Source organism: Triplophysa dalaica, chromosome 4 (assembly GCF_015846415.1).
Source record: "Triplophysa dalaica isolate WHDGS20190420 chromosome 4, ASM1584641v1, whole genome shotgun sequence".
Classification (NCBI taxonomy): domain Eukaryota; kingdom Metazoa; phylum Chordata; class Actinopteri; order Cypriniformes; family Nemacheilidae; genus Triplophysa; species Triplophysa dalaica.
In genome coordinates, this window is record NC_079545.1 from 25,204,899 (window position 1) to 25,337,775 (window position 132,877).

Below are 132,877 nucleotides of genomic sequence, written 5' to 3' on the forward strand. Positions count from 1 at the left end.
GTCATACAACACACGCTAGACTGCGTCCTATTGAAGTTGCATTTCCTTATCAGTTGCTTAATCGTGCTGCACTCAAAACCCACCTCCATCCCCATCTCCTCCTTTTCTGCATGTATATGTCGGATCATTTAATTTAATCCTGTGATGCATCAGAAACTGTTCTGGTTCCGCAGGAGGGGGTGACAAGTATTGCTGCGCTCCCGCTATGTCCATGCAAGGAGTCATGGACGGACGGAGAGTTTGCCCAGAACAGTTTCATTCCGCCAACCTTAAATATATGCTATTGTTTAATATTTGACCACAGTGGTCCTGACAGAACCACATTTATGCTCGTCTGCATATGAAACCCCTTTTTTTTTCTTCAGTAGGAATCTGCTAAGGTTCCCGTCTTGTGTTTCCTTTTAGAGGCCAAGTCATGTGACGACATCCATTGTAGCGCTGGAAAGAAGTGTCTTTGGGACGCCAAGATGGGTCGCGGCCGCTGTGCGATTTGCGCCGACTCGTGTCCTGAAAGTCGCTCGGAGGAGGCGGTGTGCGCCAGCGACAACACCACGTATCCCAGCGAGTGTGCCATGAAGCAGGCCGCTTGCTCTTTGGGGGTTCTCCTGGAGGTTAAGCATTCAGGATCTTGCAACTGTAAGTAACACATATTAAAAGACAATCCAATGCTGCCCCCAGCAACCTGCCCCCAAACCCCCACCCTCTCCAAATAACGCCTCTTCAATACCTTCCTGCTGCTAAGATTTAATCTACAGAAAGGACTAAAGATTGGAAGTTCTTTGCATGTCCTCTTGGCTGGCTTCATTCATTTTGCATTTTTGGGAAAAGAATACGGCGATATTCAAAAAAGATAAATCAAATGAAGATCCGTGTAAACAAATGTTTTAAAGAACTCTCTCTAGGAGTCCTTATATACTAATATTCTTCATTTAACTAACAAGAAAATATGTGCAGACTAACTTTTGCAGTTAGTGGAAGACGTCACACTTGAATTCTAGATCAGTTTGTAAGTGACCCGTTGCGGTTGCTGTTCGAGTTCATTTTCCCATTTGTTCTAGTGTAAATGTAGAGATATATATACAATCATATCAGCGTGTTGATTCCATTGTCACATAGCTATGTAAGTGTTTTTATGAATTGTTTTTGTTTGATTTCTGCTTTTGGCTGTAATCAATGATTTCAAATGCACTATGACATAAATAGCTCTGCCGATCTGTCCGAGGGTTTGAAAAGAGACGAATTCTTACGCTCACATAAGGTGATTGTAACATTGGTGCCATTGTTTTCGATTCAAAAAGAAATTGTATTGCTCAACTTGTAGACTACCTATTTTGACCGAGCTAGCTGTGATGGAAACGTGACAGCAGCAATGAGGAAACATTCCAATTCGTGATAGCAAATATATCGATTGATCACTGTGAAGAAATCCTCATTTCTCATCTTGACTGCGTACCTTAATGTTATTGTGCCTCAAGGTACGTACATCATATCAAGGGACCAACTTTAGGATCACCTCATGGTTTGAATGACTACAGCATTTTACAGTTTGCAGGACAAAAATACGTTGTGTGTAGAGCAATGCTTTCTCGATTCTTCTCTGCTGTTAGACGGCTAACAAAAGCAAGGTGAATTTGTGTATGCAGTGATTTTGTGTTGTCCTAAGAATTGTTCATTTGTCTGTGAGGGACTTGTTCCATTGCTTTGCTTGTCTCGTTTTTTCAATGTAGAAAAATATATATTATATATACCTCAGACCTGTGCCATTGACCATGTAGCTACGGTCGGTGGATGCACAGGGTGTCACCCTGCCAAGTAACAACTGTGCATCCAAAATAATGGATTTTGACACGAAACCAGAAAAAAAGCAGCCAGTCGTGGAATGCAAGAGCACTTTTTTTGTCTCAATTCACGCCAAACAGACCTGAGCCTTTAAAGCCTCCCATCAGACTTCTTCTGTCACAGAACTGACTTTTATTATGTAAATCTCGTTGCATTATTTTGGTCACACATCAAGTAGCCTAAACACACATAAACACGGAAAGCTAGAGTATGGCTTTCTCAGAGGCGTTGGGATAAAGACTATAACTCAAACATAAATTCTGCGCTGTTGTGGTCCATATTCATACAACAGCTACCATGTATTCTCCCATATAGCCATTACTGAAGACCAGGAGGATGATGACGATGAGGAAGACCAGGACTACATGGCTTATGTCCATTTATCACCAGTACTGGATGGATAAAGCGCCATCATCCGGTGGAACAGACCTAGGGCAAGGAATCATGTCCACACTGTACATATGTGTATGCTTATTTATTTTTCAGAGGAAAAATTAGAGGTATACATGTATTTCAGTCTGCTCGATGTTTATTTATACATTGTTTTATAATTTATACATTTACAGTGTCTGGCTTACTGTCTTGTCATGTTGATTTGTTTTCCCTTTTCTTCTTCTTTTTTATTATGACCGAGAAATATATTTGTCCAAAGAGAAGCAGTGTTATTTATTGTGAGGTAAAACGCTACCATGTAAAGTGTGAGTCATCTGCAAGCTGTAAATTGCATTTTCCCGAGCTGTATAAACGCTTATCAATGTCAATTCTGTATCACAGATGTTTATTTCACACATACTTGCATGTTAGCTTGTGTTTATTTATTGGAAAAAATGGAAACACGTAGGAAAAAACGTCACTCTTTAATGTACATGTATATTTCTGGTTTTGTTTACAGTTTAGCGTAACTGACCAAAGGGATTTTAAAGTTTTGTGGTCCGACGCTGCAGGTTAACATTAAATGAGCCTTTTCTCATATAGGAAACTCCTGGCAATTTGCTAAAGCGTCCTCATTGAACAGCAGCAACAGCTCAACCTTTTGTCGAAAGTCGCAGCGGTTGATACTTTGAGAAAAGTGTGCCATTAAGCTTTTTTGTGTTGTTTGCCAATATTCTGCTCAACATTGTGCTCCATATTGCTCTTGCAGAGCTAACAAAAGGAAAAGATAGAGAACTGAGTATCAGTATATATAACGTTCACTTTTTCACTGTTTTCACTTTGTCAAAATGCATTTTTATTTTCAGACATCTCAAGATAAAAATACAATTCAGTTATAAATATATAGTTTTGTATTTTTTATGTAAATGTCATGTATGTATATAAAAAGTTTGATGGTATTTGTACAGATATTAAGACTGAACTCAATAAAAAATAATGCTGATGAGTTGGTAACTTGTTTTGATTTTATCTGGCAGTAGTCAAATACTACGTACCAATTCACAGGGACCTTTATTACAATAACAAAATGTCTAGATTACAATTTAATTCTGTGTAAACATCATCAAGGTGGAATTGCATAATACATAATTTTACATATTATAGTTATTTAGTTTGGCTGTCATTTCAACTTTAAATAATTAAGCTATTTCATCATATACACACATTAAAAAGGCCCCCTGGCTGATCATCCTGTTGAAAAACAAACTCTGCCAAGCATCAGTTTTGTTGATGACTCTATCAGTATTACCCTGCACTCCACCATACACAATTTTTTGATAAAAACAGCAAACCGCTAACATATACATCACTGTAGCTATGGCACCTTATAAAGTGTGGGCAGCATAAGACCTGAAATGACACTGAAATCTGTCTGAAAGGTTCTAGCCTGACCTCATTTGACCAGACAATGTCACAACTAGCTCATTCAGATTGATCACTAGAGTCGGCGTTGCTTCTCTGCTCTACAACAGTGACTACCTGACCCAGTCTGAGATATACAAACAGTATTTTGCAAGTTACTTCCTTATTAGGTTTATAAAAAATATATAATAGAAAACATTTTCTAACATCAACATCATGTCAAAATTATTAATTTGTGGACTTTTAATACAAGCAAAGACCAAAAAGGAAACACTATGCGTAGAATCAGAGGTTGTGTTGAAATGAAAAGGTGAAACGGCACTAATTTTACTCCATTGTGAGCAGGCAGGTGGTTCGCTCATCTCAGCTTTGCTCATCCCTTGAGAAGGATGGGTGTAAACATATCTAGCCGCATTCAGCCTTTTGAAGTTTGACATTTACCTCATCCTCCCATTTGAGAAACGTGAACAGCCCTAAACTGTCTTCAGGAGGGCCAGTGGAAAAACTAGCCACCTGACAAGAAGAAGAATATTCTGTGGACATACGGATGAGAGTATTTATACGCACATCAGTTCCACACACACAATTTAGTACTCACAAATATTCTATTTGCATAAATGTGTAATTTTCAATCATAACGAGTAAAATAAGATCCAGATATCATTTAAGAAGCAAAAACGTACGTGTTTAAAGTTTTACAGAAAGAGGTTTTTATTAGATACATATGTCATTTTTACAGGTCTGTTAAAGATAAAAGACTGGGTGTCTATTTGGCTGATCTTCTAGTCCTTTTATCCCAGGAAAAGTTTGAACCATATGACTTCACTCTGGGCTTCTTCTCCCTCTTCTCTGTTATATCATAACTCCAACCTGTAAAAATAAACAGAAACAGAGCAATGCTTAGCCAAGTATATCTAACAGATAAGAGTTTGGGTGATGTCTGCTGTGGCTGATATATAGTGTAAACATCAAGCTGGAGATGTCACCGCGAGGATAAATGCAAACCTTTATGACACAAACATGTTTCTATTTCAAAACCATGGAGTTCAAACACCATGTCTACACCGGACGTGGAATGATGTGACACACGGCTTGTTCTAATTGGACGGTCATGCCATATCCAAAATTAAAAACTATTTTCCGAATCCGGTGTAGACACGGTGTTAGTGATTCTGATAGCAAATTTTAGCATTTTAAAAAGAGTTTATATGCAAAAAAATCATGTTAGTTAAATATATTTTTGAGTAATTATTATATAATCAAAACAAACCAACTGCAGTTTGATTCATTTTAATTCAATGCACAAAAAAACATGATTTTTTTAAAATCTGTTATCCGTCTTTGCAAACTCTTCAAATATAGATATGATTTTAGATAGATGTTTAAATGGATTACCGTTCTTCTCTGCGAATGCAATAGCATCGTCCTTGGTGCTAAACGTAAGAGCCATGTTGGACAGAGGGTCTCCCCTAAAATTGGAGGGAGGAAAATTACATTAAACACTAAATTTTTTTACTGATTTGAAATTTGGTGTGGGTAAGACAATGAAGAATTCTACTTACGTGGAGGCCCAACCCATCAGTGAGTTCTCCCAGCGCTCTCTGGTGTCGAAATCCATCTTCCACTTCTGTGTGTTTTTGATGCCCGACTGCATGGCATTGCGGGCAGACACAAAGATACGGACCTTGCGGGTCTTAATGTGCTCCTCTGGAACGCCAGTGATAGTGGTGATGTCCTGAGAAAACAGAGAATGTGATCACTAAATAAGACAAACCTGGTCATGTAATTTCAAGAAAACTTGAGTTTTTTGTGATCTGCATCTCAAATGTCTGTTTTTTACTGTTTGCCCAATTCCCTAAAGGGCATGAAAGACTATTTTTGCTTTTTTTAATGTAGAAGCGTATTTGTCTAGACAAGCTTATTTCTCACACTGTCAAAATGCCTCGAGACAGTCTACTGTGATTTCCACCGCATGTCTAGAGTCAACTGGGCTTTCAGGTGTGAAGGCAAAACGAACGCCTCAAATTTGCATATAAGCTGAATAGTACATTAATTCTAATTCGTTGTAAGTTGTTCAATAGAATACGTAACTTTGTGAAGGTGAACTATTCAGAGATCAGTCTGTCTTCAATCACAGGAATAAACTGTTTTTTCCAATGACAAAACTTTGATTTGTTTAAAGGAAATATTCATTGATTTAAAATATAGAGGATACCAAATCATTTAACTGTTCGGGTTGCTTTAGAACAAAAAGATAGCTTAATGTATGAAAACTAGCAGCAATCTGCAATAACAAATTGTTTTAATAATGTTTTGTGTTTAAATGGAATAGACCAGTGAGCTGGAGGAGGCTACTGGAAGCAAAGAGACTCCAATTCCTTTGGGAATTAGCGAGCAGCAATGGGAAGTCGGCAACAACACACAGACAAACCTCCCAGCAAGCAGCCACCCAAGGTTGTGAATCCTACAAGCAGCTCTCCTTTCAATGCAGGAACTTCACACATTTCAATGGCCATTACAACTTCAAAGAATCAAATTTTCATCATTGTCTGTCATCTGCCACTTCATTCAGAGAAAAAAAGAGGTTCTTTAGCATTAACTGCGAACAAAAGGCTGCCAACCCTACCGACTTGCAAAGTTTTTAGTATAGCCAACCGGAAAGAACATACTATCGCATATGGTCTATCTCATGTGAGAAAAGTAATCTGGAGGTAAAGCTTTAAGAACTAAATGAAGATACATTCATGAAGGTACAAATTCTCATGTATCTTAAACGCAGACCTGATTAAAAACTAACTTTTAGTGAAATATCTCCAGTTAACCAAGACTTATGACAGTGCATCTAAAAGAACTCTCAAAATACTGAATACTTTCCATTGTCCTGCAAAATATAAGCAATACGGAGGAAAAATAGTCTAGACTTAGACTTGCCTGCATACATTATGACAACAAAAACTACGAGGGTGATCTAAGCAACAGTCGAATGCACAATGGCCCACAGACAAAGCAAGCGACTGTGCCTTAAATATGGTGCTTGACGAAAAAAATTAGGGCAAAGAGTGGGGACCACAAAGAGACGTACTGCACTTTTCTCTTTGCATGTACAGGAAGCAAAATGAGAACTATGAAGTTTGACACTATTCACAGTGCCTGTCAATACCTGTATGTGCAGACAAAATGCCAGGCTTAAGACTGGGAGAGAAAAGCCTGTCAAAGTGAAAAGCGTGTCTATATTTCTGACACCTCTGGCTCTTCGGTGAATAAAGAGCATGGGAGCCCTTTCACAGCGGCAGACTGTGAGGCCGACGGCTTGAATGAGCTCTGCATGCAGCTCGGTAGAGCCAAGCGTGGCCGACGGGTTTCATATCCAAGTGTAACAAGAAAGAATTCTCTATGCACCACAGCTACAGGAAAACAGTGATCCTAGTGGCTAGTGCCACTTTAAGGTAAAAACAGGAGCAGACAAATTTAATTTCATCGTTTTAAATATGAACTTTTAGACGCTCAACAAAACGGGTTAAATTCAAGACTGGTGAAAAGATCATTTCTTGAGGGTCTTTGCCTTGTCTCGGTATTTGTATTTGTATAAGACTCAGGAGTTTATTTCAAGACCAGTCAAGATCATCACATTTGCCAGGATGAGGCATTGTGTTATTTACATTGTTTATTTTATTGGATGCAGAACTTCCTGCTACTGTTGTGATGGGTCAGAAATAAACAGGAATTGTAAACACTGTCAACAAAGTTTTAGTTTTTTAGCCTTTGACAGCTTTATTTGGAAAACCCGGGTAGCTCAAAGTCATAGTGCAACATGTTGGCACACAGTCTACAAGACTAAATATAAAAAAAATGAATACACATGATTTTGGCAATCAAAACATTCAAAAAAATTCTGAGTGATGCCAATGTACATATGGTTAGTCAACGGACTACTATGCAAATTTGTTCTTTAGTGGGACGTAAAAATGTTGTAAAAACAACGAAGACAAGTCTTTTTTATGCTATTCTATGTGATAATTATTATCAATACACTGTCCATCCAAAAAAGTCACGCACTTATTTTGTTGGACCGCCTATAGCATTGATAACGGCATGCATTCGCTGTGGCATCGTTTCGATAAGCTTCTGCAATGTCCAGAATGTCAATTTTTTCCCATCCAGAGTGGCATAAAGTTTTCGCCAAGATCTTTTATTGATGATGGGAAAGTCCGACCACGGAGTAAAGTCTTCTGCAGCACATCCCAAAGATTCTCAATAGGGTTCAGGTATGGACTCTGAGGTGGCCAATCCATGTGTGAAAATGATGTCTCATGCTCCCTGAAACACTCTTTCCCAATTTGAGCCCTGAAGAATCCTGGCATTGTCTTCTTGGAATATGCCCATGCCATCAGGGAAGAAAGAAACCATTAATAGAATAACCTGGTCTATCCGGATATTCAGGTAGTTAGCCGACCTCATTCTTTGGGCACATATCATTGCTGACCCTAGACCTCCAATTCAATGGGAGGCTCTTACCTATTTGTTTAGTTAAATCTAGGTGGTGACTTCGTTTTGGACGGGCAGTGTATAAAACAATCTAATATTAATTTTTGGTTTTCAAATTTTGTTATGTTACACCGTAGGTCACATGTAGGATTTAACCGTCAACTACCCCGTACCCATATACACGTCATGCATTTAAAGCCAGCGGCTTTCAGCATATGGACTTGAGATTCTTATGATGCTCTCTTACTGCACAAACTCTTCAGTATCTCTCTGCTTGAATTCACTTGGTGATTAATAAATAGAAAAAACGATCAAGAGAATCATCAAGAAAATAATCTGCTCAGAGACATTTCCAGAGACATCTGAAATAGCACAGACATAAAAATGACTTTGAAAGTCATTACAGGCTTGTGTAAGGCCACCTGCATACAGATTCACTGTCTGGGTAAACTCATTTGGAGATCAATGACTGATGATCCACACACTGAACCCGCCAGACTAGAAACATAAACATATCCAGTGTGGCTTCTAAATGATTTCTTAAATGAACACTTCAGTCAGTCAGTCAGTTAATTCATATCTTGAAATCCTTAAATGAGTGGAACTCAACCTCCCAGCCAAAACATTTTCCATAAACTCAAGGAGACTTGTTGGTCGGTCTGTCATTGCGTAACACCTTTCGAGCGTCCTGGGTGTAAAGACGCTAAATTCAGATGGAAAGCACAACTCGCTGACAGAAATAAATGTGCTAAGGGTTGTGAAAGAGTCAAGGGTTCAGCTTATAGGGGTCCACACTCACATTACAGTTAGTACTAGGATGGATAGAGGAGTATGTGTTTTTAGGGTTGCTTTAAGAATCAGTCAACCGAGACTCCATGCAAAAGATGACAACCCTCAATGGGGGGCATTCAAAAAATACATATTTAAAATGTGACATTTTATAAAATTATTTGCCGGAGCCGTTTTATAACAAAGTCAGTACTTTGACAGGCACAAGTTTGCTAGCTATACACAAATTATAAGTTAAAAACCGAAAAGTTGGCAGTGAGACTGTGCAAAACATGTCAGTGTGTGATGCAAGGTTCCACAAAATAAAGCAAACTAAACAAACAGACACCCATCTAAAGACCATACAAATCATGAGAGTCATTCTCTTTTCACTTGAGTAGTACCATCCAGACAGTGGCAACAGTAGCACGGTAAAATTACAAAGAACACCTTAGGCCCTAGAAACCACACAGAACACCCCAGGAACAACACAGCAATTAGTCCCAATGAAATCTGTTTTATTTATTTCCAAATTCCGTTTTTTCCATTTTTCTGGGCTGTTTGGTTCTGCAATCTAGCAGTTAACAAGAACATACAGGTGCCGGTTCAAATGCTGCATCATGTTTCAGTCTGTGCTGTACTCTACCCAAATCCATTTCCCCTTCTCCCTCTTATTTCCTGCTGTGAACAAAACAGCAAGTTTACTTCTGTCTAACCATCTAGTTTCTCAAGTAAAGTCCAGACCTCCAGTTTGGTAAAATGTCTTGCCCATTCTTTTTCTTGTAATCCTTGCAAAGACTGCCACTCTTTCACTTGTCTTGTGTCATCAGCCTAGTTTCTACTCATGTCCCCAAGCGTAACACTTTTCACAAGTGAGTGACCACACCAGAACATAACTGGCAGATCAGACTCTATGAGAATCTGACAACATCCCACAACTGCCGATTCAGAGACTCACTGGTTGATGCACCTGTGGTTTCAAGGAATGGTGATTTCAAGAGGCACTCACCTTATATAATGGAACACATATCATATATTATATGACATAATAAGATCATATACCCTCTGCAGAGACTGAGCGTTCTTTTTAATGAAATCACTACTGCTCAGAACTATTGTCTTGCTTCTAAAATGTTTGCATTCAAACTGTCATCAGAATTTATTTATCACAGCTGGTGCAGGTCACCTTCTCTGTGCCACAAAGGTGCTGTCAGTTACTTTAAAGGTTATTTTCTTAAGTGTTAAGCAAATGAAATAACATTTAGCGAGTAAAACACAACCCTGTAAGATCCTCTTCGAAGAGCCATATCCTTTGACTTAGTTGCCGGCCTTGGGTTTATTTCCCTGGACAAGCACCTGGTACGAGAGGACAACTAGACAAAACAGATACTTGAGATGAACACTGAAGGGAAAAGGGGGAAGGGGAGGAAGATCAGGGCTGGATCCTGCTTTCAGCCCACCTCGGACTTCCATACAAGGATGCGTGCTTGGCGGTAACTCTAACATGTTAATTCATTCACTCTAACCATCGAAAACGTTAACAAATTAAATAAACAGGAACTTAATTAAGAAATATGAATTCTTAATTGAAGAACTGATACAAAATGATTATTTCAGAAATATGCAACTTGCAGTAAAAACTGCAACTTCAATTGTATTTTTGTTAAAAAAACATAAGAGGCTTAATAAAAATTCTTCATTCGGAAACACTCTAGGTTACAAGAGATCCCAGCACGGCTCAGACATGCCGTGTGAAACTCTGTATAACCGGCCAGCCAGCCATGCAGACTTTCTCATGGCCCAGCATGCTTAATCAAACTGTAATTAACAAAAGCAAGTCATTGCCGGCACCAGAGTGAGAGAGCGCCAAGACTCGGCCACAATCATGGCATACCATCATTTGCAATGCTACATATTCGACTATACTGCAAAGTGGGACATTTGCAAGCACTTTCACCAGAGCTTGAGGGGCTCAAGGCTTTCCTTTCTTTCACCATTTCAAAATTTGGTAAAAAAAATATCTTAGACACTGATGCTATTAAAGATTAATGTTCAAAGGCACTTGAGATTTTGGATTAAATAGGTTTGATATAATTTACGCAAACAGTTTCCTTAAAAGACCACAAAACAGGCCAAAGTTATTAAAATGCAATATTTCTTAAGTCCTTGAAACAGATTATTACTTTATTACTTTCTATTTACTGAAACTACACTTTCATATTTTATCCATTTTCAAAATAAAAAAAAACACATTTGTGTATTTTGCAGAAGCTTTTATACAAAACTACAAAGAATTTTATTCTTACATGCATTCCCTGGGAGTGGAAGCACTCTGCCCTACCGAGTGAGTAACAGGAACACTATTTTGCCACCATCAACAAGGTGATAAAAGAATTAAAAAAAGAGAAACACACATATGCTTAGGTTTGCTGATACATAACTCAATAACAAAAAAATAGCAAATACAAATATGTGTTGATAATAATAAAATAATTTGAAAAATCGATTTTTAATGCTCATGTGAGTACCTGCAATTAACCTTTCCAATCACTCTCTTTAAAATTCATTATTGTAAAATTTGGTTTGAAGTGAAAGCTAAAATATCTTAGTAAAGTTCTGGTTGTGCTAAACTGATGCTGCCCCCCTGTCTTTTTATCCTAGTCAACGTGTCTCCATGTTTCGGTGATAAATCTCAGGGTAAAGCATGAAAATTTGAGATCCAAAGAAATGTCTTCTAGAATTTATATTAGGTCTTCCGAACGTGTCTTCCTGTGTGACCCTGAATAAATTCTACAAGACATTCTACGACCTCAGATCACTGACCATCTTCAGAAGGCACCAGCTTTTATTATACAGGAAAATTGGGAAAAAGCCAAACATGTCCAAAAACATTCAATCCTGGTTTTATTATCTTTTTAAATAAAATAAATGTTTCATTTAATAATAATATTAAATGCTAAAGGTGCATTGCCCCTAATTCAAACTATTTGACTGAGAATCAACATACTATCTTGAATTTTCCCTAAGCACAGCATGAACTACTTATTGAAGCAAACTGTAATTCAGAGAGACTAAGCAGTATACCAACATAACAATTACATTAAGCACTTAACATTTAGGTTTCTAAAGGAAGAAAAAAAGTCAAGAAACTTGAGTAGGTTTAAAATACGTTTTTGAATAAAACAGGTAGGCCTAGTCAGAACCTTACACAACCAAAGTTCTTGCTCAGTGGGCGAAGCTTGCCTTTACTGACAGATCAACAATAAAAGCTCTGTGGCCAATTATAAAAGGACAGCCATCGTCTTCCTGTGTGTCTGCTACTGTCAGACAGTTTTCCCCCTCTTTCTTTCAACCTCCTCTTTTTGGGGCCCTCTTTTTGGAGCTTTACTTTAGAGTGGCCCCTACTATTAAGGCGGGGTGTACTTGCCCTCTCAGACACAATCAGATAGTCCACCCAAACACCCCACTCTGCCAAACTCGTCCCACACATTTAAGGCAGCTAAACGTCTGAAGTCTGATAGGTATGCACACAAGGTAATTATTGTCTTACCAAGGCAAGGACATAAAATTTTGGAAGATCTAACTTCGGATTCATTTTATAAAAGATTATGTTAAACGAATTGAGAATTCTATCACCCAAAACAGCAGTCTTTGAGGCATACCAGTTTCTCATCCACAGTGATGAGCTGGGATCCCTGTCCTTGTTGATCTACAAGCCTCCATCCAGACGTGCTTATTGACCTGAAAAATAGCAAGAAGATTTTTTTTAATAGAGATAACAAGTAGGCAAAAAACACGCAAAAACTGTATTAAGTAAACAACCACAGAGTAGACAGCTCTCATCCTGGGGCCTATTAATTCTGCCTGCTGAGTTTCTGGCAAGCTCTAATATAAGCCAGTTAGCAACAAACAGCCATGCGTGCCACCCAATCTACACTCACCACCTCTATAAACGGAATGTGAATCTGAATGGTAAAGAGGGGCTCACTAATATTCAAGGGTGTGTAAGAAAAACAAAAAGAAGCTGAAGAGAATACACACTGGAACACAACATTAATTTACAGAGACAACAATTACACCACATAATTAAAATAGTTTAGGACAAACGCTAAAAAAAATCATCGAGGCATACAAGCACTTTGAAGCAATTTAATTGTCTTTGTATGGTGGTGAACAGAATTGTATGCATAGCGATAACCATCATAAACATTCATATGGGGCTTTTGGTGTTGGATCAATGTGCTTTGATTTAAATCAGAATATTAAACTTTTGCATTTAGACCGAATCTAGACAATTCGGTGAAACCGGTCTGCAAGAATGCCACGAAAATCTTAAGTCTGCTTACGAAGGCATATTAAATAAACATTTGTCTGAACCTTATTTAGTTTAACCCTACCAGGTTGGGCACTATGTATCCCGTATGTAACTGGACAGAAACAAAACGCAGATTTCGGTGCCACTTACATGCTGACTGTAAATGATGTATATGATGACACATGAATGAAAGTCGGAAAGCTCAGATAATACCAATTCAACACTTATCATGCAATGGTTAAACGGACCGCGAATGATCTGTGATCCGCACGGATCGTGCACGCCAAAAGGATATGCAGTCTGTCAAGCGTTTCACTCGGACTTCATGTATAGGGATATGATTATACTTATTCATTATACATAGTGTCTGTATTTAAAATAATGCACAAATAATGTAGCCAAGAAGGCTCTTTGTAAACAAACATCATCCGTTGATATATTCAACGCATTTTCTGCCCATATTAAACACTTTGGTGAGCATTTAGTTGTAGCTGTTAAACAAGGTAAACAGGAAACAACTTTCTTAAACTGTTAGTTTCCGGGCTCATTTCACATTCACTTAAAACTTTAATTGTGAATTTGTTGTGTATAGTTTAATTATTCAATCAATACTTTTTTAATTGAACATTTTGTTCTTTAATGTCATCCACAGGTGTTTTGTGGCTCATTTTTAAAAGTAGATATTAATGCACCGTTTAGTCACCGGTATCGAAAACCAAACGAATCAAAACCCTAATTATGAGTTAAGGATGAGCAATGTGACTAATAGACCACAGACAGTCTATTACTGCACACAATGTAAATCTGCATTTGGGTTTAATTGAACTTGTGTAACGTTAACTAACCGTTACCAGAACCTAAAACAGTCTACAAAAATGGCCAACGTAACAAATACGTGCCTAGTTGCCAACGTCAGGACGGATTAAATTGAATTATAATACTGCCATGACACACGAGTAACCCTGTGTGAAACGAACTGTCTAATATTCACTTTACCATTAAACAAACAGAACAGCTTCAGCCTTAATAAAAATCGCTAACGTTAAATATGAAAATCACATTCTGACAGGCATCTAAAATTTAAAATCAATTCACATGCACAAAGGGTTCATAGTGTTATTCAATACTAGTAAAACATTCATTCAGACTCCCTGTTATTGACTTAAATTATCCTAAATGAATGGAGGGCATTGCATGTTCTTTAGATATGTTTGTTAGCATGCTAACATAACACGTTACATTTGTAACTTCAAAGTATTGTCCACGTTCGGGATGTTTTCCATTGTTTCGTACTTCAAAACCAGAAGCATTTTATTAGATAACTTACAAATGTCACATTGTTTTGTTAAGTTAGCTAACCGGCTAACTGTGGCACTTAGACGTACTAAAAAGCCACGCAACAAACGTCGACGTGCATTTCTTTCCTACACAAACACAGAACAATTGTTTAAATTGTTAGTTATTACCTTGCAGGGTTCACAAATGTTTTTGTGACTGATGTTAGAGAGATAAATCGGCTTAAACCAAAGAGTGACATTGAGGACGCCATGTTGACATCGTATGTGAGCTGTACGGCAAGTCAACGAGTCCATACCTACGCGTTTCGTATTTCACACATTAATAAAAGCAAGTGCGAACTTTGAGGCGTTTTGACGTGTGTCCAACTAAGAACTAAAAAGATGACAGTTGTGTTTGTATGAAATGATATTATATTTATGTATAACAAAAAAATATGAAGAGAAAAACTTACACCGGGTGGCTTTACATCCATAACTAAAGTCATTCAAAATCTTTAAAAAGTATTTCTTGTTAAAGAACTCTTGCATCATGTAATGTTGAATAACATATACAATAAAAACAAAATGGCTATCAACTGTTTGTCAGATAAAAAGTATAACTGAGTTCTTTGACAAATATAGGCTAGCCGTCCTTATACCCCCACCAATATTAAAAGGCTCTTACAAAAAAGGAAAAAAGAAACAGAGGAAAGAATCCATGGCATGTCTCTTAATTTGATTTCAGGTCTCTTCAAAGGCTCATTTTAGATGGGTCGATTTCTTTTTCGGTTCTCAGGACTAGACAGAAGCAAAGGAGCCCTCTCTTGGGACTTGAGGCATGCCACACCATAACACACTAATTTTCCGCTATTTATCACTTCCCGTGATGCTCCTTTCACTTTTATTTCACCATTCATGTCATTAGGTTATATATGAGGCTGGGGAATCTTCTCTAAGATCAAAGTACCAACTGATCAGTAAAAGAAGTGAGACCATCCCCACATTTCGGTGCAGGAATACCCTTTCATCATTTGCCACAGAGAAGGTGTGGTTGAGGCCGTCCTGGGCTGTTTTGGAAATAAACAACTTTCACTTCGACTTTTTTCCAGTGTGAAATTTATAATATAGAAATAACACTATCACGGTGTGTTTCATCTTTTAAATTGTGGTTTTCTATAATTGCATCCTTTCAATGAAAATCTGCAAAACAACTGTGCCAAAAATTATTTAGCAATTACTTGATTACAGTTAATTTTGTAATGTTTCAGAATATTATCTTCTGACATTATTTTTAACTGCATAGTGATAAAAAGCATTCAGAGCAAACTTTTCAAAGCACACATTTACCAGTTAGGGACTGATCAGCATTACTCTTTAAGAGGTAATCTATGGGAAAGAAAAGAGGAGAAACAGAGTGAATTCTCTCCATTTCCCTCCCTCTCCCTCTCTCCTGTCCCATTTGAAGGAGATGCGAGTTGGCAGCACAGGAGAAGCTTGAAGATTAATGGTGTAAAGGGGGGCTCTGACAGCCTTTCCGCTGGTTGCAGTTCTCCTGGGTGGCCCGATTGGTCTTGGATGTCACTTTTGCTACTTAATCTTGTGTATGTGAAACAGCCTGACATGCTTGAAGAATTCAGTCTGTCCATGTCTGTATAGACATCAACCTGTGAGACAGTTAGAGGGAATCCTTGATAGCAGTGTGCCTTCACCTCAGCTCTTATATTAATTACAGACAACCCCTTTCTAATTTTGAACAAGACGATTTTAGATCATATAATTATCAATTATAGACAAATTATAGATATAGAATGACATTCGACTCAATTTTGTTACCTTAACCTCATGTGTAAAATTGTCCGATGTAAATACTGTAACCAGTATCGCTGTTGCTATATCCTATTTGTAATGTTAAGGTGTTATTTGACCTTCATTTAACACATTTCTACCTGTGTCACAACTGTAAATGACAATGTAAAAGTAACAAGTCAAAACTACAGCACAGATTTTTAGGCGGCTGAGTTTGATTAGGAAACAATGACTTGCCACACGGAAATGTAACTTGTAACGATATCAAACTAATTTAGTTTTGTACATATTTAAAGCTACACTATTTACAGATTTTTACTGGTATTTTTTACAGATTTTTGTCCAAAAAACTGTAATTATTTTTTTATTTAAATGTTATTAAGTTTATTTAATCAATGGTTCACATATTTTTGAAATACAGTGAAAAGACTGCACATTTAAAGGAAAAAAATGAAAAACTGTTATTTTTAAGGCGCATTTCTGGTGCCTCAAATCCTGTTTCATTACACATTTTTATATTTTACGGTGAAAAACCATCAAATTATAGAAAAATACCACAAATTTACAAGAAAAACAGAACATACATTTTTTTGAAGGGTTTTATTAACAGTGTATCATTTTTTGATTTGTTTAGTCAGATAACATCCTGAATGTAAAGATCCTCCTCGTGGTTCATACATTTGATGGACAGAAGTTCTGCTTCTGTCAGTGAATGAGTTGCATCATTAGATTTGTTTGAATATTCCATTAAGCCAAAACATATCAAACAGGCAGCTGTCTGATGTGTAAATACGTATGCTGTTAATGTCTTAGACATCTTTTCCCATGCCTTCACTCAGTATTTTAGGCATCAGAAGAGTGGGTGTGAACTGGTTTCTTATTTGACCTTTTCTGGCTCTTAACCCTATCTTATCCCCCTTAAGACCCCCGTTCTGTCTATCACCCTGGGCCTGTTTTCATCATCTAGTACCTCTCTTTAGAAAGTGAATGAAAACCTACTGTATGTTTCTAGTAAATGTACCTCATCCTCTATCACATGCTTGAAAACACCTAATTTATTTCAACCTACTTTTACAAACACCTGCTGTGGCCTGAGTAACCTTCATTTCAAAATATGCTTTAAGAACTTCTTCTTCACTTCCAGTTGAGTCACCAATGCAAAATCTGACCTGCTATATCCCTTATATATTTTGATCATCCTTGAAGCCTCGGTTTAATTTATAAAGCACAGGTGTCTTATGTTCCTGTACATTGCGTGTTAGATTCCGATGAAGATTAAGGAGTCGCTTTTTCTTTAAACCACATGCTTCATTTGAATCTGTGAGCTGTAAGCTGCCCACATAGTGTCGTAAGTGAAGCTGCAGCCTGGTGTAAACTGTTTGGATAAAATGAAATAATCCACCTACGGTACTTGGAACAGAGCCTTGGAGGACATCAAACAGACAATTTGAATTGGGGTAATCAAATGTTTACAACATGATAAGGACTGATAAATTGAGTGTCCCGTGGTAAGATTCACATTCTGTGCTTTATTGCCTGGAGGTTATTTGCAATCTCTCTGTCCATGTAATTGCGGGTTTCATGTTATTGTCTATATTGTCGTAATATTGATTCAACGATTAAGTCATTATGGATAATAATCACTTAAACACGTACTAAACAAGACCAATAAACTGACGATTCTGTAAATAACAGCAGATAACCTCCATCTGGCTAATCAAAATATATTGAATATGTTTTTTGGAAAAAAAAACCATTTCTTAGAAAAACAAAATATTTAGACAATCGGAAAACCCTAAAGTGTTGCTCATACTCATTAGGCAGTCACATCTTCTGAAGATCTCCAGGCCTCCGAACTTTGTCGCAGGAACAATTGCAGTGTTACGTCTGGACGTCTAAATCTTCCTCTCAGTATACATCGTAAGGGGGAGTATGTCCAAAGTGAGGTCAGTTGGACACATCGGATTGTCTCTTCCATTCACGATAGAAACACAATGGCTGAAGTGACCACCACTGGATGACCTTTTCAACAGACCTCATGCCCTCGTTTGATTGACATTTCTCTTTGACAGCAGGGGGCGGAGACGGCTTTTGGTGGGCAATGGGGAGGGCAGATTCTCTGGGGTAAATCCTCATCCACATCTTTTCCTTTGGGCAACAAAGAGTTTGATGTTTTTGTCTGAAATAAGGAGCTAGATCCCTTGTTGTTTTGATGAGTGGGCCACCTGGGACACACATCTCCATCATAGTGTCAAAAGATGAGAGGAAGAAAAGATGTTAAGGGAGAAGTACGGAAGAGAAAGAAATCCTTTAAAGCAGCACGAACAGTTTGAATGACAAGCTCAATGAAGAATGTTTAGCGAAGTGACCAAACCTCTTGTCCGTGTCATTAGACACAGAATCGTGCAAACCAGCCCAAAAGAGCAGACATTTAGACTCAAACTGTAGTCCATGGATCACTAGTGGTCTGTGAAATATTTTACATAATAATATAAAAACATTTTAATGTGTGTGCTTTTTTAATTGGGGAAAAAGTAAACATATTAGCTACTCATAACAATGAATTAACTGATTGTGTGAATTTGCATTAATAAAATTACTTAAATTTAATCAGAAGTGTTGTTTCCTTACTTCAATAACATAATAATCGTAAAAGTGTTCAAATAAACTTCTGAGGAAACTCTTTTTGGTTAAAAAGTTTTTAAAGTGGCATTTCAATTTCAATAAAAAGAACAAAACAGAAGTCTGCAAAATATTATAAAAACTGTAGATTACCGTTTAGGTGGTTTGCAATTTTTCTTTCCTGTTGCAATGGCTAATCACCTAAAAGTTTTTCTTGGTGAAGTTTACTTTGTCTGCAATGGCACGGTATCCGAAATGAAGGCTATATATATGCACCAAACGCTGTAACAAAGTGCTGAATAAGATTTAAAGTTGAGGAGAAGACAGGTTATTTACCTCTGCAAAGAGTAATATTTTGCTCTTATCTGGGTTTCTCACCGCAGCTGATATCATTGATAGCTCACACATGTTGTTTGCTTTACCAAGAACGTGTGTGGTGCCATGCTGAGAACCCTGACATGTATAGGAAAACATCTTTAAATTAACCCTGGTCGAATGTCACTTTCCTCTCCTCTTCAAAACATAAATAGGGGAACACAAACAAAAACCCGCTGGCTGGCTTTTGTTCCCAGTCCTGTTGTCAAGACTTACTCGGGGTGAGAGAGACTGCTGTGTTTATTTTTAACCCTGAGACATTGAGAAAACCCACCGGTGGCACAGTGTCCCGGTCATGCATAAAGCATAGGAGATTGGCCCCCTGACTGGGGACAAGCTAAAACTGTTAAGAAAAAGAATAGCCCTTCACAGTGTGGCACAGTATTGGATCACCAGGACCATATGGATGTCGAGGGAACATCTGTTGCATTTCTACAAGGGCAAGCCCCTTCAACAGGTTGTGAAAGCTTGAGATTGTTTGGCTGTTTGAACGGAGGGAGACCAAAACATTAGCCACTTAAAGAAAAACACGATCTTTTAGAACCCAATGAGCTTTGTTTTCCTTGTAAACAAAAAAAGGTTCCCCGACGAGTCATGCATTTAAATTTTAGGTTCAGGCTTGACTGAGGGGACTTAAATGATGAGGCAAACTTTGGTGAGTGAACACAACTGGGAAAAGATTTAAAGAGGATATCAACCCCCACCACCCTTTTCAAAAGTCATTATAACAAAGATCACTACACTGTGTTCCAAGTCTTTGTCTGTAGCTGGTGAATTCCTGCGAAGGAACTAAAAATAATCTCTGTCTAGACACCAGCAAGTGTGAAACGGAGCCAAGCGAGAAAAATGATATGCAAATGGAGTTAAGGCCGGTATTATAAAAGACATCCCATGTGGGAGGGTTTTCAAAATGCTCAGCGGAGTAAACACAGCCAAAAATCTGCAACGCCAACCATTCAAAACAATCTTAAGGCTTGGATGCGTTTGTCGCAACACGTGACGTAATCCTGCGTGTATCTAATTATATTACAGAGGTTAGATAAAGTCACGTGATGCACAGGAATGGGACATCTAATAAGTTGGTGGCCCTAGGGTCTATGGACTCACTAAGTAGGCCTCTCTGGAGTGGAGACAGATGCTCAACTCACAATTCCAACAGGCCACACTGGTTTTCGGCAGCATTTCTGCGTTGAGGGTGGGCTCCATTAGCGTGACCAAAGGGAAGCAGAGCGACCCAGAAAGAAGGGGCAAAGGGCTTTCTCTGAGAGCGGCTAGACAAGAGGGCAGCAGACTAGTGCGTCAGTCGCAGACAGAGGAAGACCAGATCAAAGAATCACAGGGGCAACCTGCGTGACAGACAATGTATTAAAGCAACGTGGGTAGTTTGAAAGGACGAGAAGAAGAAAATAACCTGGCCGAGGGATAATACGTCAGGAACCCTGTCTGAGAAATGTTGACTTCCTTTTTTTATCTACATCAGATGGTAAGCGCATGAAATTTGTGTTGGAGACAGAGATTAGATGGGGAAGCAATGATACGATGGACAGTTTGATCATTTTACTGTGTAGCTTTGATTTTGCCGTGCAGCGGTGCAACTAAGAAACTAATGGCTTGAAAATAACCCCATGAACCCATAGAAAGGTGACTACAATTAGATTGATATTAAAAATAATTGACAAATATTTATATTTATATAGTAACGATAGCAGCATTATTCATACAGTATATATAAATATGGGATTAGGTTGGGGGTACACCAAGAATAAAATGATACATCTGCCTGGAACATAGAAACAAATCAACAGCAGTAATGTTTTTCAAAAATAAGATTGGATGAAGGACCACCACCTGCAGCTGAATCTTGTAAAAACAGAACTGCATGTTATTCCGGCCGACCCAAAGATTCATCACAACCTCTCCATTCAACTAGGCTCATCAACCATCAAACCTATCAGTACGGCCAGAAACCTGGGAGTGGTTATCGATGATCAGCTTAACTTAATGGATCATGTTGCCAGCACCTCGTCCTCTACAACATTAGGAAAATTAGACCTTTCCTGTCCGAGCATGCAATGCAAGTTCTTGTCCAGGCTCTTGTCCTGTCCAGACTGGACTATTGCAATGCGCTACTGGCTGGACTTTCAGCCTGCACAACCAAACCTCTACAGATGATACAGAATACAATGCCAAGATTGGTCTTCAATGAACCGAAGAGAGTACATGTCACTCCTCTCTTCATTAAGTTTCATTGGCTCACTATTGTCGCTATCATCAAATTCAAAGCTCTGCTCTTGGCCTACAAGACCCCACTGGTTCAGCACCCCCATATCTTCAGTCGCTAATACAGACTCACAGTATGTGCCTGCCAGATCCTTATGCTCTGAAACAGAACGACGTATTGTAGTTCCATCCCAAAACGGAAAAAAAACATCTCTCTTCCTTCAGAATCTTACCGATTAGTTCTGACTTCTATCTTTTTTCTGCTCTTTCTATCCTTTAGAAAAAAAATGCTTTGTATAGCCTACTGTGGAAGGCTTTATGAAACCAGTTTTACTGGGCTTATGCTTTTTGTCCTTATGTTGTGCCAATTGCTTGTATTGTTTACCTAATTTGTATAAAAGCGTCTGCTAAATGACTAAATGCAAATATATTTTTCAAAAATAAGATGTCAAGTGCAATTGGCTGGCAAAATATTAAACAGTTAACACTAAAAATACACAGAACAGCATGTGTGTCTTAAATGAAGCACCTAAACTAGTCAGATAGTTTGGAGACACCTGTGAGACATAAAATATCACACATAAGCACAGTCAGGAATCTAAATTTGTGGAGAGGAATTTGGATAGTACCAGCAGGAAGTAGTTGGTGAGACTGTAGAGAGTGGCTGAGAGAGTGAGGTGGCAGACAGGGAGAGTCTTCACAGACAGTTGTAGGGCTTAAGCATGGCGGACAGGGACTTGTCAAATGCAGCTGTTGTGGTCACTGATTGATAGAGTCTGTATTCCAGCCTGAACCTGAAACAGCTCACACAGTGGCTTGAAAAAGGGTGTGTCGCCTTTTCAAACAACAAAATTAACAAAATAATCTGAAAAAACTAAATGGAACATAGTGCCTAAGCAGTATAACAAACTCAAACATTTTGTTTGGGAAAACATTCCAGTCATGTATCAACCATGATGTTGGTACGAAAGACTAGAGATTTCTAAGACTAAGAAATGGCCGTTTAACAAATGTCTAATCATTGGAAAATGGCTTAATAATTAGAAAGCACTTTATCATTTGAATTGAATATTACCTTTTTATTTTTTCTGAATTGTTCTTAAAATGTCTTATTGATGATTTAAATTGTGTTATTTTTTATTAATTTGTGGAAATTGCTATTTCTTTTACATTTTCAGATTTAACATGACTGTTGGATCTTATATATCTTATTTATATGTGCATTTGTGTGCGACTCTTTATAAATCTGTAAATTCATCATAAATATTCATATATTGAGCCATAATTACAAATGACATGTATAAAAGCTTTTAAGATCATTAATGTATATATATTTATATATATATATTTCACACCACATTGCAAAACAGTCCCAAAAGCTTATTACTATTACAAACTATGGTAAAAATCTGATATCCTTAAAGGACTGTGGTTCACCATCTCCCAAGGTAGCATATGTGTGGCCCTTAACCTAAGGGTTACAGATATGTCTGTTAAGTCATCAAAACATGCGTCTCTGTCTCCAGTGGGTTATAAAACATCTACGAGTGAGAGGTCCAAAAAAATTCCTTAGCAAACAACACTTCAAACCCACTTTCCACTTTGAAGTTTGATTGAATCATATCCTGCCAGGTTGCACCTCCTCTTCCAAAAGGCGGATGAGTTGACTGAAACTCTCCTTCACTGCCTCCATGTTGTTTGTTGTGCTGCCGGTGAGTATCCATCTCCTCCCTCGTGCCAGAGGCTGCAATTCAAAGTACTCCTGTATCTGGAAAAAAGGAATAATTGTTTAATTATTAAAGTTCTCTAAACGTGGAAATTAAAATCAAAACTGCTTGCAATAAAGGGAGAGTTTACATGAAAATGAAAATTCTGTTATCGTTTACGTCTTGCTCTGAAGTTGACCCAAAAATGAATTGCCGTCTAAAACTCGGCCAATCTTTGATTAATCAATACGAAACTTTGTACTTGTCATCAACATCTCGGACTGTAGGTCTGTGCCAAATTTGGGAACAGAGCCACCTATGGGTCGCGAGATTCTAAAAATGGCTCTTTTTGCTCATAACTTTGGATATGTTTGTCGTGATCTCAGTGTCTACGGGTTCCTCGGGTCATGCCGGATCGTTTTATTACCTTCCCGCCATTTTGAATTATGTCATAAATCGTAATATCTTTTGAATCGTATAACATATCCAAATTTGGTACGTGCCATTAAATTTCAGTCCCGGATATATAAGTGTGGTTTCAAGACAGCGCCATGAGATAATATAATTGCTTATAACTCTTGTACGCTTTGTCTAAAATTTGTTTTCTGACGGTCATTATTTTTGCCTGTCCATGTTGATTCCATTGATGCCTCATTTGTCTTTTTCTAACATTCGCGTCATAACTTATTGTAAAGCATATGAAAAACGTATTTGACAAATGTGTCAAATTTCTTTCCAAGCTCCGCTCGTATGTTCTTTGGACAGAGCTGCACAGAAATGCCCAGACTATCTTTTTTTGTTGGGAAATTTTTGAGAAATACCTCTGCAAAGTTGATTGTGCCTGTGACATTGTCGCTTTCTCGTATTCTGATCGTATGTAACGTGTTGTGTATAACTGTACAAAAATATATTCTTGCGTTAATTGCCCTTTCTGATATGTTTCTTTTGTACATTGTATTTCGGTCAATTTTGCTCTACTCCCTCATTTCAGCCCCTTTGGGGATTGGCCCGTGTCAATGTTTGAAACTCTGAAAGCTCTCCTCGGGATCCTAGGTCAAGCACATCAACTGAGTAGCACAACCAGGTAAGGTGCTGGATTCAAATCTTGTGTTGTGCATTTCTATAGAAAATGATATTCTTGTTTTCATTGTCACGTCTGACATCTCTTTGTCCTGTTCACTGTATACGTGCTACTTTTGCTCTACTGTCTAACTCAGCCCCTTCTGGGATTGGCCTTTATCGATGTTTGAAGCTCAGAAAGCTGTCCTCGGCAGGCAGGGTGCATTAAGTCAACTGAGAGGCTCAACCTAATAAGGGCACGCCCTGGGAAAGGGGGCAAGGTTGATGATTCGAATCCCGAGAGGCATGTGTGTTGCTTGTATATATAATGTATGCATTGTGATTTCATTCTTGACTGTTTTATACACAATCAGTTTTTCACGTATATATTGTTCTTATGGTTTTGCACTGTCATAGCTACAACTTTGGTTATCGAACATATCCTCTCTATCATCTTTGCTCTGCAGCCCTGCCGTGGGATGTCGGCTCAGTGGCGTGACTAACGTGCAGTGTTTGGGGTCAGAGTTTTGAAACTGGCTGTGGGTGAGTTCTGTGCTTGTGTGTAAATTGTGCGCTTTGAATTTGTTTTCACGTGTCCCTTTTTTGATCAAATATTTTCCTTTTTTTGCGCTGCGCTCGCGGCGCCTTCGAGGGCTTGGCCCCGTATCGCTGCTTGCAGCTATAAGTGATTAAATCTTTCAATTGACATCCCTAATTATATGACAATAAAGACTCTTTAATTATAAATAGTTTGGCATTATTAATTTTTTTATGTTCACCAAGTCAAAGGGTTTATTATCTGCTCATTAGGCCACAATGTTTCTCACAGAACATAAGAGTAAATGTCTATAATGTGAGGTCAATGTGCAGCAGGGAAACTATGCAGATTTCATTAACATGTTCTTGGCATCCTCAAAACTGTTAGTAACATCAGATTAAGAAGATCATATGTCAAAGCCTTGTCCTATGTGCTTGATTACACTTTTTTGTCAGCACCTCATTATTACCACAAGCAGATCAGAACCATCTGTTTAATCTGTTGGAGCTTTTTCATACACTTCGGCTCAACAGACACAATACAAATCTATGATAAGTGATAGGTACATTTTTTTGTTGTCATTTGTGATAAGAACTATTTAGGAAAATATGTTTTGCATGTGACCCAAAATGACAATTGCATTTACAGAGTAGCCACATACAGTAGTTAAACACATTCTGATCTGTAGATAATTCAGTAAAGAAACCCAAGTACAAAAAACATCACATTGAGATTATTTTTTCCTGATAGATAACATATGATCTGAGATATCCACATCCACATAGATACTCATCGATCGTCCATCAATTACCTTCCTCAAAGCAAAATAAATAGAGCACCATGTCTCTAACCAAATTAGATAATATGCAAAGCGTTCATTGATAATGGCACAGACAAAGAACAACAGTCTATGAGCCAGATAATGACAGACCAAACATTCTGTTGCTATGAAACAGAAGAAACTACATTGTATCAGAATCTCTAAGCATAATTGACACTCACTGATAGTCAAATTATAACAAGTCTAGCAACACCAAAATGTTCCAAGATCGAATAAAACTCTGTTATATAATTTGTATTTTGGCCATTGGAGTCATGCAACAATAACAGCCACAGTTCAAAGATTTGCCATTGCCGTGTAAAACAGGAATGTAACTGTGCCATGATGGGATTTATTAGTGTCTGCTGTTTCGTGAAGGCCTACTTCACTGAGTCAAAAGATTGCGTCTCGTCTTTCCTCCCGCCGAGTCTTTAGGGGGCATTGAGCTGTGGCTGGATCGCAGTGTAACAGGAGTTTAATGACAGATTAGGTCACATCAGCGGGCGTTAGCCCTGAGGCCGGACCGACCCAAACAGTGTTAACAAATCCGTCTTGGTAAACGGAGCTGCCCCAGGCCTGCACCGAGACAGTCTTCCTGCTGGCTTGCCAGTCTGCCCGTCTGTCTGAGGCAGGCCCCCTTCTGGAGAATACCAGGTTTGCACTTGCGTGAAAAACCTCACTGGTGTATCTTCTAGGTCACAAACAACAATGCAATGAAGCACTATGCCACCCTCTCTGTTCTCTGATATTTCTAATCAGTAAGGCAAATTTGAGTGCTATGAAAATACATTTGAATTGAAAAAACAAATGTTACAATCATTTTACCAAAAAACAATACAGGTTTGGAAAAACTTGGGGGAGTACTTCATGATAGAATTTACAGTGACAGAGAACAACAATCATTAACATTTTAGCTGGGCTTGTTGTCTTAACAGCTAGCTAGTGCAAAAACATGCTAATTTGTCAAAATGTTAATCTGCAGATGATTTAAAAAGATGGTTGTTCTAGGCTAGTGACTAAATATGGGGTGAGGAGTCAGGAGGGGTCGCAAAATATTGCTTTTCTCCTCAGAAAACATAACAATAAACATAACATAAATGCACAAATACGCATCCCGAGTTGAAAAGCATACACAAGCTTGAACTTTCTGTCCCATCTATAGGCTGATATGACACAATCGGTGGCATGTGAGAGCAGCGCATTGATTGGCTGTCTGGGAAGCCAGACATGGCATGAGCTGAATGGGGTGGCTGGGCTGCACAAGTGGGCTAATGGCCAGCAGCCGAACTATAATTCCCCATGTTGCTACCGAGCCAGGGGAAGCTGCACTGGATCTCATCCTGCACTGGAATGCCCGTGAACACGAATTACATTCTCACCATTATTTATGTAGTTAACACTCAGCTGCAGATATGAATGTCGTTTCATATCCATATCCGGGGCTTTAACAAGGCAATTCAGGTTACAAGGCATTCTCTTGGGCGCGATGGATAAATTCCACATGGGTTTTGCAGACCGCAAAACTCTCTGGTTACTTGCCCAAGCAAACAGGCACTAGACCATTTCACAGCATCAGTCAGAGTTAAATGAACATAAATGGGTTCATATGTTGTGCTGTGTTTGGATAGGACTGCACGGTATTGTAGATTACAATAAAACGACTGGGGCCATAAGACTGCCAGAGGAAAATGAATATCTGTTAAATTCCACACCTTTAAAATGGATAATAGATATATCAGCTTGAAAAATATCATGTTAAATTAAATGATCAAAAATGGTTTTGTTCTTTTTCAAATTCTGACACATATCAGTCCGTTTCTCCAATTCATTGAAGCGCCATAAAGGGCTTAAAAACTGTCATTCGAGACAAATGTTTGTACTGTTTCTGTGTGGTTAGACAGCACTCTGTGATTGTTACATTAGACAGAAAGTCCCCATTGAAGAACATAACCAGGGATCACCTTGGGTGTATAAGGGCGTGCTCAGATATCAGAAAAAGCCAATTACTCTGAATGACAAGTTTTCCCCTGCAGATATCAGTCAGCTGTGGAGAACACACTTGAAAGAAATGTCTAGATATCGCCAGATGCACTTACCATGAAATTGAGCCGGTCTCACTTGTTTTTTTCAATGTCTAAAGAGCCTGCAGTTCTGTACTAGGCAATGCACACGTCTTTCAAAAAGGTCCCGCAAAATATCGCTTACAGACAATATCTAATGCGTTGGGTGCATTCAAAACGAAACAAATACCTGAAACTTGGAGCAAGATCTCCTATTCGTAGGTCTGTTCTTTTTTCAAGGTTAACATGTAAAAACACTTTACACAGAATGTATACAAACTGGCCCACTTTCTTCACATTGTCTGTAGGTAACTAATACATTGAGCCTTAATATGCTTTTGCATTCAATAACATCCTGCTTACAAATAATACATAGTTACACGTAGGCCTACGTAAACATACTTGCTCGGAACTGTTGCGTATGCAAAGTGCTAAAAAAGTCGACCCGAATTAAGTTTGCTCTTCCTCGTAAATGAGTTTACTCATTTGCTCATTTCAAAACTCATAATATGCCCACCAGACAGAGAAGAGCAATTCAAACAGTCTGTACTAAGGTCCTATTTACACTGATCCGATCACAAGTGGTCAGACCAAAATGTTACTATTTACACCTGTTTCCAAATGTGTCTCCTGCCATCATTTGTGATTTTAAAGGGTCTCTCAGACTATTTTCACATTGACTATGTTTAAATGCGCACCAAAAATGTGATTATTTCCAATAATCAGATAAAGGACCGTATTAAAGTCTTAATATATTATTTATAATATAATAAATGCAAAACAATGTTATGAGGATATCATTTATGCTTACCATAATGGTTATTAACCTTATGGAGCATTCTGTCATTGCTTTATTGATGAAAGTAGTCCAGCTCTGTATCTATGTATTGCCATTTTGCAAAACAACACAGCAAACTCCTTCATGTTGTTTTTACAGTAGACATACCAATGCAACGTCATCGCCATTAAACCCAACACAGATATTCCTGAAAATGACAGTGTCACAAGCTAAATCTGATCTAAACAGTTACGAAACAGTGTGGGCAGTCAGTCGATGAGATTCCACCGAATACACAAATAATCAGACAGTGAGAACATTGTCTATTTTTATACATACAACATACATACATGACTCAGACAACATGCATTAGTCAGGATGTAAGTATATTATTGCTTGTTAGTATATAAGACTATACAGTTGGCAAAAAGCAATATGTGACCACAAAACCAGTCATAAGGGTCAAATTTTTTATGATTGAGATTGATATATCATATTATTTTAAAGGTAAACAACTAAGCTTTCCGTTGATTTATGGTTTGTAAGGATAGGACAATATTTGTTGAGATACAACTTTAAAAAATCTGAGGGTGCACAAAAAATCGAGTTTAAAGTGTCCATTAGAGATGCTGTTGCTGAGAAACAAAAAAGGTTCATTTTAACGCTCTCTATAGGCTTAGCACTGTAATGACATTATAGTGAGTAGAAGAACCCAAAAGCAGATAATCTAAGCTTTACATATACCAAACCTGAGTAGGTAACTCCCCCGAAGTTTGTAGCCATGTTTCCCACCCTTTTGCTGCAAAAATAAAGTTAGTATATATTTATGGTAGGAAATTTACAAAATATCTTCATGAAACGTGATTTCCACTTGATTTCCTAATGATTTTTGGCATAAAAGAATACAATGTTTTGTTGGCTTTCGCTTAAAATATACCAGGGTCACATGTCAAATCAGTTTGTTTACATGCAGTCTTCATGCATTTGTCTAACGCACTTTTGCATACCTAAGAACATCCTTTTTTAATGTTCGTTTTTTTGCCCCAAAGCATTGGAATTGGATGCAGCTTTATAAATTTGGTGGGATGCCTAGGTAGGTCCCAAAATCCCAGCAAGAGGAGAGTAAGCAGCCCTAGCCAAGATCAATAAACCCCGAAGCTGCATTGGAACACTGCCAGGGTCTTGCTGGGCAACAAATGAAGACTTTAAGCAGCGCTGTGCCGTCCTGGCTGGAGATTTACTGTCTTGTGCCGCTCAGACGGGAGAGTAGATTCCCAAAAAGCACAGCCCTGTCAAAGAGTTCAAAGGAGACCGATTCTCCCCTCACTCTCTTCTAAAAGCCAACTGACCAGTGCCAGATCAGAGGCGTCCTCCTGAGCATCATAAATCCACACGGCACAGGGACACTTACCACTGTCCTTTCCAAGCCTTCAGAACAATGCTATTGCACTTAAAACCCAAGGACTGTGATAATGTACTTTCCATATAGGCAGGAACTACAAATGCATATAAAAGATGTCTGCGATACATTCCCACTTGGACAGAGAAAAGCTTGACCTCTCTTTCTTTATTTTTACAGCCCTTATTGTTTTTATTTATCTTTTCAGCTTTATTTTCAGCGGGACCGAATGGAAGCTGCCGGCTGCTGTTTTAGTGAACTAACAGATTTCACTTGTTTCAAAGACATTGGAGGACCACCATTAACTGTACATAAAAACTAAAAACGTTAACCACTACATCCAGTACAGTGTGTTCTTTTCCAATGATGGACATCCACATCGGTCTGTGATCTGTTGCCGCCGCAAGTAAACCGTTATAAAACTGAAATAATGCTGGGCAAACATGCTCTGTTTGTAGAAGCGGAAACTCTCTCAGACTGGATTAGCACATAATTGTCAGGACCAATGACTGGGCCTCAACCCTCAGCACCATTCGTGAACACCCAGAAGGGAAACGCAGGGCACGACTATGTGTGTCTGGATTTACTACAGATTTATAGTAACTAATTTCATTAAGGGCTGGGAAAATCTCCCCAATAACTAACATCTGGATCGAGCGGTCTGAATGGGCAAGCTGGCAGCCATCACATCCAGAATCAATGTGTGTGCACCATCCACAAACCAGCTCTCTCCCTTGGAGGCTGAAGGAGGTCTGGTGCAGTGGCACAGCAGACCACACAGTTGGGCTCAGGGGCCTGTTAATGGAGCGAAACACCTCCCACCGAGAATCTCCCCATTCCCTTTCCTAGTCTACCAATTTTTACTTTCCCAGCTTTGACAGGTGAACCACAAGAGAGGAACAGCAGAGTGCCTCTCAACACACACAGCTTGTAGAGAATCAAAGAGAGCCCCTCAAAATGATTTAAAACACACTCTGAGATCAGGCCCCCACCCTTTTCCTGTACCTAGCATCCTGGGACCTCAATCTCATTTTTTTTAGGGGGGTGAAATGTTTTTCTCCTTGCATGCCCTCACTGTAGTCCATGGCATGACAAAGTCAAGAGAGAGACGTAAGGAGAAGCAGAGATTGGGGGAGGGGGTGGATGGGTAAAATGAAAACAGAAGTAGTAAGTACATGGATATTGAGAAGATCGCAAAAAACACCTTTTCTCTCAATAATTCAAATCAGATCTAATTGTGGATTTCATATATGATTATGTTCCAGAAACACTGGGAAGCGGAGGACTGATTTATTTCACATAGTGAGGGACCATCACAACCTGTTTATATTGTTTTCCAGAACATATTAAGTCACTTCATCTACACTTAAGTCCTGAAGCCAAGTATAAGCATCTCATCTTCCATCTATGCTTCTGAGGTCTGTTTCTGGTTTGTAAATTTGTCATATCTGTGCACTGGGTCAAAAACACAAGTTGTCAACACATACCAAGTTATTGAAACCATACCACATGACATAACTACACTTCGGTCACAAAGAATCAGACCGACAAGGCAAATCAAACAGTTTACATTTTTTCATTTTTCATTTGGCAGACACTTTTATCCTAAGCGACTTACAAATGAGGAAGCGTTTAACAGTTGCCTCAAGAGCATACAATAAGCACAGTATACAAATTTAAAGAAAGTTATGTTCCTGTGGAACATTGCATCAGCAGTGCAAAATGTGTTGAGAGTTTGATTCCCATTAAACACATTCTGATCAAATGTACTGTTTGAAGTTGCCTGCCATAAAGATACACTGTAAAAAAATGGATAAAGTACTTGCAGAAAATTACCTTTACATTTTCTTGCATTTCCGTCAATGCTAATTCTAGAAAATTCCTTCATATTAATACAGTAAATGAAAAAAAAACAGTAAATGCAGTAAATGAAAATTGAAAAAATTATATTGTGATTATAATTTAATGAATTGGCAATTGGCTCCTTAATATTTATATTAAAGGAACTGTTCACCCAATAAAAATTGTGTCTTCATTTACTCACCCATGAGTTGTTTTAAATCTGTATAAATGTCTTTGTTCTGATGGACACAGAGAAATATATTTGAAGAATGCTTGTAACCAAACCGTTCTTGGCCATTGACTACCATAGTAGAAAAAAAATGTTTTAGAAATGTCTTTGTTCTGTTGGAGAATGTTGGAAAGCAAACTGTTCTGGGGCACTTCTGACTACCATTGTCATTTTTTCTACTGTGGTAATCAATGGTGACCAAGAGCTCTGTGTTCGTCAGAACAAAGACATTTATACAGATTTGGGTGACATAATTAAAGCTGTGTTTTTACAATATTTAAAATATGAACTAACACCCTGCGTGGACTATCTTTAAATCATTTGTCTGCCTGTATAATACCTGCAAATCCAAATTTAAGCACAGACATGCTACTACAAGGGTTGAATTAACCCTAAAGCCATTAATGTGCAGTTAAAGGGGTGATTTAAATCAGTTTACACCTCACAAGCAGCCAGTGAACTTATTGCTAATATCCTCTTCAACCTTATTCACTCCAACTCAGGCATTTAGCAGAATACAAAAAAGCCACGGCGATGCCTTTTGAAACCTTCCACTATTCAGACTCACAAAAAAATCATTTGCATTTTAAGAACCCCCATGCCCAACAGAAACAAATGCTTCCCTTAAACATATAATTTGTCACTTTGGTTGTTCTTCAAACAGAAAATAACCAATAGAAAATCTGGGAGAGAGCCCAGATTCCCAGCTTTGATCCCCATGACTCAGCAGTTAACTGGGGGTCAGGTCAGACGTGAATGGGCTTCCGGAAGTCTTGCCGTACCCCGCAGCAGCCAGTCTTCTGACCTCGCCTGCCGGCTGGACAATGAAGAGGCGTTGACCACAATGTGTGCCCGGTTTTTAAATACAGGCGCGGCACTGAATAGAAATCGTTGACTGAATGGAGTCTCTTCCAGTCGTGGTGAGGACCTTGATGGGTCAAGGTTCATCCTTATCCAACGTAGAAGTGTGGGAAAAGCAAGTTGGGATGCCCACACAGCTTGCTGGGTGCCCCTCGTGATAAGACCTAACCCAGAGGTGGGCTGACCAGTAACCAAATATGACAAAAGGTTGACAAAAGGATGGCTGGCTGAAAACCCCAAAAAGAAAAACAAAGCTATATCAGACCTGTATGAAGATCTGTAGAAAGCAATGCTATAATGAGAGATGCCACACACCTTATTATACAGAATTAAGCTAAAAACCATGAAAAGATGAAAAAATAACTGTATAATACATTGTCTACTGCAGTGTTCAAAGGTGATGTCAAACTTGAGTTTTTTTCTGTTTATTCAAAAACATGATTAAAGATGCATTAAATTTTCTGCATGCATGTTGCATCGTTGTGTTTGGAGGGTAAACTGAAGCTCAGGTGGGAGAATACAAGGAGGCATGGCAGAAAATACACAGCACATGTACAAAGCTTAAAGAATCAAGGCCCAGGATTATGGCCAAAAGAGTGGATCAACAAATATTAATAACTGATAAAACTGTAGTTAATTAATGATTTATTTCCTGTTAATGTAGATATTTTTGCCTTTTAGCCAAATAATTTTTAGATTTGAACAAACAACATTTCCCTTTCCTGTATTATAATGCAATTTCGCCATGAGAAGAGAATCACGTCAACTACGTTGACACCAATGGAACAGTTTTTTTCAAAGCAATGGCAGTTCATGAAGGCCCTCCAGCTATATAAACGTATCTTAACATATCAAATTCAACCGAATTCATCATAATAAAAATCCTACTTTTTTAAAATATGTTTTTCTGTCCTATTGTGAGTGGCAATTTTAGAGGAAAATAAAGTGACTTTGAATTATGAATGAATTTTGCACTCTTGTAAACTATTTTGAGCACTAGTAGTAAATGAATCATTCGTTTTATAGTATTAATGGTGATGATAGGGCACAAGTCACATACACAACACAGTAATAAGATCACAGTTGGTCAGAACAGGCAAAATAAATGAGCAAAAGTGATAACCTTTCTGCGCTTATTTATATTTTATAATACTTAATGGATGCAGATTTATTATCAATTTTTAAACTCTTACCCATCTGCCTGGGGGGAGGCAAATTCATGTATATGTAATAACAACATTACATTTTAATGGTTATATCCTGACCATACAAAGTATGATAGAAAACTAATGTTATACATGCTTTAAAGCAACAACGAGCAGTTTTGTTGTATGGTCACCCCATGTGGTTGATAAGCGCAATTGTCTGATACTTGTGGCGTAAATACTGTCGCAAAGTCTTTGTTCACATGAATTACACAAATTTGTGACAAGAAAATATTATCTCTCAGCTTCCTTACGGCTATATATTGTGAACCGGTGGTGCACCAATGAACAACTTGAACACACCCTAATAACAAATAAGCTCAAAAGTACAGGAGTGTAAGAAAAATGTACATAGAACACTTACAAATCCTGTAGCAGGACCGCTAGGTCTCCATCAGTTTTACAACCCGTTGCCTCTTTCAGCTCGTGGCACAGAGTGTAAGCCCGTCCGACAATGATTCGTGAGCACTCTCTCTCATTCGTTTCTTCGGTTCCTCCTACAAAACACTCTTTGTTTTTTTTGCAGGCTCTGCCATGGTGATGGTTTGGAGACTTGCGTTGAACTAGATGGTCTCATCTTATTGTTAGATGTTGGCTACCCTCAGCCAGGCTATTAGTGAAACATGACGTATGCCGCAAAGCAGGTGATGGGCGGGGCTTGGGATCCTACCGGCAAACCAAAGTTACAAGTGTGATTTCAGCCGATAGAGGGCTGTTTAGGTAGAAGCGGCAGTAAAATTTGTCCAGTTAAGAGTTGTCCTACCACTAAAATCATTTTAGAGAGATTATTTTAAGGTCGAAAAACGGCTTGTTGTTGCTTTAAATAAACTTCTGGGTATTTGCTTGTGGTCCTGGTTTCCTGGGGCCCTAAGCAGTTGCTTATCTCACTTATTGGTCAAGTCTGTTTGTTTGGTTGTTTGAGAGGGATAGCTGCGTTCCTCTTCTACCATTGGTAGGCGAACTTGTGGACTTAAATTGATATCAAGAAGCTTTTTTGAATGTAATCTTTTTAAGTTAATATTTTTCTCAGCAGCCAAACGGCTTAAGCCAGAGATCTGGCATGATATGGAAAACTTAATCCCTGCGTTAGTCGTTTAATGAACAAAAATAATTGAGAAATAAATAATTAATAGAAAAAGCATAACTTCATGGTACTCTTTGAAGGCTCCATGAATCATGTGACGGTCAAAGCATTTAAACTTTCCTTGTAGCGACTTTCTCTCTCAATGGCTCTGGGCTGAACAGAGCCGTTAATTACACCCCCAGTGAAAAACACAAGCCACACCCTCTATTTTGTCATTCATTATTGTTTCACTCAGTGTTCAGTGTTTTGTCCATTTCGTATCACATACCGCAGACCTTTATTTCCTATACCTTATATCTCATATCTGATGGTTTAATCTAACCTGAAGGGTCATTAAAAGCAACCTTTGGCCGCTACTTTACATACAGTCAATAAAAAATATTTCGATTCAAGTAGAACCTGACAAACTTGTCTCACTACTCCTTCACTGCAATTTGAATAAATGTAAGTGTCTTATTGTGGTTGCTACTGTAGATGCCTATGATTAGGGAAGATAGTCTACAACTAACTTGTCTTAGGTTGTCCGTGTAAGAATAAGACCTTATTCCCAGGATTTGCATTAGTGACTCCTCCTGCTGCTGACTGTGAAGCACATGACTCAATGGTTTTCTGGGTGTCCCACTTCTTAACACGAATGCAACAGCTAGACAAAAGCCAAACCTTTCAGTCTACATGCAAAATGTATATTCTCTCGCCCATCGTGGCCTTTTGTCAGTCTTCTGTAAGACCTTATTGTATTCCAGGTGAGCAAATGGTGTCTAATAGGCTCTTGACTTTTAGCATGAATTGAGGGTGTGCATGGTCATATTATGTGTATGTCATCATACACTATATTTGTATCTACTGTACAGTAAAGCTGTTATCCTGTATTTAAAGGAAGTATCTGCTGTATACCTGTCAGTCTAGGGGTTATGCACACTTGCCAGGACCTGCCTGTTGACATGCTTTGTTCTTATGGGCACAACATTTATATACCTTTAAATGGATGTGTTAAGACACCTCTTAAAACCACTACTTCCGCTCGAACAGGTAATGCTTTAGATGCGAACCGACCCATGAGCTGTCGTATTTAATGAACCAACAGCAGGGACCTGGACGTGGTCGCAACAGCTCTCTGGACTCTGTGTCTTTAATCTCATCACCTTGTTTGACCGCTGGCAAAAATATGGCTTAATAGGCCAGGCCCTCAAGCCATCTATGGGTGAAGAGGCTTTGTTGGGTCAGACATAGGTTTAAAGGTCTGGGAAATCTCACAAACACAACTTCATGTTGAATGAACATGCGACAATTGAGCAAATAACATGCCAGAATACATTTTGTGGAACTGCCACAATCGTCCCCATAAAAAAACACATCAAACAAACAGCAGTTCTGCGGTACATGCTTAAAGCATGCTGACACCAAAACTGTGGTCATGTTAATAGAGCTCACTCATTTAAGAGTCTAACACCTTATTAAAAGATGCAAACATCCGAGAGCACCAAGACAGGAAACAGTCTGGCTACACTCTTGTATGTGTATAATGTGTGTTTTCAAAACAAACAAATCCGATAAAGGGGTAAAAATACAGTCTTTTTACATTATCCTTTGATTAATTCTTTATAAAAACTGTTGTTTATGTGACTCAACTGGTAGAGTCAAGATCATGGGTTTAAGTCCCAAACAACACAAAATGTTGTAAAAACAATTTATATACTGAATGCACTTTTTTGACACACAAAAGAAGATATTTTTCGAAATTTCTCAGTGTTTTTTTTGGTCCACACAAGTGCATTGCCTTTCTCTTGCTTCAAGCAGATGATATTAATTTCAATTATGTACACTTTTTTTTACAGAAATGTATGGTATTATTTTACAGAAAGAAAGTGAAAAAAGACAATAAATGGCAAATCTACGAGCATGGTGTAAAGATTATGTCATTTATTTTATATTTTTTCTGCCCCACAGCTACTGGGACATTACCAGTTTTTACAGCGTAGATACAGTATTTGATGTAAAAGGTTCTCTTGACGGATCAAACATGATCTAAATGTAACTATTTTAAGTGGTAGTTTGAGGCGGTAATGATACACAGTATGAATCATACATAATGTATGTTCATTAGTAAGAGAAATAATGAAGCCCCACCCCTAAACTCGAAAGCAGATACCTCGTAAAAAAGGTATGAATTGTCATGACATTGTGTTGGAATGTGACAAACAGCTACAACAGAAAAATAACATAACACTTTGATGCAGCATTATGCTATTAGCACTTTTATGGCAGTGGAAGCAAATATAATTTAATGTGGCTTTTAATGTGGGTGTGGTGTAGGCCTACTTGGTAATGGTATGATAGACATGATTGACTGGATTACCTAATCTTTCCCGTATTTTCATTGGCTGAGGCCCGACATATATGAGAGTGTTTTGTTATTGAACGATGACCTCATTCAAAAATGGCTGCCAAAATACCTTTTTGGAAAATATCTTAATTATAGAGAGAGACCAACTTGGCTGCGAGCTCATCTTAGAGCACGTCCCGAAGCAGTCTCAAAAAGAAACGCCCCATGCAACAGCGTACTGAAATCTGCTGAATTACTCTGTACAATTTCAATAACTTCAACAGTTTGAAGCCGCTGACTAAATTCTGTCGATTCAGCCCTCATAAAAATCCCAACACACTTCTCAATGCTCCATCACGTTGAAGACGGAACTCACCAAGTTGTCGCTGGTGTTAAACAACATTGGTGCTTTGCACGATCTCACTGTTTACAGAAAATCAAAGCTGGCCAACCTCTTTTCCCAGGACACGAAAAAAATCACGGCACTTTCCTTCCATGAAAACAGTCTGTACAAACAAAACAATCTGGAGAGGATAACGACTGTAGCCCACCATGCTATGGAGCATCTCCGAGACACTTGCAGAAGCAGGTAGTCCTTTGAGAACTGATTTGTTTAATGCCTTGTTTTCTTTTTTCATACCTCTGTCTATCTAGTAAAAACACACATAATGAACAACCCACACAATGATACTCATCCACCAAACGTATTTACTCTTAGTGCTAATAGCACAAAGAGACTGTCTAAAAAGAGCCATGGAATAAGGAGAAGAATTTTCTATGTTTAGTTTCTGTTTGTTTGCAAAGGCCTTCATCATTCAGCGTAAGAAGAAAGAGCCATTAGTCAGCTTCACACACATGGCCCTGGTTCCGAGTGATCGCCATAAATTCTGTGAAGAGTCTATTTAAAAAACACCTCAGAGCTCTTTTGTCAATAAGCAGGAGAGGAAAGCACGAAACAGAGAACCAAATGATTTTTTCTACCTTGTTGAAGTAAAACCATTAAGGACTTATTCACAGAAACTTTATCACAATGTTAATTTTGCTCAGAAACACATACTGTAACACTTCCTATAAAATTCGATCAAATAATTATTGTACAGTAAAAATGGCAAGAAATAGCTTTTCCCCCTTTTTTTCATTCAATATATAATTTCTCAGTCTTTATAATGCCCGCTTGATCTCTTCGCAGAAGAGAAGACATGCTGTCGCAGCCCACAACACCTTTTTGTACTGTGGTGGCCACCGTCGAGTTTGGACTGAGATATTCGTTGGAAATCTATAATACAGCACTAGTGGCCGCTGTAAATCAAAAACTGCGTCTTTAAATAATCATTTAGTTAAATACTGTAATGTATATTAGCTATTTATGTTTTTTTTCGGTGTCAGGCCAAAAAATTAAACGACACAAATGAATTCAAATTTTAGAGATTATAGAGATTCAATAGACCACTTCATATCACGTAAGCAACGCTGGTTTAACGCTGGTCCAGGAGAACTTCCCGTTTCACTACACAAACGTTTGCACAAAACATAACCCACACAATATTTGTTTGCCATTTAAATGGTTTAAAAAATATCTTTAATATGCAAGATTTAAAATACTAAAAAACAATGAATAAATAAAACTGAAACCGGAAGTACTTCTGGACCAGTGTTTACATATTGTAAATATATATATAAAACTCTATATTGCATTCGATATGACATTTAGACTGGTTTCTTTAAACAATCCATGAATAAATGAAAAGAGACAAAATCTGAGAAATAGAAAATATTAATTTGCGGGTCACTACCTGCCTCATGTCCAACACGTCCCTCCCACCCAAAGAGTGAGTGAGGACCACTAGCGTCACATCTGACTCTGACACACGCAACGTGCGAGACGACTGACGGAACTTTGATGGCTTTTTTTATGAGTAAGCGAGTACAATCACCTCACACGCTACAAGAAAGTTCAGAGTGTGCAGAACGGAAACAAATTACTAAATGACAATCGCTCCATGAATCAACATGTTTCCCCTGCAATGAGAATAGTTAAGCTATTATATATATATATTCATATCTACACCATTGTCCGTTCTTTCATAGAAAAAATGTACCAAAAATGTACCCAAAATTTCCTGTTTGAAACGTCTCGTGTAACCTCACAACGTCACTTCGTGGTATGATTTGACCGCCCCAAACGTACACGCAAGTATGGTGGGTAAACCTGTCAGTCAGTACATTTGCTTTGGAACCTGATGCTCCAAATGTGGTAAGAGGCGTTACATTTCAGTCGCATGCTTGCAGTATTCGACCAATCCCTGGTTAACTGGCCTATCACAGCACACCTCGCTTTTCACAGAGATGAGCTTTGTAAAGAATCCGCACGTTTTAGAGAGGCGGGTCAAAGAGGAGATACAAACATGTAAGGTATGTGGAAAATACAGCGTTTTTTAACTTTAAATCGTGTATACACATTGCATTACATCTAAAACAAATGATTATATTGGTTTATTATGTAATAAGACCCCTTTAATAACCAGAAACAAACAGTGGTGTATTATTATAGAAGGTACACACATTGATAGACATTCAGCAGCACATTATAGATTCAAGCGTGGCTCAACCAATCAGAATCAACAGTCTGAATGGTCCTCGTAGTCATCATCATCTTGAGAGAACTCTTGAGAGAAAGGAAAGCCTATTAGCGCAAAGCAACATGCGAGAACTCTGAATCATGCTGTGAACACTAAAGATGCCTGCCACTCAACCCTACTCAAAATGGCACGGACAAAAGGGCCTGCTCACACAGGCCTGGGATGAGAAAACGATAACCTACGAGAGCTGGAGGCCAGGGCGACACAGACAAAACAAAGCCATCCGATTTGGCGGCATTCAACTCAAAAAGGTATTTTCCTTCCCTGAAGATGATCATTGACACTTGAAAAAGGAACCCTTTGGTCGTCGGGAAAGAGAAAAACCCTGAGGCCCGGATGCATGTCGCTCCGAATGTTCCCTACTGAGTGTATACGAATGTGTTAAGAGTTGGGAAAACAGGATCTAAACCCCCTGTTGCAAAAACCACGAAGTTCTCCTTAGACATTTAAGACTGTATATTTAGACCATGAGAAACAGTTCAATAGCAAATGAGAGCATCACGAGCAGACTGGTTCGCTTGACAATTCCCTTTTTAGTAAGATTTCAAAATGTGCCCATGAGCCCAAAAATGAGAGACCATTACAAGTTTTTATTTAATCAGCATTTCTGGATGTATTGTGGTCATTCCAGTCCAGTGTCTGCAAAATTTCAACAAAATCAAACCACAGTAGCAACAAAGTCATCCAACAGCAATGTAAAACGACTGTCAGCATGACAAGTCACATTAAACTGTGAGGTTATAACAAAAAATATTTTTCAACTTTAGTACAAATATTACTGTTGTATTGCATAATAGTGGAGATGAGCTTGCCTTCTTTGCAGAATTTGAGGTCTGAAAAATGGCATCTTTTCTGTTTCTTACCTGTATCCCCCAGTATTTATTTTCTGCAAATAAATGCAAATAGACAACATCTTTATTTGAAATTTGAGAAAAATAGTATTTGTAATTCACAGAATGAAAACAATGAGATAATTTTGCCTAAACACATACCAGAAAAACTGAAAATAATTTTGAGAAACTGCCTTTTTTCCACGGCTGTGTATATATTCATTTCAAGATTTTAAGATACGCATGTACGATACTCAAGCATTCAAGAAAAACATTTGTCTGTAATATCATCTGTGGTTGTTAAAGTGACGTTGAACATTATATATGCCCCAGAGAAAAGGCAATTCTAATTACAGGTAATTCTACACTAAAGTGAATGGCAATCAACAAAAAACCAACAGGATAAATGAGCAAACGCTCAGTTCAAGAACAATCATTTCTAGTACTTCGGCGAGGCACATGCTAAGGGAACCTGAATAGTTTATGTTGTCTAAAGGTACATAAAGTAGAAAAACAAACACAACGTGGCTAAAGGAAAAAGCTTTGTTGAGTGTCTGCTTTTACCCTAGCAAAGACTTTATTAGACATGTTTTGATTACATGATTTCGACTGGGCGATAAGATACACACACCGGCCTAGTTACAGTTAGAACAACAAAACAGAAGATGGAGACGATACTCACGTCAATAGCACGCTCACCCTGAAACGCGGCCTCCAAAGGTGTAGCTGACTGATATGTTGCTTTTTTTTATCAAATAATTGGCCTGCAGGGTACAATGTCAGAACATCCTTTATTGCACAATAGCAGCCTTCATCCTCCTTGTATTGCTTGCACTGTGCCTAAATTACACGCGGTCATAACATCTTAAATTTTCTGCAAAACAGACAATTGCCAGGATGTATAATATTACAAGTACTATTGTGGAAAGGAAACTCAACTTTCATTTGAGTGAAAGCACCTGGAAGTACACATGCTATGTCCCAGAAAGCGCATGTTCGGACCAGCCTTTGCTAAACACGGAGAAGCTCACATTAAACAAAGCGCAAATAGTTGAAGACACTAAATATTAAAAAATGTACACAAATTCAACAGGCCTTTGGCTCTCGAAGGCATATTATCATACCTCAGCCTTTCTGCGTGTCAGTAACAAAGAAAACGTTTTGTTGTGAGTAATTCACTGTGAACTTTAACAGCTGCTTTCAAGCACTGAGTGATTGAATACACTCTAATCGAATCTGGAGAGATCAACGAAACACACAGTTCTTCGGGTGCATGTCACAATTGCGTCTGGGTGGCCAGTCGCACATGTTGCTGGATGGAGATTAAGTTAAGATCAACTTCGATCAATCAGGCTCTACAGGTATACCCTCACTATGAATGTCAAATCTATTGGGAGAGAAACAAGTGACCCGAAAAAAATGCATTTGTAAGTTTGATTCTGTTGATAAATAGCATATTTCTAAAGGACAGATCAAACATAAACTGCTCTAAATGCAATCGTCGTAGACTGCAGGTAAACGATATCACCATTTAACAACAGCTCTACCCCTTTCTTCAACACGGCCTCTTGTGGAATAGAAGAACACATTACAACATCCCACAATCCCGTCTGCGTGAGGACAGAAATACTCCATGAGTCAGCAGAAGACCATCATCATCGCAAAGGACAGGATGTGCAGCAATGTGTTATGAAACAAACCGCATCCCCTTCAGTCAGCCGGACTCCTGCTACCCAGCCCCTATGCACCTAAAAGTATTATAAGGAATATTAAACCTCAATGGATATGTAAATTATGAGTTTGAAACATTTACTTTGAGCAAGGTTAGTGGTCAGAATTGCTCGCTGTTTTAACAGTGGATATTTTACATTTCTGAGTCAGGAATGGAGAGCTGAATCAACCTAGACAGGTGAGAACCAAGATAGATGGCAAGAAGGTGAACGTGATTGAGTTTTTGTCACAGAGATAAAGGAGGACCCAAAAGCAACAGCAGATGAATGCAACAGTTTATTGAAAGGAAACTGTACAGAGAACTCATCTGAAGCCACAGACACTGCTGGCCTAAACTAGACAGGATAACTAAACTAAGACTCTGGCAGAACTGAACAGCATTCCATAACATTGTCACAATAATCTGGCAAAGGGGCGAACGTCCAGTAGTCTTCTCACCCTATAAACAGGAAAACCATCGATAAGGACAGTGAAAGGTCTGAGGGGGCATGAATCACCGGATTAATGCAGGACACATGGAAATCAGGGTAGACACATGGAGATAGCAGGGTAAACGGTGGCGTATGGCCACGGGACTGAGGACTTTGACAATTGAAAATGATCCGATAAAAAGGGGGGGTAATTTACAAGAAACTGATTGGAGGGGTAAATTACGAGTAGAGAGCCACACCCTCTGACCGCAAAGTATCTCGGAGCTTTATACTGCCAACGCTTGGCAGCTTGACGTGTGCGCTCTCTGATTTGGCACAGGGCAGTTCTAACTCTTTTCCAAGTTCGACGGCATCTTTGAATAAAGGCTTATGAAGGAACGGAACTCTCCGATTCTTGAAAAAATCTGAGATAAGCCTGTGGCAGACGACAGCAGCGCGTTATAGGGATACTCCATCCAGGGAAGTTGGTCTGACCAGGACAAGAGGCAGTGGGACTCCTTGGTCTCCTTGAGGTAGGGAAGTTTGGGAAGTGGAACGAAATGTACCACCTTAGAAAAGCAGTCGATGATCATAAGAATAGCAGTGTTACCTGCGGACAGGGGAAGCCCCTTGACGAAATCAAACGCAATGTGAGACCACGGACGAAAAGGAACGGGAAGTGGCCTGAGCAGACCAGAGGGAGGCGAGTTACTAGACTTAGTTTGGGCGCAGATCAGACAAGAGAAAACAAAACACGATATATCACGAGATCTCCTGGGTCACCAGTCTGTCTGACTAACAGTAGCGAGAGTTACTCTCATCCCAGGGTGGACTGCCAGCCTGGAGCAGTGGGCCCAACGAAGGACGACCAGGCGGACGGATTTGGGACAAACAATTGCCCGGTGGGACAGCGCCAAGGTGCTGAAACTCTGGAAAGAGCTTGTTTTACCAGCCACTCGATTCCGCAGATAAAGGCCCCAGCCACAGTGCCGCTAAGCAAAATGTTCTCAGAGATCGGGGCGCTCACAAACTGGCGAGAGAGGGCATCAGGTTTAGAGTTCTCAGAACCGGGTCTGTAGGAGATGGTAAAACTGAAATGGTTGAAGAAAGGGTGACCAGCGAGCCTCCCGGGCATTAAGTCTCTTACTGGTGCGAATATACTCTGTGATCGGCCCAGACTATGAAGGGAACGGCAGCCACTGACGCCACTCCCCCAGCGCTAACCATGTGGTCAGGAGTTCCCAGTTCCCTTTACCATAATTACGCTCAAACAGCAAGAGATGGTAGACTCTAAAAAAACTGAATGTCATCCAGGTATACAAAAACAAAAATATTGAGCATGTAATTAACTAGAGCTTGGAAAACTTTGACAAGCCCGAATGGGAGAAATCGATATTCAAAGTGACCAAACGGTGTATTGAACACGGTCTTTCAATCGTCTCCCTCTTTTATGTGCACCAAATAGTACGGATTGAGGAGATCCAACTTTGTGAAAATCTTTGCCCCCTGCAAGATCTCGAAGGCTGATGACATAAGTGGTAACGGGTGCCGGTTCTTTGAGGTAATCTCGTTCAGCCAGCGATAATCTATGCAGGGACGCAAAGAGCCATCTTTCATCTTCACAAGGAAGAACCCCGCCTATCAATGGATGACCCAAAACTAAAGGTGTAAAGGTAGATTGAAAAATAAAAAAAGTGATGGTAATGGTTGCTCACCAGAACGATGGCACGAGAGACCCTTGACAGAACGCGGCTGTCCAGGGCATAGACATCGGCAGTGTCTCTCAAATCCCGTAAGGGGTTGCCGCGCTCTGGGCCCACGTCTCGTTCATAAAGTTTTTCCCTCAGCTCCAGATTCTATAAGGGCAGCGCAAGGGTCTAAGTAAGTAAATTAAGGAAATCAAACCCGGCCCATGACAGTTCTGTTGAGACCAAGGTCACTTTGTCAGACGGGCAGTAGTTCGAAAAACAATTAGCTATAACCTGCCCAACCCATTAAAAACACACATCGAAAACTCTTTGAGTAGTAGAAATTTAGCAAGCTGTAATGTTGTGGGTACTGCTGCTACACCTATTCAGTTAAGCAATTTTCTTTCTTTCTTTTTAATTCTTGTTGTTCTTCCTTTCTTTTCAAAAATAATGAGTAAATTGTTAGTCATTAAAAAATCAGGTATGATGGATAGTGATTTGATAATTACTGTACTATTTGTGGCAAGAGTACTTAAATTCACTAAAGTGGTCTAAATAATGGCATCCTGAGCAAACCCAAACAAACACAACTGAGAACTGGATATATAAAAAGCACAATGGAAATGAAGTCAGATCTCAGAAAAGCCTGAATGAATCGTACATTTGTCGATAGAGATATCGATTCACAATTTGCTCAGTAACATGTGTTCTGATATTTAACAATACATTTCTCAACACTACTACTTTAGTATTACTTCTAGAAATGTCAAAATATGTATAACATGTATAGTAAATGTATCCGTTCTATTCAGGTTCTGTTTTTAATTAACCCTTCGTGTCGAGTTTGATTGACAGTTGACAGGACCCCTGCTGTTAATCGTCATTCTGTTTGATCTATCAACCATAGAGTTTAACTGGCTGCGCATTATGTGGTTTCAAAACCTCCTTTGCGATTGTTGCTGGCCGTCACACTGTACAAACATGATCCCAGCAAAAAGTCATGTCACTGTGGAATCTTAGTTGTCAATAACTTCTTAAAGAAGACCTATACAAGAAAACTTGCACACGAAACGCGTATAACAGCGCATGCGCGAGAAAATGTTAAGAGCCCACCATGTGGCAATACACACACAGAAAGTTTGTGATGTGCAGTTGTCGAAGAAGACAGACACAAAAGTAACACACAGAAGCCGAGGAGCCTTATCACTTCAACAAAGAGTTTGAGTACAATGGAGGACAAATTCGACGAGCGTCTGTATGAGGAGATTCGAAAATGTCTGCATTTATATAATTCCAGTTTAAGAGGGTATAAAGATGTGTTCTGGGCGGCTAATTGCTGTCGTCTGCTATGGTGGAGCCACACTTCTTCTATTATTAATTTCCGTGCTGCCCTTTGACGGTCTGGTAGAGTATACATACCATATTTCTCCGCATGTGTCGAACTCGTCCGTGTGGGAGGATGCGTTTCTGCCCGAGACGGACACGGAGGTGGAAAGTCAAGTATACCCACGCCTTGACTGTCATGAGATCGACACTGCCAGAATTTCATCGGAGGTCAAGTTTGTTCATTATGGTCATTATCAGTTTCAACCGTTGCCTAAAATTTGTCAGAAACCAATGGTGCTAACAAGACGTTGTGACATTACACCAAGCACAGTCCGTTAGGCTAGAGCTTCGATCTTTACTTTGTTTACGTTATTACAAGTAACGTAAACATTGCTTTTGGGTGAAAGTAAACATCTTTTTTCCCCAGAAATCATTATTTCACAAGAAATATTCTTTGGTGCAGTGGGAGCGCTTTGGATGATGTCGGACATAGCAAAAGGGGGCAGGTTTTGCGAGGGTCAATTGTTCCATTAACAGTAACAGTACATAAGACTGTGATCTCTTCACTAAAACAAACTCACAGGTATAATGTGAATGTTAAAAATTAAATTCAAATCCGGTGTGTGATTCTTTTCTTCTGCAACTTTTAAAGGGATAGTTCACACAAAAATAGTAATTCTATCACCAACAAGTTGTTCAGAATCTGTATAAATGTCTTAGTTCTGTTGAACACAAAGAAAGATATTTGGAATATTGTTAGCAACTGAGAGTTCTGGTCCATCACTGACTACCATAGTAGAAGTTGAACACAAAAGAGGATATTTTGAAAAATGTAGGAAAGCAAACATATCTGGGGCACCTTTGACTAGCATTTATATTTTTCTACTATTCTAATCAGTGATGTCCAAGAATTGCCTGTTCCTAACATTCTTCCAAAAATCATTGTCTGTGTTCAAATGAACAAAGAAATGTTTATAGTTTTGGAACAACTTGATGGTGTGTAAATAATGACTTTGATCAAGTTTTGGGTGAACTGTCCCTTTAAATGGAAACAAGTTTTGTGTTCCATTTACAAAACTCATTGGATTTCAAATCATTTACTCTTCTCCAACACACAAATTTAATAACTACCATGTAATATTTTAAAGTCATTAGTCTATTAGCATAGGACTGCTTCCAAACTGTTTTTCTCAATAATTACCCCAGCAGATGGAAGAATAATCTCTAACATGAGAGTTCCAGATGTTCATGCATGAATTGAAAAATAGACCTCAATGTTTGGGTTCATCAACTTGGAAAAGTTTTAGTGGGACTTCCAAATGTTTGCTCTAACTAACATATCTCCTCTGATGTGTGGTTGTGTTTGTATAAGGCATTATACAGGGATTCAGGTGTGGGCCCCCAGGCATCTATTTGTTTCGCTAAAGAACTCATCGGATTCAACCATGTAATCAGGCATGTGCCCAGAGCCAGGCTTACTGATACCAACTGTTGACCGGCATCTGCTTTGGATATCTGGCATTGACGTAACCGCACAAGGTCTTGGAGAGGAGGGGCAGCGTGGGCTGACATCGTAGCCTGTCAACCAATAGTCTGTTAGAGAGAAACAAAATGATAATGAAATTCTTGTCTTGATAGATTAGAGGTATTTACAGGAGAAAGGGTTTTAAGATACAATTACTAGAAAAGAAATGCGGTTAAATGATTTTATGACAGTGCCGACGGCCTGAAGAAACAGACAATGTATTTCCATTGCTTAACAGATGGATTTCCCTGTAGAATGCTTACAGTGTGTTAGTCTACTGAAGATAATAGATGAAGTGATATACAAAGGTTACAAACTGTTATGGGAATCACAGACATTTAATCCGTCTGTTTAACACAAATTAGTGTTCATTTGCAGGTGTTGATTTTTCAAGACAGATCTATTTAGATCCGGCTCATGGGTGGGATTAGATCGAAGGATGTGCCTGCACATTATCACACGCTGTCTTTTGAACTGCTTTGGCTGTTGTAAAAACTGGTTCTGCTGACGTTATAATAGATGACACTTTTGTTTGACACCTGAAACACAACCTGATTGGCTTGTTTATTTTTTCAATATGTCAGCTGTACAAAATTGTAATTAAAATGTCTGGTCAAAGTCCACTGGATCAAAATGTCTAACAGATCTTAGTTTACAGTCTTGCGTTCATTAAAACATTTAATACGATGTCCTCTAAGTTCAACTGAATTGAAGATTGATTTAATTTTTTACAAAAAGATTTACAAGCAGAGTGAGCATGATGTTTTATATCTATTTTTCCATTGAATATGTCCCACACACCTGGCCACAACTTTCCAGATGTGTGACGCCTGCTTATTCTTTTGATAAATAAACTGAACACAATGCACAACAAATATTAAAATATCGTAAAATATGATAGCTGAAAGAGGTAAAACTTCCACTGAAAGTGAAAAAAGCCACTGATATTTAAAGCAAGGGGGCAAAATAATGATTTTGTGGTTAACTGTCTTGTTTATCAGCTACCTAAGAACTCATTATATCAGAATAGATATAACTGCATGGGTTTAATGCCAAAACATGACACCTATAGCTGTCAGATATCTGTAATTTACTGGATTGTGCTTTTAATACTAGGAGGTTAATGTTGGGTAATGTGTAGCTAATGTTTTACATATGAATAAAATCAACAATAAAAACACTGAATATAAAACCCCAAACTAGTAGTGTTTATTTTTTCATTGAATATAATAAAAATAGCATAGTCAAAAAACAATTTTACTGTGCTTGCTAAAAACATTGTTTTATGAAGGTAGAAAAATCTCCTAAAAAAAACCCTTAGGGGTGAAAATAATAATACAAATAAACTGATACTAGTGGTTAAAACACAGACAACAAAAGCCTTTAAGCCTCTAAAAAATAAGTTATATGCAATATTTGCATATACACTCTTAAAGCGGCTCTAACACACAAGGTTTCTGCCAGTCTCATATTAATCTTGAGACCCTATAGAGTAGTATTGCATTCTTTGTATCTTTGAAGAGTATTTAGTTTGATCACATTTATAAAACATAGATACATCTGTACGATTACTTCCGAAATCATATGAGCAGAGAAATACTACGCAATACGCCCAACTCATTTTTTGACAAGTAGACCATGTTAAGCATGAGAAGACAACACGTTTTACATTGTAAAGAAGTCAGAATCCATTTAAAATGGATGTGCTCATTTCATTTTATTTAACACATTATGTGTTAGTTGCAACACACATTGTGTTGATTTTCTGATCCAAGAAATAGCTTAATGTGTTTTCCTTAGCTAAACACAAAAAGTGTTATTTTTAACACTGTGTGATCATCTGCCATTTTTACCCATGTAATTATTCCTCTTTATTTCTATATTCTATTCTATTACTAGAATAAATGCCACACTGAACAAATGACATGCCCACTTTCATTCAGTCAGCAGATTGCAAACATGATGTCACACTTACCATCATTAACTGACAGATTGTGAAGAAACAAGTTGACCCAGTTCATTCATGAACACAACCAAGAACCTTCACACCCCTACTGTACAGTTTATACTGATAGCCAGGGTGAGGTAAAGATCAGCTGAAAAGGATATATCATATATAAGTATATACTGTATATAAAGAGAGAGAAAGTATTTTTTTTTAAACAAATGCATCAATTTGCTTCAGCAGGCCTTTATTAACCCCATGGAGCCATGTCGAGGAGTTCTTTGAGAACTTTGTGAATTTTTGAAATCTCATCCTCAAGTTATCTTCAAAATGTGTTATAGACGGTTTCATGAGATGCACGCGCTGGCCCAAAGTTAACTTCCTGTCTCTATTGCAGTTAAGGTTATAACTCTAATACATTTAAAAATATATATATTTATTTAGTTAATGGTAATTAATATTAATATTTTATTGAATATTAATTATATAAAATTAATGTAAAACTACTCATCATTTATTGATTTACTGTGATGTTCTACCGAAAGTTAAGTTTGGGCCACATAACATTTGATTATGTTGTTGCCATCCATAGCGGCACAGCCGGCATCCAATTGATCATAAACACCACATAATTGCTCATCTGTTTCAAACTTCTTTCTACCACTGAACAAATAATAAAGAACTTTGCCATGAGTATACCAGAAAATCTTAAAGTTCAAATCTGGCTCGAGACAGTGTCTGACTTCCCACGAGAAGTCTAGCCGTCCAGACAAGTCCAGACATATCTCCTGGGCAATGCCACTCCAGAACGTAATTCTGAGAGTGAAGTGCTCTGAACAAAACACCAGTTGTTCTTAATGTTTACTCACTGACATGAGCGGGAACTTAAAGGGTAACTGAGAGGGTGACAGACTGCCTTGCTTGGAAAACACTCGAGAAAGAGGCCAAGCCATTACTAGGGTGTATTACATTGGTCTTGTACCGATGACAACTTCAAGAGGTCGGGGGTGTTAAGGGGGAAGGATTTGGCTTCCTGTTTAGTTTCAGTGGATCAAACTTGTGAGTGATCAGTATACAAAGCCATTACAAAAGTAAATTCTAAGAAAATAGGATATAAGAAATTTTTAGAAAAAACAAAGCTCATCTATGCACTTTTAATGGATGTTCCAGAGTATATTCCTTACAATCTGTGTTAACATTTAAGACAATACAATAATACAAGTCCAAATCTTTTTTTATCACATCACTTACTCTTGATTCAGAGCAAACAATATAAAGTTTTCTTAAGCACTTTTAAAGGGTAAGTGCAAAAGGTTAGACTTTCAATATTTGTCAAAATCATTTGAGTAAAACAGAGATTAATGTTTGTGCATTGGAATCATTCATTATTCAATTTATATTTGACATGATATACAGGTTTATTTATATAGAGCTATTCACAATTGGATTTATTCCAAAGCAGCTTTACAGGAGCAAATAAGAAAATCACTGAAAGGTAAAACACAGCCCAGTGCATGGTGTTTATAGAACAAGCAAGATCATTCTAATAAATAATATCTAATATATAAATAAATGCAGTCTCCCGGTGAGCATGCCAACACTGCCCTGCTGTGGCGAGGAACCCAAACTCCAATGATTGATTAATGGAGAAAAAAATCTTGGGAGAAACCAGGCTCAGCCGGGAGGGCCAGATCCCTTCTGACGTGTCGTAGCTGCACTCAGTGACCCGGACCAAAAGCCACCGAGCAAACATCCACTAAGAAGAAGGAGACCCCACCACCCGCTACCAAGGAAGTCCCACTCGCCGAAACTGTGCAGGTCCAACCCTGTCCCACTCCGCGATCGTCACCAGAAAACAGAGGAACAACCAGGAAAAATAGTAACGGCATAATGTATCTTTATTCCTCTGTTGTCCGACATCGACCACAAAACAATACCAGACCAGACCCACACAGTCCCAACAAATGAAATCCCCACAACCCACAAGCACCCTCCCCACTCCTCACAAACACCCACCCAGCAACCTCCAATCATGGCCACTAAATGCAGCTATAACTTCAAACTGCTGTCAGGTGATGTAAGTTTAGCTTTAAATACCAAGTGTAACTTCAGCATTAATGTGACTAGTAGTCCGTCTTTGCTCTTTTGGGGATGGAATTCCTGAGCTGGGATGGTCAGATGATCACCTTTCTCTTATATGGTGATGGAATTGCCTGAATGGAGCTGGTATGGCCAGTCAGTCCGCAGGCTCTTGCAGGAGGAGGGCAAGCTATTTTGAGCTTCAACTGGCGTAATCTCTACGTGGGGATGGGCGTATGACGTTCATCTGGACCTGGCGGAATCTCTCCCTACCTCAGGATGGGCATCCCGAGGCGGGGGCAGGAAGAGAATAATTAAGGTAGCTGTTGTTCATTAACTATTCATTAGTGAAAGCTTGGCTGAAAAGATATGTCTTTAATCTAGATTTAAATTGGTAGAGTGTGTCTGACCCTCGAATAGTATCACGAAGGCTATTCCAGAGTGTAGGTGCTACATATGAGAAAGCTCTACCCTCTTTGGATGATTTAGTTATTCTGGGTGTTATCAAAAGTCCTGAGTTTTGAGATCTTAGAGAGCGTGATCGGTTGTAATGTGATAGAAGCTCTGTTAAGTTTGTAGGGGCTAAACAGTTTAAGGCTAAATAGTCAATTAAAAGAACTTTATAATCAATACGATATCTAATAGATAGCCAGTAAAGCGATGATGAAACTGGGATTATGTGATCGTATTTTCTTGACCTGGTTAGAACTCTGGCAGCTGTATTCTGAACTAACTGTAGTTTTTTTATTGATGGTACAGGACAACCACTAAGTAGAGCATTACAATAGTCAAGTCTTGTGGTCACAAATGCATGAATAAGCTTTTCTGCGTCAGCAACATAAAATATTTTGTAATTTGGCAACATTTCTAAGGTGGAAGAAGGCTGTGTTTGTGATATTTGAGATGTGATTTTTAAATGACAGGTTGCTGTCTAATATAACTCTAGGTCTTTAACTGTATTTGTTGGTGTAACAGTGCAGCCTCAATTTGCAGGTTATAATCTGAGATATTCTGTTTACGTGTTTTTGGTGTGATAAGTAATATTTCTGTTTTTTTCGATTTAAAAAAAGGAGATTAGTAGTCATCCAATGTTTTATAGCTTCGATGCACTTTGCCAATTTGGATAGCTGGAAGAAATGATCTGGTCTTGATACTCAGATATTAAACTATGTATCATCTGCATAACATCGGAAGCTAATTCCATGTTTTCTAATAATGTTGCCAAGGGCAGCAGGTATATGGAGAAAAGCAAGGGTCCTAAAACCGATCCCTGAGGTAATCAATTAGTTACCTGCGTTAGATTAGACGATTCCCCGTTTAAAATGGACAAATTGATATCTGTCTGATAGGTAAGATTGTATTGCCTGTCCCTGAATACCGGTATAATTGTGTAAATGATCTAAAAGTATTTTATGGTCTACGGTATTAAACGCAGCACTAAGGTCAAGCAGGAGTAGAAGTGAGATGTTACCTTTATTAAAAGCTATAAGCAGATCGTTTGTCATTTTAACAAGCGCAGTTTCAGTGCTATGATCAGTCTAAAGCCAGACTGAATTTTTTCGTGTATGTCCTTATTGTGTAGGAAAGAGCACAACTGAGTGGACACCACTTTTTCTAATATTTTAGACAATTACAGGAGATCTGAAATCGGTCGATAGCTTCTAAGTTCATTGGGGTCTAAGTTTGGTTTCTTGATAAGAGGCTTAATGACACCCAGCTTAAAAGATCCTGGGACATGGCATAGATTAATTGAAAGTTGATAATGTTATAAATGGGCTCTATTGCAACAGGTTGTAACTCTTTTAATAATTTAGTTGGAATGGGATCTAATAAGCATGTTATAGGTTTTAATGTTGCAATAGTTTTAATTAAATCTTCCTGTTTTATTGGTGAAAACACTGTAGCTTTTCTTTTAGGGTGATAGTTGATACTAATTCATCGGACACACTTGGAGGTTGGGTTTTAACTAGGTTGTCTCATATGCTTTTGAATTTCTTTGATTTCTGCAGTGCGCAGTGTACATGTTATAAGATGGTGATCAGTTATAGTTTCATGTTAGCATTTCTGTCAACCTGTCATATGTTAAAGGCATACTCGCTAGTGATCCTTAAAATAATGTGTCATACAGTAATTGATTTTATAAAAAGGTGTGTATACACCTGAAGAAACACAAGTAAATTGTCAATATGTAACAAAACCCTGAGGGTTGCAAAAATGAATAGGACTTTTTGAAGCCAAGAGTGTCATTCAAGATTCAAGAGGAAGCCAAGTAGATTTGAATAAATCTTTCACAAAAACTGTTATTATCTACACATCATCCAAAACATGCAAACCAACAAATGGTACTCATGTCTAAGGTAAATTATGTATAATTCATTTTATTTGGCTCAAATGAGTCCAAACACTTCAAAGACACTGAATAAACTGGTTCAAAGTTCTTCACTAGACATATGTGAAGCCATTTAAGTGAAGCAGACATCCTCATAAGCATGTAATTACTTCATCACAGAAGTCAGAAAGTTCAAGATGTCTATAAGCACACTATTACCTTTGGTGAGAAGAAACCAAAACCAGAGGTGAAGAAAGTGAATATACAAGTACATGAGTGGACCACGTCTGCCTTTTGTGTCCTGGAGTGCAGAGATTGCATTCTGTGTACCCCCAGACTCCCATGGGGCTTATTTAGGGGTAATGTACCAGACAACATTGACATACTTTAAAATACCCTAATAGCCCGAAGCCTCGAGGTCTCTGCACCTTGGCTCAGCTTTACCAGCTAAGGTCCATATACATTTAAACACAGTTGTGTCTCACCCAAAGAAATGGAGCTTGGGTGATAGAAATGTTTATATTGAGTATGGTTCTTGATTGAAGACTTTGGTCAGGTGCACATCTGTAAAATTCCTGAAATCTCTTCTAAGAAATCTTTGAGGAAAGGCTTTTTAAATTACTATAGTGTTTGTTCAGAAGAAAATCTGAGAAGCAGAAACAAATCTTCATCATTAGATCATTGCTGTCATGGTGAAAAAAACAGACACATACAGAAAAGTTATGCAAAAATAGTACTTGTAAAGACAAAAAAATGCATTTGCCTATACCCTGACTTACCATCGGCATCTATAAATCGATAGCAAGGATTTGCAAAGCCTAACTGGATCTCCTACGAGCCACAACTCTTCACACATCTTCACTCTTTCAATTTACCGAAGGAAAGAGAGATGTTCTGTGAAATGAGCCGTTGACAGCAAATACACAGACTGTTTGACTTCAATGAACCACCAAAATCTCACAAAACACACATTACCCATCACCTCTCATGAGAAACACATTATGAAAATGAGCGTTAAAGGCATGTGTTGTGCCCTTAACAAGAGGTCAATTCAGAGAGGTTTCTAATTCCCTCTGAACAGCAGTTAAGCGTTCTCCATGTCTCCTGTCTCCTGCACGAGAGACGAGAGTATGGACTGCAGCCTTTCATCAAAGCCTTAAACACATTACTCCCCAGCGGAGATAAAGAGGAGTGTGAAGAGTATAAGGTGACAAAAGAGTCAAAGACAAACAAACAAACAGTAGCTAAGAAGCTAATGCAAGCATGCGTGTTCGAACCTTTTAAACAGACCACTGCTTCCTCTTTATCTAGTTTACTTTGTTGATTGTTGTCTTGCCCCTTATAATCTTCAACCCCACACATGTCTTCTCCCACAAGCTTTGAATTCCATGACAGACCCCCGGTCGAGAGTTTTGTTGAGTGAGCTGGGAACATCAGACTGATGCAGGTAGCTGAGATATGATATCTGTGTATATACATGAGCATGTGTTGGAATGTCTGTTGGATGTTGGTTTAGTATCAATCATCTGTGCTAATAGTAGGTGGCAGTAAGTGCACTATTTAGTGCGCAAATCTTCATTTAAAACCATTAAAAATGATGCAGTCACAATGGATTAATTTGTATGTTCCCATTAGCACACACAATGTGCTTAAAATGTGCAAGTGGAGCTTGTAAGCAGTCAATCATGGAAGCTGGCGGTAACACTGAAGTTTAATATAAAACTAACAGTTCATAACTAACATTATAAAAAACAATAATAAAAAACGAAATTCTTTATTTTTATAGATACTATAATTAATACTATAATTAGTCCTCTTTAATTTGACCCTTTAAGATCACACAAAGAACTATTTCAGGCAACAAACCGAAGTAAACAGGATGAACTACTTCATCACAAACACTATGAATAAATATAAGATGTAGTTAAGGAGCCATGTCAAAAATTAACTCATATGAATGACATGAATTTATATGCATGACCATAGCTTTGGCAGACTCTGTTTTGAAGGGGTCAAATAGATCAAGTCTGAAAGAGAATGAGCACAGATGGGAATAAAACATAACTACAACTAAAGGCAAAGTGAAGTGCAGCTTTCTACAGGCAAACTGCATATACTTTAAACCATATGCTACAGAGTTGTGTACTCTGAGTTTTTGTCCAACACTGTGTCCTAAACCATACATGGTAAGATTTTAGCGAACCAATTTGTCTGTTAACACGGAATATAATCACGAAACACACCCAATCTGATTTTTTACCCCAGTTTTTTTTCTCATGAGTTCCGAGATGCCACACCAGACAGTATGGTATGCTTTAAATAGATTTCTTAGTGGAACATCAGTGAATTTAGATATAATTTCTAATTCCAAATCTCTATAATCATTCTCTCTCTTCCATGTTTGGGGATTAATATTCATGATGCACAGAACTTCCAATCGAATGAGATCTCTGGCCGGAGCAGTGATACAAAACGTTTCTAAATAAGGATAGGACACAGTGTTACAGTTTCCTTTCGATAGTGTCAAAAAGACTGCTTTGCAAGTCATCCTGTTTCAGTTTTTGAACACCACACAAATGCTAGAACAAAATACAACCATCAAAACAATCAAAAGTGAATCAAAATAGTAAACAAACATGTTCAGGACTTAATGTACTGTATGTGAAATTAGAAAAATCTGGAATGGGCTTGTTTACGTCCTGCAAAAGGATGTACACAACACATAGATGGAACACAACAATATAGCACAACAGGAACAAAGGTCAGATGGTCTAAATGCCAAAAGGTAAAAAGTTGACCTGATTAGCCCTTACACAACATGTATCTTTCTCCACCGACGGCCATTGAATATGATCTGTGTGTTGGGTAAAGTGATCAAATTAAATATGATGTTATTCATCTGAACTGCACACCGAAAACCACCAAAAAAGTATTTGCATATATATGTATATTCCTGCTAATCGTAATTGTATTGTTAGTTTTTCAACATTAACATTTTATTAAAGAGCAATTAAATGTAAATAATATTAAGGTGTGGGTTCCAAAAGTAACACATTCAAAAATATATACTAGCGTTTTAATAAAATATCCCGTTACCCATCATTGTCTTCTCAAATCTCTTAACCTAAGTGATCACCAAGATATAGCCCCTCCCCTTAACAACATGTGTACCGTGTTTGTAAATTCCTGTGTGCAGGGATTCAGGGAAACAAATGTTTATTTATTTCCAAGACTTGAACAGTCCCACACATGGTCAACAGCAACAAAACATAGGTGGGTTCTTGAAAGCGTTGGAGGAAATACTGATCCATCACAAGTAAATACAGTACCACCCTCCTACAGTGCAGCAGCTGCCATTACCTTCGTTTGTATAACTAGCTTGGGCCAGTTCATGATGTGCATACAGCTGAAATTTAAATTAACTTGAACCCATGGCTTGGTAAATAATTAGTTCATATATTAGTTAATTCCCAGCTTTTAGATTTTTACGTTACACTATTAACAACTGGTACATTATGAATGAATAACTTCTTATTTCTGCAATCACTCTGTCAGAAATCGTGAATATATTATAATTAAATAAAATCAAAAATTAAACAAGACCATCATGTCACAATGGCAAAAAAAAATGTGCAATTACCTTAAATATTTTATTGATCAGTCGAAATTTACCCATTTATTAGATTATTTTTGCACACTAAACATCATAATGTGGATAACTCTGTTTTGATTTGTTTCAACAAACAAACGCGTTACCAACCGCCGTCTCGTGTTTGTTTGTTTTGTTTTGTTTCTGGTTAAAACTCACCACGCCTTTTTGTAGTTTTATGAATGGGTCCTATTGAATCTACAAATCTTTCAGTGAAAGCAAGGCAACTGTTCATAAAGCACAAAATCCATGCAGTCAGTTAGGGCATTTTCCAGAAATCAGATTGTTTATACTACAAGACTGTTTTGTGAAGTGATTACCTTCTCCATCCCACACATCGCATACCTATTTCCACCTGGAAGCACTTCAAATATGTGACAGTCTGAATATCACAGCACCTCTATATCCTCTGCATGACAGTGTAATTCCTCCTGCCCTGCGGCCATGTCTACAAATCTCAGACAGTTTACATGTTCATGTAGCTACACCTACAAAAAAGGGCTTTGCCAAGAATTTGTGCACTCATTACACTTTCACACTCACAGTTAACCCTTTTAATTCCTCCTAATGCTTCTAAATTCAACCCCAGCCCTCCGCAGCAATCCATGCCAGTAGAATTCTTGCTAATAGTGTCATAAATAGGAACAATGTGAGAATTGTCTGTCTGTGACGTGACAAAATCAGATTAAATTGAACAGCTATAAAGAGTTAGATTTGAAAACAATGAGATTAGATATCAACGAGATTTCACAGAAATTAACCAAGCTTTAGAAAGACCCATAGAATTAAAATAAAAAAAACATATTCTGCTGTTAGCTATAATGTTAATAACCAGTTTTCGTAACATACCGTGGAAGAAAGGTTGGTAATACTATTGCACACCAGAGATACGGGAACTGGGCTTATTGTGCATAAACCACACTAGGGCAAGTGAGACTTACGCAGGTGCTACAGTAAGTCCCAGAAGAAGCCAACTTCAAGTGACGGACTTAATACCATACGTGAAACTACCTTGTGTCGACTTTACAAACAAATCTGGGTCATGTTGTTAAAAGTGTGAGGGCTAATCCTTTCATGAGTGTCTGGTCACAAGTGCTGAATGTAGGTGAGCTGGCAACTGGTTGCCGTGCACACTGGTCTGAATTATTTCCCATGTGACTGTTGTGGGAGACTGGAGAGATTTAAGTATGACACAGCTACAGCGGACTCTTGAAACCTCCTGATGTTTCATTAAGCCCTAAAAGACAGAAATGTTTTCATAAAGAATTGTATTTAATTCTGTTACTTTTTTACTCATTGCATCTCCTCTCCACGTTTTGCTTGTTCTAGGAGTTGCCTGCACATATTGTAGTAACCGTCACAAAAAGTGTTGACTGACAAGTGCAGGTAATGCATATGGCAAAAGTCAAGACAGTTTTTTACCGCTTTATTGTACGTAATTTTTCACACATTCTTGAAATACGGTTTTGGTAAATTACAGAAATTGACCGCAAAATTAACCGGTTAGGTGTAAAATAACATAAAAACATGTCATTTTACTTGAAATAAATATTTGACAGTGTTTTCTGGGAACCCAGCTGATGCAATAATACTGTTTTTTACAGGATTTTATTTTTTTACAGTGATAAATGTGATCATGTTATTTCTGTATTTTTTATGATCACATATTAAATTAAGACTCTACATGGAATCTGATTCTAAAAACTGTGTGTCAAACTGCAGAAATGTTTAAAATATAAAGATTTGTGTAAAGTTCATTTGAATTTAACAGCAAAAAATGCAGATCAGCTTAAATATCTTTACCTTTCGGCTTCTTTAATTTATCAATTTAATCAACCCCCGAGAAATGAGCAAACCAATATTAGCTTAACTCAAACGGAGGGAGGACTTTGTAAAGGACGCAATGTACGCCTAAAGATCTCTGTAGCGGGACATCAGTGGTTCAAGTCTGCTACAGCCTCGCCCCGGGTCACCGGACGGCACCTGATTACCAGGCGGCCCTTGACACAGCAAAGCCAAGTGCTTTCATCTGCGTCGGTGGCACTTCCCCAAAGCTCTTGTTATAGGATTCACGTTTCCAATTAGCGCAGATCAAAGTCAATTAGCTTTTTGCAAGCTGCCCTGATATGTCACATGGAACCTGCATTACCTTGATGATACCTGACAGCATGGCATGATCAATGATGACCACGCAGGAAACCTGGCAGAGAAAAACAGGCTTCAACTGACTCCGTACAATGTCCAAAGGAAAAATTCAATAGTGATGCATCACAAACCAATTAATATGTTAACAAGCCAAACCTAAAGATACTGTAGACTGCAGTGATTACTTATAATTCAGCATTCTTACATAGTAATTTGAATGATTTCAGCCTGTCAGATTTTTGCTATAAATGCAATTCTACCCCGTTTTACATTCAAGTCTTTACAAAGCACATGCAATTACACAAGCATATTAAAACCTGCAATTTTTGAAGCCTGAAAACATTTTTGTGGTAACATTCTTTACTTAATTACATTAATTACTTTTGAGTGGGCTGGTTGTTGTTCACAGAAATATTATAGGAGCTATTCTATGATAATATTTACCAAGGTTTACTCAAATCATCTTTGTCAATACCTTTATACAGTACTGTATAACCCTGCCAATAACCAGAAATACAGTATATGCTAAGAACACAGACTTTAATATTTCAATTTGTACATTAGGCCAAGCAGCATGTACAGTAAAGGAGTAGCTATACTTACTGAGCCTTTTTCTCAATAATCACATGAACTTAATTAAATATAATTAATTATCTCTCAGTTATTTTATTTACAAAGATGAGTTAGCAAGGTACGTTTGTGTAAGCATGAGTACGTGCACGGCAGAATACGTGATTAAACATTCCAGAGTGACAAGTCTAATTCTCAGAGCGTGTTGCATGTATCCCCGGTTCCCTAGCAATCAGACAAAAAGTCCCAGCTTTGTTGATACGAAGCACGCAATTGTTGGTTACTACTGCATCTAGACGTAGCTATCGTGGAACAGGCATGTTCTGACGGCACACCTCATCTGACAAAGTCTTTTGCATCTGGATGACTCGTGGAAAGTGATACAAACAGAGAATATAATTATGAATGGCAAATGAGAAAGCACTTCAAGGACTTTGTCAAATGTTTCCTGTTCCTGTGGTACCTGCATTATAAGAGCACCACATCCTGAACATGCTAGAATTAAAATGATGCGGATGAAATATCCTTTCAACACTTTAATCACTATTGAAAAGTTCATCTTTAAAAAAAACAGTGAGGTGGAGACCTAGGGCCAGATTCATAAACTGTTCTTAAGACAAAATACAAGATTGTTCTTAAGATAAATTGTAGGACGCTTGTAAGAATGTTTTTTCTTAAGAAGTTCTCAAATACTTTTTTTAAGAACGTTCTCATTTTATCATAAGAATAAATATATATGATTTGTAAATCAATCTTGAGAAAAGAGAAAGAAGGGTCTTAAGACAGTTTTTTTCGGGAATACAAAACATTCCTAATTTACCTAAATTAGATTTTAAGATAAAGTATGTCACTTAAGATTTTTTTTCTTAAGAATGTTTTGCGAATCCGCCCCCTGATATTGAGATGTACAAAAAAAGTAAAATATTGTAATCCTTATCTGTGATATTCCTCAACTCTCCTAATGTAGAAATTATATATTCCACAAACACCAAATTTTTCTGAAATAAGATGGAGGGGTGAGACAAACACTGTTTATTAAAAAAAAAAATAGAAATGGCCTCAGGAACAAACCTAAAAAACAAGTTTAAATTAAGGTATTACAATTATTGAAAGTAAAATAAAAACAAACTACCGTATCTAATCTTATATAAAAATAAACAATAAAATAAAATGACAAAATCACAACAAAAGTTCAATTAATTATTACATTTAAAATTAAATTAAATTAAGTACAGCAGCTTCTCATTTTGTATTTTTTTACTGTAAACCTGAATGCTTAAAGTAACTCAATAGATTACAGTCTAAACATTTTCTTTAAAAAATGATAATGGAAAACTCTTTAGAAGAGTTTACAATATTTTAGTCTTTTTGTTACTACTGTTAAGAAGACTGGTGGTTATGCTTAGGGTGTGGGTGTTTACATGAGAATCTTGTTGTTGCATTATTCAATGAGCCTTAACATTGCTAATACTGAATTTAAAAATTGTTATCATAATAGCATCTTTACTGTTTAAGTTCTGATCAATTAAAGCCATGGGAAAGATGGATACGTTTTAAGTAAGATTAACTCAAATATTTGAGTTACTTTACTCATAATTTGGTTCAATTTACTTAAGACACAAAAATAAAAAATATTATGAATTTTTCATTTCACCTAGTATAACACCTACTGTATTGACATATTATTCCAAAGCGCCTGAACAGAGATGTAGAAATTGTGGCAAACTTAACATCACTGAATCAGTGGTCCAGACTTTACCTCTTGGTCTCTGATTATTGCTGGGATTGATTTGATATGATTTCATCAATCTAATCAAACATTACTTCCTTATTAATACCTCTACAAAGTTTTCATGTTTTACAGAAAAAGTAATTGCAATTGATTTGTAATATTGTCCGTTTTCTTAAAGGGGAACAAATCATCATAAGAACAGTTTAGCAGAACAATGAAACCATGAAGAAATATTGGATATGAACAGATTTGCGTCACTGATCACAAATAATAGTTGCAGTAATTGCAATCAAATCACACTAAATTTTGACAATTATCGACACGTATCTGAAAACTGCAAATGTGTGCCATATTTGAATTACATTGGTGAAAAGGCACATTAAGACCAAAACATGCACAGGAAAGTAACTATAAAGTAAAAAATAACTAAAAATGGGAGAAATGACGAAATCAAAAATTTAAACTAAATGTAATAAATACATGTAACAACATTACGATGAAATGATTCATAATATGAAGTAATTGGAAAAACATTATAACATAAAACAGTGCCTTTTGTATAGACATCTAAGGATGTCTGCTCACGTCATCAGGTTAAAATTTGGCATGGATCTATATGAATAGGTGTTAACAACCTCTCTGAGCTCCATAATAGGAGACAGATTATCTTCTTACTGTTAAAGAGAATAGAGTTTGACCTGTGGCTTCATTTCATGGCACGTGAAAGCAGTCCTTCTCCCCTTATCTGTTTCTTTCTCTTTTTTTTTTTGCTTCTACAAAACCATCGTATATCTCACTGACCAAATAGAAATTAAATGTGTGACAAATTTCTTAAGAAACTTATCTTTATTCATACGTAAAACAATTATGTCCAGCATCTCATCTTAAAACGAAATATATGTTTGAATATAAAAATGTATCTAATGTAATGATGTTTATTTAGAAAAGAAAATAGACATGTTAACAACCTGCTGAAGAGTCATTTCCAGCTCACTGGGGATGTTGCAAACATGATATTGCTCTTGTCTAGACCACCTCATTAGATGGGTCAACTAGTTAATATGTAGTCAAGCAGACCACCATTAAAGCTTAACCTTTTCTCAATTCAGGCGGAAAACCAGTGAGTTCCGCCTGGTGTATCCCACTGCCTAATCTGTTCAGGTCCACTGAGTGATTAAGACAAAAATCCTGAAGAGGGTCAAAAGATTAAGGATCAAAAGAGGAGAAAGTCCTTGTGATAAAGGGGTTACCCATTATTTCCCCTACTATGGCAGTAAATGGGGAATGAGATCTTTTTGGTTACTGACATTCTTTCAAATATCTTCCTTTGTGTTCAGCAGAACAAAGAAATGTATACAGGTTTGGGACAGCTTGAGGGTGAGTAAATGATGACGATTTTCATTTTTGGGTGAACGATAACTTTAAAGAAGATTGTTGGTTTCTAATGATTTATAACAGGACCTTTTATATTGTTTACTTATTTGTATTTATTTAGCCCTTCCTCATGATCTTGGAAACATTCAAAATTATTATTGACTTCCACAATGTCAAATCTGCTCCACATGTGAAACAGGTGGACCATCAAAAATTTCCAATTAAATCATCAGAAGAGCAGATAATGGCAACAAACCTCAAAAAATGTTTTCCTCCACTGCAAACAACATTTCTGCAGGAACACATTGGTGGAGTTTAGTCATAATGACTTAGTCATGGTGACCAAATCACCATTTGTTAAAAAGTCTCAAGTCGTTACGGAGTTACACTGGGAGCTTTAGGGATTTTAGCATTTACAGAAACACCCTCAGGCGTACATTACATTGCTTAAGCACCTGAGCACAGCCATAGGAAGTTGTAAGAAGAAAGAAAAGTTAAGGGTATGTATATGAAATCGCAGTTAGAATTGCTGTGAAAAGAAAGCAATGCTGTTAGAGTTTGACTGGTCTCTGGTTTGACTGGTCCCTGTAACAACATCCTAAAATATGCCAAAGTTACAGTATTACTTAACTTTCCCATAATGGGAAGTTTGTAAATTCAATAGTTGGAACCAAACAAAATTGCAATCTATATGTTTGAATGACCTGACTGGGACCAATATGACAACACCAGGAGTAAAGAAAGTTTTTGCAATTGGGTTCCATGCCATTAGTTTACCTCCCCTCTGAGCACTCAGCCAACGCATTTACAGATGCTGGCAGATGCTTTTATCCAAAACAACTTACAGAGAATTCAAGAAACACATTTTCTCATTAGGCTTTCATTTCAAATGCATTTTATGAATTGGAAAAAATCCAAATATTTTGGAAGAAATCTCACTCATGGTCGGTTAACAAAAGAAACCGCAGATTTAAAATTAACAAACGCAGATGTGATGTAACATGAGTATAAGCAGTCAAACTTAGCATGCAATGTCAGAGACGGTTTGATATACAGTATGTTTCCTCTCAGCCTCACTCACAAAGTCACTTGTCTGTGACAAACCGTTTAAAGAGCTTACCAGAGATATACAGTATGTTCACCGTTACCGTTAATAACAGTAAATATTTTTTCCTGCAAAGAATCAAAAAGGAGTTAAAAGCATGCACGTCAACCTCAAGTGGGTGATCATTCAAAAAACGAATAAAGAATTGCATATAAAGTCGGCATAACAAAGCTCCAAAAAAATCAGCGAAAGTCTTTAATTAATACATTTTTTATAATTTTGGAGCTTTTTTGTGCTGACTTTATATATAATTCTTCCTGCAAAGAATGCAATGAGAGGTCACTAAACATAAAAAAACATAAACACGGCTAAGCAAATTTTACTGTATGGAGCTGGTTTGGTATGTAGGCCTATAGGTCATGTGCTTAATCCTTGACATTTCACAAAATGTTAATGGTCGCCTGTAATTTTAGAGTGCAAATGAAAAAACAAAACAGTAATATTCCGGCAGATAGTGTGCCAGGAAAAGCATCAAATAATATTTTTGTGAAGTACAATTACATGTTTTCCGTGTAACTTTACTACCAACTATCGAAAAAAAAAAAAATTAATTGATTGCATGCAACATTAAAGGGATTGTTCACCCAAAAACAAATATTCTGTCATCATTGATTCACCCTGAGTTTATTCCAAAAACTGTATTTATTTCTTTGATCTGCTGACCGCAGAGGGAGATACCGAACCAATCTCATCCCCCGTTAACTGCCATAGTAGGGAAAATATACACTGGGGTATTTAGTCAATGGGCGGTGAGATCTGTTTAGTTCTTGGAAACGCACGTTTTCCATTGCAGCCACAAGCGGTGTTGTTCAACATATTGTAATGAAAGATATGTGGTGTATTTTCAGCTGAAACTTTACAGAGACATTCTGGGGATACCACGGACTATTTTTACACTGCATAAAACCCCTGGATTAGCGGCCCTTTAAAATGTAGTTTCATTTTAACACAAGCCCTCTACCCAATATAGCTGCTTGACAGATGAACGTCTTGCCTCATCATCAAAGTTTTATTCCTCTGGACAAACTGCAGTGTCTGTGGTACCAAATCACACACTTATCAACATCTGATTGACAAAAGAAGGGATGTTTCAGACTTGTAATGTCATCCTACCTTCACCAATCAACAATGCCCCAAAGAAAACCAAAAACATTTCAGGTAGGAATTTTAAGAGTTGCGTTTCCAGAGCGAAGAGTGAACACTCAGAAACAGAGAAAACAAATGACACAACTCAATTCTTCATAGAACATGATCGTCACAGCAGATCTTTATGATAAATAACATGTTTCAAGCAGTGGGTACACAAATTGCAAGAGAATTAGGGTGCATAAACTGAATTGTCATGTTGTGGGGTCTTTTCTGGAATGATTCGATTTGGTATAACAAAAAAGTAGACAACACATAAACAGACACAAATTTTGGCTGAGAGCTAAAACATGAAAAGATTGCAAAAAATGGTCCTTGAACGCAGCTCGAAAGCACAATTGCATGCGTAGCGTTGCTTTGTCGCAATTTCAATCGTCAAGCAACATCAGTTGTCCGTTTGGTAGACTGAAACCAGATGTGAACTCACTCATTCAGTTCTCACAGAGCATGAAAAGATGCTGAACATCTTCAGCAACTGTTTGTTCTGAGTCAGAAATGCTTCGTACAGTCATCTTACATAGTGATGTCAAGATACACCTCGAAAACATAAACACAGTGGAAATATGCTTGAAATCCTCAAATATGTTATCCTGACACATGTTCCTCAACTCAACAATTGAGTATTCATGCAAAGACGTTTCATAAAACAAGAAACAGCCCATCAGGGTGAAACATTCACAAACCCTGCTTTGTTGAGGTGTTGTATCAACAAATAGGTGCACTCTCTCTTCTTGCTTCCTCTTTGGGCCCCAACAGCAGGTTGGTGTCAACATGGAATTCTGTCCCATGAACATTTCCCTCCAGAAAACAAGTCACACACAAGACTCTAGTGAGGCCTTTACTAGACCAATGAGTCTTTTAAACTTCAATGTGAAAACAAATCACCAACATTAAGCCATAAAATAATACTGTGCTGGGCTAACTAGCCTTCGACAACAACACTGAATTTGTCCTTTTGACAAAACATCTAAACTGTTGGTCCAAAAACAGAAAAGGACCAATTTGTAAACAGCATGCAGTGTGATGTGAATCAACACCCCATTGTCCAGAAAAGTTTCTCGATGGCATCCGTCATAGTTTAGCTTTATGAATAAAAATCTGGTCAACTGTGACAGATGGCAATGGTACTTGTGAGGAGAAATTAGAGTCAGTTGTGGAGCTGCTCAGTGGGCAGCGATGACCTGGCTGATTATAAATCATGACTCAGAGGTTGGAGGATGTTTAGTCTTTGCAGTGGTCTGGGCAGGTGACTGAGCCTTTGGAGTAAACAAAATTAGTCTTGGATCATGTTCTTGTAACCACAATTGTACAGCAACACCTGCTATTCAATAAATAATCTTATAAGATAGAATATGTATAGCATTTTATTATTAAAAGGAGCCACGGGTATAAAGAGATGAATGGCTTAATATGTTGTAATATCCTGACACTACTAGCATTTTTCGCAATATTTTCATTTCCTTAAAAAAACCTTAATGTAATGCTAATTTTAACTAAAGGAGGACGCCATTTTTTTTTTCAATGACATCATCTGTTTGCACTTACAGGTAGCCAAACTGAACATAGAAACCCTCATCAGTTTTTCTGTAGATATAAGGTGGTTGTAAAATAAAAATACACATAAAAAACAATTCTAAAATAATAAAAAGGAAAATAAATTTTCTCTATTTGGAATGTTTTCATTCATTTGAATAATGATGGTCAGAAACAATACAAACATTCATATTAATTTAAAATATACAATATATTTGTAGCTTTAATAACATGCATTTTGTCCAGATTTGTCTGGCATCTTGCTATACTTTGTTTATCAGTATATTCTCATGATGTCTGAAGTATACAATAATAGTGGATAGTAATGTCTTCAATAGTCTTAACTGTCTTAAAGACGGAGGTTTAAAGCTGTTTTAATGCAAATGTTTACCTTGAACAGACGCTATACTGAACTGAGGCAGGCTGGCTTGTGTCAAGAGGACATACCACCACCTACTGTGCCTGTGTATTTATATATCTGATCTCATGTTTGACATCTCATATTTTACTGATATATATTTAGATCTATGGAAAACGTGTGTGCCGTAGTGATAAGAGAACAGGTTTAGGTTGCAAGTGCAAGTGCAACCTTTCGACGTCAAGTATTTTGACGCCAAAAAAATGGCAGCCTATGAGTTAAATAGTTTATGAATGCTGTGACAGTTACGCTGTTTTTCAGTTCACATTTATAAAGTCAATGTCATTGTTGATATATTAAGCCATACATCTCTCTATACCCAGAGATCAATTTGAAACTGCAATCTGTAATTTTTGCCTCTCTATAACCAGGGATGGAGAATAACGAAATACATGTAATTTAGCTACGTATTTAGAATACAAAATTTGAGTAACTGTTACTCATTACAGTAACTATTAAATGGGGTGGTAATCAAATTACTGTCACATCCAAAATGTATTTTAGATTACCAAAGTGATTAGGTCACGGTTATTTCAGGAGAGGATAGACGACGTACACACAAAGTGCCCAAAAACACAAGTTTTAAACCTCTTTCGGGGAGATATTACACAAGTACGAATTATATCTTTTGTAAATTCAGGAAGTACGAGAAAATCATAACTTCTAGTTAACAAACGGATAACAAGAAAAAACATCAAATAAACAGTAGAACTGACAAATGAATAGAAACAAAGATGAAACTTAAATAGTTTCCAAACAATTAGTGAAATGGGAAACAGGTGCGGGTGAAATCCCAATGTCAGGTGTGCTTGCAGGGAATTGTGGGAATTGGAGTCCGGTGAGGAACGTGCAGGCGGTGAGTGTTTCAGATTACTTTGAATTGTAATGTCATTTATTTTATTTAAATATTAATATAAACTGTAAAATGCAAACAGCGATCAGTGATTCTATGACAATCTGCAAAAGCATCCTAAACTACAGTTATCCCCATAAATTTCACAGCTCTTGCCAAGTAAGCTAAATAAGTTAAACCTCCTCCGAGGTTTTTTTCTCGATTGGAATTTTGGGTTCGTGGCACCGTTTGCATACTGAGTTAAATTTGAATACTTTTAACAAAATAAGACGGATCTGGTTTCATAGAAATGTCATGTTCATTTTATCTAGTACGGTCCAAAGAGACAGTAACTCCGAAAGACATACTGACAAAAATTCATACATTCAGACCCATTCATGTGTATATGTGGATTTCTTGTGTATTGTAACCAATTAACTGGGACAGTAAAAGGAGACCACCCCCATTTCCAAAATGAAGTAAGACTATATCCTATATATGTTCCATATTATAAGGCACAAAGCATAACAGAGACAGGAACTGAGACCACATAAAAGATCTCTCAAAGCCTCTTTAAAGCAAATTCACGTGGCTCTGGAAGTGTTTGCAAACAGCTAAAAGAGGTCAGTCGCTCTCTGTGACTTCCATTGCTAATAATAGTCCAACACATGGCGAACTCCCCAGTAATGTGGTTTGTGCTGATCAGATACAACTGACAATATTTACGAGGTTCAACAAAAGAGGGGCCTAAATTGTCTAACTCAGATTTCCACTGTTTGAAGGAAATTAAAACAGAATGCAAGATTTTCCACAGCATGCAACCGTTACACACAATTTCAAGATCAACATCTTTTTACCATCATGTCTACTCTACGGGTACCACACAACCCTATAGGCATGCAGACTATGGAAATGAATGGAAAACGGGGATTGTGTTGTAGCTGAAGTTTGTTTAGTAACGCAGGTTTCAAAAGAAATATCTGCTGTACTTGAATAGTGAATAGTTGATAATTGAATAGAATTTTAGTTGAATAGTTTTAATCATATTTAAAAATTGCAACTGAAACATAATACATTGTTTAAATCAAATGGCCAAAAATGATGCATATCAACAAAACATCACATAACAATGCATACTATGTGAGTGTGTAATAAAAATGCCTGTTATCAAGAACTGAGACTTGCAAAAATGTTGGCAAGAGAGAATTTTTTGAATTTCTCTTCCCACTAGACCACAATACATGTCTCTTCAGTTAGGAGAGTCTAGCTGTGAAACATAAGTAGAAAGTAGAGGTGGCTAGCCAAAACATCCCACGCTGGAGAAAAGGAGACCACAATATGCAAATGCTCTTCATTTTCTTAGTTTTCCATCTTTGAATCACATTTGGAACATAGAGACGACAGAGATCTAACACCTTTTAAAAGTCAAATTTGTAATATGAATTAAACACGTTTTGAAGCAGTTTTGATTTCTTAAATCCTTGCAACTTCAACAAACTAAATGACAACCATTGAAATCAAGAGATTTGTTTACAGAAAAACAAAACTGCTGGGATGAAGGTTGTAACTTCGTCCTTACCAGACAATAGGAGTCAAGTGATTCTCCCTGTCAACATTGGATTAATTTGGTGAAACCTCCTCAACTCAATCTGTGGTCTTCATCTGATCAGAGGCTTGAACCTTCCATGGTCATGATCTGCAATGTGTCCTTAAACATTGTTTCTCACATTTTTTACCTTTCCCCGCTTTCTGTTTAACGGTGTAGACATGCATAAGTCATTAAGCATGTTCGTATATCACTTTTAAATCATGGCAGGTTTGATTAAAATAATACAAATTAAAGGGATCGTTCACATAAAGATAAAAACTATTTCATTGTTTTCATGTACATGTATTTGTTTCATTGATGTCATCTGACATCATTTAGCTACTTTCTGTTTAAAATAGTTGGCCACACTAGATATCGCAAAAATATCAAAGTCATATGGAAAACATCAAAACTCACAATCCAAAGACTTGTTTGAAGCAATGCATGCATAGTGTGTACATACTGTAGATATTTTCCAGTCCTAGATGCATAACTCCAGTACCAGACTGTCACACTTTCATCCGCCTCTAGATTTAATACATGCTGAGAAAACTTCAAGTGTCCTCAGTCATTCTTCTTCTGTCTCGAAAAGAACAACTGCTTCCTGGTTGTCATAGTAAGCGGAAAGATACTATTAGTCAGCCGGCCCACGTCACAGCATGTTTACATCGACCCCTCTGGCTCTGTATAAAGGGGGAGCTATCCACAACATCCTATTCCTTCAACGTCGATGCCCTGGCCAGTCATCTTCTGAGACTGACCCATAAACAACAGCTCCTATTGCATGGTAACAGGACACCCTTCAAAACACACACTTCCTATCTCTCAGTCCAAACACTTCAGAGAGTGTGTAAATACAGAGGCCAGCAGCCCTCAACAACAGAGGATCACATAGAAGATGGTGTTGTGGGCCAAGCACTTCACTTAGAGCTATATTTGGTGTGGAAAGATACCATACCTCCGGTACAGAGCGGGCAGCTGGTGAATCCTGGTGGTTGGCGAGAATGAGGAACGGAAGGGTGCAAAGCTGAGGATGCTGCAGGGTCAGGTGGAGCTCAGTTCGGGATGCCTTCATCTCGTCATCGGACGCAGCGCTGTTGAGGACAAAAACCACACCTTGGGAACCTTGGTAATATCGACTCCAGTACTTCTTGATGGTTTCTGCTCCTATATATAGAAACATACAAAGAATAAACATGTAACCATCTGGTTCATGTACTGAACATTAGCATTCTGATGTTATCTTCACATTTTGAATTTAGTCTTGGCAAATTCACCTTGAACAAATTACTCATGGGGACTCCCATGGAGGTCTAAAGACAGATCACATGTAATATTCTGAATTTCTCAATGATGTAAATCACATTATTCTTATACTACTGATCAAACAGAATATTATTTTTAATAATAATCCTTCAAAACGAATTAATTTTTCTTGGAGTAGACTTATATGCTTGCCGTTTAGTCATTCAGCATAAATCCAATAAAACAAAAAACGTAATGTGAAATAAATCATCAGGCATTACTTCTGTCACAGCAATCATCAGATCACAAGGGAAACTTATCTTTGACATACAGTATCATGATGACGCAAGTTTGTAGATCTCTTCAAGTCTCAGAGGAAACAAAAAGAAAAAAAAAAAATGCAAGAAATATTGTCAGAACAAGCAGAAAAAGCATTTTGTTGGACTTGCCAGGCTAAACTAGCGCAAGCCCAAGAGCCTACAAATTTCCTCGGGAGATATCAAATCAATATGGTTTTTTGATAAATGTTTTCTAACACAGCTATAGCTCAGAGTTGTCACTTTATTTCAAATTCCTCATTTGTTTTGCTTGTGCTCGTATTTCAGCGAGAAAATTAGAGCAAGTACCATGAATGGAAAAGGAAAATGTGTTTACATTATTTGGTCAGGTAACTTATGTGCAGGGACAGTTCTAGGGGGGACCAGAGCACACTTGGCCTCCCTCCTGGACCCCCTTAATCTGGAATGATATTTCACCAAAACTGAGCAATTTTGAGCTGAACTTGTTCAAATGACTGAAAAATAATCATGACAACAAATGTTAGTGCGCCCCTAAAAGCATAAGTGGCACCTGCCTGCCCCCCCCCCCCCGTTAAAGTAATCTAGAACCGCCACTGCTTATGTGTCGTCATAAAAAAATGACAAAAAATTTCAGTTCAATGATGTTACCCTTAATTTTACTAAATCACTTTACTATTTCAAAGAGAGTGACTGAAGTGAGTCAGAATAAGTGAGAAATACAGTGATCTTGTAGCTAAAAAAAGTCGAGCATATACTCCCAATGGAACACGAGTTGACATTACACACATTTACATTTAGTCATTTGGCAGACGCTTTTATCCAAAGCGACTTACAGTGCACTTATTACTCAGAGTTGATCAAAACAAATATAACTTTGAACACTCAGTTACTTTGGATAAAAGTCTGCTCATGTGTAAAGAAAATGAAATGAGGAGAACATGAGCGAGTGAGGGAAAAACACAGCCAAGTAAATAGAAAGAGAGGAAGAGAAAGTTCACAGATATCACCCTTGCGTGTCATCCACAGCTGCTGTTGCAACAGCTCGTGAGTGTCCAGATTCACTAACCATGTTCGGCCTTTTCATGAAGTATCTGGACTAGCTCCAAGACTCAAATGTTTAGCTCAAGCGATGCTAGGTTTAAATTCAACATACAATTAAAGTTACACAACTTTAATTCCTTGAACTGACGTATATATCTTCTATTTGCAGTCATTTTACTTTTCTTGAATACTTGACACTGATTGGTCAATCGCAGTCTGTGACTGAAGACTTTTGTATGTTGACTGTTAAACTGTTTAATTGACTGTCCTATCCTGATTTATTGCACATGCTGTTATGCGCACATGATACAAGATCATCATGTCAGGGCAAATTTTTGTGACAATGACTGTGGTTGTACACATTTTGCCTCATATGTAAGTTATCTGTGACTGAGAAATACATGTGAACAAAGTAAGTGATCCACCAGTGTCTCTTGTCTTCATTTTGCTCAAGCTCACAGGGAAAGTACACCACCATCAAAGTTTTATAGTCCATAAGTGCCATGTAGTGTTTACCAAAACCTTCTCATATCCAACAATGTAGTTTTCCTGTAGGCCTACTTCACAGTGAGACAGAACAGTTGAGTTCAGAACAATTTTGGTTCTGTGCAATTCTAAGAAATGAATTTAAAAAGGACAATCATGTGTAGCTGTTAGCTAAAATCATAATCCGATTAAATGAATGTTCAAAACGTATGAACGGACGTGTGTTCTGCAAAGTTTAAAAAGCTTCCTTCAGATTCTGACTATCTGCTGGGAACACATGACCATCTATCATCATATTGACATCTTCTGCCATCTGTTGGTCAAGGGCCTTGTCATAAGGTAAATGTTAATTTGCTGATGGCACAATAATAACAGAATCTCTGAAGAACCACACATACCGCATCAATAAACTGAAAACGTGTGACTAAAATGAATCTCTGCAAAATAATCCAAAACCAAAGAACTTTACTTGCAACGATGTTGAAACTGTTTTGGCTGCTTTGTCTGTTCACATCTCCAGGGTACAGTGTTTCATTTTAACTCATTAAATGTCCATCAATTCAGCCTGGATCCCATCAGACAACTTAAGTCTTGAATTTGCCAGGTCATGGTATCCTGCTCTTATCCATCTAACCTCAAGAAGTAGACTGTTGAAACAACCAAACCTTAAATATGTTTATATTCTTTTCTCTGTAAAAATCAGTTGGTAGACTACACTTTATAGAAATGCAAACTGTGCATATTTCCACTTTAAATGTGTTCAGTTATATAGGCAGAAATGCAGATGCAATTGTATTGAGTTAGTATTACTATTATATTAACATTATTATAAAAAGATACCTTAGAGAATATATACAGTAACTTTATTAACAGCAGCGTTTTGAAAAACATCTGAATTGGCCAGAAATATTAAAACATTGAACTGACTTTTAGGTTCTCTGTATTATCTCTGACTTCAGGATATTAACTTAACTAGGATACCTGTTGCATTGTATAATTTCGAAATTGCATAAAATATTGTGTAACATTGTAAAAATGTTAAAATGTGATGACATTATAGATGTTGTGTGCTTTCCTTAAAGCTATCCTTGATTTGAATATGACATCTTGTGGGAGTCTCTCAAGTTTATTTAATAAAATAAGAGTCATTGTGAGTATCCCATGTGTTAGCTGCTTCAGTTGCATTAATGTAATCATAGGAAAACATGACAGCGGTGTGTGTCATTGTAAACCACAATCACTCGCATTCAATATTTAAGAATGATGGAGACAAACCACTGAATAACAGGCAGGACTACTTTAGTTTGGTTTGTCATAGCAAACAACCCCGGGAGGACATTCCAAATAAAATTGTTCAGTGAAGTCCAAACATCTATAAGACCACATTGACAGAAAACTTGCAATGAAGTTTTAGAATGTAGACCAATTGAAAACAAAACAAGTTATGTAGAGAAAAAAAATATTTCAGATGCTGCACCAATGCAAGCTGGTTTATAATGTCATACATATTTTTTCATAAATATAATGTTGACTTTACAAAAGGTGGGAAAATATTATTGCTTTCGTTACAGTACTTTTTGATATGTTTTGAAATAATACAATACATTAGACACATCATCAGGTAGTGTAACCTAAGAGTTGATGCCAGCTAAAGTCCATGTTATCATTCAAGAAAAAGGAAGACATAAAAGACCCTTTTTTACATGTGATGTTTTACTGAATGTGCAGCCATGAAACAAATCTCCAAACTAATGAATACAAGAATTTCTAACGTCTCAAAACATCTTGCTTAGATACAGCATACAGTGCATACATTAAAGGAAAGTTTCTATTTAGTCTGAATAAAAGAACGATCTTGAGTCTCTTATACAGCACCTATAAGCAATAAGCCATTTGTTTTCCATTGCTCTTCATAATGAGGAAAGACCTTATTATTGTCTCTTTCATTTTAGTCTTGGTCTGCTTGAAAGACTAATTTCCGACCACAGATCATGGTTGGTGCGCATGCTATATTTCCATACCTTCAGAAGAACGCAAACATTTTATTAATCCGAGTTGAACTCAACTCCAGTCAGCACAAGTCTTTGAAGTGCCCTAACAGAAGCCAGACTCCACAAACTAACCCGAGAGAGCTGGTAAAACAATAAACAAATTCGAACGGTTTCCATGTTGCTAAAATAGTAGGTACACTTTTGCTTTGCGGGCCTGCAGGTAAGCCACACACAGTGTCATGTGGTTTTCTAGAAAGTTCATCATTAAGAAGTGAATAGAACCATGTTTAATTTAGAAAAATAGTGACTGATAGAGAAACCACATCTCAACAGTCTTATGGGTCAATTTCTTTGACATCTGTGTACAGTTTATTCTTGAGGATACAATAAATTCCTTTGTTGTTGAACTGATACTGTGTGTAGCTTTGGTTGAAGATATAATCATTAAGAACTCAAAGAAGCCCTCTCAGGTAAATAAAGTACATTTCGGCAAGATCTTGGCAAAAACAATGTTGGCTTTATTTCTGTACAAAAATAAAACAGACATTTTTTGGCATGCTATTTTTTTTTATGGAAGATGACAAAAGTTTAACCTTTCCAAACCTACAGCAGATTTGTGGCGAGATACTCGCAAATAATGCAACCTGGCCGTTATCACAGATGCTTGTTATAACTACTCGCATAATCAAATGTGAATACTGATTCATTGATTTGACATTAAGAGATTAGGAAAAAAACATTAGCAGGGTAGTTTAGTCTGTGGCTAAAAATGAAATGGTAAGGAAATGAATAACATTGTCTGACATTCACAGCAAGGGCTATCTTCACACATAAAGTCACGTCTTATCTTCTTTGACGTCATTGTCACTGAAGAGGGCAAATTCGCAGACACCAGTAACAGATGCCTCCTCGCTGTGCCAGTCATGCCTCACACCTAACGGACAGACTGCTTAAACACACGGGCATTGGTGGCCTTCGTGTCAAAGGGGTAACAGACGTGGATTGTCTCTTGTTATCAGGGTGGATTATAACATGGATGAGGGATGCGGTTTGTTAGCCTCAGCAGGACAACGCAGTTCATTACAGCCTTTGCACCACAAGCTGTGCGACAAACTGCCGATATGTCACTATGGCAAATGCTCACAGTTCACATTCTGAACTTTCTCGCGCTCAGATTCATCCATCCTGTCGAGGCTGTGCCACAGTTTATACGGCACCATTTTTTGAACAGGAGGCTTGGTCATTCTCCTGCTTCCTTCCAGTCATGTTGGAATGATCATATTCACGAGATAAGTGTTTGTGAAGGACAACATGATGCTGTCAATTTCATTCATGCCCTAACTTTAAGGAAAAGTTTTGAGTCTGAGAAAGTTAAGAAATTCAAATCTGTGGTCATTTTTTATTATTTTTTATGAATGATAGTGATAACCGTTTCCGGAAAATAGCAATTTAACCAAATATATGAAAGGTTTATGCGACTATCATTTTTGGGGCACCACAAAAATATTTAGATAAAGTATAAATCATAAAGTGTGAATCCATTGATGAATACCTAAATAAAGCATGAAGCACATTCTTAATCTCTATACTTTGATGTGTTTCACCTTTAAATTGTGAAGACTGAAATTGCCCAAATGAATGTTTCTCTGACCAAAACTTTACATCAAATTGTAATTGTGAATTCAGAGTGTGTAAATGAACAAATTCCGCCTGTTTGTAACTATTTTATGAGAAAAAATGTAAAAAAGTAATAATGAGGCCCCACACCTGACGTCGCCTCCAAACCTAACCATCACTGTCACAAAAGCAGATCGTACTAAAATGTAGTAATGAGATATGCATATCATACAAATAGATTATATGCACACAGATCAATTAAGTATTTCCGCTAAAATATCAACCAGCTCTGTTACTTCCGCTGCACGTAGCATCCATAGGGAACAACAGTGTTTTTCACTCGGTCGCTTCAACTTTCAAGCTTCATTTACAAATATGAAAAAAAGCCAAGTAAACTTTTGCACTTACTGGAGGCTTGATCACAGAAGCACAAAGCAATGCTCAGCCGTTGTGCTGTTGGTTCGTTGAAATTTTAACGGTTTCCTTAATAAACACAGTGTTATCACTTGGTGAAAAATGACCTCAGCGGAAGTGGATCGCTTGCTGAGATTTAAGCGGAACAACGTCATAGCTCCATTTGCACATACCCCATTATCCACCTTATATAATACTTACAAATTTCCACGGGACTGACCCGAAACTTTCCAGGATAAAGATGATAAATGATAGCTCCTGGTCTTCCCACACAAGGCCAGGTTTGAACAAATTTGTAGTTTGCGTGACAGCAAAATGCAAGCTAATAAATGAACAGCAGTCAAGATGAGAACGTTTCATCTGTCTTTGCTGTGCTCCTGGAATATTCATTATGACACGAGTGCCTGTGAGATGCTGTATGCTTACTACAATGAGAGGGTTCGAGAGCCTGGGGCACATCAGTCATTGAGCAAAAATATAGTTCTCACCGCTCTTCAAAGAGCAGGGGGAGGGCTTGACAGTTGTAAGCTTTGAGGACACATGAGAGAAGGTGGTAAAAAATGCATTATTCAATTTAGCAGCGGAAACACACATAGTCATAGTTGTGAGTCAGACTCTTCCAAACTTTCAATTTCTTTTTCCGCTCCTCGAGTTTGGCTCTCAGTAGTAGTTTTGGGGAAATCTCCAGCCAGAAGGGATATTTTACACTTCTGTAGTATGACTACTGTACTTTTTTCAAATAAGATCAAACTATACATACTGTACATTTAGTCTGTACTGTAAGCATATAAGTTCCATGAAAATTCGTCGAACTTCTTTCCAGGGAATAAAAAAATATGTTGCGATGTGAATTAAATATCTGTGCATGTCCTTGCATGGTCAAGACCAACAGATGACGTTTATCAGGGCCCTTGAGTTGTCAAAGTAGCCACTTAGTCACTGTAGTTGCTAAAGTGTTTGAAGTGCACAATGAGAAGCACATAAAATGATCTACTATTCATAAAGAAGGTAATATTTATTATTCAAATAAACATTCATGCGTGTGTTTGGTACATTTGCCTACAACTTCACAGGCCAAACGTACAGTATTACCTCAGCATGCAAAACTTTTCCAAATACTGTGATAGTTCTGGGCATCTTGAATATGTTACCAATACTTCTGTATTACTTCACCAAGATTAATGTAGTCAGAGTGGAAACGTCTCGGGAGATTATGTGTGTCAGTTACCAAAGGAAGGCAGTTCACGAGGCAGGCATTAAAACTCATGCACAGCACATCTTTTACAGCTCTATTCTAGTCAAGCACTATACATGAACTTTCAGTCAGCGCACATGTGTCCTGCTTCAGGTGATACATTAGCTTCTAAAACGGCCTCAATCCGTTAAAAACAACCCCGGAGACTCTGACCTCACCTGCTGGAGAAGCTTCATTTCATTGCCCACCATATGCATTTCAGATTTAGTCAGGCCTCCCCTTGGTTTACTGCGTTGCCGCTCTCTGTTGTTGTCTTTAAGTGGACTCTAGATTCTGTTGCATTAGTATAGGGCCACTTGTCATGATACAGACTGCACCTGTAATGTCCCCCACGTCCCCCCAAACACATAAATCACTTCAAAGCGGCTCCCCTAACATTCTCATAAACAGAGTCGGCTCAGCGTGAAGATTTATTTCACCCACTACATGCCTCTCATCAGCAGCCCTATAACAACAAGTATCTTCAAGCATCATACCTGTGGCCGCATATATGGCGCAAAGGAACAGTGCTCTCAAGATAGTCATTCATGTTTGTAGTCAGAGGGTTTGTTTGCTACAGGTGTGGAGACAAAAGATAGAAAACTGGCAGTTTGCCTCACATGTCTGTTTGTCTAGTCCTGAACTCACAATATGCATGCAGATTGAGCAGGAAATCAAAGACTTTGTTTTAAAGACTGCCAATAGACAGAAAAAAGCAAATGAACGATCCAATTTGCTGAAACAAATGGAATACTTAAACATGGATGTTTGCTAGCCACTTCGTCTCCAACTCAGGTAAGTTGTCTTTGTTGAACCATACCTGCTTTCTACACCTTTATATTTTGCGTAATTGTAAAGTTTTCACAGCGTTTTGTGACCTTGGATCAATATAAACACAGCGTTGAGAAAAATCCCCAACAAAAAAATCACCAATTTCAGCTGGCTTAAATTTTTAAGTTAAATTAAATTAGCTTTATGAGTTCATTGAACCTTATTATATTGTACTGACTTAAAAAATCCAGTAATTTACGTTTAATGGTAAAAATGTATTAAGCTGTGTAACATAGTTAAGTATACTGTATACTTTGTAAAAAACATATATAACAAAATAAATAAAAAGCTTACTACAGCTTTAAATCTCCTAGTAGAATTGCCTTGTAAACTAACGTGCTGAGAAAATGTTTATTTGCTCCCCTACTTGTAAGTTGCTTGATAAAAGCGTCTGCCAAATGAATCAATTTATGAAAATGTATGTTTAGACATTAGTCTAAAACATGTGGTTTTAAACACATTTGCTGTTCGGGCTACTAAAAATTTGAGTTTTGCTGATTTTATCTTAAAGAATAAGATAAAATCAATAAAACTCAATTACCGAACTTGACCAACAACCAAAGTAGAAACTCTGATGGTGCTTTAAATGAATGCTACAAAAACCATAGATGTCAATGTGTTATTTACCATCTTTCCCTGTTTACATGCGCATCTAAAAAGGGTACACAACCTGCCAAAAGAGACGCAATATTTATTTGCTTAGCAAACACCTCCTAAACTTGACTGACCTGTAATGCATTACTCTTTAAAGTCACCGGGCAGCTGTGGTTTTACTGGGAAGTAGGAGACACTGAGGTAAGTGTTCATTCTTAGAGTTCAGGTGGCTAAACTAGGAGATCTGTCCTAGAGACCACTGGATTAGCCTGGCAACAGTCGCTCTCTCCACGTCTTGAAGAAGACATGATTCTGATTTGTTCTCATTACCTCCTAGCTCCTTTATATTCAGTATCGCGTTTTCGAATCCCACTGCCTTGATGCTGAAACCTGTGAAAGAAAACACAGCTGTGTAAGAAAAAAGAATAAAAGAACTAAAACTGAACACAAACGATTGGGCATGTAGAGGGTAGGAGGGCAAACTTTTGTAATCAATTTTTGCAATGCCCTTTTTGCTTAGACTGCTTGTGTTTATAAGCCAAGTTTCATCAAATGTTCAGCAGATGAGAGTAAATATGCCATCGAGAGGTGAGAAGCTAGGTCTGTTGGCTTGGAGCGCCTCTGACAACTTAATCTGACCATATTTCCATGTGGGCTGCCAAACAACTCTTCGCTATAGTAAACATGTTTTTATTTTCACATTTACTGCTTCACTACGACTTAGGACAGGTGTTCACTCCATAGATGAGTCATTGGACGCACATTAAGAGTTTGTGTACTGTCTAGCACGCCGTGTACATCACACTCGGATCATTAAGACGTACGTCACACAGAACTGCGTCTTTTCTTGTGAAAATAACCACTTGTGTTATTTGCACAAAAAGGAAGTGATGTTGTCCATCTGAAGGAAGCAAGGGACGATGATTCATGAAAACACCAGCCTGTCGCCAAGGGCTCTAATGAAATCGACACTCTTGTCATAAGAAAGAAAGTCCATGTGAAAAAACCCAGATGTTCTGAAACGCAGACACATATACGCACATGATATTTTGCAAGTGCAGTCTTCTTTCTATGGTGAAGGAGTGGACTGTTCAAAGGGTAGCTCTGAGGTAACCGACAGAGAGATGCAGCAATAACGTTAAACAGCTTCAGTGATCCAAAAGGCCGAGGAGCAGTGACAGGGGCAGAGATTTTGCAGACGTTTTAGAGTGCTGGGAAAGTGTTGAACTGAGCATGAGTTTGAAGGCTTGGACAAAAATGATGAAATCGAAGTGTTTTTAGTCGGTGTGTTCTGATGATTCCAAGCATTTGTTTGAAAAATCGAAGCCGAGGTTTGTATTCGTTTGCGGTTTGTACCATTAAGTTTTAATGACTAGGTGGGGTCCAGAAAAGACAGTACATGGGTGGTTTTTTTACTACAGGTACTTTTATGTCAGACGAGTGGAAAGTTCAAATAACTGATTATTTATAAGGTTTGTTATAAGAAGGTCCCATTAAACCATTCTGAAAATACATTTTCTCCATATGATATTTTGTCAAGAACATCCCAAAAGATGATTATAAGATGATAGATGATCATGAGCCGTTTTATTATTGGAAAAGTCTTTCTTTCATATAACACAAAAGAAGATATTTTGAAGAATGTTGGTAACCAAGCAACATTACATCCTATTGACGTCCGTAGATGGACAAAAAAAACACATTCCTCTTTTTTTCAGAAACAAGGGTCAAATACTGATTTTAAATGACAAGAGAATGAATAAATGATGGGAGAATTTTTATTTTATGGGTGAACTAGGGTGGTAGTCAATGGGTGCCAAGAACTGGTAAGCAAAAATACATTCATACATATTTTTAACAATTTGAGGGCGAGTTGATAAATTTGTGAACTAGGATGGTAGTCAATGGTGGCCGAGAACTGTATGGTAAGCAAAAATAAATGTTTACAGATTTGTAACAATTTGAGGACGAATCAATGATGACAGATTTTTTATTTTGGGGTGAACTGTTCTTTTGAATTCAGGCTAAAATTGCATAAATCTTACGAATTTTATAAACAGTTTTTTACTGTGTCTAAGTTGTGGGGTCATAAATTTGCATTCAACATGTTACCTAGAGACAAAATGCGAGATAAAAGACATTGAATGTGTGAAACATGTTTAACTAAGGGCTTTTTGTTCTCAATGTAATAACCAAATTTACATAATTCTCCTGTATGCATATAAATACACGGTTGGACAGTGGTAGTCAAATAGACTAGAATATTTTCGTTTTAAAAGGCCCAAAGGTGCCATTCATTTTTTTAAACGCAGGAACAAACAGCGTCAGTGAAATGTTCTATTACCTGTGGTTGGTACGGTGCCATCACTGATCTCATTACATAAGCGAGATAGCAGACTGGTCTTGCCTGCGCCGCTCAGTCCAATGCAGACAACATCATACTCTGGTCTAGTCGGAGGAGCTTCCTTACAACATAATGTCTGGAGACACTAATAATAAAAAAACAGAGAAAAGAAAAACACGTTAGTGCTTGTGAGTGGTGCGGTTTTTACTGACATACTGGTGGTGCTAAAATATACAATCTAATATTTGTCAGGGAAGAAAGAAAATAAACGAAGGAAGTTCCAGAAAGTGTCTCTCGTGAACTGACAAATGCTAATGAAGTAACAGAGAAAGACGTTTGCTGATCCAACAAACTAATGCGGTGATTTGAAAGCAACACATCTGGTGGACACTTCCTGAACTCAAAACAAAATGACGTCATTGACAAAGCGGACATCACAAAGTTCTTGCATTCCCTGTTGTATGGTTTACTGACGTTTTTACATAAGTGTACCTGAGATATTTTTTCCTACAGCAGTTTGTAGCGTGATATCAATGCAGGCTTTAGTGTACTTGCTTGCCCTAACATGCAAAATAGACTGTTACCAGACAGATTCTAACGCGGTCTGTGTCTGTTTAAGGGGGAGGGAGAGAGAGGCAGGGAGGATTCTGTGAGCTTGCGTCCTTATGATAGCAGACAGACCTGTCACTTTATGAATCACTGTCTTTGACTTGGGGCCTGCTGGGAAACATTAGGAGGCAAATGCAGTGTGAACCGTGAATGGGATGGTTAAAGCTGGTGTGGAGAGATCAGTATACAGAACTAAAAAGAGATGTCATTTATTAGCAGGAAAGAATTAGTTTGTGCCAGGCAGGGCTTGATTCTGCCTTCAACGCTGGATTATTGCATTTTACATGGAAATATAATAATCCATCAGCATCATGGGGCGGTTTCCCGGACAGTTTTTAAGCCTAGTCTCAGACTAATTTAAATGTAAGTGGTGACTTGATTGAAAACAACCTGCACTGGCATATCTTAAAATATATCAGTGCAACTGTTTTGTCTCAAGATGCACACCAGTAATGCTCTTTTGTCAAGTATGTTTTTAAAAACGATTTAAAAAACTAATTTAACTAAGGCCTATTCCTGGTTTAAACTAATCCATGTCCAGTAAACCGGGCCTAAGTGTACTAAATGAGACACTACATCATTGTAGAATCATGAAAAGGAGTTGTTTTCATTTCTAAGTACATGTTGTGTGTTAAACAAAAATCTGCCTATGAAGCTTTTTGGCTTTCATGTAGCTCATCTGGTAAAGTTGATGGGTTTGATATACTAATAAAATAAAAGCCGGAATTCACTTTGAAGTTTGTGCCAAAATTCATAAATGGACAATTCCAGCATTATGAACAATATATTTAATAATTTGCTTATATTTTACTAAACTCCAGATGATAGAGTTCAGACATATGAAAAATATCAGTCTATGCACATTTTCTATTTTCAAAGAGAGAATAAGTGTGACAAAAAAAACATGTTTTTGAGAGATCGGTGAATTAAAATGTAGGCTATAAACCGGAAGAAATATACCCAACAAATGGAGAAGGGATGGCTTTTCAAGTTTTCATAGACCATAAAATAGTTACTTTCTTATTTTCTGTGAGCCGATTTATGAGGAATTTTGACTATTATGGATATGACAATTCACTTACCTGACTATGGAAAACTATGCTTTAAAAACTCCAAAAGCTTTAAAAACCATATGAGAGACTTCACATGGGAATTAAAACCCCTAAATATTGACATCTGACATATCAGTATGGTGAAAACAAAAAAAGACATTCAACTCCGCTTTATGTAAATGCAAAAATCCATAAAGTAAAACCTAGTTCTGAGACCTGTCTTCTATCTATAAACTACTTTTGTAGGTTTTGTTATACATTCCGAATCCTGATCTTAGGCCAAAAAGGCATGCCGGTAAACATGTCATCGGTTCTGGTACTCTTCCATTGCAAAAAGCCGAAATGGCTTTCACAGGCCTTCTCTACCACAGAGGAGCCGTCGTTCTTAGTTGGCCAGGTCGGCAACACGTGCTTCTGCTTTGTCACACAGCAACCCGGACATCTGCTTCAATTAGAGGAAGAAGATGCCACTGATGAATTTACCCTATTCACCCCCACCTTCACTTACAGTGCTCAGATGATAAATTTGCATCAGTTGCTAAAGGCAAGTCCTGGAGCTTTGACCCCGTGGCCCGTCAGGGTTCCCACAGGAGCACAAGGCCACACACTACAGCGGCATTTCAGAAGAAAGTAAAGGATTTCCCAGGTGTCCAAGTAGTCACGCTTCAAACAACTGCTTGGTAAGTATTTCTTTCTATCCCCGTGAAGAACACAAAACACGACGGGGCTTTGAGAGAGAGGCTTCGCGCTCTCCTGCCCAGAAAGATTTTCTATAAGTCCACAAACTCTAACTATTGATTGATTCTGCTGGCTCTCATTACAGTATTGTTTTCTCCCACAGAAGCCCCGAGACATTACCTCACTGGTGTTAGCGACATTGTAAAAGCTGATTTACTGCTTTTTTATGTAAATGAAGATATTTCAGGGTATTAATATTCCAGACTGTGACACGGGAGCATTGCGTTTTAAGATTAAATGTTTCACTAAAAGGTGCACAATAAAATCTCTCCGGCCCCCCTCATAGCACCCAGCCTCCTATTTAAAGAAGATGTCAAGACATCAAACGGCTGATGTAATTAAAAGGCCTGGCTGGGATCCAGGCCCTGGCACCAAAACAAAGATATAACAGCATTACAATCCACCACGGCAGACAGTGGAACACAGCTGGGCCAAATCCGCTCAGCATTGCCACAATATTGAATCTTCAGCCCTTATGGAAGCGGCACGGAACAAAAACAACTCCCCGCCTGCCAACTTCTCCTCAATAGGTCCACGGCTGACTGAAAGATGCCCTGTCTGCCCCACGCAATAAAGAATGCCAGACTTCCATCATGAGAAAAGTAACGCGACTCGACGGCAGCGTCTGCAGCAAACGCTCGGCGGGGTTATTGGCATGGCATGTGCAAGCGGTTAATTCCTTACAGTCTAGAAAACACACCAAGCGAGGGGGGACACGGACATGCGATGGCCAGTCGATTGCTCACTTGTCTGCTCTATTTTAAATGACAGCTTTGTATTTTTAGAGCCAATAAATGAGGGGGTGCGAGAGAGGGAAGCACCACACAGACAGACGGAGCTCACGTTTCACTCGTTTGCCCTCTAAGAGTGTGGAAACACAGCAGACGTCTGCCATCGATGCGTCAAACGGTGATGCCACCGTGTGTTCCCCATTCGCCGCCAAAACAGCTCCGTCAAAACAAAAATGTCAAAACAAGAGCTGAACTCTCTTTGATCTTCCAAGACCAGCTAATCAGAGATATGTTAGCAATATACATTTTACAGCTCCACATTAACTGCGTGTTAATTGTCTCATTTATGCCAAACTCTTCATTCATTAAAAACTCCACTATGTAGAGAGCATTTCAGTAACTAATACTACCAGACAGAAATCCGAAAAAGAAATTTGGATTGCAATACAGAATTTGTCATAAACCTGAGGTAATATTGATATCCACTTCAAACCAATGCCTCAGGTTCATCTTTCAGGGATTAAAATGAGATGTGATGTGACGTGTGGCCAAGTATGGTGTTCCATACTGAGAATTTGTGCTCTGCATTTAACCCATCCAATGCACACACACAACAGTGAGTAACACACACAACGTGAACACACAACCAGAGCAGTGAGATCTTCCTCTTCATTGCTGCAGCACCAGGGGGATCGTTGCATTGCTCCAGACTCTCACCTCAGCCATGGTATTGAAGATGGAGGAGAGCACCGATCATTCACTCCTCCCCTACAATTCATCCTGGTACTGAGGCTCGAACCAGCAACCTTTAGGTTACAAGTCCCGGTCTCTAATCATTAAGCCACGACTGCCCCGATTTTGAGGGTGTGTTTCTGGAACCGAACGCAAGAATGTAAATCATCTCCCTGCATTGGAGTGCAAACGTCTTTGCCTCATCAGCGTTTTCCATCTCGCTATCAATTTAGGGTGTGGAAGTAACTTGCTCTAGATTTAATAACACATTGATATATTTTTACCATGCCAGCAATGACCAACAAATATGAAAATGCCTGTGCGTAATCAATCAAAGCGGTGAGCCAAACAGCCTTTGGTCAGGCCAAAACAAGTCCGTAATGAAGTGCATCTGATAAAAATAGCACCGCAGGGTGGAAAATATTGTAGTAAAATTAGAGCAGGTCCAGACTCACTTCAGAACATCGTATTTCACTCAGCTGTGTTGACAATGCCATACACATGCTGCGATATTGAGCGAAATCCAATAAAATCGGCACAATGTTCTAGATGCAATATAGCGGGGACTTGAAAAGAAAAAGACTAGTCTCTGTTTGGGGTCGTAGAAACCCCAGTGATGAGTGTATAATAATAATGATGGGCAATCCCATGCTAATGTCAACCTTAAGAGAGAAGTTTTTGCCATACGTATAGGTCAGATCTCAATATTTGGTGGTTTGAATTCCCATGTGAAGTCTTTTCAAAGTTTTTAACTGTCACATCTATTATGGGCACAAGAAAATTGTAATACATTGTAGTTCATATTTTGTGGTTAATAGATGGTTTCATCTTAACAACATAAACAAATACTACTGCGCATGCACACTTTTGGGACCCCATATTAACGTCTGGTACACATTCACAAACAATAGAGTGCCTGTAGATTATTTCTGATAACAAACAAAAGAAACCGAAAAGAACCGTTACTTGGCTAAACTTGTCTCTCCAATGTTTTGAATTGAAATAGTTTTGTAAATAAATAGTTCTATTATAAGACACTAGCCAAATACAAACCGGAAATTCATTGGGTGTGCGCACGACCGATGAAACGGTCTAAAAAGAGCCATACCTTCTCCATTTGTTGGGGATTTTTCTACTGCTTTGTACATTTTAAAACAAATAAATCTTTCAAAGTATCTTGTCTCTCAAAAACATGCACCTTTTTTGTCACATCCATAACATGTTCCTTTTTCTAAGAGAAAATGCATAGAGGAGTATTGGAGCATAACGGGAGTAACAGATGATTTAGTATATTGGTAATAAATACATTCTGAGAATTTATGTGTCAAGTTTCGACTTACAATGCTAGAATTGCCCTTATAGTTTAACCATCAGAAATCAAGTTCATGTCTGATGGGTGGTTATGTTGTGAGGAGATAATATTATTTTTCGAGTTTGACCGCAGCAAAAACAAAAAGGTAAATGCATGTCAGAGAATCTCAAACAGAAGCAATGCATGTGATGTTATATTTCTTTTAAAGCATATTAGGTTAAGGTTTATAATCAATTCTTACAAAATGAATAAAAGTCATGGAGTACCAACACAACGCTTCGATGCAACTGCCTTCTGGGGACTCTCAAACTGAACATGAGCATTAAACCGTTTTAAAGCTTACGTCTAATCAATAGTAATACCAGCATCAGCTTTTACTGCGCTAATGACAACGGCGATGCCTTTTACTGCATAGGCGTTTCGGGGTCACTAAGGTTTGTTTTTATTGTGTCCGTAGCGGACTACAGTAAGGGCCAATGAGAACTCGAGGGGGGTAGGGGAGGCTGAGACGCCAGACGCACAGAGAGCTATGAGGACACAGGCAGACCGATCTGAGCTTGGCATTCCCAAACAAACATCGCTATCCTCCCAGCCGGCGACCCTTCCCTGCCCAGACACCCAGCAGCAACACTTGTCTGGAGGGCTCAGAGGTGACCTTTGAATTGACAGCACTTTATATGGACGTCCAGATGGAGCAGCAGCGGCTCTCACTGATATGTGTGTAACACACACCAGTCATAACACGGCTCAGACTACTCTCCAGCTCATAGTGAGAGTATGCGGCCGTCTGGGGTGGCGGGGGGTTACTTTCATTCATCTTTTCTCTCTTCGTGTTGATGTTTGGGGATTAAAGAGGGTTGTCAGGCATTGGTGATGGGGGGTGGCAGTTAGATGGGCCGCGGCGGAGCGCAGATTGTGCCAATGTAGTGGCATGCCACGTTTGGGGGAGGTCGGGGGGATGGGAGGTGGTAAATGCCAGTGAAACTGTTGTGTCCACCCCATACCTTGTTGTCGCCATACCAACCACAGGCTGGCTGCTGCCTGGCATGTTGGGTAAACTCGGAGGGAAACAACTATTAATAAAGTCCTATTTCGAATGCAAGCAAATGTAATTTTACACACATTACAGATTTAAGTGTATTAGGTTGCAAATGCTGAAAACACCATCCCATAATTTGTTGTGACATTGCTTGCTTTACAACACATTCAGCTCTAAATAGAGCATTAATGGAAAAAGTTAAACATTTCTTTTAAAGAATTAAATATCTCATAGAGTTTTATTCACCTGTCATTATAGAGAGACTGTTTTTAAAGATTCACAATGTTTGATAGATTTTCTTTTAGTATTGCTCTGCAACATATTGTTTAGTCTGGCAATGCCTATGTAATACCTGCAATGTGTGCCAGTGAAGGTCTACACTTCAAAAGCCATTACACACTCCAATGATGCACATTATTGTTCACTATGTAGGGCTACAACTCCCCCTACCTATCACTCTGTGTACTTATCTCTGTCCAGCATTGGACATTGCTGCTGTCAATCACAAACATATCTACAGGTATGCATTAACAACAACTTAACTCATCATTTATTTTTGTTCCGAATTTACCGTAATGTCATGAAGCTTTTAAACTACTGATCCACGTTGAAGATCAATTCTGCCCAATCTCGGTGCTTTTTTGACGAAACCCATGACAAAACCTTATAAATGTCTTTGTTCTGCTGAACACTAAGAAAGGTATTTGGAAAATGTTACCAACTGACAATTCTGAGACTTCATTTATAGTATGAAAAATTTAAATGGTAGTCAAGGGTGTCTTAGAACTATCTGTTTACAAAATTCTTAAAAATATCTAATTTTGCGTTCAACAGAACAAAAACAATTATACAATAATTTTTCCTACTATGGTAGTCAATGATGCCACAGAACTGTGAGTTGATAACATTTTTCCAAATATCTTTTTTTTTGTGTTCCACCGAACAAATAAATGTATACAGGTTTGGAACAACATTTTCATTTTTGGGTGGAGTATCCCTTTAAAGGTGCATTAAAAATGCTGTGTGCATAATGCATTGGTGTGTTTGGAGTATAAACTAATTCTCAGCTTTGAGATAAATTTAAGGAGGCTTGGCAAAATAATTACACACTACACACATGGTTTATAAATACATAGTGACAACAAAATTACCATAAGAGAGAACAAATATTAACAACACATAAAATTGTAGTTTATGTATGTTTTATTTCCTGTGAGCTTTTGAATTGTATATCCATTTGAATGAAACCCTATTCCATGATATGTTAAAGTTTGCCTTTTTGCAAGGTTTAAGGTTTTGTGATTTGTTAATTTTGTACCTCACACCTCATAATGTGACCTATGTCGTATGTGATCTATCCTGAGAGGCATTAAAAGCAAACATTGTCCAAAAATTCCCCTACACACATTACCTACCTGAGTATGAGTAAAAAAACTGTTTTTCTACTTTGACTACAAAGCACTTTGACTGCAACAAAGTAAAAAAATGTATTTGTAATTTCGTAATGGTGTTTTGCAGTTTTGAAAGGAACTGACTTTAGAAAGGAAATGTACTTGCACAAACCCATCATTGAAGGGACGGTCATATTACATTTACCTTCGAGCTAAATCCGTATAGATGTCTTTGTTATGATGAACACAGAGAAATATACTTGAAAGAATGCTTGTAACCAAACAGTTCTTGGACCACCTTGACCAATTTCTTTATAATTGTTTTGTTCTGTTGAACACAAAAAGAAGATATTTGGTAGAATGTAGGACAGCCATCAGTTTTGGGGCACTTTTGACTATAGTAATTTTTCCTACAATTGAAGTCAATGGGGTCCAAGAACTGTTTGGTTACAAGCATTCGTCCAAATATATTTCTCTGTGTTCATCAGAACAAAGACAATTATACAGATTTGGAACAATTTGAGGTTGAGTAAATCATGATAAAAATTCCCTTTTTGGGAGAGTATCCCTTTAAAAAAGAGGACATGTGATTGATTGATGTTAAACTACTAAGTAAATCAACATGTGGATTTTCAATTCATTCCCTCAAAAACAAAAGAAGGCATCTGCCTTAAACAAACAAACAGAAAAACAGACGTATCTCCAGTTCAGAGGTCTGCAGGGTGGTAACGTGCTGGCCCTATGTGGAGATGATTGAGAACTACAGATATTCTACACTCAAACAAAAATTGCTGGGTTGTTTTCAACCAACCATTGGGTTATAAATGAACTGCTGGCTGGGTTTTGTCCATATTTACCCCAATTATGGGTTGAAAACAACAAAAAATTTGGTATAATATACAGTTCCTCAACAAAACAAAACAAAAGTTGTGAAACCGAGAACATGGAGTACATTTTTCATTAGGTGATTGTCACCGACTCCTCATGTCAGGTTACTTCTGGCTGGCCACATGAAAGAGCCCTAGTAACCTACATACATGGTCGCCTTCAGTTCCCCCTCACTTAGCCCCCGTGCCCCTTTATCCAAAACAGGAGAAACACTCAGACAATGGAGCGGTAGACTCTACTGTCTTTGCCCAAGAAAGCCACCCCCCCAAGCTTCTCTCCCCACACACCACAAATACTTCAACCTCATCACAGGGGATTATCAAACCCTGTGTAGCTATTGTTCTGACCTACCTTGGGTGGCTCAGCTTCACCAGAAAGCTCTCTTTTACTGTCTGCAGAAGACCAATGTGTAGGGAGGTGACAAACCCCCAGAAAGGGGGAATACAGAGGAGGGGGGGGCGCAGCTGTAAATCTTGATGTCACCAACGAGAAGGCTTTTGCGGACCATTACCATAAATCTGACAAACAATAATTTGATGGGAGGCTGTATCTGTCTGGGCTCTCGATGGTCTAGACTGCCTATTGAGAGATACTATGGCAGAGGGAACGTTTTGTTACCCCACCAGGACCATCTGGATATAGCAATGAGCGGCGAGTGGCACAGTTCACACACTACTCAAAGTGAGCCTTTTCTATAGCAATTGTACATATTTTTTAATCCACATGCATGGTTAAATACAAAGAGGTTTCGAGGACAGGAACACATTTGTGGCAAGGTACAAGATAGATCTGCGAGCACGGCTGATCCGGAAAGAATCAGATGCCGTTCCACCCTATTAAAAAAAAACAGCAAATGCTAGTTAGGTATGTTTTAATGCGCAGTAGTTGGTTTGAGGTGGTTTAAACTGGCCATGTGCTGGTCCTTAGCTGGTCTGAGCTGGATTAAGATGGTCATGTGCTGGTCCTAAACTGGTCCTAAGCAGCTAGCTCCTGGCTCAGGACCAGCTCATAACCAGCTAAGGACCAGCTTAAACCAGCTCAAGACTAGCTTAAACCAGCTATCATGCTTCAAAACATACCTAACCAGCGTATGCTCCTTTTTAACAGGGTGTCCGAAGTTTGAGGTTACAAAAGCCCAAAAGACGTTGAGCTTCCAAAAGTGTTCCTGTGAGTCAGTGATGCTTCCAAGGATGTTGGAAGCACCAGCAGACCTCGCATGGCCTCTCTTTGCACACAATTATTTTGCAAAACTGTGAAGATTGTTCTTCTTGTAGACGAAAAAAAGACGAAATGAGAGCAGCATTCAATTATGATAGAACAAATAACATTCCATGACACATCGTCCATGATTGTTTTCTTCACAACTCACGGCCGCATTCATGCACAGTCGGGACATTCCCAACACGAGCAGAGAGATGAGAGCAATGCGGTGGGGATTGAGGAAGCATTTGAGTATATGCATTTTGTAATTGGAAAGGGTGATTAACATGGCCGTATTAGCATAAGGCGGAGAACACTTTGGTTTCCACCACACAATGTACGCAAAAAGATGTTTTCCGCATTGATCTAGAGGATCAAAGCCAGAGGGCCTCCTTTTCAATGATGTGCAACTAATGTGTGAGGGCCAAGGGGGTTGTGAGGGACCCCAAAAGAGGGTTGTGGAGGAGGGTCTGTGCCAGTTCTAACATCAATAATCACACATTTAAAAAAAAACATCTATTTATCAGAGAGGGGCTTCATTTTTAATTACATTTTTAGACTGGCAAGTGTGGGAAAAGTTCCCCTCGTACATGTTGGCATCAGACTGGTAAACCTCCTACACATCTCCAGGCCTCTAGCTTAAGAAACAAAACACTGGGACTGCCTGAACAATAAATCTGTTTTTATACATTGGAGGGCATTGGAGAAATAGGTTAACATGACAGAATGCACTCAAGTCCTTTCACCTCAAAGTCTGTCTGGTATGGTTGCTTTTCATTGCCTGTCAGTTTAAGCTTAAAGGCAAGTATTCATGTATTATGTGAAAAAAGTTACATATCATCACTGTCGTGCGGTAACCTTGTATGGCTTTATTTAATCTTTACTATTGGCTTCATATTTATTTGTGTGCTTTTAATTTTGCATTCAACCAATTAAAAGTAAGTAGTAAAAAAATCTGCATTTCCAGAACAGTAATAGTCTCAATTTGTCATACACAACATTCAACCTGCAGCTTTGTTGCTAACTGATAATTTCATCCCAACATGCAATGGCTTCTGCAGCTGTGAACCTTGGAAACAATCCACAGTTAAACAGGAAACTGGTAACACAAACCTTATTACATTTGCATTTCAAAGCCAAATTTAACCAAACTGTTGTCTGGATGCCGTTCATCAATTTCAAACAGGTTAGTTACCCTTCCATCATTTATAATAGGCAGCAGAAATTCTCTTTCCAAATACAACAGGTTTCCGGTTTATCTAGTCCAGGATAGAATAAAAGCATACTTCATGGTCTAAAATGAGTTGAATAATGATCTCTGTTATAACCACGAATGATACGACAAAAATTCTCGTGGATACCAATAAAAATCCAAAACGGTATAATAAATAAAAATACCCATTTTCAATCTTGCTATGAAAAAATCCAAATGTCCTTTTTTTAGAAACTAGAACATTATTACGTAACTAACACAATAATGATAATTGATGTCAATATGTTGTTTTGTCTGGGGATGAATAACGGAATGAATAAACTTTGTTCTCTCAGGAAAGCAAATATTTATTTATTGTGAAATGTTCGCTGTTGTCTAGAGATGGCCCGTTTGGAGTACTGCTGTTGTTCAGCAAGCCAAAGCCTTCCCAATTTTTCCTCAGATGACCTAGAATTTGAACGCAAAATGAGAAAGAAACTATTTCAGCCCCTAGGAACACATTATCTAGAAAATACAATGGCTAAAGCAGATACCAATATCTAATTTAATTTTAAAACTCAATACCCATGTCCATCTTAAAATACGCTTAAAAAAATCATTTTAGTGTAAATCTAGTGTAAATACAAGTTGTTATTGCAATGCAGTTTGCCAAACTCACAACTAGCCAAAGGTTAGTCTGCAAACTTCAAGTAACACCAAAACTTTGGACGGCATGCCTACATTTATAACACAATGACAGTTTCTGGCCTACCATTTTAACCTTTGCAACACAAGAGCATGCTCATTCCCATGGACTTCATTGTGCAGGGGTCGGGTAACTTGAATGGGACTTCATGAAGACGAGTTTGCATCAACAGTTAATTATGCAAATGAGCATAACCCCTTCATGCACTGATAGGTTCTGCATATCCCCCTTCACCATTCATTGCCATCCTATGAAAAAAGCCCAAACACTGTACTCCAGGGATATTTTTAACATACAGCCCCCATTCAATTCTAGCTTATTTCCAAGTCCAAATGCCAAATGGACTCTTCGGGGAAATATCTATATATGTCTTTTCCATCAAAGAACCTTCGGAAAGACTCTTGCTGGGTGCTGTTGAATGCCCCCCTCTTTGAAAACTGATGGTCTAAACCCATCTGAGCGACCAAAATAGTCAATTAGACAGAAATGCATGACAATTTTCTCCTTTTTTCAGTTATGGTGCTGACAGATCTCTGCCTCTATCGGATGTCAGATGTCTGTCGTTTTTTCAAAGTTCAGAGAGTTAATGAGAATTCAAAGTGACACAGTTCTGACATTATTCTTTAAAACTCCTTTCGAGCTTTCTTTCATCACCTGTCAAATTTTGTCTGAGAAGATGTTACTAGTACTCAATGACTGTCACATTTCACTAGACTAAGGTTAGATTAAACTTTAGGCTAAGGTTGCCAAAGTAGATATCTAATACCGCGAAGCTGAATAAAATCATAATTTGGATTTTTACAATTTATAGAGAGTGAAATTCAAATACCTTTCCAGCAGTTTTGACCTAAAAAACATTACCACTGATAATGGCTTTAATTCCTAAAAAGGGCCTATATATGTCGCAGTGTCCTCATGTGTCCAAATTTGCTGTTTCCAGGAGATGGAAAAAACACTGAGCTTTTTCAGCTGAACACTGAACACTGAAGGGGTTTCTATGACCCGTGTACAAATATTATGTAGACACGGTCACTCATTTATTCATCGAGGCCACAAACGAAACTGAATGCTTAAATGTTAAATAATTGTTTCCCCTTAACACTAGATGACGGAAAAAGCATTTCCAGGAACGCATTTAAAATTCAAGAACATATCTGACCTCGAAAGCATAACAGTTGGAAACAATCGTTTTGTACGCTTTCCAAACTCTGCATGAGTCTTGCATCATTACCTAAAGGACGGAATACTACCATCCCATCAGAATGTTTTTTGTGTGTTGACAGCTTCTAAAAGGCAATGAAGTTAGTGACGTCCTGTCAAAATGCGATTTAACCTACAGTACTCTAGGGCCATTAAATATGAAAAATGAATGCTTGTATTCTGGAGTGCAATATGGTAGCAAATGCAGACTTTAACAAAGGACAGAGTGTCTGGCTCCTCTGTTTTTACTTGGTTTGTTTGTTTCTTTTTACTTTAGGTTTCTTTTCATTGATTGTTACTTCATAGGCACAATAGGCATATTAAAGGAAATTGTGAGAGAAGTTGCACTACCTTCATGTCTTAGGGCATCTAACATGCCTCATTCATATACAATTAAAAACATTTCTTATAGTTGCCAAACAAATAAGTCTCATTAAAGTAATGTAGGCATTTAATCCTGTGACATCACAATCATGACAATTTTGAATCAATATGTTTTTGCTGTCACTCCATCCAGGGTGTATCCTGCCTTGATGCCCGATGACTCCTGAGATAGGCGCAGGCCCCCCGATACCCGAGGTAGTTCGGATAAGCGGTAGAAGATGGATGGATGGATGTTTTTGCTGTTGTTTTCATGATCTGCAATAAATCGTGTAATGTCCACCAATAATACGATTTTCACAAAAAAAGCAATTTTTTATCCTGATTTGACTCTCTTCAAAAGAGTGTGTCACATTCAAAACTTCAAAGATAATGCCTGTCTATATCTAGGGCAACTGTATAATTTGCGTGTAACCTCGCCAAAATGGGCCAGAAAAAGACACAATGGTGTAAAAGCAGTGGTCTTTCCATCCACTATGATGCCATTCTGAGACAAAATCTGACATGAATTGTTTAGACAGATGTGTCTCAAATCAATACAATCAGTTTTTGGACTAACAGGAAAGTTTTGAGTTCTGAAACCTACAGATTGTTGTTATAGTACAATGACCTGAACAATTTATGGCCCCTTTAAATTGCAATTTTGGACTAGGAGGAAGTTTTGAGTAAAAAAACGCATTGGCACAGTGTTCTCAAAATCCACACCTATTAAGTAACTTACATGGTTTGGTACAAAATTCCTAGTCTATCTCTTACATTCTCGCAGGGCACCCTACAACATCCTATATTTCTTCTGACCCGCTCAACGTCTGCTGAGAAATCCTAGGTACACAGAGAGAACAATCACAAGTCATTTGTTGTTTGCACAACACATTTGTTTTGGAGCCCTTTTGTTTGTTTTTTTATTTTTCTCTGGACCCCTCAATGCTTATGCAATAGTAAACTCAAACCAGATTCAGGGTCCCCACTGCCAAGCCCACCCATCTCTAGCGTGAATTCATTCCTTTGGCTTAACACATGCATAGAGACGTTGACGTTTGTGTGAAGCAGAGCAGAAACAGCTGTTCTCAGTGCATGTGTTACAGTACAAACAGTAGATATCTGCGGATGGCAACTTCATCCGTATGCATGAACCATCAGTGTGTCAGGAAGGTCAGATTCAATAACTCTCTAGTTAACTGTAAAACAAACATTGGACCTACCCATTTACTTAAGCAGTTAATTTGCATTGTCAAGCATTGTAGTCTGAACATATAACACATATATTAACACATACACACTGAATATCAGAACTCTGAGGATTGCACACTTTACATTTGTTTTGCTTTGGGGAGCTCATATGTAATCACGTGGAATAAAAACACACACTTGAGTTTAAAAGCCAAAAGGAAATAAATTAGAAACAGCAAACGTGTGAAGACTTGACTTTTGGATTTTTGGAACACATGACATGAATGGTCAGGTCCATGTAAACAAATTCGGGTATGTCATTTCTTGACTTCGTGTCGAAAAGAGAGAGATTAATAAACAGATTCATTTTATTATTGTTCTTGTCAGTGCACAATGACATATCGTCTGGTTTGCGTTTTTTAACATTGATAGTGGAGAGAGGATAAGAAATAATGCAAGCAAGACTCGTGATGCCAAAGAAGAACCTTTTTTGTCTAAATGGTTCCATAAAGAACCTTTACTATCCAAAGATCCTTTCTATTTCACAAAAGGTTCTTTGTGGGGAAAAAGGCTCATCAGATTATAAAAAGGTTAGAAAGAGATGCTTCTTTAAAGAACCTTTGACTGAATGGTTCTTTGTGGAATCAAAAAATGGTTCTTCTATGGCATCGCTCTGAAGAACCTTTTAAGCACCTTTATTTTTAAGAGTGTATGGTACAGAGTGATAAATCAGGGCTTTATCTCAACAGATTAGTTCTCTTAACACTTTTTGAGGCTAAGAAAATAAATCTGGATTAAAGAAACTGGATTCACTGACAAGACATATTGAAAGATTTTACATGTCTGCACGTGGTGCAAAAAACCTATTTGAAAACAATCGTGCTGTAATCGCAAATTCTGCTTCTTTAAAGGACATCTTTTGTGTTCCACATCTGCCTTGCAGTGCCTGCAATCTCATTTGGGAAAACAGATTTTATGGAGGGCTTAACAAATGTATGAAAAGTTAAGAAAGACTGAGTGCTTTCAAGTGAGGTTCAAATGAAAAAGAAATAGAATTTTCTAGTTTTTACAAGAGAATACTTTAAATTCTCCCTCAACACATTTCTTATTTTCTTTAATTCATTCAGTTCTTCAGTTTTAGGGGCGGAACTGTTCGACAAAAGTGTCTGGGAAAAATATTCCAAAATCTCATAAAAAGCCAATTTAACCTATCTTTGATCTGTCACATACAGAAGAAATATTTTGCCAAATTCTCCACAAGTAGTTTTAATGGCTGTCACTAAAAGAAACCTCTGCGATTATTTTTTCCACACATAACAAGTTTAAACCCTGTTTAACACCAACATTAGCCGGGATCAAGTGAAGGTCACTAGGTCACTGTCACAGTCGGTTGGTAGCAGACGTCCCTATTGCTGATTGCCTTAATATTATTGATGAGGTGAGTAAGAGGCCATACCCCCTCATAGCACGTTTGTGCCAGTAAAAACGAGATTAGAAAAGTTAAAAAGTCATTGGGTTTTGTTCTAATGTATTGCTGCTATTAACATTTTGAAAGGGAAATAGCTTTATGTCAAATTCAGCAGTTTGTAATGCATCATATATCAGTATAAAACTGTTATCAGTGTATTAAACAAAGGAATAATGTTGAATTGAATTTTTTAGTTTTTTAACAAATTATTTTTTAATATCCTAGTCATATAAAGCAATAAAATAACTCTCAGCAACATTTACTTCCTAGTTGTTTGCTGCTGGATGTCATAATATTGTAACATGAATACCAAGGGAAAACAAACCTGGATTAACATCAAACCCTTTACATTTGATTCAAAATCCAAAACATAACTCCTGCAGTTTAAGAAAACTATAAAACTCAAATACAACAATGCACAGTAACTGCTGCCTTCGTTGTGGACAGTCTAGTGTTATATAGTTGAATCTTGCTTTAGTATTTAATTGTCTTTATTTATATAGAGGGTGTTCACTACACGTCATCAATCCGAAAGTTGGCCATATTGGCGGTACTGAACGTAAACAATGCCACTGAACCAAATGGAGCTTGCGAGTTTCAATGATTATTGCTGCTGAAAATTGTCTATAATGGTTGTGTTTTGGGCTGTACTAATCGGTCAGACCGGGAAAAACAGTACTGGATTACTACCTATAAATTTTCCTTTGGTTTAGACATCATAAATTTGTAGAACAATGTTTTATGTAGCACATCAACCGTGCAATCCATGCTGTTGTAAAGATCTGAGTTTCTCCAATATGGCCGCGCATCCGGGTAACTGACCAAACTGTGACATAGGTGCAAACCCTCTATTAACAACATAACAGCAGATGCTTGAAATATGATACAACTTTCCACATTCATCAGACATGTGACGCTTGAGTTAGCAGGATATGCCATTATACAAATAAATATTATCTCCACTCTTGCATCCTTTCATCTTATGAGATGCAAGCTAGTGCCAAACCCTCAAAAATCTGATTTAATGTTGAATAAATGTTTAGAAGAACCAATTTTCAATCAATTTTCAATCTATTATCTTTGCTGTATGGGAAGACACCAGGAAAGGAAGTTAAATTAACGCAGGAAATAATAGGTGAAGACAAGAATCAAGTGACATTTCACTTCACAATAAAAGTTCACCGGAAAAAAGATACATGGATTCTTAATGGCCAAAATAGGCATTACATCAAGAAACAACAAATGCAATTCTACCCATTAGCATGAAATCAGAGTTGACATAATGAATTTTAATGGATATACAAATTAAATGTGTCACTTCTGGGAAAACCAAGAACCCAAAAAATAAATAATATAAAACTTATTTTAAACTTACAGACAAATCTACTTCAGCTAAAATAAGTATGTCTCCTGCCACCCACAAGAAGTTATGTTGTAGAACTTCCTATGTTGATAGGAAATAAATCAACTGAGACGTTCTGATTGCGCAATTAAATAAAATAGCCTGCACCCATTAAAGGCCATTATATAATCTTCTGTGTTAACTAGAAACACCATGTCTTTGACACTTACTCTGATAGATAACTATGCAAATAGGTGAACAGCCAAAAAAATGGTTTGTATATGAAACCACAGAGTTCACATGGTTTTGATTTTCATTTTAGGGTCAAAGTAAGTAAATGGCACCACCATGTGGTTCTCAAATAGAAGTGTTTGGGGTTCGGTTCCAGACTGAATTAATTCCAGCTATACCAGTCGACCACTCATTTTGTATGTTGACAAACCCAGTCAAGTGTCTGTTGAAGTTTAACAAAAGCAAACTTCAGGAATGACAAAGTCACCGAACAGCAGAATAAAGACTGAGAGAATGCAAACACACATGAAAAGTTGGAAAAATAGGCTTATATTCGTTTTTCAACAGATCCTAAAATACATGTAACACATCAGCATTGTATCGTTTAAACATGAAAATGTATTTCCTGAAGTAACATCAAACTATTTTGACATTTCTATAGCTCTTCTGATATTTTCCGTGGTTCCAATGAGTCTCAAAAGCTGACTCACTACAGTATATGAATAAGTGGCCAGCAAATATTTACATTTAAACCTATACACATGTTGATACAGGGTGGTCTAAATGTACTTTGTTTAATGAGACAAGGCGCATGTAATAACAATCACTTGGAAAACCGCCCTGGAAAATGAAATATTTCACACATTGAACAGATCTACAATAATGAAAACATCTGCCAAACTTGTCAATATATGCCACCGTATAAGTATAGTTTGATAAAATGTTTATGACAGCATTTCAGCATGTTAAAGACCTCATTTGTATATAATGTATCGGCCCAAACATGAAAAACATGTGCATGTTATTCACCTTTCAGTATTACTGTTAACTTTGAAATAAGTTTCATGCCTGTCAAATAACTACAAGCAGAAAGGCCACCTGAAATATCCAGTTTAAGCATCTAATTGATATTCTGTACAAGCAAAACTACGCTTCTAAAAACAAATGCTTGGATTAGCAGAATGTGAACATCAGTAAAGAAAACGCAAGAGTAATAGTAGTTTGTACAGGAGTACGTCAGTGTTAAAAGTTCACATTATCTGACATTAGAATATTCACATGCAGTAACACGACTCAAAGACACAGGGAGAGGAAGGAGTGCTTGTAGTGAGACTTGACAACTGTTAGGCACGTGCCACCAATTTTCCTCTCCATTGGCATCTTAATGAGGTGCAACAAAAACCTTCAACCTTTAACAAAGTGCTCGCTTTAAAATCCTACAAAAGGTTCTTCACAGCAAGGCCACAGAGGAACCATTTTTAGTTCCCAAAAGAACTATTCACTTAAAGGTAACGGGATACCAGACTCTAAGACACAAAGCAAGAATAACCAAGTAGTTTATATAAAAATATTTATATAAAAATATTTATTGAGATGCAGGTAGAGAACAGAATGGCCGGTTCATCAGAAAACAGTTTTAAGTAAGGAGCTCAGGTGAAGGTGTATGACATGGAGCTCAAATTTGAATATGATCAGGATAATAATGCTGAAAATCAAGTATTCTCATGTATTGAGTCCTGATCCATCCAAAGACAAGACAAAGAATAAAACTGAGGTCAGTGCTTTTATGTGGTGCTGCATGGTGATGAGAGAGATTGGGAACACGTGTGGAGGTGGCTGATGGATGAAGAGGATTGTGTGTATAGAGGGTATGCACGTGTCGTCACTTTCCCACGTGAATACCCCGGAAGTGGTAAAACACTGCAAAATGAATGGTTACAATATCATGGGGGTATTCCAGACAGCAGGGTTAATTTACTGTCAATTTAACCCTGAACTCTGCGTTTATTAACCCAAATCTTGCTAACTCTGTGTATGTCGGTTCCAGAACCCGTTTGAAGGGTAAGTTTAATCAACCTCCAGAAAGATACCCAGAGTTAACGCACGCTCACGGAAACAACATGAAGACATTGTCAATGGACCACAGATTGCACATGTCACCATGGAAACGGCCTGGAAGCTTAAAGTTTCTAACTGTAAAACAACAATATAATTCTGAGGGATTTTTCACAGAAGAATTAAATCTGCTTCAGTGTATAAAGTGCGGGATTAAATATCATAAAATTAAATTATTTAAATTATGTGTTCATAAAACTATAATACTATATACTATATATAACGCTATATACTAATTTTTTTATTAAATATTTTAAATATATGCACTATTTTTATACTATAATATTTAAAATGTATATTCATCATGGCTATCTTTGTTACATAAACTGTATTTTGTTTGATGTTTGCAACTGCTATTTGAATATGTCTACCATGGTATTTCACCAAAATTGTGTTGTGTATATGTATTTGATCGCATTGCTGATTTTGAAGGCAGTATTAAACCTCTCTTTTGTTCCTTCTCTGTATGTTCTTTAAAAAAATTCGACCTTTATTTGGTTTTCTGAAAACTGATTTTGCTTTGTATCCGATTTATTTGCAACCGTTTCTAATGTAGTCATATTAATGAAAACTACTACATTGGTCATAATTTTGGAAAAATGTGTGTAATGCTTTTCAGCACAATACACTATGAATGATAATAATTTGCAGCAGAGTATGAAGGTCTGCTATGTCAGAGGTAGGTTTAAAATGTTAGGCCCAGTCACATGTATAATATATCATGTAGCCTATATCCCTTTCAAATACACATGAATTTTGTTTGTTTGTTTATTTAACTTTGTTTGCTAAAAGGCCATGGCTTTCCAAATGTTAAAAGAAAGTCTAATTGTAATTTGGAGAAAGGCGTTTCAATTCTAAACTGTAGGAGGAGGAGGAGGCTGAAGATCATAAAGACATTTTTAAGAAATATAGTCAGTATGAAAATCCTTAAGTCTAAGTTTTGTATGTATTTTTTATGTAAATGGATTTAAAATTATAATAAGAATTTTAAATATGTGAACCACATGCCATGGTAATCCCATTGGTGGTAAACTAACCTTAGGCCACAAATACCTTCGACCCAATTCATCAAAATTGTGGCCAAGAGTAATGAAATGCTATTGCTCTAGAGTTAAAATACTTCACTATTAACATCCTCGTAATCCTCGATTATCATCGTATTCTGTGCTTCTTTACACCCACTTGACGCTCTTCAAAATTGCAAACATGCACAGACAACCCCTAAGGCTTAGTAACATTTCCTTAAAGAAAATACGTGATTTTCTTTGTCTTTGGTGTGGATTACGTTCACCTTGCATGTATTAGACACATACAATTGCAAAAATGTAAGTGTCGGAAACAAAATATGTATTTTATCTAGAAGCGAATGCTCACCCAGACCTGCCTGAAACGGCTCGTGTAACCACAACCCGGCAAATCTACGTCAGTTCGTAACATTATTTGACTAAGACCGCCCAAATGTATACATTGGTAAGGTGGGCGTACCTGTCAGTATAATTGCTTTGGAACCTGATGTTCCAAATATGGTAAGAGGCGTTACATTTCCTTGCAGTATTCGACCAATCACTATGCACTAGTGACCTGGCCAATCATAGCACACCTCGCTTTTCAGAGTGATGAGCTTTGTAAAATATCAGTGCGTTTCAGAGAGGCGGAGCAAAGAGGAGATAAAACATGCAAGGTATGTCGAAAATACAGCCTTTTTTAATCTTAAATCGTGTAAACACATTGTATTACATCTAAAGCAAACAACAATATTTTTTTAGCCACATCACATGACCCCTTTAAAATGAACTAACCCTGGAACATAGCTTCCACGAGTGAGTTGCTATGGTTACTTACAAACCCTGAAAGTAATCTCCCTTTTTGGAACCGAAAGTTGGGGTTATGTCACATAACCAGCTTTCTGGATACCCTCAGGAAACGCAATTCTGTGCAACATTTGAGTGTCCAAAAACAACTGATTCTTTTAGGTAGTCGTAAGGATCACCGTTGAGTCCAGCTGCTTGTAATTAGAGGAAATAATTGTGTGTTTTAGTCCCGGTTTCCTTGCTTCTCCTTTTGAAAGCAGCCATTTTGTTGAGTGTTTTACCACTCAAGGGAGCGTGTCACCCAGGATATCTCATATTTTTTATTCATATAAATCCCTAAGAAATCAATGGCCAACTTACATATTTTGGTTAGACCTAGGCCTACATTCTTGCATAACAATCTAAAACAAAACTTAAATTAAATGAACAAACATTAAGAATTAAATTGTTGACACTGTGAGCACCATTTTGTAAACTCACAGAACATGCAGCTCGGTCAGAAAAGGCATAGAAAGTGTCACAACACAATCTGCATGTCTAAGTGGACGCATAAGCTCTGTGTGTTTATAGAATAACTGTTTGTATTTTGTGAATCTGTTTCACTAAAATGAAAGACTTTCAGATTCAAATTCAGCTGATTTGTTTTGATTCTGTTATTTTATTCTCAAAACATTCTTGGAAATAGACAACTTTGTAATTCCTGTTATGCCATTTGGCTATTGACCAGAATCTAAACATCACAAACAAGTCACTAAAACTGTACAGTACACATCAAAAGTCAAAGAGAAAGAAAATACGCAAGCAAGATTGAACTCAATCTAATCAAGCTCATGTTTCTGTATGGGCCTTGGGGTGAATTAATGCACAAGACAAAAACAGCTTGGTTTATTATCAACACAACCTAAAACCATCCTGAAGATGTTTGTTTGCATTGCATCTCTAATAGGACTTCAAAAACACAGCCTTATTTAGTCTCAAAAACAAGCAAACTGCATTTCTCATGTGGGTCTGTTTGTGTGAAAAAAAACATCACTGTACACAACTGTCACCATGAACTGTTGTCCTCTGAAACTACAGATATTTGGCATAACAGATCATCTAGTAAACACCTTAAATGAATGCATCCTTACATGTTTACAACAGGATGCTAAATAAACTGTATCCAACGAATGTATAGTGAAACAACACACTGTGCATGCAAAGACTTAACTGATGCTGAAAACTACAACTCAGCAAAATAAAGTTTTGAGTAATAGCTAGTAAAATTGTTTTGTTTAGCTTCTGTTATTTTGTTATAATGATGCCACATATGGAACAACATCCAAATAACTTAACCCGTGTTTTCAATATCTAAGTTTAAACCTTTGATAAAAGAACTCATCAACAGTTACATAGCGTCAAATGCAAAGCACGAAATCAGACATGCTGATATGAAGGTGGTTTGCTTGGCTTACCGTGTAAAAGCCAATCCTACACAGCGCTATAGAGAGCTGAATGTGTTCTGACATCGTCCCCAGCAACAGCGTTACCCCAGACAACAAACAAGCCGCTCCAGGAACTGAATGAGTCTTGACGGAAGATTTCAAAGATACAATGTGTCAGAGCGGAAAGATAAGAACAAATGAATGGTCCTCAACTAAGAGCATAGACCAAAGAGGAAAGTCTTTTCTTCGTTTCCCATTCATAAATAAAGAAGAGCTAGAGGAGGGTGAACGAGAGAGAGAGAGAGAGAGAGAGAGAGAGAGAGAGAGAGAGAGAGAGAGAAAGAGAGAGAGAGGTGATTAGATGAAATGCTGCCTCAAGAGATTATCAACTCAGGCCTACTGCAAAATAAAACTGATAATTGGATTAGTCACGTTTACACATACAATGAATAAAACAGAAAATAACAATATGTAATATAACTAAAATATGTTATAAGCACATAACATACAGTCACATTTTCATAGAAATACTCACGATTGAGACATGAGATATAAGAAAAAAATCAAAATAAAGGTTTCAGATTATTTACAGTTTACTATATATATTCCTTTTTTCCTTAAAGCTATTCTCTACTCTTCTAGGAGGTTATCTTTTTACTTAACGTGTACAGTTTGTGTATTGGGCACACTTCTTTACAAAAAATCTAATGTGGCTGTAGTCTGTCAAAGTATTCATTTATTCAGAACACTAAACAAATGTATTACCAGAAATACAGTAAGACACGATCAAGATCATATGCATATATTTCGAAGTATGGGACAGCTAAGTTATAATATTACAAATTATGATACAGAGATAATGATAATATACTTAATAATAGTGAAAAATATTCTTCAATTGAAACCAAAATCCCGTACTTATATACTTATCCACCAGGTGGCAGCAAAATTCCTCACAGCGTCTACTTCATGTTGTCACGCTTATTCAGGTAGGAGTACACACTTTGATTTAAGAATTATAAATTATATAAGGATGAATATTGTTTCTAATTACTTCAAAAATCCATCCTTCAATTATGAACATTATTTATTTTAAGACAGTGGCTCATCAAATCAAATGCATTGAAACATGGGCCTATTTGGTGGATTGCTGCAGACATTTTGAAATTGTGCTATCATCAATAAAAACACACAATGACATATGAAGAGAAGAGCACCAACAGAGCTTTAAAACATATTACATTAACACTGAACAGAAAAAAGCCCAGACTGTTTGAGTAGGCTAATCATAAAGTACTTTGATGTAAGATGAGGTGATACGATATGGGTCACACAACAAAGTTTAGTGCCAATTACTTTAACGTTTTAAATTGTTTCTTTGACTTTTTTCCTGGAAAACCAATGCGAGACCATTTACGTTAAGCCTTCCAAATAAAAATAGTGGCTAAATGCTACTATTTAAATAAGGAAGTATATTACTGGTTGATGTGTATTGTGTTTTTCTTCATGAAAGTGAGTGACAGACTTTAAAATAGTACTATGCGGGGGTTTGTGTTGATGTGGTGGATGGTTTTAAAAAGGGCATGTTCCTTAATCTCCTAATAAATATGTTTACAAATAGTTATTTTGTTATATGCTAATTGCAGTTGTTGGACTAAATTGGATGCAGTTTTAGTTAAAAATTACTTTGTTATAAACATGACATGTATTTGCAGTCACACATGATTTAGCTATTCTGTGAGGGACATTTAATATATTTAAATATGTCTAATTCCTAGCAATAGACTATGTCTTAAATATGTACATCTTGAATACAATGGTCTTGAAAGGTGAAGTACACCCATATATAAAAATGAATTTCAAATCAAATCCTGTATATGAGTGTTTCTTCTGTGGAACACAAAATGAAAAACTGTGAGAAATGTCTCAGTGGTTGTGTCCATACCACGGAAGTCAATGGGGGCCAATATTATTTAACAACATTTTTCACCTTACAGAAGAAAGAACGTCATACAGGGTGAGTACATAATGATTTTTTGAAGGACTATAATGATTTTAGGATGAACTATTCCTTTACAGGAGCATGATCAAGAGTTGTTTTGCCCACTCTAAAAATAGTCCATCTTTTTACACGTCCCCCAACCAGAAATGCAAACTGAGGCCAGTCTTTTATTAGCTCAGATTGGTGTTACTAGCCTCTCGCTTTATCGCCACTCAAAAAGCAACGTGTAACTCAGCCCTCGGTGTCATGGCAGGAGAGGGAATCACTATTTCCCACTGGATTTCATGCCCAGTGCGCTACCAGGAGCATTTCAAAACCAGAAAACTTGAGGAATGCACTGTAGATCATCGACTGTTTGCTCTGCCAGGACCTGAATGCCTGCCGGTTAAAGTGGACACTGTACAAGCCGCCAGTGAGGATGAGGACGAGGACTCTGGAGAGCCACTGTTTCAAATCCTGCTGGACGTGACTCAATTTAAACCAGAGGATATCCTCATACAAGTGTTTGAGGGGTGGCTGCTCATCAGAGGTCGGCACGGGGCGAAGATGGATGAACATGGTTTTGTGTCACGGAGTTTCACCAGACAGTATCAACTGCCTGACCACCAGCTCCGGGCGGGGGACCTCAAAGCCATACTGTGTCATGATGGGATACTAGTGGTGGAGACTAAGGACAAATGGTGGCCAGCGTGTGATTAACATAGAAAAAAAATAAAAGAAACGATCAAACATGGCCTTTGAACAGATGATGTGCATTTGGCGTAGAATCCTTAACAACATCATTGATTGATCTTTTGAAGCAAAATTTAATTCTTTCAATAAATGATAAGTTATTTTTTAACTCAACCTTTCTCTCCTGTTTATATTTTGACAGACATGTAACACTGAGATGTTTTACGTCTACATACTGTGAATGAAGCATTCGTATAATGCATGTTTTATTTTAATTGCCGTCAATGCCCAAAAATAAATATTCTGTCATCGTTTACTCACCCTCTTGTCATTTCAAACCTGTATGATTTTCTTGTTTTTCTGCAGAACACAGAAGAAGATATTTCGAAGAATGTTGTTAACTGTCCCCCATTTACTCTCATTGGATCGGTCCCCATTCAAAAGAAGTGAATGGGGCCCGATGCTTTTCGGTTACCGACTTTCTTCAAAATATCTTCTTTCGTGTACTGCGAAACAAAGGAATCCACACAGTTTTAAAAACGACACTGGGGTGAGTAAATGATGACAGAATGTTCATTTTTGGGGGAACAATCACTTTAAATACAACAATTACAATCACCCTGCAGGAATGTAGTTACAACTCAATTCTCATTATTCGTCTAGACATTGGACAAACAAGATTAGTTCATAGATAGCATCCAAGGGCGGGCTTCGTATCATAATACCTTTAAATAGCTGTATACAAATATTTTTTTTATTTTAAAAATATATAATAAGATCTTTCTCCAGTTCTACATTGATGGGACTTGAGGAGTAGACCTAATCTTGGCCATGCTACATTGTTTACGTGGTATAACATAATAGCTAATTCGATTTTAATAACAGAAAGAACAATATAAAGAAAATAGAGAAATAACAACGTAATAAAGTGCAATGTTTACCTAATAAGAGACCGTTCCCACATCACGCCGATGGATTTGATTGGTGCTCTCCGTGTGTGTTGCGTTTAGCTCCGCCTTCGACATGACGTGCTGTTTTCTCTCAGTGTGTTCAGGGTTGAGTGAGTGTTCACTGCGGCTGTTGTGGGACGGCAACGGGGCTCAGAAAGGTAAACTCTGTGGACGGCTACGATGACTTCTTATCACAGTTTTGCTAATTGTATTAATACGATTTGATTGTTAAATGATTCGTTCTTTATTGTAGAAGTAAAGGTGGATATTGTGGATTGTCGCGCGAGTTGTCAGTTCAGTGACTGAGTTTGGGTTCGAGGCTTAACACGATTTAAACGCGTCACTATATCGCAGCTTGGATATATTGTCGTGCCATGGCTCTGCGAGCGAGAGCTCTGTATGACTTTAATTCAGAAAATCCGGGGGAAATATCGCTGAAGGAGCACGAGATTGTGAGTCTGTGCGGCGAGCAGGACATTGATGGGTGGCTTGAGGGGACGAACTCCAGAGGGGAGAGTGGGCTCTTCCCTGCGTCCTACGTTGAGATATTGAGGAATGACAACGTGTCGTCGTCTTTAAACAACAACAGCTCTGGTTATTCCAAAAGTCCCAGTGGTGGTTTTAACCCACCACCACCCAGCTTTGCAACCTGTCCGGCACTACCTCAGACACATCCAGGTTCCCCGGCCAGTGATGACGACTGGGATGACGAATGGGACGATCACTCATCTGTGACAGACGAGCCAAGAGGTGGTGGACATTACACGAACTATGACGGAAATGGACCCTCTACCTACAGTATCTCCACAGCATCGATCCCCAGAGGCGGGCAGCACGCCAAGAGTTCAGCCACAGTCAGCAGAAATCTGAACAGGTTCTCGACTTTCGTGAAGTCTGGCGGTGAGGCTTTTGTGTTGGGGGAAGCGTCTGGATTTGTGAAGGATGGAGATAAAATCTTTGTCGTCATGGGTCAGTACGGTCCGGAGTGGCAGGAAAACCCCTACCCGTTTTCTTGCACTATTGACGACCCGACCAAACAGACGAAATTCAAAGGCATGAAAAGTTACATTTCCTACAAACTGACACCGACCCACACACAGAACCAGCCCAACAGAAGATACAAGCATTTCGATTGGCTATACGCCCGGTTGGTGGAAAAATTCCCCGTCATCTCTGTGCCGCACATCCCGGAGAAACAAGCAACGGGTCGTTTCGAAGAAGACTTCATATCCAAGAGAAGAAGAGGGTTGATATGGTGGATGAACCATATGACCAGCCACCCAGTGCTCGCCAGGTGCGATGTTTTCCAGCACTTCCTCACCTGCCCCTCCACGGATGAAAAGCTTTGGAAGCAGGGAAAGCGGAAAGGCGAGAAGGACGAGATGGTCGGCGCTAATTTTTTCCTCACCATCAGCACCCCTGCCGCCCCCCTGGACTTGCAGGATGTTGAAAGCAAAATCGATGGTTTCAAGACCTTTTCCAGAAAAATGGACGACAGCGTGGTGCAAGTCAATGCCACGCTCAGTGAGTTTGCGAGGAAACAGATCGCTGGGTTCAAGAAAGAATATCAGAGAGTGGGACAGTCTTTTAAATATCTAAATCAAGCGTTTGACCTCGACCAACAGTCTTTCTCGGCCGGTTTGAACCATGCGATTGCATACACGGGGGAAGCCTACGAAACTATTGGAGACTATTTTGCAGAGCAACCTAAACAAGATGTGGACCTGGTGATGGATTTGTTAGCCTTGTACCAAGGACACCTTGCGAACTACCCTGATATCATCCATGTACAGAAAGGTAATCATTTACTAGTGTATTGTATTATTATTATCTTTCAATTGTAAATGTTTGTGTAGTTCAGCTGGTGGAGCAAAGGTCGTAGATTTGATTCCCTTGAAACATGCATACCAATAAAAAGTATACGCTTGAATAAAAAGTCCAAAGTATACATCATTAGTAATTGTCTTACTAATGAGCTTTTGAGGATTTCACAGATCACAGATTTTAAGGATGTCTACTTTAGAAAAAACATTCAAATAATGTTTTGTTTCTCAAATCATGATGAAAGAGTCAGAATTTAATTGATGTTCTTGGTGAAGCGCCATAATGTGAAGAAGGCACTCAGCATACAGGAAATGAAGCAATCACACCCTCAGATGTTTGAAGGAACGCGTGAAAAAGGATGATGCATGCTTGCTCCCTTTTAACATAAAGACGTGCAGTTTTAAGATCTCTAGCCATAAGCAATCATCTCTAGAGATGGTCAAGTAATTGATTCCTAATTTTTCTTAAAATAGTTTCAAGAAAATCATCTTCCTCTTTAGGAATGAATTTCTTATCGTTTTAAAGATTAATAATAGATTCAAATTCAATGTGTAAATAGCTTGAAAGTGAATACTTTATCACTTTACATGAATTGTTAATTCCAGACATTACAAATGTTTAATTTAGACTGCCTGATGGGACTGATTGTTCATTTTTAAGTCTCTTTTCTGTAATTCTACCACATAATTTAACTCCTTTCTAAATGACCAATCCCAAAGCCACATTTTTCATCATGAAGCCCTTCACGTCTGCTAGTTTAAGAGCCCTTAAATGCACTTTAAAGTACATTTAATCTAACTTCATACATTTCTTGAAGACTATTCAAAGTCTGTTCCTGTTTTCATGATGTTAAACTTGTCGTCTTGTTTCAAGGATGCTGTCTCGACACACAGGCAACACTTCATTTTACAAGCTGTTTCGACAGCCCACATTTATGTGGCTTTTCATAACCTCAACATGAACAAACATTGTGACTTTGTCTAAGCCATCAGAGCTTGTGTGTGAGCTACAAGGAAGTGCTGTGAATTAAAATACAGAGTGAATTAAACCAACACTTAAATTCCCAATAGCATAATGTGTTTGTAAAAGTGGCCTACATTTTGCCGCATTCATGTTGTTAAATGTGTTAACCAGATGTTTAATGAAGTAAAGGCTGGTGCTAAAGAGAACGCTGTCACTCTATTGTGGGTGCACAATGCTTTGGATAAATTGAAATGCTGTGTTGTACGTCCAGTAGAGAGGCCTGAATTGACCCTGTTGCAAACAGATCCACCTATTCACAGTCTGAATGTCGGAGGTTACCTGCAACTCACTGACCCAAACCCTAACTTCTATGCCTGGGCATTTGACAAGTGCAATGTCCTTTTCAGCAAGTGTCATGTATCCAATCTCAGTATTTTCACCATATGTCAGAAACTTTATGATGTTAGGTGTCAGCTGATTCTATGAGATATTTCGTTTTTCCTGTGTTGTTTGTGTGAACCAACAATTTCGCAGTTAACTAAAGCAAATTTGACCACTGATCACAAAGGAAAACCCAACCACAGAGAAACAGTCATTCAGACCTTAAATGAGTCATGTGAAAACTCTCAGAAAAGCTGTTATTTTCCTACACTGTCACACACACTAGAAACCATGCTTTGAATAGAAGCTTTTAAAAAGAAAGATATTTGAAAGAATGCTTGTAACGAAGCCACCATTGACTAGTATAGTCGGAAAATTACAACGGTAGTCAAGTGTCCCAGAACGGTTTGCGTTCCTACATTCTCCAAAGTATCTTCTTTTGTGTTCAACAGAACAAATACATTTCTTTTTAACTAGCTTTAAATGGCTGCAGGGCCCTAGACTAACTTTTTGCACTGGTTGCACTGGTGCATTTAGAAAGGCGGACACTCACGGCCGACCGCCGGCGAACAAAACAATAAATACAAATACAAACATGTTCGGGCCCGGTCCTCTCTCTTTGACGGTCCGGTCGCTCGTTCTCTTATATGCTCCCGATCTCCTACGTGATTCGAGACCGGTGCGCGCACAGCTGGCGCTCTTTAACATTACTCACCGGTCTCGAACCACGGTCTCGCCCCACGGTCTCGCCCCGCCTACTCCACTACACCACTGTAACCACATTTAGTACAATTGCAACAAGTTATTCAGATCAGACGTACCATCACCTGTAGCTTCTAGTAAATTCACTTTCTGATAATGGGTTTGTCTGTAAAATTATTTAATTCAAGCCTATTATAATATCCCTAAGGAAGAGTGAAAGCTCTGCTGTTTTTAAATAACATACACATGAGCAAAACATGTATTGATTTGCGTTACTATAGAAAGTCCATTAGCAACAGAAGAGAGAGAACTGAACAATTATGGACGCCATTAATGGACCGCTTTTCTTTGGTTCTCTATGATGTTCAGTAAAATGTTCTATGTGGTTTTGATGTAAGGAAATGGTGACTCAGGTCATTATAGCAGAGGAAGTTAACATTGTGTGTAGATAACTTAACCACCTGCGAAATGATTGGCTGAAGGTTGTTTGATGTTTGACAAATTTGTAATGTTCAGTGTGATTGCCACTGTAAAGAACTTAAAACTTCTTTCTAATGTGATTATTTTCATGTTATCTATAAAGTGGAAGCCAGTTTTTCAAAAATGTTTGTTTCTTTATTAGTTAAATTACAGTTAATATACCATTGTAAAAAAAGGAATTCAGAAGTCACCATTCACATTTCTGTCAGTTCAATTGTGTCACAGTTTCCTCAAATCATCTGCTTTAAACTAGGTGTGATATGAAAGTCTTTGAATACGATCACATAGATTTTCATGTTCTTTTTGGAGCTTTGTATAAATCAACATCCAGTTGTTTCAGGTTTTACTAAAGAAGCAAAAACTAATTTCAAAATCCTCTTTTTTATAAGAAAGGATCTAATTGTTTGTAATTTCTTGGAAGTCTTTATATGTTGGGCAGTTTATCAGAAAGACTATCAGAGTCATCCATCTATAACAGATGCTGGTCCTTCTATACTAATATAGTGTCAATATAGGCGCTGGATTCCCAACATATGCGTTGTATTTCACAGCTAATGGCTTTTGTAATATCCTTAACTTCCACGAATCAAATAGTGCAGCTTCAAAACAAATTAAACGTGTGATCACCTTTGCTTTTGTAGTCATGTTCATTTACCTTCTCATTTGTTTGAAATAACCAAGAAATTTGATGGATGTCAGCCAAGAATATATAGAAAATGCCACATCTGGGTTTTCAGGACAAAATCAGTCACTCGAGATGAGGTGCGTGACTGCTCTGTCTGGTCAGGGGAAGTGAATAGAGGGGTCATGTCGCATGCAGACGGCAGAAGTGTGTTGTGTAATAGTGCATTACGTAATGAAGAGGTCTGCAACAGCACATGTTATTCCGACTCAGTAGAGCGTCAGTTTCCCACGTTTGTCTTCTTTCCCCTAATTGACGAGTTTCATACGTCTGTTTTGTGCGTCAGACCTTTTTCAAGCCGTGTGTGGTTTTATTTTTGCATTAGCCCTTTTGGTGTGATGTTCTTTGTGTTATGTAAAGGATAATGTATAGGCAGCCGGTTGTCATCGCAGAAATAAGCCCCGACAGTGTGATCAGTATATATTATTACACCGCTACTTGCGACATGGGGGAAAAATGGACATGAAGTATGAATTTGAAATATTGTATTAGCTCTTTTTGAACAAATTTAGACCTTCGCCGAGGAAAAGCCGTTTACTTTTGTTTTTAAGGTAAGAAACGAAGTTCAGATGTCACAAGCAGGCAATTTGGTTTAATCATTTGTAAATATAATGTCATAAATGTCATTTAAATATATATTTATATTTAATTTGTCAAAAAAAACTTGTCAAAATGATTTTTGATAGGTTGTTATCTGGGAATAAAGAACATGCAATTGTCGCGACTGGCCAATCAGAATCAAACATTCCAACGAGCCATGAAATAAAGTTAATATAATAATATTTGCTTTATATTTGCGGGGAATATTTACTCGACAGTCCAGAATCTGTTCTTGTGGCTTAAAGGGATAGTTCACCTAGAAATGAAACGTCGTTGATTATTTATTCATGTCCTCGTGTCATTCCCATATGGCTATTTTTTGCGTGAGTCATGGATGTTTTGCAAGGAAAGCGGATATGTTTCCCTTTTGTGGACCATGCAAGATAGTCCCATGATATATATTGTAATAATGTATTTGTTGTGTAATATGTTTATTGTTGTAAATGGTCAAACTGCACTCCTGATTATCACATGTGCCAAAGATGTGAATTTGTCATGTGTACACATGCTGTGACAATATAAGGGAATTGACCGACTTCAGTCAGTTACAGAATGTTGTGCTAACTGTCCCTTTACATGACATGTAGTCTATATTTTAAGACCATCTTGCAGCAGTTTGTACATATTTTATAATATGCCTAATTCTTATGAATTTGCATGATCTCAATTGAATGTTTTAGTATGAACTTCTTTTTCACCAATGTTTGCTAAATTCAGAGTGGGGCTTTATTATTGGTTTTTATATGAGTTTTTGGATGATTCACAGTGTACAAATTTATATTAATTAGCCATTGTGAATTCCGGTGAGATTAGGCATATCAAAGTATATTTAGAATCTTAATTTAACAACAGTGAAAAAAACTGACAGAACAACTATTCAAGTACTTATCCTAGCACCTTCGCTAACACCAAAAGAAAATAAAGCACTTATCTTTATAATTAAACAGGTTACAGTTCAACGAAGAATTGGTATCTTGCTGTAAGCGAAAATTTGTCTGCAAGATGTTATACATCAGCTAGCCGTATTTGTGGCAGCAGTGTATTGTATTGTTATTGCATTGAACATCACTATTAACACATGAAGCGTATTTTCAGGGCTAAGTGACATTATTATAATTTATTATAATATCAAATTAAGTTTAATTTTGCAGTTGCGCTGTACTCAAACCTGCAAATTACACACTATTTAAATGTATTTTGTATGTAATCTAAGTGTATGTTTGGCCACGTCAGAATTTTTGCTCAAAAAAAAGGCACGTTTAACATCACAGCAGCTAAATCATTAAATGACCTCCACTTTAGAAATGTGTTGATGTTTATGTCAAAGAATTCGTCCAATGCTAACGCTGCGTAACTTTCTGCTTTAGTGTTTGTATAAATGTAAAGCTCTTCTACACTCTCATACATAAGATACATCAATACTGTATGTGACCGCTGCTGCCTGCTAATGCTAAAGTACTGTACTGATACATAGTATTTATATGCACACTACTATAAACACATTTATAAAAGCCGCGTTTTAGATTAAAACAGTGTATGCAGATGTTCGCAAGTGGGGTTTCTTTATAGTGCAACAGCGCCATCCACTGGCCTGGGGTGCATAATGCTTAGTTTTTATTCGTTTTCCCGGATCCATGTAAATGCAGATCGTTTTGAAAGCGCTGTCGTGTGTACATTAACCTTTTCTAAAACACAACGGAAAAACTTTTTTGGTTTTACTAGTGGGAGTAATTTTAGGGATCTCGGTTCCTCTCAGCCAAAGGCTTCTATTGCCAGAAGGCAGAATGTAGAGTTTTGGGGGGATGGGGGATTTTGGAATGTCTTACATGTTTTTTCTCACTGAACAGGGAAATCAGCCATCTGCACAGCTCATAAACACAAACCTTTTTGTAAAGTATATAAATATATCTTGATGCCATTAGATTTAGTCTTATATGGCTCCATTTATAACCTCTATAAGATTAGTCATGCTACATTTGAAACAGGCATGAACTTGGGTGGTTTGGAGAACTGGGACATTTTGTGCTGGATTGTTGATTCTAGAAATTGCATACCTCCATAATTGTAACCTCAAAAGTGTGTCAATACCACGATCTTTTGCTGTATCACAAAGCCACTTTGTCACTTTTAAGTAACAGTATATGTCTGACATGAGTAAATCAGGGAAACTGATTGCACATTTGAGGGTGACATTTGGTTAAACATGTTTCTTCATTGCCAAAGAAATTCCATTAATGTGACAGCTCACGCAGTATTTCACCAATATAGCTGCAACCAGCACTTACGAGAGCTGGTTCAGGTCAGTAAAAAAATAACCTGACCTTCATAATGAGGTCCTTTCCTCTGTCGGTGGAAGAACCTGTTTAGTAACTTATGATTATTATGTCAAGTTACTGGATGTTCCACTTGACTGAGTTCAAGGTTTCCTGTCATTGTAATGTGAACCTGTTTGCTGGGAAAAGCTACATCTTTGACACTGCTGACATTGTTTCGGAAGTTTTATTACAGCCTTACATACAATAGTCTGACACCCTGTCTTCAGTGCACGTGAGTGGCGTGACGCGACTAAAAACAATACAGGCCATTATAAATAAAACTTTTGTCCAAACTGGATACAGAATGAGGTGACAAATTAATTGTTCTTAATGGGTTTGTCACATCTGGTGTAGACAAACTAAACGTCTTGGTTACGTATGTAACCTCAGTTCCCTGATGGGGGGAACGAGACGTTGTGTCGAAAACGACAGATGGGGTTCGCCCTTGAAAACCAATCAACTCTGACTACTATAGAAAAGGCCAATGAAATCTGGCGAATGAAATTTGCATTCATTCACCTCTTGTTCTGAAGAGCCTGAGAGCCTCTCACGACTGCAGCAGAATACGATACGTGTTTGTGGCATAAGGGACACAACGTCTCGTTCCCTCCATCAGGGAACTGAGGTTACATACGTAACCAAGACGTTCCCTTTCTGTCGGTCTCTCGACGTTGTGTCGAGAATGACAGATGGGGTTACCTATGGAAACACCACAACGCTGTATCGCGTCACAATCTCTAGCGAAGCGACGGTAACAGGCCTGGGCGTGTCAGCTCGATGCTTTTTCGAAACTGTAAGTGTGGTGGTCGGGGGGTTCCAGAGCTTTCTAGGAGAAAGATGGGTGCAGCCCTGACCGGTAACCTTTCACGGACAGAGGCCTTAGCTTTCTACTGGGGAGAGGGCGTCCGGCTCGGGTTTACACTGGGTAAGCGCAACTTCCTTAATCAGGGATGCGCTGCTGAGGCCACCTCCTACCCGTGGGGAGGAATATGGTGGATATAGGTATGGTCTCGTCCTTGGAGGAGAACGCATGGAACGTGCGGACTGAGTAGTTATCCGCGAGGTGGAGGTCCACCTGGGGAAGCTCATGGGTTACCAAAAGTGGGAACCATTCTCATGAGTATACATCAGACGGAACAGCCCACGGAGGGGGTGTTACAGCGTCCGGTAGCACTAGGTCCGGTTAGAGCTATCTGTGATAGGTCATATGGTGTCCCGGCCTAAGGGGGAAGGCTGGACCTGCAGGATGACAATGGCGTAGAGAGACGAGGCAGCCTGGCCTGCAGCAGCGCAAGCTTTCCACACTAGTGATGCCGAAGTCCTATCACTTTGGACGGTAGGCGTGGCCGATTCCCCTAGGTGGTTGCCGTCTGCGGCACAGGTCCACCGCAGCCGCACGTTCCACCCGGGGGATCTCGACGTAGCCTTTGGCTGCCCCACCATCGAGGGAAGTAAGGGAGCAGGAGCTGGTTTGACTGGAGCGGGCCGTGAGTGGAGTGCTCCAAGTTTTACACAGCTCCTCATGCACCTCCGGGAAAAAAATGGCACCCGGGGTGGTTCTGACCTCAGGAACCACGTATCCCCGAAGAAGAATTTATTGAATTCGTTTTGTTCGTAGTCATGAGCGAAGGCTCTGAAGGACAAACGGTAAATGAACGGCTGCAAATTTAAAAGATAAATGAATGTTGCAAATTTCATTCGCCAAATTTCATTGGCCTTTTCTAGAGTAGTTAGAGTTGATTGGTTCTCAAGGGCGAACCCCATCTGTCGTTCTCGACACATCGTCGAGAGACCGACAGAAAGGGAACTACACTGTAATCCAGATACATTTGAAAGCTGAAAAAACACTCATCCTTTACACTAAGGATCCTGTCTAGAATCCAAATGTTTTACCATATGTTGCAGTTATGTACATTAATATTATTACATGGTTCTTTAAACAAGCCCCCCTAATCTAGACCTTTTACAAAATGTAATATAAATCTTAGGAGTCCACAGAATGTGACTGTGAAGTTTCAGCTCAAAATATTCACCCGGAGACTGCATTCATTCATTTATTTATTTAATTAGAAATTAGATATTATTTATTAGAATGATCTTACTCGTTGTATAAATACCATGCACTGCGCTGTGTTTTAACTTTTCTGTTTTTCCTGTTTGCCCCTGTAAAGCTGCTTTGAAACAATACACATTGTGAAAAGCGCTATATAGATAAATTTGAATTGAGTTGAATTGAAATACACCACAGATAATTTATTATACTGTGCCCGTCCATTTTTGCCTGTGAGGAAAAACGGACTGTTTTGGTGTGTGGCTCTTTAAATGCAAATGACCTGCACCCTTTCCAGCAGAAAGTTTCATCTTTAAAAAAAACACATTGTTTGTTGAATGGGTGAGAGTACATAAGACAAACATGCTATTTGTCTAAAAACTGATCACGTCCTTAATTCCGGCACATTTTAAAGTTACCACGATGAAGCATGAAAACATGCTCTCTTTTAGTGAATGCACTTCCCATTACGTCTTTACAAAGTGCACATTGTTTTTATAAGTGACAAAATGGAGGACAGACGCGTCATATGTTTAAAACTCAAAGCATTACCCATTACGAATCCAGCATTTTACTAACAATCGTTTGTGAAGCATCCCGGACTTATGTTCGGTTTTGCAACCAACAACAAAACACCTTGTGGCAAGGGGGGCGTGGTTTAGTGACGTCTCCACCGGGGAGGAGAGACACAGGAAAGATGGTGAGTAAGTAGGTCAAGTGCAGATTAAGATCACCTGCGTGTCATTACAGTGATTGGTGAGGAGACAGCATAAAAGATGCCAGCCTCTGAGAAGAAGCTGAGATAGATTGGACTGGGAGACTTGGCAGTGGAGAGACTGCCGACCACTACTTACGGCGGAGTTCTAAGAGAAGGATTACGAGCCTTCTATGTTCCGAGTGATTATAAATTATTTTGCGTACTGATGCAACGTCTGGTGAAAAACAATAAAATTGTTATTGTACTGCACTTGGTGTGACTTCCATGTTCTCGGAGGGTGCAAGACAGTCTTGCGTAACAATGGCAAGCCTGAATGCAGCTGCTGCAGATCTCATTACACACTAAGGGTACTTCCTCTTCTAGACAAAAGCTCTGTAACAATATATATTAAACCAGGATTCATTTCAAACAAAATGCATTCAGCAGCACCAGCTGTTCCAGAATCAGTTTCCCTCTGTGTGTTTGATATAGTTTGAGCAACAAACAAATAAATAAACACCACATGCACAGCTGTGTTTGGTGTGGGCAGGTGCGTATAGCACTGCCAATACAATGAATAAGTCAATATGCTGTTATGCCTCATGAAGCTATGAAAGGTTAATGAGAATAGGAACAGTTCACCCAAAAATGAAAAATCTGTCATCATTCATCACTCACCTTCGAGTTGATACAAATCTGTATAAATGTCTTTGTTCTGATAAACTCAAGATATTTGGAAGAATGTGTGTAACCAAAAAGTTCTTGGTCACCATTGATTACCATAGTAATGGTCACACAATACAATCTATGAATTGTCTCATCCAGGTTCTTTTCTCCACAGGAGCTCTCACAAAGGTCAAAGACAGTAAAAAGCACATAGAGGAAGGAAAGATGGAGAGTCAGCAAGCCGACGGAGTCCTGGAACGCTGCAACATCATCTCTTTCGCAACGATGGCTGAGATCCAGCACTTCCACCAGATTAGAGTGCGAGACTTTAAGGGTCAGATGCAGCACTTTCTACAACAGCAGATCATCTTCTTCCAGAAGATCACTGGCAAGCTAGAGGAAGCCCTGCAGAAGTACGACAATGCCTAAACGGGTTGGACTGACAGAGCCTCATCTTGCTCAGCAGAGAGACAGACGGACATCAGCCAATCACAAGCCAGAGAACTTTCCTGTCGATAACTCTGTCCCCACATAATGTATGTCAGTTATGAGGAATATAAGGATATAATGAGACAATGATATTACTCTCTGAAAAGTGTATTTCTAGAGAAGATTTTCGAGGGTTTTGACTGTATTATCCTCTGAGAAACTAATAAGGATTACAGCGACACGCAGGAATACAAGTCAAAGACAGATTTTATTCTAATATAATCACTGAGAGCATGTCATGCTAATATATAATGTTTTGAGTGTCACCGATGTATCGATATGACTGCCAGCTTTAAACACTTCTTAGCTTTTTTTAGACTAAAGTTTACAGCCCCGCTGACATCCCTGTTGTGCCTTTAATTCCGTCTCATTGGTATTTTCAGAAGTTGTTAATAAGTTATATATATATAATTTTTTTCTAAATTTGTTTTACAAGACTTGATTTTAAAACAAAGCTTAAAGTCAGAGTAAAGTGACATTAAAATACTGTGTTTTGAGTTTGTCACACAACAATAAAGTCTGTTATTAACCACCCAGCCAAATTTGAATGGAGAAAAAAACCTCCAAGTAAATAAAATAAGTTATCAATAAGTTCTAAGCTAAAGTACTCTCCGCTCTCAAACGCTGGGGGCGTGGCGCTGAAGCCATGCCCACTCGTGGCGCTCGTCCTGAACCTGAGTCCCCGGCCCAGAGGCTATATGTGAATTATGTGAATATGTTTTATGGGAGGATTTGAATTCAAACACGCGCAATATTCATCAATAGTGCAGCGATCCTCCATCCGTTCGCGTTATTCTCCTCCGTCCATTCGAGTCTGCGTTACCATTTACTTGTTATTTGACGTGATATTTGTTTAGTTGGGCAGAGTGAGAGGCTGAAAGCGTATGCGTGAGAGCTTACAACCCTGAGCTTGTGATTGAGCAGACACCTGATGTTAGGCGCTCTAGTGATAGGGCGTCATCGTTTTAGCCCTGCCCAAAAAATCCTGAACAGAGAATTGGTGAAAATCGGTTTCACGATTTAACTCCACAGTTCAGTTCTACATACTTCTGAGACTTTATGATGTGTTTCAGCAATACATTTCTAACATCTATAATGTGTTTAGAAACAAAACTCAGAATTCTCTACACCCGGACTTTAAACTTGTAGGGTACTGTAGCTCACTCCATAAACTTCAAGCGTAGTTGTTGCTGGTTACAATGCCCTAATTTGGTGTTCTGACAGATTTTTGTATCGTGATTTTTTGGACACAAGATACAGATTGCGTCATTACTGAAAGACTTGTAACAATAAGACAGACACCTGAGCATGTGGAAATGTGAACAGAAAGCATAGCACTCTCAGGATTCCAAGACTTTTCCAGTGATTTTGGTCATCTTGACTACAAACTAATGTGCTCAGACAATTGAGTTCATTTTTTACTAAAAAAAGTACTTTTCATTGTGGAAGAAAAACATAAAGCTGTGCTGAAATTTCCGAAATAAACGATTCACATAACTTTGGCTGTGCGTTGAATGTATTTTTGCTCTCTTTGTATTTTGGGTAGACACACAGTACCCTAAATGTTAACATGTATGTATTTCATGATGTGACATTGTTTCATAGCAGATCTCACAGATAATAGAAGGTTTTTATTGAGCAATTATACAGCAACAACAAGTGTGTCTTATAATATGTGAGTAGACACAGTGATCAAGCCGAAGGCAGCTGTCTTAAAACTATAAAGTGTTAGAAATGGAGAAAAAATAGATGATCTCTAATGATCATGTGTGGTAAAGGTAATATAGTGAAACTGGAACTGAAAAACTACTGATCTAAGTTTTCATTTTGTGCAAGCATGAAGACAGATAACAGACAGAAACTAATGCAATCAGGCCCGGATTAAGAATTCAGAGGCCCCTGTGTGTCTCTTCGACAAAAATTTTCATCTTCATTTTTTCTAAGAATAAACGGGCAGTGATTGTCAATGACTATACTACAAGACAGTTTGTCCATTTGTTAAACTTTATTTCTGTAACAAGTACCTCGCGACTCCCGTTCTCATGTAACGTGTAATGTTTTACAGAAAACGGCATTAACTAGTACGCTTTTATATGTAAGTATACTTCCTTCCTATATTACGACATCATCGTATTTGTGTGTATGTAAACATTTTGCAATGTAGGCTATGTAAAAGCACTGTGGATTATCTAATAATGAAGGGTGAATTATGGTATGGCTTGCGTTTTTCACTGCGAATTGATTGGATGTGTATAAACAGCTGTTGCCTTGATTTTGAGAGAGAGAGAGTTGCGTCAACTTTGTTGACTCCAGTGGAACGGTTCATGGAGGCTCTCAATAGTTCCCAGAAGTTACTAGTAACGCATGGAGCTGCGACTAAACAGACCAACTGAGGTGAACTTCTGACCCATTTAAAGACGAAAATCATTTAATGAATAAAAAATGACAGAAATAAAACAGGGCTATTAAATTAGTTTGTCATGGGGGCCAGTTCATGAGAAGCATCCCAAATGAGGGGCCAGAGGGATATGGCTTGCATTATGAGGGATAATATCAACAATAAGAAATCATTTTTTTTCTGTTTTAATTTTTCTGAATTCTGTGTTTTACGTCCTTCACTAATCAATAGTACTATATTTGCCCACATAAAAAATCAGGATACTAATGTATTCACTTATAAACTTTATTTTAAAACCTGCAGTAGATATGTGGAACCATACAGGGGAAATAAAAATAGAAATAAAAAATATTCGTTTTCAAATCTAAGTACAAAAAGTTATTTTAATAACGTTACTAGCACATTTAATTTAGTTTACTGAAGTTGTAACAGTCATGAGACACTGTTCCATGTTTTTCTCATGGTAATGCCTCTCCAAACTTGAAGGGGGAAACAGGGTTATGTCAGGAGGGTCTATCCCTTTAAAAAGGGCCAAATAAGACCAGTTAGAGAGGCGCAAGCATGGCTGTGAGTGTTTTCTAGGCTCAGCCGCATGCTATTGATAACCCCATTGTGAGGAACCTCTTAGGTTCTACATCTCCGAGTAAGTCTGTATATATTTGGTGATGGTTGTACATGTTTTATGGTGAATTTTATATTCTTATTATGTATTGTATATTTGTTGAGGGATTTTTTCGTTAAAAGCCTCATTACAATGAGATGAACATTTCGTTTGGACTATGGTTCATTTACCATCGATCTGATGGATCCTTTGCTGGATGAACATTCCCGATTGGAATGTTACAATGACAGATTTCTACATTACGAATGGTGAACGGCAGATTGTGATCTCCGGTGTGTTTATTGTTGGACTCATGAACTCTTGAACCTGTGCAAACTTATATCTGGACTAAATGTACTCAAATCAATGATGGATTAAAGTTTATGGATGTTGTAGGGTTATCCTCCGTCTATTGTTGAATATGATTGTCTCTACCCTTGAATGATTGGATCCCCCTTATTATGAAATGTGCATGGCTTAAATTAGCAGTGTTACAAAGTAAATAATATACGCCGTAAAAATCAAGAGGGATGTTGTGGTAAACCGGACTTTTATTTTGACGGGTCGCCGAAAAGGGTGTTTGACAGTTGCTTTATTCAATTCTCACATGAAACAGGAACAGTAACCTACATGCACGTGTTCTCGCAAAACAATTGCAGATTACATATTTAAACACCATTTGAATATTTCTAAAGTAAATGCACAATTTGAATTTGAAGTTCGTTCCTACATTTTGGTTAAGAAATAATACATTTGCCAGACTCTGTGCCATTCCGCGTTATGCAGCAAACATGCCTGGATCCCGCGATTCAATCATAGGGCCCTAAAATGGGAGCCAGTATGTTGTATTTTTACATTTTTGCCCCATTAGACACCCAAAGTTCTCTCCTACTTTTAAATATACTGATTTTGTATTTTAAACTGCACAACAACAACATCGGTGCATTGTAAGATGCCAAAGCAGGCTTTTCTACATTTAACATGTTCACTGGTTGTATTTTGAAACTGCAAAACAAAAATTAAATTTCAGTAAAACAACATTAACCTACATTGGCGCTGTTCTGCGACGCGCTATTCCCTGCTCTTGCCTCAGTACTTTTTACTCAATAGTTCCCGGAAGTTACTAGTTACGCATAGAGCTGCGCCTAAACAGACCAACTGAGGCAAACTTTTAACCCTTTTAAAGACGAAAGCTACTTAATGAGTTAAAAAAATGAAAGAATTAAAGCATTTGAAGAAAAAACATTACTTCCTTGATCTATCTGAGGGTTCCATGAATAACGTGATGCTTCAACGTTTTGGACTTCCGTTGGCAAAACTCTCTCACAATGGCTCTGCAGCAGTCTGACAGTTGAAGGGGAGGAGTTAACGGATGCTACGGCCAAGCCGTTTAGTTTACATTATTTGAGATGGATAGTCATTTCAGCGCGGAAGTGCATTTAGAGTTTAACTGAAGATTATGAGGGTACGTGAATTTAAAAAAGAAAATGTCCCACATTAATAAAGTATTTAATATAAATGCTGCATTATTTCATGAAAAAATATGAATTCTCATTTTTAATTTCACTGGGACTTTAAAGACGGGCTTGGTGTGAAGGCGTGAAAATTTGAATTTTAATGCAGGTGTTTGTGAATTAATATTGTTGTTCAGTTTGACTGAAAGATTTGGACATGTTTTATTTTCACATTGCGTATTCATGACCATGACAGCCTACAGACACTCGTGATTGTCAGTTTGCATCAGTAATAAAACAACATTCAAGAGTCTTTAGCACAACAAAATCAAACTTCTTGTTTTGTTTAAAATCTTTATGTGTGAAAGAATTTTAAGTAATGTCCATCAGTGTATTATCATAATTAAAAACTTTTCAAATCAAATGTAATTCTAATTGTTATCAAATACATTACAGAATAACTTTATACAATTATTTTATTATACCACATGACAGGATTTTCCTTATAAGGACCTTGAACCCTGGAAAAGCGATATTTTTTCCTAAAAAGCTTTACATAATGTTTTTAGGGTCAGTCTGTAACAATGGTCATTCTTGTTCAAAGCTACCTCTGAGCCATTTTCTGTACCCATGATAAGGGCAATGGGAGGAGTGCTAACTGTGAATGGCAACACATGTCTTTTAAGGGCCATGCCGTGGGAGCACAGCTTGTTTGCCAGACTTGCCCGCTCTTCTAGTTGGCCCTGACACAGCTGCTTTCATCGGGGCTGCCTGTAAACACAGAAGCATGCTTTACTTTCAACAGGACGGGACTCTGGGAGAGGTGCCAAGCATGCCTCCTGCTGCCAGAAATGAACAATCCTGTCTTGAAGTTGTCACTTTACTGGAATATGTTGCTTTCAGTGGTAGTGTTTGGAGAAAAGGTCAATAGACTATAAATTCAAGTTAGTATGTCAGTAGTCTCTTCAGCATACTTATTTGCATTATACTATTATACTTTTCCAAAATCTCAACCACGTAAGCAAGGTGCTAGCACCAGCAATTTCTTAGGTTTGATTTCCAGGCAATACACAAGCTAGTAGAAGAAAGTATAGTTTGTATTTATAGTACAATTTAAATTCACTGTATCTTTGGATAAAAACATCTGCTTAAGAAATGCTGTTCTGTCAGCTTTTTAATCACAAGGGTGTGATGCTTGCAGGGAAATGATAATAAAAGTGTGGCAAACCTCACCCAATGAGGTCATCTATGGGAGTTTTTGAGATGTTCTAACATCTGTTTTCATTAGTGTTATTTTTTTCGCAAACCGTGTGTAAAGCAGTAATCATTTTATACGTACATTAATTTATTTAGCAGATGCTTTTAAGCAATTTACAAATATTGAGGCATGACTTTGCAGCCACTACGTCTACTGTCACAATTTGAACATGTTTCATACTTATTACCCAGAATATTTATCGAACATGTTTTAAAAGTGTCCAGTGCCGTAGGTGTTGGAATGCTAAACACTTGCTTTAGATGGTTCGACCGGAAATGCTTTCCAAATGTTTTGAACATGAGTTTCTCCAAAAGCTCATTTCAATATCGCAATATGTGGTATCAGTAGATCTGAAGAACAGGCATTAATTCATCGTTTTCACATTCTCTTTCTAATGTCAGGTAAAATGACACTGTTTCAATTATCAGGCAATTATTGTTTTAATGTACAGTATAAAGGCCAAATGTGTGGGATCTTTTGACAGAAATGCAATATAATGTACTCTACTATGTCTTCAGAGGTGTGTAAAGGTTTTACATAATGAAGTGTATTGTTTTTTTACCTAGAAAGTGCGGTTTCTATACACCACGGGTCCCCTTACACGGAAGTGGCCATGTTGTTTCTACAGTAGCCCTAAATGGGTCAAACTGGTCTCCAGGGTGATTTCGTAAATATGTTATCTCCTTCGGCAAAGAAGCGAAAATATGACGTCTTTGTCCTGCGACAGCCACAATATGACTTCAAAAGGGAGGGGTGGATTGAGCCGTTGGATGAGATTCGCAACCCCAGCGCTGTAGATGGTGCAAAATTTAATACACTGGACCTTTAACAAATATATTAGACCTCCTGTCATTAGAACGGGATAAACTAAACATTTTAGGAACCTTTTAAAAAAGTGTGTCCTTTATGAGGCAAATTACAAACTAAAACAATAAAATAGTCACAATAATTTTGTATGGCCTCCTTTGGCCTTGATAACAACTTGCATTCCTGCTGGCCTTGTTTTTATTATCTTTCAACAGTCTCTGTTGTTATTGACTGTCATTGGGCATCTGAACAAGTACTTTACCATTTCTCTGCCTTTTTGAAAATTCAAAAATTCATGGATAACAAGAATAATTATATTTTAGCATTAGAAATGCTACTGTGACTGAAAAGCTTACACATACTGCTGGATTTACCATTATAGAAACATAAAAAATCATCAATATTGTTAGTTTAGAGCAGCTGTGGCACAACCCATACATTGGGTGCCGGTGGTCTAATAATAATGCATATATTCAGGTAGAAAGATTTATAATAACGCAACAACAGCTGTTTAATAAAAAATAAAGTAAAATTTAAAAGAATAAAAGGACTGAATTTGTAGTTGTTGTTAAGCTCAGTTCCACCCTCATGTAGAATGCTGTTTTCATGAGCCAAGAGGAAAACACATTTTGAAACTAAATTTAAATTCCTTCCAAATAAATGAAGAATGTTACAGCCAATGCTGCCAGTGATATCTCATAACAGCTCAACGAGTACATCTTAAAATGCTTTTCTATGTTACTAATGAGAAACCATGTTAAAAATGCAGTGTATGTAATTCCTTGTAACAAGGGTGGTCTTGTTTGTCATATTGCCTTGACTGTGTTAATATAGCTCAGAGGTTGACGGCCTCTGTATAAAATGTATAGCAATCAGATCATATAATGAAATAACACGCAGAATAGGTGATTACATTAAATCACGCCTCTTTTATAGTGTTGCTGTATTTATTGATCATTACCATCCAGCGCTACAGTTTCCCAGAATACCTGCACAATGCCAGGAACCTGCTGCCTGGAGTTCTGTTTTCAATTACAAGCCTTTGGTGTGCATTTGGCCCTGCTGTGAGGATCTTAAACGTTTTATAGCCTGAAGGCTGGACATTACTGGCGGACACTTTGCAATTTCTTCTGAGGAGATCTTGACCCCTCCCCACTGATAGCTGCATGACTTTAAATCCCAGCATTTTAAGTTCATCACATCCTTTGGGTTTGACCTTAGAAATTCCCAGAACACTACGGTGTGCTGATGGAATTTTGAGGCCACAAAAATGTGTTGTTCGTTGCTAGGAACTAGTGGTACCAGGAAACGATCCTGCCTCACCCAGACTTGCTTTTCTAGCCTAGCGGCAGACCCACGTGTTTTCTGTGGAAGCATTGTTTGTTTTTATGTGTGCCATGTGCTCTCGTGTCTCGTCTCAAGACCCCGCCCCCTCCTTTCCTCATTCATTTTCTTGTTATTGTTTCACTCCCCTCATCATTTGCTCCCTATTTAATGCTCTTGTTTTTTGCTTTCTTGTGCTGGTTCGCTTGTATGACTTTGCGATCGGAAGGTCGTTCTGATCAGAAGGTCTCTGCGATATCCAGTCTTTGAAGTTTTCTGTTCTAGTCTAGTCTGTTTATTGTATTTTGTCAACTTTATGTTGTTTTACCCCCCTTGTGGGTTATGTTTTCCCTTTTCGTTGTTTAATAAATTCTTAGTCCATCAATCTGTATGCACCTGGGTTCTGTCTCCCCCATTCCTGACAGTAAATGCTGTGGCTTCCTTTACATTTACAACAGAAGTATAAATAAAAATGATTTCCGGCGATGATCATTTTCTGTTTTTCAAAGAAGTTGGAGAATGTCACATGGCTCATGATGCCTAAAAGTGTAAACATTTTGGTGGTGTGAACCATACATTTGTCTTCAAACATATGGGCTGACAGATCGTCAGATCTTCCTTTGAGTTTGAACTATATTTCATCTTTTAAGATTATACAAACGCAACTACAATGCACCTAATTTTTAAGATTACAAAATGTCATTAACCTAAAACTGCAATGTTATGGGCTATTCCACACTATAGACACCCTGCTTTTTGTTAGTCTTATCTTTGGCGTAAAAATAGAGTAAGTGTTGACGGTTGGAATGACCATCCCTTAAGGATAACAAGCATTATTATCCCATGAGCTAATCGGCCCATTACCTCGACCTGCCCACTCTCGAGTGAATTAGAAGCACACTGCCTGGACCACCACCAGGGTTCATGAGCAATGCGATCCTGACAACTAAATTCTCAAATAACAGTGGGTTATGTTCAGCTGTTATCATTAAATCCATACTGCTAATAAAAAAACTGTATGACTTTTTGCCGTTTACAAAACTGTGTTCATGGAATGCATGTAAATGTAATTACTGATCAAACCTCCAGCTGGTTTCTGCTTCATTTCAGGTAAGGGGATCTGGACGGCATTCTGTACCTGACAGAAGGTTCTGGAATGTGGGAGCAGTGAGCATTCTTAAGCGTTTTGTTTTTATAGTCCCGCACAGGAAGCCACTCCAGCAGGGCCTCATTCATGTTGTCTGAAAAAACGCTGACGGCTTCCTCCAGCATCTGGCAGCTTGCCAAGAGCCCCGATTACACATACACACACATGGTGTTCTCACTGTTACAGTGGTGAGCCTGTATGAATAATGAATTAGAATTAGATTATAATAAACTATAAGGAAGTACAGATGTGGAAAACTTTTTTAAGTATTCACGTAGTTGTGTGGTCAGAGGGGTAACTCAGTGGTTAGCACTCCAGATATATACCTGAGCTGTTGGCTCACGGAGACCCAGCTTCGAATCTGACCTGGGTCATGTCCCAATTCTACTCCTGTCTCTCACCCTCATGTTCCTGTCGCCCACCACTGTCCTATTGATAAAAGTAAAAAACACACCCACCAAAAAAAAGTATTCCTGTTATTGATAAAACAGATTAACTTATTTTTAGAGCGCTACGGGGGACCATCCTGACATAATTGGACAACTGATAGGTAATGCTATGGTATAATATTGTGCCTTTAAAATTCCTAATGTTTAAGGAATAGTTCAAAATGAAAATTCTGTCATCATTTACTCATCCTAGTGTCATGTTAAACCGGTGTGATTTTCTTCTGCAGAACAAAAGAAAATATTTTGAAAAATGTTAGTAACCAAAATCGGTCGGTCTACATTGACTGGACACAACAGCAATGCAAGTCAATGTAGACCGACGTTTTTTCTGTTACCAACATTTTTCAACTGATCTTCTTTTGTGTTCTGCAGAATAAAAGGAAAACGAGGCTGTGTAAATAATGACAGAATTTTAATTTTGAAGGTGAACTATACCTTTAAGTGTCCAAACAGGATGTTAAGAAATTGGAAGTATTAACTGCAGTTTTGTGGCCTTGATCTAAAATGCTGAATTGAAATTCAATTCTGCTGAAGTTAACCATGAGCTACAGCTGGAAAATGCATGATGGATGACCACACTTGTTGATTCAGCACTTTTGTAAAAATCCATTGCGGTAAAGTCTTACTGTATATACTGGACCAAAGGTAATCTGAAATGCTGTGAATGAAGAATTCTGACCACATTCATGCAATTCAGTACCAAACCTGACCGTATTGAATATCGTTTATTGTTACTATTTTATTTTTTATATGAAATGTGTGTTTTCAGGGTAAATTATGCGAAATGCGGGATTGGTTATGTGAGAGCATTTTTCCATCACAAACAAGTCCATTTTATCATTAACATTTTTTTCCCTAAATTGTCTCATGTGATTTGTTGGTCTGGACATTCAAAATAAATTGCATAAAATGTCCCAGATTACCGTGATTAAATTTTAGTGATTCTCAGCGTCAGAATGCAAAGACTAAGAGACACTCTTTATAAAGATTTAAATAACACTCAAAACTAAGAGCAAAACTTTCTAAGAGCTTGTGCATCTCTAAAATAACACATTTTCAATGTCTCCGAGTGGTTTCTTTTAAAAAGAATAAGTGTAAATCTAAGCCGTATAGTCATTGAAATGTTGATGCTTATTTTGACCCAACTCAGATCAAAATCACAAACCCATTTACCGTAAGCATATTTTAAGGAACTTTAAAGATAACCTCACTCACAAATGTGTGACATTCTGTCTGTAAATGTTACATTTCACATCCATACTATGTTTTTTTCAGTTGACCAAGGCTATGCTTGAGAATGAGTTTCGAATGTGAGAATGGAGTTCAAAACATGCTTCAGTTTGAACCCTTGTATGGTTTTAGCATTAACCCTTATTACTTAGCCAATGTTGAGTATGATGATATTTATGATATTCTATTTTTTTTAGATGAGATATCTTTTTTCAGTAACATTTCTAAAAAGTTTTTGGTGAAAAATGTGCTAATATTGTGTAAAAACATCTTTATCCTTAATAAATATACATTTCTCATGTTAAGAAAAACATTTAGATACAAACACCACATAAAGGTTATAGTACATGGATGAAGAATGGAGATAGTCAATAGATTGAGAAAAATACTGTTTAATACTTAGATGCAAGCCAATATGTTTGAAAAAATAAAATGAGTAAATACATTTCAATATTCATCTGAAATATGTTTTCTAATGTTAAATCTGACTGTGCAGGTTTATTTATATATCCTGCATACCAATACTCATATGTAAGATGGCTGACATTATAAAAGTCATTCTATACCAAAACAGGTAGTGAGTTCAATTATAATATATTTGGTTTAAATCATTTAAGATCATGACATGTGAAATGTTGCATACTAAATGTGATTTTGCTCCTCTACTTTAAATGTCCTACATGGTAATGTGTACTGTTACTGTTATCACAATGAAGCAGAACCTCAGCCTGCAGTGGTTTATCTTTAAATCAATATCTCTGAATCAGATGTTAGGCCCCAAAATCTTCCTCTAAACAGAGTTTGCAATGATTTATCGAACAGAATGACAGAAATTGAATTAAGACTTCAGATCAAACCCAGGAGGGTAATTCCTCTGTTGCTGGGCAGCATGTCTTTATCTGTGAGCCAGATAAAGCTCATTATGTTTCAGTCTCTTAAGAGACCCTCATTAACAAATCATATCTCAGTTCTTTAGTCGCTAGAGGCAAGTATTAACATGCTAAACCAATATGCAGAAAATAATATTAGTCTTATATATAGTACTCAGTAAGGAAGGTAGACTTCTTATTTACAGTGATTATCTACAACTTTGGGGAAAACATCTTTTTAAAGAGAAAGAGAAAAACAGAGACAGATAATATGCATCCTAGTACAGACCTTGAATTGAATTTGTCCTTTTCACTTCCAAGTGAAACAAGAATAGATCCTTTCAGATAATTATATGGCACTTAAATTGTCACAGCTCTTCAATGGTACAGTGATACGTAGTTCTACAAAATTTTGATTTAGGATTTGTGTGTCTTCTTATGCATAGACATTATACTTTTATCCGCTCAATTAATTTGCAGAAAGGAATAATCCATGAGAAAAATGAATCCTTTAATTTTAGTTGTGTGATTCTGACAGATTTTAGAGGGTTTAACAGTGTCAAATGTGGAAGATCAGTACATTACAGGGTTGGCACTTGGCAGAATAAAGGGACAGTTCACCTAAAAATGAATTGTGAATCATGAAGTATCCACTCTTTAGTTGTTCCAAATCTGTATACATTTCTTTGCTTGGACGAACACAGAGAAAGATATTTGAACGAATGCTTGTAACCAAACAGTTCTTGGGTACCATTGACTACCATAGTAGGAAGAAAGAGAATAGTAAAACGTGCCCCAGAACTGTTTGCTGTCCTACATTCTTCAAAATATCTTCTTTTGTGTTTAACATTCAACAATTTGTTCAACAATTTTTCCTACTATAGTCAATGGTGGCCAAGCACTGTTTGGTTATAAGCATTCTTCCAAATATCTTTCTCTGTGTTCATTAGAACAAAGAAATGTATACATTTGGTACAATGGGTAAAAGATGACAGAATTGTTCTTTTTGGGTGAGCTATCCCTTTAAGTTAACAGTCAACAGCTTTCATTCCTTGCAACAAGAAGTATCAAATATTGCATCTCATATTGCATCTGCCATCAGATAATGGTTTTACTTATTTACTAAAACATAATACCAAATACTAAAATATTTTTCTTAATAAATGAATAGCACTTGAAGTATCTGCCCTCAGACTGTATATTCGTATTCCCTTTCTAGAAAAATCTACTTCTCCAAATAAAATGAACCTCTTTAAATTC

The 132,877-nt window shown here is 37.9% G+C and overlaps 5 protein-coding genes across 7 annotated transcripts in view; 3 read left to right on the forward strand and 2 right to left on the reverse strand.

Moving 5' to 3' along the window:
* The window catches only part of fsta (follistatin a), a 6,466-nt gene extending 3,474 nt beyond the window's left edge, over positions 1-2,992 (forward strand). For 2 of the 3 annotated variants that reach the window (XM_056746076.1, XM_056746075.1), the window contains 2 exons: positions 406-636; positions 2,155-2,992. In XM_056746076.1, coding sequence (XP_056602054.1) covers positions 406-636; positions 2,155-2,243 — 320 coding nt within the window. In that variant the 3' untranslated portion in view covers positions 2,244-2,992. Of the gene's footprint in view, positions 1-405 lie in introns of all 3 variants that reach the window. The other variant, XM_056746077.1, reaches the window with a different exon arrangement.
* Positions 2,993-4,319: 1,327 nt separating this feature from the next.
* Positions 4,320-14,779, reverse strand: ndufs4 (NADH:ubiquinone oxidoreductase subunit S4). The gene is made up of 5 exons (XM_056747321.1): positions 14,668-14,779; positions 12,549-12,627; positions 5,196-5,368; positions 5,029-5,102; positions 4,320-4,503 (listed from the first exon to the last, which is right to left on the reverse strand). The coding sequence occupies exons 1-5, from the start codon at positions 14,748-14,750 to the stop codon at positions 4,400-4,402; spliced, it is 513 nt and encodes a 170-aa protein (XP_056603299.1). The 5' UTR covers positions 14,751-14,779; the 3' UTR covers positions 4,320-4,399.
* Positions 14,780-22,850: 8,071 nt separating this feature from the next.
* On the reverse strand, positions 22,851-104,845 carry arl15a (ADP-ribosylation factor-like 15a). Its single transcript, XM_056745868.1, has 5 exons — positions 104,639-104,845; positions 82,096-82,240; positions 80,082-80,141; positions 70,958-71,166; positions 22,851-23,269 (listed from the first exon to the last, which is right to left on the reverse strand). The coding sequence occupies exons 1-5, from the start codon at positions 104,690-104,692 to the stop codon at positions 23,120-23,122; spliced, it is 618 nt and encodes a 205-aa protein (XP_056601846.1). The 5' UTR covers positions 104,693-104,845; the 3' UTR covers positions 22,851-23,119.
* Positions 104,846-106,794: 1,949 nt separating this feature from the next.
* Positions 106,795-107,456, forward strand: hspb3 (heat shock protein, alpha-crystallin-related, b3). The gene has a single exon (XM_056745869.1). The coding sequence runs from the start codon at positions 106,857-106,859 to the stop codon at positions 107,307-107,309; it is 453 nt and encodes a 150-aa protein (XP_056601847.1). The 5' UTR covers positions 106,795-106,856; the 3' UTR covers positions 107,310-107,456.
* An 857-nt stretch (positions 107,457-108,313) lies between these two features.
* Positions 108,314-121,583, forward strand: snx18a (sorting nexin 18a). The gene is made up of 3 exons (XM_056745867.1): positions 108,314-108,390; positions 108,486-110,029; positions 119,768-121,583. Exons 2-3 carry the CDS (start codon positions 108,607-108,609, stop codon positions 120,019-120,021), a joined length of 1,677 nt encoding a protein of 558 aa, XP_056601845.1. The 5' UTR covers positions 108,314-108,390; positions 108,486-108,606; the 3' UTR covers positions 120,022-121,583.
* Positions 121,584-132,877: the final 11,294 nt, after the last annotated feature.

Coding starts and splice junctions, on each gene's coding strand:
- ndufs4 (XM_056747321.1), bottom strand. CDS start 14,750: ATGGCGTCCTCAATGTCACTCTTTGGTTTAAGCCGATTTATCTCTCTA. Junction 12,628..14,667: donor ACATTTGTGAACCCTGCAAG/GTAATAACTAAC, acceptor GCTATTTTTCAG/GTCAATAAGCACGTCTGGAT. Junction 5,103..5,195: donor CTGATGGGTTGGGCCTCCAC/GTAAGTAGAATT, acceptor CTCCAATTTTAG/GGGAGACCCTCTGTCCAACA.
- arl15a (XM_056745868.1), bottom strand. CDS start 104,692: ATGTCAGAACACATTCAGCTCTCTATAGCGCTGTGTAGGATTGGCTTT. Junction 82,241..104,638: donor GTAGGATTGGCTTTTACACG/GTAAGCCAAGCA, acceptor TTTTATTATTAG/TGTCTCCAGACATTATGTTG. Junction 23,270..70,957: donor CTGCCCGCTCTGTACCGGAG/GTATGGTATCTT, acceptor CCTTTTTTCCAG/ATACAGGAGTACTTTGAATT.
- hspb3 (XM_056745869.1), top strand. CDS start 106,857: ATGGCAGGAGAGGGAATCACTATTTCCCACTGGATTTCATGCCCAGTG.
- snx18a (XM_056745867.1), top strand. CDS start 108,607: ATGGCTCTGCGAGCGAGAGCTCTGTATGACTTTAATTCAGAAAATCCG. Junction 110,030..119,767: donor TATCATCCATGTACAGAAAG/GTAATCATTTAC, acceptor TTTTCTCCACAG/GAGCTCTCACAAAGGTCAAA.